Source organism: Marmota monax, unplaced genomic scaffold (genome assembly GCF_021218885.2).
Source record: "Marmota monax isolate L192 unplaced genomic scaffold, Marmota_monax_Labrador192_F-V1.1 WCK01_AAM20220418_F8-fsc00029, whole genome shotgun sequence".
Classification (NCBI taxonomy): domain Eukaryota; kingdom Metazoa; phylum Chordata; class Mammalia; order Rodentia; family Sciuridae; genus Marmota; species Marmota monax.
The window spans coordinates 7,515,767-7,659,945 of NW_026693024.1; the positions used below are offsets into that span (position 1 = coordinate 7,515,767).

Genomic DNA, 144,179 nt, shown 5'->3' on the forward strand with positions numbered 1-144,179 from the left:
TCTCCTCCCCGCCATGAGTGGTTCGCCATGAGAGGTTCACTGGTTACATCAAAACAAATCTTCTGTCCCCAGTGTCTTGCTGACTTCCCTCAACTTCTTCTCTTTCTCTCAATTCCTAAGTCCTGTTTATTTCTAGTGCAGATCACTTAGCTCTTTTATTTCTTATATTCCTGCTAACCCCATGTGATTTGGTATTTAAAAAAAAAAGAAAGAGCCGGTTCCATGTAACAAGAAGGCTGATGTTGCTGTTGGAAAGGCTTGTTTTTCATGTCATTTCCCTTGGAATCATAGAGTTGTGTAAGTCATTTGGTCCAACACCTTTATCTTAATAGGTGAGAAATCTCTAAAGAGAGAAGAGAGGAGGAATGACTTACTACAAGGTTTTACGTGACAGTAGTGTCAGAGCAAGCATGAAATCCTCTTCTACGGACCCAAAGGACTTAAAATTAGCATATACTATAGTGATTACAGCAGCTCAATTCACAGTAGCTAAACTATGGAACCAACCAGATGCCCTCCAACAGAGGAATGGATAAAGAAAATGTGGTATATATACAAAATGGAATATTACTCAGCTTTAAAGAAGAATCGCAGTTAAATGGATGGAGCTGGAGAAGACCATGCTAAGCAAAATAAGCCAAACCCAAAAAAACCAAAGGGCAAATGTTTTCTCTGGTAAGCAGATGCTGATCCATAATGAGAGGGGGTAGGGAAGAATAGAGGAATTTTGGATTAGGCAGAGGGGAGTGGAGGTGAAATGAATGGGGAATGAGATAGACATTATTACCGTATGTACACGTAGGATTACACAATCTGTATGACTCTGCACCATGCACAATCAGAAGAATGAGAAGTTGTACTCCACTTGTGTACAATGTGTCAAAATGCATTCTACTGTCATGTATAACTAATTAGAACAAATTTTTAAAATAACACAGCTATTGAACAAAAAACTACTCCCAGGAACTTTGAATCATCAGATATTTTTGAGCACCAAAATGTTCTAGGTTGAGTAAATGCTTTGTTTGATACATAGATCCTTTATCCATGGCCTTAAACTACCATTTCTAATTTATAAATACTATTTACTGAAAATTCTCCAAATGTTTACATCTCCACTCCTGACCTCGGTTTCATTCTTGTGCACCCAAGGCCTTCTTTACCAAGCCCTCTGGCTGATGAACAGGCAAAAGGGATGTCTTAAATCCTTCTTAGCCCCTTCTTCAATAGTTCCTTCCCCAGATTCCCCAATAGCATTGTGGTTGACCAGTTGCTTGAGCCAAAAATCCTCTGAATCCTCTTGGATTTTTCCCATTCACTTATAACCTACGCCTGCCCTCTTGGTTTCTTTCCAAGATACATTTTGAATCCATGCCCTTCTGTCTCCACCATGCCAGCCTTGTCTTCATGACCTGACAGCAAGATCACTGGAATAATTTCCTTGCAAGAGTTCATCTGCTCTCTTCCTGTTGCATAAAATTTATTATCCACAAAACAACCAAAGTAATTTTTAGCATGTAAATTGCATGAGACTCTCTGACTCCAAACCCTCCGATGTCATTCTGAGGCACTCAGGCATGACCCCCAAGTCACTTGCTTAGGCCTGTGGGGGGCTCTGAGTGGCCTGGCCCTATTTCTCTATGATTAAATATATCATTCTCTTGCTTTACGGTTTTCATTTTGAGACTTAAGAAATCCTTCCTATCGCACAAGATCATTGGGATATCCCCCTAATTTTTTTTCTCTAACTGCCTGTAATCTATCTAAAATTGATCTGAGTGTGCAAAAGTGTGATCAAGGAATCCAGTTGAATTTTTTTTTTCCAACATAAATATCCAATTACCTTCTCACCATTAGTCAAGTAGTCCATTCTTTTACCCCTGGGAAAATTGTATTTCCTCCAGTGGGGTCTATTTCAGGCTTGCAATTCTATTTCATTGTTCTGTTTATTTTTTTTTTCCGTAGATGTGATCCAATGCTGCATTAGAATACTTTATATACTATAGCTTTATACTAAACCTCCATATCTGATAAACTAGGTTCTTACTCCCTCTTACTTTCTGTAGGAAAGTCTTCATTATTATTGGATCTTTGTTCTTTTATAATTTTCCTAATAATTCCCCTTGATTTATTACTGGCTGGCTTGTGTTTTATTGCTGTTGCAAAGAGCATCATTTTAGCATATTTTTGAAATGTCTGTGGGTTGATTTTTAATATTGATCCTGTATCTACTTACTATGCTAAATATTTGCGAATCTCTTATAATCAGCCCACGGTTTCATTTGGGTTTTTCTTTGCAGAAAAGTATAATATCTGCAAATAAGGATAGTTTTATTTCCTCCTTTTCGATGCTCACCATTTTTCATTCATTCATGTTTTCTTTGTTCTAGTCTCTCTCTCCTTCCCCTTCCTTCCTTCACTCCTCCTTACCTCCCGTCCCCCCCCATCTTTCCTTCCTCTCTCTCTCTCCTTCCCTCTCTCTTTTTCCTGAGCCAGTTATGAAATGTTAAATGTCCAGAACAACATTAACAGTAATTTTCTTGAATATGATTTTAAATCGGATGCTTCTAATGTTTCACCACTACATGTAATATTTGCTGAAGGTTTTGGGTACGTTTATTTTGTCAGACTAATGATTTCTAGTACCTGTTCGTGTAAACTACAAATAGAGATTGAACATTATCAAATGTTTTGTCTGCATCTGTTGAAATAATCTTAATGCTTTTCTTTTCTAATCTAGTGAATAACAAATTGCAAACATCCCAGGATAACCCCACGTGGCCCCAGTTTTCACACACTGTCGGATTTAGTCTACCAAAGTTGGGTTTAAGATATCTTACCAGTGTTCATGGTGAGCTCCTACTATCTTTGCCCAGTTTAGGAAACAAGAGTGTATTGACCTCATGTCATAAGTTCCCTCTTTTTTATAATTTTAGGAAGAATTTCTGTAATATATTCTCTCTTCCTTGAAACATCAATACAGCCAACTACAAAATTATCCAAGCCTGCTTTTCTTCTTTCTGGGAAGATTTTAAGCTACTAATTTTCCTTTTTGATAAATGTTATATGGTTGTTTGTCCTATTTTTACCTTGATCTAGAATTATTATATTTTCCTAGAAATTGTCTTTTTATGTAAAGTTGCTAGCTACTCTATATAATTTTTCATAGACTGTTCTTCAATTATGTGTTCTGTATCTGTGATCATATTCTTTTGATTTATTCCTAATTATTTAGTTGTGCTCTCATTTTAATAGAATAAGTTCTCTAGGGATTTGTCTGTATTCCTAATGTTTTTCAAAGAACCAACTTTTGACATTGCAGGTTCTCTCTGGTGCATTCACTATTTTATTCATTTTCCCTCTTTGTATTTATTTATTATTTCTGCTCCTTCCTTGGACTTCCTCTCTAATTGCTGTTTTTTTTTACCAAACTTAGTTTGCCTCTTCCATTCACTAATTCTACACCTTTCTTCTTTTCCCATAGAGTCTCTTAGACTTTCCTTGAATTTACTTCTTTAGCATCACACTTAGATTTTTGGCATTTAGTACATTTATCATTCTGTTGTATCTCTCCAATAGTAATTCTTGGAAGTTTTTCTAGACTTGTTTTAAGGACTATTGCATGTACGGCAAAAAGCTACATGTAGTCTTGAAAAGATGTGTTCTCCAGTTATTAAAGATTTTAGGTGCAGGGCTCAATATATACCCACCAACTCCAATTGTTAGCTATGTTTCAAATCTTCTCTACACTTGCTTATGTCCTCTTAATCAATCTCATACTAGAGACAGAGCTTAGTAGAGGATTTACCTATTTCTCCTTGACATTTTGTGGATGTTTGCTTTCTATATTTTGTATCCATCTTATTAGTTGCATATGTATTTAAAATTGATATGCACTCCTGGTGAATTAAGTCTTTCAACATGTCGTAGTTACCCACTGTATCTAAAAATTTGCCTCACCTTTTGTTTGATATAGATACAGGTACCCTAGGTTGGTTTGGGGTTGAATGGTTGTTTTCTTTGTTTGTTTGGTTTACCTTTTTACTTTTAGCCTTTCTATGTCCTTCATTTGTTTTTTGTTGTTTCTAAAAAGCAAATAGCTAGACTTTGCTTTTTATCTGGTCTGACTAAGCTCTGCCTTTTGATTGACAAGCTTTGTCCTTGTATATTCACTATGACTACTAAGGAATTGAATTTATTCCCACTGTTTCAACTATGTCAACCTCATCCTTTCCAGTCACTGTATATTTTTCATGCTTTTCCCCCTCTGTTCATGGAACTCTGTGTTGTTGTTGTTGTTGTTGTTGTTTCTTTCAGAGATCATTCTTGAAATTTTACCATGCAGATTTAATGTCAAACATTAATCCAGTCTCCAGGCCCCTCCTGAGAAACACAACACTTTAACTTCAATCACTTTCTTTTCAACTTGCATATTATTGATATCTGCTACCAGGTTAAATCTATTTTTTATCCCATCAATATGACATTATTAACATTACTGATTTAGACAGCTATTGGCATTATTCTGGAATCATTGTCTTTTTTTCTACAGTGGATCTTTTGGAATTCCATTTAGCTCACATCTGTTACAGATAAACTCTCTCTGTGCTTGTCTGAAAAATGGCATTATTTTGCCTGTTTTCAGTTACAGTTTTATTGTATATATCCAGTCCCTGACAATAGTCAGAGCTTTTTGATTTAATAAATGACTATTTATTCTCGCCATGTTTAAGGTACTTGTTTTATGTTTTTCTGTCTCCTGCTTCCATTGTTGCTGGTGAGAATTCTAACATTAGTCATATATTTCTTCTTTTTTAGATGACCTAGACTTTCTTTTTGAATTATTTTAAGACTGTCTTTTATACTACAATGACCAATGAAATACTACAATGGAATGTATTTTACTCACCCTGTTTATTTTTCTTTTATCCATGAAAGACCAACTTTTATCCTTCTGGAAATATTTTAGACAGTGTCTCTTCAAATATCCCCTCCCCACACCATCATCTTTATTGTCTCATTTAAATTCTGATTAGACATACGTTAGACCTTTTCATTTTATCCTCTATGACTACATAGCTCTCTTCTATGTGTTTCTCTCTTTGCTGTATGTGGGTAATACCCTCAGATAGTCCCCTCTAGGTCTGAACTCTCTTTAAACTACATGTAATGTGTTGTTAAAAACATTCATGGAGCTTTCATTTCAACTGATGCATAGACGTACCCATTCTATTTCTAGAAGTTCTATTCGCCAGTTTTCAAATCCCTCTGGTCATCGCTGATGGTCTCTGATTTTTTTCCTCATTTTGTGATTGCATTTATCTCTCTATAAATTTCATATTTTATATTCCATATCTAAGAAATCTAGTATCTAGAGTCATCGATGGTCTAAATGCATTTATTTCTGCTGACTCTCACTACCTACGGCTTGTTTTTATTTTGTTTTTTTTGTTTTTTTTTTTTTGAGTGCTTATAATTTTTATTTGGAATTTATATGCAGTTGAATTGAAGCCCTGGGAATTCAGTGGTGTTTACAGAGCAGTGCTCTCCTCGAGGGGTGATTTATGTTTGTTTCTGCAAGGTGCCTGGAGGCCCTGAGACAAACACTTGTCATGACATTTCAGCTCACTCGCAAGTCCCACTGTCACTTTAAGTTGCAAGCACAATCACAGTCCAGAAACTAATATAGCCAGTCCCTGACAATAGTCAGAGCTTTTCGACTTAATATCAAACCTCCTCTCCTCTGGGCACCTGCAGAGGACAATCTGAGTATGGCTCCTCCTTTTTTCCCTCTTTCTCTCAGCATTTCCTTCCCAGAACAGCTTGCCAACTGCTGTCTCTGACCCTTCCAAGATCCAGGAAGGGCCAGAGGAGATTAAGAAGAAGAGGCCAGAAGTATGGTTGGTTGGTTTTACCTCTTAGGGACAATTTCATGGGTACTTCAACAGAGATGCTCCTTGTAGACTTTTCCAACTGTGACTATGAGACTTGAGTGATGTCTTTTTTTTTTTAAACATAAAGACTTTTTTCACACAGTAGTGTTGGGTTGACAGCAAAATTGAAAGGAAGGTAGAAAGAGTTGAGGGAGCCAAAGAGGTGGCCTCCGGATGCACAGTCCAGCCCACCATGTCCACATCCCCACCAGAGTGGTTACAGTTGTCCCAGTCAATGAACCGAAATTGGCACCTGCTGTCACCCAGTTTATGTGAGCCTTCGCTCTTGGTATCATACATTCTGTGGATGTTGACAAATGTATATGGACAGGAACCCACCGCTGTGGCATCACATAGGATAATTTCACACCCCAAAAATTAGCTATGCGTTGCCAGTTCATCCCTCACTCTCCTCCAACCCTGGCATCCTCTGACCTTTTTTACCATCCCAGAGTTTTGTCTTTTCCAGAGTGACATCTAGTTGCAATCAGGCCGTCCATCCAAAGATGGCTTTTCAGAGTGTCTCCCATCATTCAACAACATGCATTTGAGTTTCCTCCTTGTCTCCTTTTATTTCCCCTGAGCACTCCACCATGTCCCCTTGTCTACATGGACTATAGCTTATTTACTCCTTCACCTCCTAAAGACATCTTAGTTGCTCCCAAGTTGAACAAGCTTCCCGCCCTCGGCGTCTGACCCACAAGGAGGCCCTCTTGCAGCTTCTCAAAGTCGGCATCCATTATCCCCTCCAATCTGTCCTTGGGAGCAGAGTCTTCAAATAGCTCAGGTCAGCTCTGTGGCTCACGGAGACCAACCCCTTTAAGATTACCTGATGGTAACAGAAGCTCAAATACAAAAGCTCTAGTGGCCCTAGAACATTAGCTTCCTCCAGAAAGGCTGTGTTTGCGTCTATTTTCTGGAGGGCAGTCCCTGTGCATCCCAATGAGACTTGAGGCCCCTGGACGCTGTGCTGCACCTTGTACCAGGGCTGCTCTCCTGATTTTTGCTCTTATTCTGGTGGCTTGATCTTCAAGGTCTCAACTGACAAGGTCTCACTCCTCCTCCTTGGCAACCTGAAGTGCAAGTCATGTCTACCCAGAGACGGGAGCGTGCCAGCGTCTTGGCTTAGCTTTTAAGCCTCTTAGCAGCTGCTTTTGTTTGATTTCTTGGCATCTCACTTCACATGCACAGCTTAGAGATCAAGAAATGGTTTGCAGAGAAATTGCACGGAGACTCTCAATTTTCTTGGATTCCTTTTCCTCTCTGTTCATGGTCCATCAAGTCTCAGCAATCTTGTATCCTGAACTCCAATTTTTTTGACGGTGGCAAGCAATGAGCTGTCACTTTCTGTTTGGCTTCCACACCCCATGACACTACATGAGTCAGCAAATGGTCCCAGGAGACAAGAAGAGCTGTAAAGGCCTCACTTCAATGCGCCCTTCTCCTTCCTGACATCTTGGCCCTTCGGATCCAGCAGACTTGATTGCTCTTTGATGCTTCCAGGCCACTATTTTCTATTCCATTTTATTCAGTTTTCACAGTTCTTCAGTGCAAGGGTGATTCTGATACAAAGTCCTCCTGTACAGCCAGAAATGGAAACCTTCCCCCTGAGTTTTTTTCTCCCAAGAAATATACCAGGTGACATATTTTCTCATTTAAGGAAAATGTCCCCCCTGTTGATTTTAAACGTGGAAGATAATAGGACATAGGGCATAGGACAGAAATTCTTCATTCGCAAATGCCTTTTCTTTAAAACTCTGTAAATGTTGTTCCATATTCTTTCCACATTTAATGTTTCAGAGGAAAACTTTCGAGTGGGCCTGATTTTTTTTTTTACGCTTTGTAAAAGGTGCTAAAATTAACTTCAATTAATGTTCCCAGCAAGACACAAAAACGGATAAGATCAGCCCCCAACCAATGCCTGCACAGGTTTTTTTGAGAAGGGATTTCATAGACCTTGAATCCTGGCTACAACCAGGGATGGGGCATGATGGGAAGTTGGGAACAGGAACTTTGTTGGACTATTTAGTCCCCACCCCGCCCGGTTTTTTCACCTCAAGTGTGTGTGTGTGTGGGGGGGGGGGGACCACTCGGAATCCCTGAGATGTTTTCTACCATGAGATTAAAAAAACTTTCTTGCATAGTCTTCTATCCATGTTTCTTTGAAACTATATTTTAAAAAAAAAAGAATACATAGTGTAAGGTCTCAATGAAATTAAACGTGCACAGGAAAAAAATATTATTTAAGGAAACACCAAAGCATTATAATGTGTTTGTAATCTGGTAGGTATTTTCTTCTTCTTCACAGATTCACTTATTTTTTTTTTATAAACTGACAAAGATATGTACTACCTTTTATAAGGAAAAAATAATAATACTTTAAAATGCCTCAATATACAATGTTTAACACTGTCATGTTATAACTGTAATGTCCATATGTATTTTTAACATGCCACATATTTTAAAAATCCATATAGCAAAAGACCTGGATAGTACATACACCCCTTCCGGACCCCAGCACCCCCCCAAAAAAGAACCCTGGTGTTTTTCTGTGGATGGTGATTTCCCCGCATATCTGTGTTTGCACGTTTTTATAAAAGGAGGTGGTTTAAGAAACCTCCACTTTCAGATGCATGGTGGGCCTCCCTGTGCGCTGCGTGATCGAAGCCACGCCTTCAAGATGCCAGTGTTCTCCCTGCCCCAGCTCAAGGTTACCCTGTCCCCCTCCGGCCTCTTCAGGTGGCCACTGCATGGCTTCTTCTCAGTACTGTCTCCATCACCTTCTCTATCACTCAACCTTCCCGCCCTGAGCCCCTAAGCCACTCCCAGCCGGTTCTCCATCCCTGGAGCCTGGCCACATTCAACTCTTCTCACCCTCAATATGGAAGTCTCATCTCCCTGGACGCTCCTGAGCTCCTGGGAGGAGGAGGGACAGGGATGGGAGTGTCCCCACACTCCCCTAGGATGAGCTCAAGACAGGCTGCCTGCAAAGGCTACTAAACTGGACACGTGTCTTTCCTCACTCGGCCCTTCTCCTGCCTGGAAATTAAACCAGGCCCAAAGGGACCAAGAAGCGCCTGGAGGAGAGAAACCCGTTTCCCTCCCAAGTCCGTCATTAGTGCGGTCCGGGAGGGGCTGCCCCTAGCTCAGTCGGGTCCTTAATGGCTCCTGCCCCAGAAACTGCCTTCAGATCGACAGCTCAGGGAATCGCGATGAAAAATTCATCAGCCTCTTCCAGTCCGCGGCCCAGCTGCGCGCGGAGCAGATGACCTGGGCAGGAGAAGTCCCGCAGTCCTGCACCGCCCCCGCTACCGCAGAGGGAGGCCTAGCGTCGCGCCTGCGGGGACCGCTGCGCCACCGAGCTGGGCGCACGAGAGGGAGGCCCCCGAGCCCGCGGCAGTGGGCTCAGGCATTACTGTGCACTTTAGTGGAAGCCAGTGGGTCACTCTCGGGCCAGCGCCCACGGACCCAGGAGCGCACGCACCGCCCTAGATGTGCTAGAGGTTGTCCCTGATGCTACACCTAGTATTCTGGAAAATACCAGTGGTACACACACCCTGGAGCCCCAGGGACCTTCAAGTTTGTAAATAGGGCGGCCCTAATGACTGGAACTCCTAAATAGGACCTCATTCCTACCCACTACCAGCTGCGGCCACCATGGAGCGCGCGCCGCCCCTGGAGCTGCGGAGGTGGTCAGATCCAGCAGGTGCCGCAGGCCGGGAGCAGGGGTGGCGAGGGAGGATAACAGGGCCAGAGCGGGGGGAAATGCAACCGAGTCGCAGGTTTCTGGGGGCCTCTCCAGCCCTTGCCATCTGGGCACTGCGCAGACAGACGCTGCGTAGGCTCCCGGAGCTCGCCACCTCCGCGCCGCTCTGCCAGCCACGCCGCTGCGGCTGCAGGGACGCTCCACGTCGGGGACTGCGGAAAGGAACGCTGGCCCGCGGTGCGCTCACTCCCCAATTCTCAATATTTTTTGAAGTCTTTTTCTTGAAATCAAACTTTAAATAACCACCGATGACTTGCCTACGGGCCACGCAAGTACGGCCAGATGCTATTCCCTGGCTTCTTTGGGATGCGCAGCGTTTTTCTGCTGTTTTGCTTTGGAATTAAATGTGGTGATTAGGGAAGTTTTCTATTCAGGTCAGGCTTTTCCAGGACCTCCAGGCTGGGCAGTGGGCTAGATCTTAGGCCAACAGCGCCATCTGGTGGTTCCGATCCACATGAGCGCGCCAGTGCGGAGAGACTGGGAGGAATGATGTAATGGTTTCACATTGGCTCCTGGAGAGGGTTCTGCTGCAGGCCCCGTGTTACCGGGTGTTTTTGACTCTTATTTTTTAAATTTTTTATTTATTTATATTTTTTGGTAGGTGGGCATTGTGCAAGGAGTTTATTTACAAGACCAGTGCTTTAGGTTGTAACAGAAATTTTCCTTTTTGCAATCTATCCTTAAATTACTGACTTTGAAACGTAGGGGTCAATGGACCTCAAAATCCAAAGACTTTCACTCGCAGCCATAAAGCAGGCTACTTAACCTGACTTTCCCTAGGTCCTTCCACACCAGGACTTGAACCCATGCTGGAATCTAGAGAGATTCCTGCTGGGGAATTGTCTTTTTATTCCTGTGCCCTCTTGCATTCCTGTGACCTCTTCTGTTTTCTCAAGACTGAGGAACAGATTCCATACTGTCTGATAAACTTTAGGGACACTGATTCTCACGAGGGTCTATCTCGCTTCCTTCTGTTCCATTTCTGTCCAAGCTGGGTCATCTCACCAGGCTCTCCTGAACCTCCTGACACCTCCATTGTCTCTCTGCCTCTGGCCACCATTCTGCAGCAAGCCTCGTTTTAGTCTTGTCCCCCTATCTCTCCAAGACTGTTTAGAGATGGTCATCAAAACTGATTGGGTCAGCTGTGCATCTAGGCTATTCCGGAGTCTTCAGTCAACTCTGTGTTTTCAGCATTTGAATCCTGCATTGCAGGGCTCTGTACGCTTCCTTCTAATCTTTAGCTCTTGCCCTTGCAACACCTCACAATTCCAAAAACAAAATCTCCTACTTTTCAGAGACGCAGTTCCCTTCACACAAGTTTCCTTGGTTTGCTCCTTAAAACATAGGTTCATCTCCTGTCTTCCCCCCCTCCCCTCTCTTATTTCAAGGGGAAAAGCATCCTTTGTCTTTTCCAAGCCAGATTCATTTGATTTTGCCTTTAACATAAAATTCACCTGCTTTGAGCTATAACATTTAAAAAAAGGAAAAGAGAAAATGCAAAAAGCAAAAATATACTTCAAGAAATTACTATGGAGGGGAGGAAAAGGGGATACCCTTGGAAACAATGTTGGCTGAATTCTATTATTATGTGTATGCATGCACCTGTGTCAACAAATACCCACCACTGTGTATATATATCAGTAAAAAGTATGGAAAAATAAAATCTTAGACATTAAAGAAGAAACTATCATCAACAATCTCAGAAGAATATATTCCACAAGAAAAGAAATATTCAGCTGGGTGCAGTGGCACACACCTGTAATCCCAGCAGCTTGGGAGGCAGAGGCAAGAGTATCATGAGTTCAAAGCCAGCCTCAGCAATGCAGTGAGACCCCCAGTAACTTAGTGAGACCCTGTCTCAAAATACAAAAGAAAAAGGTCTGGGGAGGTAGCTCAGTGGTAAAACACCCCTAGGTTCAATTGCTGGTACCAGAAAAAAAGAAACTCATGCCAGGAGGAATCCTCCTCATGAGAGATTGGTATCACAGGGCCACTACCATGTAGACCACGGTAGGATCTGTGGAGGGCAAGGTGCTAGCTCAGCCCTAAGGGTTTAAGGTCATGCTGTCCAATACAGAACTCTTAAACACACTTAGTGATTGAGGCTCAGATGTGGCTGGTTTGATGGAAATATGCTGTAATAGTAAGACACACATCAGATTTCATATAATACGAACAGAGAATATTAAGTAAGTCATTAATCACAGTGTTATATTGATTATATGTGGAAGTAGAAATATTTTGACTCTATTAGATTAGATGAAATTATACTGAATTTAATTTTACCTGTTTTGTTTGACTCTCTTTAAAATGTGGTGACCAGAAAAAAAAAATTTCAAACGTAGCTTATGTTCCGGCTTTATTGGACCACGTCGGTCTACAGAGACGTATTACTGAGCTGGCACTAACCTTGCTCCTTCTGCGTTTGATTTCTTGCTCTCTGATTACAAGCTTCCAGAGCAGCAGGCCTGGCCCTGGCTCCATCCATCAGTTTTCAACCAAGGGCGGGGGGGGGGGGAATTCCAGCTATTTAAAAGTCAAGGAGATTCAATATGGGTTTGCCAAATTGTTCTAAAGACTGGAAGTTCGAAAAGTAGAAGGGGTTGTTTCCAGAACTCCTTATGTGCCAGAAGCCACTACCACCCACTGCAGGAGCCAGTGCTGGTGGGAATCCATGCCACCCTGGCTCTGCCTTGCTGTTCAGCTGCTCCAAGTGTCTATCTTCATGCTCTGGATATCCTAGGCAGGAGTCCACAGCTGCTGTTGTCAGAGTAGGCACTGCTGGCACTGTTGCAGGAGTTGCCGGTCACCCTGTTCCGCACTGACACTTGCTGAGTAAGGCCTTGCCAGAAACATAATAGCTTCTATCTCTTCACACTTTCCAATTCCGTGAATGCCTCCAACTGGCAGACAGAAGCCGAACTCGGCTGGGAAAGGCAACGGCAGGATGCGGTTTGTGGGCTTTCAGCCCTCGTGGTGAAAAGTAGAGCTTGATAAGATGAAGCATGGAGACCTGCTAAAGAATCTCTCCTAGAAGAAAATGGAAGCAAATAAATAAAATTGAATATACTGAAAGGCAAACCTCTGGTAGAACAGGAATGAATTATTAATAATAACAGAAAAGTAGAAGAGCAATCAAAATTTAAAACTAAGTTAATTATAAACTCCAGGAAAAACAAAAAGTTGCACAATAAAGGAGATAGAGTCATGACGCAATACTTGGTTCAGCTATGTCCAGTGCTTCTGTGGTTATAATAACATAAATTATGAATATTAACTTACCAAAAATTACATATAATTTTGTTGAGTTGATGCAGCAAATAGGAGAGTGCATGTAATAGACGTTAGTGAATTTGCAATCTAACTCTTCATCTCTCACGGTAAGAATTTAATACCTAAATTCAAATTTGAGTGATGTGTGTGTGTGTGTGGTGTAATAGACTTTAATGAATTTCAGAGGTTATTTAGATGCTTGTAAGGATATCCTCAAATAAAAGTTGAACAGGGAAAACAGGAACAAAATCTGGAAGGAGACAGGGGACAGGAAACTACATTTTGAGATCATAAACCCTAGGAAATTATATAATTTCCTTTAATGATATATGCATTCTTGTACATTGTCTTACATATGAAATGCAATATATATTTACAATAAAATTTTATATACAAATTCTTGTATATGAAGTACAAAAAGTTTTGACTTCATCATAAATAAGGAAACCCCTGCCCCACAAAACCCTCTATTTCTCATAGAATATTCATTATGTATACAAATTTATGGTAATGATGAAAAGCAAATGTCATCACGGTCATAGTAAAACAATGCTCAGCAGCACTGAGTAGCATGATTTATATATGGAAGGAGAAGTTGACTGAGTAAGAAGTCACTGTGATTCTCTTTAGCCAGTATTCTTTACCGCAGATTCATATAAGTGCATTTGTTCTTCAGATGAGTAATTGTGGGTACAAACAGAAGGATATGGAACACTCGTTTCAGACCTTCAGCCATGCTAAGGTGGTTAGGTAACTATGTTAGTCTACGTTGACTCTTTGAAGCAAAATTGTATTTGGACAGAGACAGTTACAGCCTCGTGGTAATGTTAAACAGATCACGTGATTTATCCTCATCAACAGACTATGAGTGCAAATGATTTGGGTCTCTTCTGAGCAACAGCATTTAAGAGCCAGCCCCCAACTTAACAGCCCTCTCCCTCAGTCGCGTTGACTGCTGAGAGTCACAAGATGGCGGCTCTATCTCCAGGTACTGTCAGCACCTGGAGGTGTCACCTGGGTCACCCATCATTCAGTGCAGTTTGGTTAAGAAATCATCTTTCATTGGTTTCAAACCTTGTGACACTGGTATGTGTGTGCTGTTGAGTCTATCCTGATACAACATTCTTTTTTTTTATTCATGTAATTTTAGTATGTGCTATTTGTGGAAATCATTTTACTAATCCACCACCATAAATTCATAACCACATGTATTTAAGCCTTGGTCCTATGAAGAGCAACGGGCTTGAGCTGAATTGCACATACTATCTAGCAGCTGAGATGATTTACTTTATTGTTAAAAGAGTGTCTCAGTTTGCGCTACTGTGACAAAGTCCCACAGACGGGATGACTTACATAACAAATTTATTCTTCATAGTTCTGGACTCTAGGAGGCCGAGATCGGGGTGCCAGTATGGCTGATTTCTAGTGAGAACCCCTCCTCTGGGTTGTAGATGGCTGACTTTATATCCTCATCGGACAGGAAGAGGGTGAGAGAGCTCTATGGGGTCTCTCGTAAGGACAGTAATACCACTCAGGAGGGCTCCCTTTCATAACCTTTTCCCTTCCTAAAGGCACCCCTCCTCCTACTGCCATCAGCTTGGGGGTGAAGATTTCAGCATATGAATCTGGGGAGGAGGATACAGAGCCTTCTCTGTGTGAGATTAACCCACCTTTGAGGGAACTGAATCCACAACCCCACAGCCATCCTGTTCTAGCTGAGATAATCACAAAGGTCACAGGCTGAGAGCAGTGAGTCTGTTTAGCCTGAGTCACACATTTCAATCATCAATCGATAACATGAATTGGAGGCCTGCTGAGTTCCGTGTATTGAGCCAAGCACCCCATGAAGCTGAAGATGAAGGGGAGAGACACTCGACCCCCCGACACGTGGGGAAGCCACGTTAAACACGCGATGAGAACCACAGCCCAACCCATGCCCAATAGTAGCCTTCAAATCCCAGGCCTGTGCGGAGGCCAAGGGGTAGAGAAAACTGGAGAAGTCGCTAAGTCGGAGGGTTCCCAGGGATGAGTGTCAAGATGGCTCAGGTGGAGCCAAAGCACAAGTAGTAGGAGAAAGGTGTGGGCTACCAAGTACCTGCACGTAGGAAAGTGAAGGAAAGAGCAAGTCACACACAGATAGGGATGTGTGGCTGAGAGCTTCTAAAGGGGGTATAAAAATGATCTTGGGATGGAGTGGAGCTCAGTGTTGGTGCACATGCTCAGCACGCGGGAGGCTCCGGGTTTGATCCCCAACTCAAAAAAAAGAAAAGATACAGGGGTGGGGAGAAATTAGCAAGGGACTTGAAGACCAGCGCTGAACACCATTTAAAGAAAAATTGAATTGTTTCAGGAGTTTTACAGAAAATAAATCTGAAAGAAAAAAGAGTAAAGAGGTAAAGAAGACCCACAAGGATTCAATGCAATAATTAACCTATAAATATATAAATTGGGATAATGGTTTGGGATTTGGAAGGGAAGGAGAAAATCCAGAAGAAAACTCAAAAAGGCTTGAAGATGGATTAGATGTCAGGGTGGAAGAAAAGAGAGCAGAAGTGAGTGGCCCCGAGGTTCCAAGGTTGGGCAAACCAGAGGGTGTGTGCTGTGGGGCAAATGAGAATCTTCCAGAGCCAACAGTAGCCGGTCTCTAGAATCTCAGGGGGACCACAAGTTGGAGGCAAGGGAGAGGTAGAGAAGATCAGGGGGAGAGGACAATGACCCTCCTCTGCTGGCTTTTCGAAGCTGTTGATCATGTGCTTGATCATCCAGATTGTTTTCACGCTCCTAATACAAGAACTAGCACCATGTACCCATCAATGAACAGTTACTGAGTGAGAGAATATGTTCTGTACCATTAAAAAAATTGCCATTTAAAAAATCTAAAACTAAATAAATAAATAAATAAATGTATAACTATCCATGCAGAAACCATTGCACGGACTTCTTTCCCACTCCAAGTTTAGCCTCCCTACCTGTCTTTCATGCTCGTACCTGCCCCGCCTACCATGGGATCTCTGCATTCTCTTTGCCAATAGAACCCCTATTTTGTTCTGAGTGGCAAGGTGCACAGAAACTTCTAGCTAATGTTCGTGGAGACAGTCACGTGACACATTCCTGGGAGGATGCAGAAATCCTTGGGTGATGCTTCCGTGGAGGCTTGCTATAGGGGGCATCCTCCACGGGTACATACCTCTGTCCTTGGTCCTCCCACCCCCAAGCTAAGTTTCAGTAACTGGCCATCTTGTGAACACAAAGCTAAAATCCTTTAGAACCAAAGCTATGCACCCCAAATGGATGAGCAGAAGGACAGGAGGAGATGGGGGTTCCAACGGCACCATAGAGAAACTGTCCTCCATGCTGGTGTGCCTCCATCGAGACGCTAGGGTTTAAGAGAAAAATTATACTCCCGCCAACACCCTGGGTTTTTGTCACTTGCAGCCAGTGCAGTTCCCAACTGGACTACTGCCTTTGCATGTTTTTTTAAGCAATTGCCCACCTGAACATCTCCGTTACCTCTTCTCAGCCATCCTTTCTATTCTGCTGGAGACCACACCTCCCTGGCTGACCATTCCGTGTGTGATCCCTCATCCAGCTCCACAGTACCCACAGGCTCCCGCCAACCCTCAGCCTTTCTATCTCCCTGTTTCTCTAGTTATTTTTTCTTTTGTGCATCTTCTCAACTACGACGTTGTAAGATTCTGGTGGCAGAGACCATGGCTGACACATTTTTATTTAGCTTTCCTCAGAATCCTTGCACTCGGTACACGGTTCCCACTGAGTTGCTTCCCTTTAAAAATGTAACTCCATGACATTTTTTGCAATTAAGTTCGTGAACTCTTTGGTCTCAGCTTCCAACATACAGTACACTAATTATGATTTACTCAGCACAATAAAACCAAACTCGAGCCCACACACGCAGCACCAGACCCAGTCAGCTATTCCCAAAGCTGTGAGAAAACACCCGGTCTGGGAGCTTCCTTTAGTGAGGATTCCTGACTCTTCCTGAGGAGACTTTGAGTGACTCAGAGGCTCCCTTCTAACACTGCCACCTCTCTGTCCTTTACCAGGCCCATCTGGCTTCCTAGGGCCAAAATAGCATTTGGGATGACTGTCCCCAAATGTACCAAAATAGATAGACTGAGAACCGCAAATCCTCTTCAGAGGCTCTGGGGTGTTTTTCTGGAATAGAAAATAATAGCCGTTCGCTTCTGGATAAGAATCCTTTATTGGCCCTTTAGACTAAAGCAGGTTCTGGTATTCCACTCCATCTGTCCCTTTCCATGGACTTTCCAGCACATTATCCCCAATAACAGTCAACTCTGCCCTATGTCCAGTGAATACCTTGCTCAAGAATTTCCATTTGTTTCGTCAATGAGCCTGTCCAAAGTCAGATGAATCTCCTCATGCAGCTTGGTGAATGGACACCTCCATTCTCTATGGAGCAGCACAGTTGGTTCTGTTGCCTCACTGCACAAAAAAAAAAAAAAATTATTTTGGAATCCTAGGGGCTGTGTGTGCTACGTCAGCCAATTGTTGCAGCAGCTCACACAAAAGCCAGATGCTATGGAAAAACTCAGTTTGATTAACCCCAGTTGTGTCTCCCTATTATATCTAAATTCAGACTCAAGCAGGACCTGCATTGAAAAGGTCTCTAAATTATTCCTGAACTTGACTCTCCAACAGGTTGCTCCAGTTCTGGTAACCTTGTGGGAAACCGCGGACCTGCCAGATGGCCACTAGGGGGCTCCCTACTAACATGCCAGGGCCAGAGGGCTCAGTCCCTGAAGCTTTGTGGTATGTTGCACACAACTCACCAACTTGATTGTTTTCTCCTTCCCCCGAGATTTAGAAAACAATAATAATGTAGCAGGGGCTTTGAAAAGAAGGGGCTTTGAAAGAAACTGTTTTTCTTGCATTTGCTTTTTGTTGTTGTTTTTTGTTTGTTTGTTTGTTTGGTACCGTGGATTGAACTCAGGGGCCACAGTGACCTCGGAGCCACATCCTATTGAGAGACAGGGTCTCACTGAGTTGTTTAGCACCTCACTGTTTGCTGAGGCTGGCTTTGAACTCGTGATCCTCCTTCCTCAGCCTCCCGAGCCGCTGGGATTACAGGCTGAACTACCGTACCCAGCTTTTATTTACTTTTTGGAAAGAAATACAATTAAGTGTTGGCCAGCAGCATCCAACCTGACTGGGACTGGGCCACAGAAAGCCCTCCCCACTAACTTTCCCCAGAAAGCCACCATAATGTTCCTCCAACCTGATAAATGCAGGGTGCAGGGCGTGCTGTCCTTGAAGAACAAGGAGTCTTGTTAGACCTAACCTCAATATTTCAGTAAGCTAGGTGCTTTTATAAAATTAAAATTTTTAGAGATATTATTGCAGGTTCATGTGCAGTATTCAATAGAGATTATTAGTATTAATTAAAATGCCTTATTGATTTTTTAAATCAATAACCAAACAATTGTAGGTATACTTTACCTATTTCCCCCATGTAACATTTTTCAGAATTATAATTTGTGATAACTGGTATGTTATCTTTTGATCTTATTTATACTTCTCCAGTTTTATTTGTACTCCTTTGTGTGTGTATGTGTGTGTTTACTTTGGTAGAGTCTTATTACCTGTAAATTGTGCATCCACCACAATCAAGAGATTAGACATTCCCAATGCCACAGAGATCCCTCCTGTGGTCCTGTGTAACCACACCCACCTCCCTTCACATCCCCATCCCTAGACAAGTGTCTGGCAATCTCCCTTCCACCTTCCCTTTTAAAATTTCGTCATTTAAATAAAATATTCTGTAAATGGTTAGGGTTAGGGTTAGGGTCAGGATTAGGTTTTTTACTTGACACAGTTCGTTGGACCGTCCCTTAAGGCTGCGAACTTGTCCCCAGTTGTCTCCTTTGGGCTGCCAGGTCTGTTCCACAGTTTGTACACACTCCCGTGTGTCTGACCTGTTGAAGTCCAAGGGAACTGACTAAAGGTTGACCATTAAAACTGATGTGAGATTTCTTGGAAAATTGGGAACAGAACCACCATTAGACCCAGCTATTCCTCTCCTCGGTCTAAACCCAAAGGACTTAAAAACAGCATACTACAGGGACACAGCCACATCAATGTTTATAGCAGCACAATTCACAATAGCTAAACTGTGGAGCCAACCTAGATGCCCTTCAGTAGATGAATGGATGAAAACTTGTGGCATATATACACAATGGAATATTACTCAGCAATAAAAGAGAATAAAATCATGGCATTTGCAGGTAAATGGATGGAGTTAGAGAAGATAATGATAAGTGAAGTCAGCCAATCCCAAAAAACAAATGCTGAGTGTTTTCTTTGATATAAGGAGGCTGATTCATAGTAGGGTAGGGAGGGGGAGCAGGGGAGGAATAGACGAACTCTAGATAGGGCAGAGGGGTTGGAGGAGAAGGGAGGGGGCATGGGGTTATTAATGATGGTGGAATGTGATGGTCATTATTATCCAAAGTACATGTATGAAGACACAAATTGGTGTGAATATATTTTGTATACAACCAGAGAAATGAATATTTTTGCCTTATATATGTAATAAGAATTGTAATGCATTCCACTGTTGTATATAAATAAAAAAAGAAACTTATAATACTATGCAAATAAAACAATTCTTTTATGAATAACACAGTAAATGGTTTCTCTATACCACTGTAATTTAGCATGACTAGAGAATAAATACCTAACTTGGAGAAAGAAAAAAAAAAAACTGATGTGAATGTTGGTGCAATGTTTGGCACCAATGGCTAATGGTATGGAGCATGACCATGTGCCTGATTTCCAACCATAGATTCCCCTCGGTAGAACATCTCTTCATATCTTGTACCCAATTTCTAATTGGATTGATTTTTGACTATGTATTGGGATTTTTTTTAAAAGAGTTCTTTAGGGCTGGGGATGTGGCTCAAGTGGTAGCGCGCTCGCCTGGCATGCGTGCAGCCCGGGTTCGATCCTCAGCACCACATACAAACAAAGATGTTGTGCCCGCCGATAACTAAAAAATAAATATTAAAATTCTCTCTCTCTCTCTACCTCTCTCTCTAAAAAAAATTTAAAAAAAGAGTTCTTTATATATATAGTTTGGAAACTAATCCTTCACATATGTGGTTTGCAAATATTTTCTCCAAGACTACAGCTTGTCTTTTCATCTTTACATGGACTTTCACAGAGCAAAAATTCTAATTCTGATGAAATCCAAAGTATCAATTTTTCCTTTTATGGATTGTGCTGGTTGGTAACAAGTTTCATGATTCCTTGCCTTTCCCTAAGTCCCCAAAATTTTATTTATTTTTTTCTAATAGGCTTTGAGTTTTATCTTTGCCTTTAAGCCCATAATCCATTTTGAGTTAATTCTTATGTAAGGCATGAGATTTAGGTCAAAATTTATTATTTTGTCCTATTGAGGACCAATTACTCCCACACCACTGGAAAGTGACCCTTCCTTCATGAAATGTTTTGTGCTTTTGTCAAAAGACACCTGAGCAGATTTCTGTGGATCTATTCCCAGATCCTTTGTCCTGTTCCATTAATCTATATGTCTTTATTGAATTACCATAATGTCCCCCATAAAGATGTACAGATAGCTTGTCTCAATAAAAAAGCCATCTATACGCCTGTCCTCCTCCCAATGGCTAGTCTTGGCCACCATTGCTGTATAGTAAAACTGACTGATATTCCCCTCGTATTCTTCCTTCTCAAGATTGACTTATTCTATGGCCTGCATTTTTCCATATACATTCTAGAATAAGCCTGTTGATTTCTGTAAGAAGAAGTCACCTGGCTGATTTTGATAAGGATACTGTTAGAATGATAGATCCATTTGGGTAAAACTAGCATCTCTGGTTCCTGTCAAGATTTTTTCTTTATCTCTTGGGTTTTTTTCCAAAATATAAAAATGTGTCTTGGCATAGAGTTCTCTTAGTTTATCCCACTTGGGTTTTCTCGTCTTCTTGGATCTGTTATTTTATGTCTGTTGCCAAACTCGGGAGCTTTCAGCCACTCTCTTTGCAAACCCCCTTACGGCCGCACTCTCTTACTTGGGCTCCGTGACAGCCATGCTGAATCTCGTCTCCTTGGCCCGTAGAGCCCAGAGGTTTGGCTCATTTTTTCCCTTCTAGTTTTCTCTCTGTTGTTCATATTGGGTGAATTCTTCCATTCTGTCTTCAGGGTCACGAGTCCCCCCTCTGCTGGGAAAGAGAGCTTCCTCTGGCTCCTTATTGTTGATGGGACACCTTGCTGCCGGTGGGCACACCTGATAGAGTCTGGGAAATTCCTGGATGGGGATCCCACCAGTTCTGAACACCTTCCCCAGAAGCCTCACAGGGCTGTGTGGGGGCGAGGGGGTCCAGAGACCATACTGAGGGCCCATGGAGCTAGAGAGTCACTGTCCTTGTGCCGTGGGGTGGTGCGCCCACACTTGGAAGGATGAAGCAGAGATTGGAATGAGAAGTGACCCAGTGACCAAAAAGTTCCGTGTGACCTATGGGTTACCAGAATAGATTTGGGGAGCCATAGTAGGAGTAAACCTTAACTCCATGGGAGGCGAAGGGCATCACACTTATAGACTTATAAACTTTAGTAACTATCTTGCACTACTTCACCATTCACAACCAGGGAAACTGAGGCTCGGGGAGACCAGTTACAGCTTCTAAGAGGCGAAGCTGGGCTCAGAAGCCAGATCTTCACCTCCCTGGAAACCCATGCTTCTTTAGCTGCATCTCCTCACCATCTCTGAAAGGGTCCGGTCTCTGTCTCTGAGGTCCACCGTGGGTACAATTTTTGTAAATGGAGCAGAATTGAACTTGCTTCTCACATTCAGGTTCACCACCTTATTCATATTTGGGAAACAGCAAAGCATTTGGGTTAAAACCAGGAAAGGCGTTGACTAAGGACTGAAGTGTAAGAAAACCCCAACCCCTCCTGAAAGGAGCAGGAGTGGGGTACTCACCTGAGCAGCCTTGACCAGGAGACCCACCCCCACAACCTGACCATCCAGCTTCATCTCTTTGGAGTCACATACTGGAAGCATGAGATTCTCTGTCCCCTATCCAACCTTCCCCACCCTTTATGAGGATTCCCCCCACTTTGGGTGCAAGCAAATACAGGTTCATAAATGTGATTAGAATTGGAAGAAAGCCGGAAAGGGTGGGGGGGCAGGAAAGTGGCTAGCTTGGTGTGCATAGGACTTGGTGGGAGGGCACCAAGGGGAACCTGCTCCTGTTTCTTGTCATTCCACAGAGACAAAGGCTGGAATGCACAGAGACAAATTCCCCTCCTCTCTCATCTCCACTAAGCCCAAGCTGAGACATTTATTAAAACTGAATTTAATTTTTTTTAAATCTCTTTCATCCTAGAGGGAAAAAAAAAATCATGCATAGCTGGTGCACCCTATAATAATGGATGTAATTAATATGTGAAGGTCTTTGCCATTTGAAATGCAATCGGCTGGAGATAGAGCTGTTCCTTGGTTTTGCAGCCTTTGGCTTCAGAACAAACTCTGCAGGTCTGAGAGGTGATGATGATACAGCATAAAACCCAAGGCCACCTTCTGTCAGCTCCTCTGTTATGTCTTTGGCTATGATGGCCTGTGGGTGTCAACTTTGGGGGGAAATGTTATGTTTTAAACATCAACTCTCCTGAGTTTGGCTATAAATCTTTCATGGAAATTAAAGATAAAAAATACATTTCTTTTTCATTGGTCTCATTTGTCTAATAAATGCCTTAGGGACTCACAGCTCAATCAATGCTTCCAATCTCCTGAAATTAAATTATCCTCCTTTCATGAGCTACATAAAAATGATTTAAGTAGGAGGAATAATTTGGCTCTTATCTTAGTATTATTGAGCGAATAGCATTATCATCAATGTTTTTCCTCGCCTGTATTATTTATTTCAAAAACAACGGAGGATTTCTACAGAGAGAAAGAGAGAAAAAGAGACTATTTCACTAAGAAGTTTTTCAAAAATAGTTGTTGTCATTAAATAGAAGGTCTCCTATTTACCCTTTGGAATAAAAGTATAAATTTTGGGCCAGTGGCCTTCATCAATTGAACATAGATTTAGTGTCCCCCAATCACAGCATTCATAATAAATTTATAACTTTCTTATATGAGACAAGATAAGCATACAAATTAGAATCACAGAAGAAACTTAGCAAAACTTCTTTATGCTTTGATAAAAATAGTTTATCTTGGCATATTTCATCTCTGTGTTGATTGTACACATATTCACTTAACAACCAATATGGACCAGACCCATGGCCAGGATTGTGGCTACAGAGATAAATAATATAGAAGCCTGAAACTCACACCATTTATAGATGGAGAGGTACACATGGAAATAAATAATATGGATACTGTTTGACAAGTGCTATCATAGAAATATATAACTGGGCCCTAATGGGAAGGTATTCTAGATGGGGTCAATCTGGATGACATAAGATCCTAGATGACCCATCCAATAGAAATTTCTGAGCTGATGGATGGTCAGTATCCTCATTATCCAATCTGACATCCACTAGCTGCATGTGGCAGCTGAGCACTAGAAATTTCCCTTTCTATTTCCTTTTAATTTTAACAGTGGTTACTGGCTACCATACTGGTCTGCATCGGAACCACCTACAGATCTTCTCAGTTCTGATTCAGTAGGTCTGGGATGGGTCATTGTGAACTCCAGGTGACTGATGATGTCATTCCACAGAACTCACTCTGAGAAGCACTGGGCTGAAGCACTCTGATCTTCAGTGGTCAGCATAAGATGAATACATACAATTGGCCACAAGTAGATGTGCTAGACAGCTTTCTGTGACTGTGACAAAATACCTGAGAAAACTACTTACAAGGAGGAAAGGCTTATTTTAGTCTATGATTCCAGAGGTTTCAATATATGGTTGGCCCAGGGTTGTTTTGTTTTTTGTTTTTTGTTGTTTTTTTTTTTTTTGGAGGGGGGCACTTACGGTGAGTCATAAGAGTTTACTCACTTCACAGCAGTTATGAAGCAGAAGAGAGAGATCAAGAAAAAAAGGTCCAGGGACACAGCAACTCCTTTAAGGGCATGCCCCAATGACCTGCTTCCTCCAACTGAGTCCTCTTTACTAAGTTCCCACCGCCTTCCAGCAGCCCATGGCTATGAATGTAGAATGGAAAGCTGATTAACACAGCAAGTATAAATCAACTACCTCTTTTTCTTTTTACTCTTTGTGAAGAGAATGTAGTTTTTTGGAAAAGCTCAAAGTATTATTTTACCTTCAATTTGGAAGATGTTTTGGAATGTATCAATAAAACAAGTGGAAAAAAAAATGACGGATCCCAACTTAGATATAGAAAAGAAATTTCTATTGTGGCCATCAATAGGTTTATTTCTTAGAAAGTGGAGAGAAAAAATAAGCTGAAAATTAGTGGAATGTAGAACAGAAACTATAAAAATGAGCTCTTCACCAAGCAGGTATCATTTGATCACTCTTCTTTTTTCTTCTCCTTCTTCTTCTCCGTACTGGGGATTGAACAGAGGGGCACTTTAATATTGAGCTACATCTCAGGTCTATTTTTTTTAATTTGGAGACAGAGTCTCACTAAGTTTTTGAGGTTCTCACTAATTAGCTGAGGCTGGTCTCAAACTTGTGATTCTCCTACCTCAGCCTCTGGAGTCCCTGGGATTACAGGCCTGTACCACTGCCTCTGTCTAAGTAGAAATCATTCTAATAGTGGAAAGCACATTGTACTTTAAATATATATATATATATATTTTTAAAACTTTATATTATACCCAAAGTAGTACCTCATTAAGAGGAAGGGATACATGTGGAGTGGAAGGAAAGAAGAGGCTCTTTAGGGTGTTTGATATTCTAATTAATGAAGAGTGAGTCATATAAGCAAAATGGGAAAATAGTGAATGCTCATGGAATTGGCACCAAGGCACTCACAGCAACAGCGATAACCTCAAACTCATAAGAAACTACTTAATGAGGATCTTGGTGACGCCGTGGTTTACTGGTGTTACCAACTCAATGGATCTTTTAGAGATTAATCAGCATATTTAACACATTAAAAAGTCCCTACAGTTTTTGTATGAAAGAAATTCAATACTGGGAGGATAAGGCAGATGGATTGACCTCAGCAACTTAGTGAAACCCTGTCTCAGCATTAAAAATAAAAAGGCTTGGAAATGTAGCACCATGGTAAAGAGCCCCTGGGTTCAATCCCCAGTACCAAAGGGGATTGAGAAAAAAAAGAAAAAAATTCAATAGATGTTTGTTTAAGTTTGATAAGAATACCAAATGGTTTCCAATAACTAAATGGAAAATGAAAAAAATCATTTTTGCAACTACTACTACTACTAATAATAATAATAATAACAACAACAAATTCAGTCAATAAAGCTAGACTGGATTCAACCTTCCTCATCTCTATGTAGGAAAATACCACAAAACTGCCATCTTAAGAGAGAGAAGCCTAACACACAAAAATCTAGAGAAACAAGTCCTTATAAAGGAAAACCAGACAGCTAGCTCTTTAAAATATCATTTTTTTTCTGTATTTTGTAATGTTAGTGTTATTTGTTAGTGCTTTGAATACAATGATTTTAAAGTTAATGAAATAGTCTCATCATTTTATATATTAGATTTGAACATTCATTGTATTTTTTTAAAAGGCTCTATAAATTGTAAATATTCTAACCTCCACAAATCTGGCTTCACTTCTGTCCTGCTCCAAGTAATTGTGGCCACATAAGCAAAATAATCTCAGGAAATGATTTCTTCACTGTTGTACCCCTGTGGCTATCACGGTGCCTAATGCATAGAAGGTGCTCAATAAAAATCTACTACAGAATAAATGAACGGTAAGGCCCACTAGTTGACTTAGTTTCGAACCACCCCGAGAAAACAGAGGTCACCTTCTTCAGGACCCTATAGGGACAAGGGGACTTGGTGCAGGGAAGACGCTCACCTCCAGGCATCAGGATTCAAGCCAGGTCTCTCCATGGGGCATATTCTTTTCCATCTCATGCCGCTCTGTCCCTATGAGCAAAGGGAGAGTAGAGTTAAGAACCGTTCCTAACTTTGTAGCCCAGAAGCCAAGGTTGAGTGGAAATAGAAAGAGAGCCACCAGAGAGCTGGTTGGGGGTGTCAGAGGAGAAAACCCAAACTCTTTTTCTCTTCCATGTTCTCACAATACTCAGCCACTTGGTACAACATTTCTGCCACGGGGCGGTTTCCCACACACACCCGTGCAGCAGTTCTTCAGTGGACACCATCTGTGTGTCCTCTGACTCAACTTAATCGGGCACTGCTGACCTGAAGATAGCCTCAGATTCCACAGGTTGAGGGCTCACTCCCCAAGATTCTCTCCCACTTCAAATGCCAGTTGCACTCTCCAGACTGTGGCCTGTGATCTGGGCTCCCATCACCACCTCCCTGAGTTCCATTAATCTGCTGGAGCAGCTTGTGGAACCCGGGGAAACACGTTGACCCATTGTCATGAAGGATACTGGGAAGTGTGACAGTGACGGGCAGACCGAGGGCGAGATATGGGAGAAAGGCCACGAGACCTCCACGCCTCCCCCTGAAGGCCAGCCTCCAGGAACTGCCAAGGTTCAGCTCTCCAGAATCCCGCCCCCCTCCAATCCTTGGGGTTCTTGGGGAAGCTTTATTATTTGCATGGTTGATAATTCTTGTCATTGGTGATCAACTCCACCTTCGGCTTCTCTTCCTCTCCTAGAGGTCAGGGGGTAGGGACGAGAGAGTCAGTTCTCCAGGTACACTCGCCCACTGCTGGTGGGACTACAAATTGGTGCGACCACCATGGAAAGCAGTATGGGATTCCTTAGAAAACTTGGAATGGAACCACCATTTGACCCATTTATCCCACTCCTTGCTATATACCCAAAGGACTTAAAGTCAACATACTACAGTGACGCAGCCACATCAGTGATTATAGCAGCTCAATTCACAATTAGCCAAGCTATGTATCCAACCTAGGTGTCCTTCAACAAATGAATAGATAAAGAAAATATGGCATATATACACAATGGAATATTACTCAGTCATAAAAAGAAAGGAATTATGACATTTGCCAATAAATGGATGAACTGGAGTCTATCGTGTTAAGCAAAATAAGCCAATACCCCCAAAACAAAGGCTGAATGTTCTCTCTGATATGCAGATGCTAAGGAGAGTGGAGAGAAGAAGAATGGAAGTCCATTGGATTAGACAAAGGGGAATGAAGGGAAGGGAGTAGAATTAATCAGACATAACTTTTCTATCCTTGTATTTGAATACACTACCAGGATAACTCTGCATCATGTGCAACCATCATAGGATCTTAACTAGAATAACTTATACTCCATGTATGTATAATAATACATTCTACTGTCATGTATGTCTAAAAAAGAGCAAATAAAATAAAATTTCTAAAAAGAGTCAATTCTCTAATCCTGCCTTGGTCTTTCCAGTGAAATTATCTTCAATCATCCTGAAGCTACACAGGGCTTGCCAGCCTTCAGTTAACACACAAAAGACACTCATCACTCTGGAGATTCCCAGGGTTCTAGGAGCTGTGTGTACAGAAACAGAGACAAAGACCAAATATATATATTTCACCACATCCCAGGGGGAGAGAAGAGAAAGAGCCTGTTTCAAAAGGAAATCTTGCAGAGGCCACAATTTCTATTTGAACAGCTGGAGTACAGCTTCTTTCTCCTTGTTCTCCCAAGCTGACAAGTATTTTGAGCCCTGGGACTTTGAAAGAATCACTCCCCAGCTGTCCCTGACATTTTAAAATCTGTTCCCAGTTTGAATTAAGTGGAGTCTTCAGTTCTTGCATACGAAGGCTCTTGCAAAAACGTTTGTAGAAAGCAATTTGTTTCAGCTTTTATATCTTGTCGCAACTGACTTTCTAGACAAAAAAAAAAAAAATACACAATACAAACAGGTTTCCCCTGTCTCTGGTGAGGGCAGATCCAGGAGACACAATTCAGAGCCATCAAAAACGTGATGGACTCATCACTGAACTGGCACAGAGGATTGCACTCGGCCATTCTCCCCAAGGACTAAGCCATCGTTCCATCTGATGTTAACCTCATAAAGTGCAAGTAATCCCTCCGTGTGTCTCCAACTGTCTAGAACTCTGTCCTGGGAGAAAATTCAAACACTGAGGTCCGCTCGGGGGAGGAGGGTCCTTTTATTCCATCAAGGAGGAAATATTCATGAATTTCCACACTTTACATTTTAACAAAGACATGCTGACTTGTTGCAGAACTTCCTGACAGATCTGTGTTAGCATCTTAGCATCTGACAAAGATAACCCACCATGGCTGAAAACAGTCAAATCAAAACAAAAACTGATCACTTCACATTCTCCTCTTTTCTCTTAGAAAGAGTGAAAATTAAACAAAATAAAAAAAAATAGGGTGACACTGCCACAAGAAGCTGACTTTGAAGATCCCGGGGAGTTTCTTTAAGGTTTGAGGAAATGACATTTAAAAATGAAAGTGACAGCCTCTACTCCACACCCACAAATTGAGCTCTCTTTTTGAATTTTCGAGTTGCACAAATGCTATCTGGTCATTGTGAAAGACGCCAATGTTATAGGAGAGTGTTTCTAGAATACTCCTTTCTTCCCTGAAAATTTCATCACAGAATATCAGATTATTGTGAAAAATGACATCTAAATTTTTCAGCATAAAATAACGAGCATATATTCCAGGGATAATGTAAAGAAGTTAGACCACACTGCCTGTTGGGCATTGTTCCTGGCTCTGTCACCAGAAAATGACCTTGATGTCATCAACCCTCAAAATACCTTGTAGAGGTGAACAGCCGTTCCAAAATGTCTGCCCACAGACGTGAAGAGGCACAGAAAACATTCTTTATCAGGCCCAAGGAAAATGTCAATGTCTAAGCAAGGTCACCAATTGTCTGGATTGTGAAGAAGCCATCTTTAGCCATCTTTAGATGCTGAGAATACATCTTTCCTCCTTTTGGGGTCACTTCAACTATTCTTTCTTTAATTATGACAATAATGGTAGACGGTAGTTTGGAAATTCTTTTCCAATGTCATTTCTTGCAAAGTAAAAGTTAGCAATCCCAGTTCAGCTTTGAGAAAAAAAAATTCTAACCATCTTGAAGTGTACAATTAATTCAGTGGCATTAAAAATGTCCACAACATGGACAATAATCATTACCTGTTCCAGAATTTTTTTTCCTTATTCAAACAGAAACTGTAATTGCTAAACAATAATTCCACATTCCCCTCCCTCAAACCCTGGGGCCTCTACTTACTTTGAATCTCTGTCAAACTGCTTATTCCAGGTGATTGTCAAGTGGAATCACATGACACTTGTTCTTTGCTGTCTGGTTCATTTCACTTAGGATGTTTTTTAGCTCCAGACTTGCCATGGTGTATCATAGTTTCATTTTTTAGAGAGTCTGAAGAGCACTGCATTGTGTGGATACCCAACATTTTGCCTCTCTGTTCTTCATTTGGACTGTTTACATCTTTTGACTCTTGTCAAGAATGCTATGAACATTGGTGCACAAATATCTGAGGCCTGCTTCTTGGGAATACATCTATGAGTGGAATTTCTGAATTGTATGGTGAGTCTGTGTCTAACTTTTTTTTTTTTTTTTCTGTCCAGGGGATTGAACTCAAGCGTGCTCAACCATTGAGCCACATCCCCAACCCTTTTTATTTTTTATTTTAAGACAGGGTTTCAAAATAAAAAAGTTGCCCAGGGCTTTGCTAAGTTGCTGAGGCTGGCCTTGAACTTGTGATTCTCCTGCCTCAGCCTCCTGAGCTGCTGGGATTTACAGGTGTGGGCCTACCACACCTGGCTGTGTTTTTGAGGAACTGTCAAGTGGTACGTGATAGCTGCACCATTTTACATTTCCTCAGCATGTGTCAAACCTCAGGTTTCAACTCATCCTTACCAACACATTATTTTCTGTTTTTGTTGTCTTCGTTCTGCATGTTTGTGAGTGTGTAATGGTATTTCATTCTGATTTTGATTTATATTTCCCTAATAACTCATGATGTTGATCTTTCCATGTGTTATAGATTTTCTTGGAGAAATGCTTATTCAGGCCTTTTGCTCATTTTTGAGCTGAATTGTTGTTGAGTGGTAGAAGCTCTTTATATATTCTGAATATTAATCCCTTTTCAGAAGTGTGATTTGCAAATATTTTCTCCCATTTTGTGAGTTGTCATTTCACTCTGTTGGTAAGGTCCTTTAATAAATAAATGTTTTAGATTTTTATGAAGTCAAATGTTTCCACTGCTGTAGCATGGATGTGGTTTGGGTGTTATCCAAGAACCAATGTGTTGAAGCATGGATTAGGGTTACAATGTTGGGAGATGGTAGAAACCTAAGATGTAGAGCCCAGGAAGAAAAGATGACCTTGTATCATTGGGAGTGTGCTGTCAGAAGATTAAAGTAGTTTTGTGTAACCCTTGCATAGTTCTCATGAGATGATTGTTAAAAAAGGAGTAACCCTGGTGTGCATGTGTGTGTGTGTGTGTGTGTGTGTCTCCTTCCTGCTTGGATATGTGATGTGCTCCTCCTCTGTGACCCTTGTAATTGTGACCCTCACACAGCTTGCACTATGCTGTTTGGACTCTCAGCCTCCAAAACCATGACTCAAATAAACTACTGCACTTTATAAAGTTAACCCACATCAGATACTTTGTCATAATGTCAAAAATGACTATTATCTGTGCATTTTACATCATATCCATGAAATCATTGCCAAATGCATTGATGTGAAAATTCCCTAACATTTTATTCCAAGAGTTTTTATAGTTTCGGCTCTTAAATTTGAGTCTTTGGTCATTTTGAGGTTTTTTTTTTTTGTTTTTTTTTTTAATATATGGCGTAAGCTAATCATACAACTTCAAACTTTTGTATGTGGATATTTGCTTTTCCAGCACCATTTGCTGAAAAATACTATCCTTTCCTATTGAATGAACTTGATTTCCCTATTAAAATAATTATATATCTGAGGGTTTACTTCTGGTCTCTCTATTAAGTCCCACTGGTCTATATGTCTATCTTTATTCCATTGTCATGCTGTTTTGATTACTATAGCTTTGCATAGGTTTCGAAATCAGAAGGTTTGAGTCCTTCAACTTTGTGATTTTTTTTTTGTATTTATTTTTATGTGGTGCTGAGGATTGAGCCCAGTGCCTCACATGGGTGAGATAAGTGCTCTACCACTGAGCTACAGTTCCAGCCCAAACTTTGTTATTTTTTTTCAACATTTTTTTTTTTTGGTTCTTCAGGATCTAAGATTTCACATGACTTTTGGGATGGCTTTTCTATTTCTACACAACATGCTATTGAGATTCTCCTAGAGACTGCATTAAATCTGTAGATCCCTTCAAGTAGTAGCCACATTTTAACATTTAACCATATTAGGGCTTCTAATCCAAGAACTCCAATCTCTTTCTATTTATTTAGGTTTACCTTAATTTCTTTCAAAAATGTTGTTTTTTGAGTCTAAGACTTTTATCTCCTTGGTTAAAATTATTCCCAAGAATTTTATTCTTTTTGATGTTGCTGTAAATAAAATTAATTTATTAATTTCCTTTTCAGATGGTTCAGTATTAGTGAACAGAAATACAATAGATTTCTGCATTTATTTATATCCTGAAATTTTGTTGAATTAATGTGTTTTATTACTTATTAATTAATAGTTTATTAATTTATTAATTTTATAAGTTTGTGTAATGTTTAGTTTTCCACATGGAACAATGTCATCTTTAGCCACACATAATTTTAATCACTCATTTCTGGTTTGTTGGTTGTTCTCACTGTTGTTTGTTTTTCTGAGGCTGGAGATTGGACCGGGCCTCAGGCATGCTGAATAAGTGATATCTACCACTGAGCCACAGTCTTGAGCCCTTTCCAATCTGAATGCCTTCTATTATTTTTATTACCTAATTAGTCTAACTAGAACTTCAGTACTAAGTGGAATAGAATAGGAAAAGCAGGAATTTGAACCTTGCTTCTGATCCTAGGGTGCTTTATCAACTTTTTTGCTGTTGACTAAAAGACCTGACAAGAACAAATGTAGAGGATGAAACATTTATTTCAGAAGTTTCAGTCCATGGACATCCAGCTCCATCCCATGGGGCTCGAGGTGAGGTAGAACATCCTGGTGGAAGAGTGTGGCCGAGGGAAGCGGCTCACAAGATGATCAGGAGGCAGACAGAGAGGTCTCCACTCGCCAGACAGAAAATACATACCCCAAAGCCACGCCCCCAAAACCACCTCCTCTGGCCATGCCCCCACCTGCCTTCAATTACCACTCAATTAATCCCATGAGGTGATTAATCCACTGATTGGGTTAAGGCTGTCACAACCCAATCATTTGTCCTCTAATCCTTCTTGCATTGTCTCCATATGAAGCTTTTGGGAGACACCTCACATCCAAATCATAATATAGGGACAAACTGCATTTTATTTAAAATTAAAAATGTCACGTTTGTAATTTCAAATATAAACCTCCCAAACTGAAACACACAGATAAAAAAGATGGAAAAGATGAACAGATTTTCAATGATCTGTGTGATAATATCAGTCTGACATACAAGTAGCCCAAAAGAAGATAAATAATGGTATAGAAAAAAAATATTTGAAGAAACAATAGCCCCCAAATTTCCAGAGATCTAACATGCCCAAAGGACTCCAGTCAGGATGAACACAAATAAAACCATATCAAGACACATCACAGTCAAATTTCCAAACACCAAAGATAGTAAAAGCTGTGAAGGAAAAAAGAAATGTTATCTATAGAGTAATTATAATAAAATGATCTCTATCTGCTCATCAGTTCAATGTTGTTAATAAGAAAATAATGAAACAACATCTATGAAGTGCTGGGTGAATAATTGCTACCTAGAATTTTATATAAAATTAAAGCACATTTCAAAAATGAAAGTGAAATAAAGACAGTTTCAATACACAAAAAAACTGTCATAAGCAGATTTGCATTTCAGCAAATATTAAGGGAAGTCCTTCAGTTTAAGTAATAGTAGATACAACTAGATCTCTCACAAAAGAAGAGAAGCAGAAAAAAATGGTAAATATGTAGATAAATATGAACGATCATTTCTCCTTTATTTCAAAGAAACTGACTTTAGTTAGAAGAAGCAGTCCACTGTGGGTCATGCATCTGTGCAAGTTCTTGTAGCATGTGCCAGATTACAAGTCTTATCTGTCTTCTGATCAGGAGCAGCTTATTGTAGCTGGTCACAAGGTGACTAAGTAGCAAGGCAGGTATGATGACAGGAGAACTTCTCACCATGGTAGAAAGACTCAGTTGTTTGCCCCTTTCTACAGTGGTTACTCTCGGCTCCAAAAAGTTCTATGCTCCCAACTCTGGCTTCCTTAGCTGTATCGCAATCCTTCTGCATGTACAGCATCCACCTGGGCCCATCACATTGCCCAGGCAGGACTTGGAGGCAAGAGGAATCAATGTCAAGGTGCTGATGCTCAAGCTACAGATGACATGAGCAGTGAGTAACAAAGTCTCTGACCAGGGAGACCCATGTCTTCTGCCAGCACCTGTGAAACAATCAACTTGTTAGTGGGATGCAGTCTCCAAATCTTCATGGTTTTTAACTGGTAAAGCAAATGGGAGGGAGGGAGGGAGGGAGGAAGGAAGGAAGGAAGGAAGGAAGGAAGGAAGGAAGGAAGGAAGGAAGGAAGGAAGGAAGGAAGGAAGGAAAAGGGACTGCAGTTGTGGCTCAGTGGTAGAGCACTTGCCTCACTTGCATGAGGCACTGGGATGCATCCTCAGCACCACATAAAAATAAATAAATACAATAAAGATATTGTGTCCATCTATAATTTAAAAAACATTTAAAGAAAAGAAAGAAAGAAAGGTAATATATTGTTGATTTTTTTATAACTTGTAGAAGTGCTATATATATGTGCAATAGAATGAAGAATAAAAGCAGTTAAATGTATCGTTTGAAGTTTCTTGCAGATCCTTAACTCAAGAAATATAATATGGATCACAAATGAAAGTCACATAGGTGATTTCAAATTTTCTAGCAGACATATTAAAAGCATAAGAGATAGAAGGCACTAATTTTTAGTATTCTATTTTATTTAACCCAGTATTTTCAAAATATTATCATTTCAACACATAACGGACATAAACATCCTCAGTGAGCTGTGTTACATTCTTCTTACACTAATTCTTAAACAGAGAGTGAGTATTTTAAACCATCAGCACCTCTCAATTTCTTTTGGCCGTATTTCAAGTGCCAACGCCCCTTACAGCTATACCAATGGCAGCACAGCCCTAAGTCAACAACTAGCAACAGGAAACAGGAGGCATTACAAAAACGTCAATAGAGCAGAAGACATGCAATACAGAGAAACTCTACCTACTGTATTATTAATCCTGAAGAAGGCAGGAAACTAAAATGACAAAGGATAGATAGGAGAACTCGAGTTTCCAGGTAAGATCAAGTAATCTTTCACCACTTCCAGCCGGGACAGGGCATGAGAACCGTGGGCAAGAGGTGGGAGTGATAGAAAGAGTTTGGGTCCCAAACCCACCAGTCACACGCTTTGTGAGCTTGGACAAGAAACCATCTTCTTCCTCCTGTGTGTACCCTTTGATCCTGTAGCTCATTTATTCTTCTATTTGTTTACTTGGAGCAATATTTTGCTGTGGTGAAGGAAAGGGATTTGGATATTGCTCTTGCACTTGAGTCATGGCTCTGCCATTATAAGACCTTGGACAAATGACTTAATTCTCTAAACTTCCGTTTCCTCGTCTAAATGACAAGTATTACACCATACCTATCTCAAGGCCATGTAAAAATATATTGATTTTTTAATTATCATTGTTGTTCAGTTCTCTAACTGTAAAGACCAGATGCCATTCAGGACAGTAAGAATTCAAGAGCTAATGACAAGTTTTTTCCCTCGGTAGGGAAGGCAGACGTATAACATCTGACGGATACCTAAGTGGCTACCATGAAAGGGAAGCTAAGAAACAGCAAAACACAAGGGTAAAAATATAAATGCCTCTATGCAGATGTTCATATTATACTTCATAATCTTTTTTCCTTGAGAAAACACCACAACCAAGCAGCCTGAAAAAAAGTGGATATTTTTCTGACCCAGCTATTCTAATAATCAGTACCAATGAATGAGTAGTCAATTATTCTTATTTAACTTAAAAGAACAGTTATCTACCTGATTACCAAGAAGCTCAAATCTTCTGAAACTTGTTTGATATGGTTAGAGTGCTTTTGATATATTTTTTTTTCCATTGGCATTCTTTTTCAAAAGAACTGTTTGTCTCCTAATGAGGGCTACCAGGATGTTAGTGTCAGATCCACAGAAAGCACTTTCCATCTGTGCTCCATCGGATCTTGTTTTCAAACCTGAAACTTGTCAAATGAAGCTTCACTTTTCACACAAGAGTCTGGCTTGCCAAGGTCATGCAGCCATCAGTGGTGGGACCAGAACACAGACACGGATTGCTGGTCTCCACGACCTTTGGCAGTCTTTCCCTTCCCAATGTCCCTTCTCTGGTGGAGACTTGGAAGAAAGCATTTGGGAATATCAGCATTGCCTGTTTGCTCAAAGGTTAAGAAACTGGCCCTACATCTCCAATTGCTCTTAACGCACACCCAGAGCCTCCCAAAGGGACCAAGCCCTCTGAGTTGCAGTTATAACAATAGCAGCTGTCCAGAATGTGTTCACGGACAAGGGACACAGCTGAAGAAATACGCCCACAACTTCTCAGCTAATCCTGTGCAAATACAGGGAAATGACCGGGACAAATACAATATCTTATGTCAAGTATTATTTTTGTTTTTAATGGATATATTATGCACACTGTGTTTTACTGATAGTCTGATGATTCAGAGAGTAAACTTTAGTCTCAAAAAAAAAATCTCACAGCGGGATTTTATTTATCTGCACCAGATTGTAACAGTTTAGTCAGGAATAAAGAGCACCAGGAAAAGTGAAGCAACAATAATGTTTGTGGAAAGGAATTTTCATGAAGGTCTTAATCCATCTTAACTAGTCTCTTAATTTCCATTTCTTTCATTCAAATTTGGTATCATAATAGAAAATGAGGTATTACCATGTGCAAGAATGAACAAAGGAAAAACTACAAATAAACAGAAATAATAATGCAAAAAAATCCTATTATTGCTAAAAGAAATTTCAAAAACCTTTTAAATAATAATGCCTAACTGCTGATAACATTGTGAAATTGCTCAATATAATTGAAAAAATATAATTGCATGTATCAAAAGCCTGAAAAATTTGGTAATTCTTTTTACCAAGCATTTTGCTTTTAGGATTTACCCTAAGGAAATAATCATGGCCAAACCAAAATGTAACGATCAGAAAATTCACTCTACAATTATCTTCTATTAGTTTGCTATTAACAACTGTCTACAAGGTCTAAAGTAAAAACTGATTAAATAGATCATGGTCCATCCTTAGAGTAGTATATTACAGCATCAGTCATTAAAAGTTATAGAATCAAAAAATTCTAAAGGACCAATGTGAGCAATGTCAAATGTTAGTGTGCAGTTCATGCGATGTGTGTGTATGTGTGTGTGTTGAAAGGACATTTCACAAAGTGACAACAGTAGTGACCTCCAGGTACCGAGATTACTGGTGATGATTTTTTCCCCTTTCTTCCAACTTCCCAGTCCCACAGGGGAGAGTTGGCCTGCATGTCCCAATGGTTCTTCACTTAAAATATATTACTTTAACAATGAGAAACAAAAAGAAAAATGAGAAACTGGGCTTTGCTTGTGAAAAAGATGACAACACACTTTGTTAATTTCTTGAGAAAGTTGAGAGAAAGCCCTTGCTTTACCTTACTTGTGATAGTCCCTGAGTCTAGGAGTCCCGCAGCCCAGGATGAGCTTGTTGGGACCCACTATCCTCTGGATTTCATCCATTCAATCTAAAATATCTTACTGAGCCTTAGCATGTGCTAGGCACTGGGCATAGAAGAAAAAGCAGAAAAGAAAAACAAGGAAGAGAAAGACTCCCTGCTATACTATGGAAAAGTCTGACTTAGTTTGTTGTTGTTGCTGCTGCTGCAATAAAGCATGAGACTGGGCAATTTGTTAAAAAAAAAAGGTGGTTTATTTCTTACAGTTCTGGAAGCTAGGAAGGCTAAGAACATGGTGTCATTTGGGGGGGAAGGGCCTTCTTCTTAGCATGGCACAGCATAACGTGGCAAAGAGCATCACATAGTGACACAGTGCAAGGCTGCTTTATAACAAAGCCACCACCTTATATTATATGAATCCATAAATGGACCATTTGATTCATGAGAGGCTCCAGGACCCAATCACCTTCCAGTGGTCCCCACTCCAAATACCATTATCCTATTTCTTTGGGGGTTAAGTTTCTAATACATGAATCCTTAGGGACAAACATTCAAAACATAGCAGGGACCCCAACTGAATGATGGATCAGGAGCAATGCTGTGAGGAGGTAGGGTCCCAAGCTGAATTTAGAGGGGTTTCCCAGACACAGCGGAGCAGCTGTCTCCGGGAAGCAAGAATGAAACCTGGCTCTAGTGGAAGTGTCAGCATTATGACCCAGGAGCGGCTCTGAGCATCCCCGGGCACAAGACAAAATGATGCCATCAGGAGACATGTTGAGATGCGTGAGGCTGTGGTTCTGGGACAGGAGAAAACAGGCCGGCAAGACTGGAGTGCTGGGTCAAGAAGCTGGAGGGGGAGGGTCAGATCTGCAAGGGCCTGACAGGCACAGTCAGGGGATCCCACTGATGGGCATTGGTAGGACATCCCTCAGCAGATTCACAGTCCAACAAGATAACGCTGAGTGTGGGCTGGAGAATGGAATTCAGAGGGGACATATTGGAGGCCAGGAGATCATGAGGACCCCTGTTTGGGGAGCCGGCAGCGGGCTACACACTCATAGGTGGAAAGAGAGATCCTCACTCAATCAACTTCCCTTTCATTGTAATTTGTGAGAACCAAATTATTTTCAGTGACTTCATCTTTGACTCCCTAATGAGAAGTGTCCAATGTTGCACTTGAACTGCTATAAAAGGGGCAAGAAGTAACAACTTAGAGCTGGGGACTTTAAAAAAAAAAAAAACAATGAAGTTCCAGGCGAGTGTAGAGGTCACAGCCATGGAAAGCACCAAGTGTTTTGTCCTCATTATTTTCTGATAACCTCACAGTTGGAACTGACATATTCATGATGCAAAGGAAGAGCTCAATATCTAAATATTAAGCAGTTTACCATGAACTATCTGACCCCCTGCTTCACCAGTGCCCAGTGGAGATTGGAAAAAGGTGCCGTTCATTGGCTTCTTCATGGGCTGGTCTTGTCGTCCCACCTTCCAAGGATTCTCTCTTCTCTTTCAGAGCCCAGTTTTCCATTGCCATTTTGCAATGTTCATGAGAAGATACTTAGGCATCGCCTAGAGGCCCATTCACTTAGTCACAGTGTCCACAACCCAGCATTAGCTGATGACCAGAGTCTGCAAACTAGAGGACTGAGACGCTTCCGGCCTCAAGGCAGCTACCACCATCTGGTTTCCATCTAAAAATAAAAATATTAATACAGTTACCATTTATTGATGACTATGGACCTTTCCATAGATAAGTAAATTTATATTCATGGAGATCATGAGACCGGCCAAGATTTAGCCCAGACCTATCTGACCACCAAGCCCATTTCCTAAGCAACACTACAATTTGTCCACTCCATATGATGGACTGAAGCCTAGGTCAAGCCTGCTCCTTGCAGCTACATGGGCCAAGTCCCAATAGTGTCCAAGAAGGGGCATAATTTGCTTTGATATCACCAGGGGGGAAGATAAGCAAGCCACAATAAACAAGTTGTAAAGAGGACACTTCTCCGAGTTCAAGAACTTGGGCTCTGGAATCTATATGTCCAACCAATGACCCCACCACATGTAGGATCTTGGATAATTCACTAGCTACCTCAGTTTCCTCAACCAGAGAATGAGGATCACCACACAAAAGGTCCAGAACCCCTAAAATGTTATCTTTGGGTTTCAGAAATTAGGATTTCTAAATTTCTTGGTTTTAGAGAGGTGATAGAGTCTGCATTTCATCTCACCACCATCGTGTCTGGTACAGGCCCCAATACATACTAATCAACCCAGTGAATATTTTTGCAGTGAAACAAATTAAGGTTCACCTAGGTGGGCTATATTAAAACTAGAAAAATTATCATCAGTCTAGATGGCATTTTTTCATCAAAAGAATGAACTTAAAAGAAAACCTTTTCTCTTTCAGGGTTTTGGGGTTTCAGAGTTGCAGAAAAAGTAGTGTGGGAGGAGTGATTTATGGAGCTGTATCCACCTTATGAGGTTGTTGTTGTGGGGATTAATTGTGTAAGGGAGTGTGTGTGTGTGTGTGTGTGTGTGTGTGTACACATTTAAAGAATGGCTGGCACATAACTGGGCTTGGTACATTTTGGCTATTCTTATACATGACCAAAGAGAAAAAAAACACAGGCTACTTTGAAGATTATTATTTATGTGTCAAAATTACTGTGGGTTAGGTTTCTACTCCAGGGACTAGAAAGCTCTCCACGAGACCTTTTCAGAAGAATTCTAGGTGGATTCAGCAGCCACCAACACAAAAGGTCAAGAAAATCCGCAGAGGTTATGGGGTGTAGCCCACTGGCAGAGCACCTGCTTACCACGTTCAAACTCCTGGCTACCATCTACAGCTCAAAGAGAGGGGCAGGGAGAGGGAGGAAGGAGGGAAGGAGGCAGAAAGAAAAGAAGGAAGGACAGAATCCCAAGCATCTGATCCAAAGAATAAGTTCTTTGATTCCAACCTTCCAACCTGTCTGTCCAGCAGAACATGCTCTCCAATAATTTGGCTCAAATGTGACTAGTGCTGACTTCGCAGTGACAACTGGAAATTCCGGAGCACCTGGAGTTGGAGGTGCACACCAAAGACAGAGCCTGGGGTCTAGCTCCGAGGATCGAGCCCCTTCTGCACACTACATGAAAAATGAAATGATTCTTCCCACTCGGGGCTACATGTCTGTTTCACCCCTGATGCTTTCCTTTAGTGTACTGAAGTCACTTCCATTTCATCCAAACGGAATCTTGAACACCATCTCAATTGGAGCCGCAGGATTTTCGCTGTAAGTAGTCAATGTGTCCCATGCTGTAGAGAATTTTCATACAGTGAGCATCAGCCCTTTCAGATTATACCTCAGTCATGGTTTAGATACGCGGTGTCACCCCAAAACTCATGTATTAAACAATGAAAGAATGTTCAAAGGCGAAATGATTGAGTGACGAGAGCCTTGATCTAATCAGTGGATGAATCCACTGATGTGGATTAACTGTAGACAAGTAGGGTGTCCTGGAAGAGATCATGTCACTAGGGATGTGATTTTGGGGTTCATATTTTGCCTCTGGGGCAAAGCGCTCTCTCTCTCTCTCTCTCTCTCTCTCTCTCTCTCTCTCTCTCTCCTTGCTTCCTTATTGCCGTGTCCTGAGCTGTTTTCCTCCACGATGCCCTACCACCTCAGGCCCAGAGCGATAAACTTGGCCGTCTATGGACTGCGACCTCTAAACCATGAGCCCCAGATAAACCTCTTCTCCTCAATATTGTTCTTGTCATTTCTTTTGGTCCCGGCGAGGAAAGAGCTGACCTAAACAACCTCTCTTCCCTGAACTCAGAGCAATTTCTTCTACTTTGATCAGCTATTGCAATTTTTTTGCCCTTTAAGTCACTGGAAAATTGATCAGACTGATCTATAGTGGGCCCACCTCTTCCTGGCCTGGCAAACGTGCTCCTCGAACAGAAATCATTTCTGTTTGTTGTTTATCATAGAATTTATAGACCCACTGAGAAGCCAAATGCTCTGTATATTATGTCCTTGAAATAATTAAACATTAATAATGATAACAAATGGACTGACAACAAGAAAACGGGAAGAGAGTAGCGTATCAGATAAGCCTGCCACAGTTTGATCATGGCAGAAAACAATGTTGGAAAATCCTGATGAGCTACTGGTCTGGGGTTAAAAAAAAAAATTAAGTTTATTGCCTGTAAGCCAGAGTCTGTTGAAAATATTTCAGTAAACTCAGTCCAATTTTCTGTGTGGAATACAAACAATTTTTCAACAAGCAAAGTCTCTTTTCTTTTATTAAACAATTGTGCTAAACAAATTTGTTTATTGATGTTGCTGCCCATAGAAGGAAAGCTCTGTAAAAATGAGGACTTGGTTTTGGTGAGTTCCTGGGGCTTGGGATTGTAGCTGCTTAATATTTGTCGAATAAATAATTGAATGGATCTGAGGCAAGTCAACAAACAGATGACTTTTTTTCCCCCACTTGTAGAGAAAGCAGGTGGCTGTTTTCTGCACATTTCTCAGATACATACATGGGATGGGTGATGTCAATTGCCCAGGGAACTTTGCGGGCATCTTGCACTTTCCATGGGTGAATCCCCAGGAGTCTGAGAGGCTGTGGGAGAGACTCTTGCCTACCACAGAGTCCCCTACGATGGGGACATGATCTGAGAAACTTGTCGTGAGTGATTTAGTCGTGGTGTGAATATCGCAGAGCGCACTTACACAGACCTAGACGGCATTGAAGGTTTGCTCTGGCAAGTAAATCTCTTCCGTCCTCGGCTTACCTGGAATTCTTAGTCCAAAATTCTTCAGCAGCCTCCACATGAGCACTCCCAGATCCACAGCTCCTCCAGTGAGGATCCCTGAGTCATTGAAACCAGCAGTAGATTCAAAACTCATCCCTGAGTTCAGCCTTCTATTTAGACATTGAAAACAACCTTTTGGCTTTGGCCATGATTGGCGCGGTGCCAAGAGGAATGAGCTCCTGTGTCTGGTCTTCAATCCGTGGTGGTGCTAGAAGTTTCTCCGCCTCTGGTACAGGGCCCTCTTGCAGTTTTGTTAGCCGACGGCCTGCAGGGAAGCACAACCTTCCACAGTTCCTGACACTTTGTTCTAGTTTTTCAAGATCTTAGCTGTGTTGGAATAAGGTGCCCCTGACTGGTGAGCAAGAACGTGACATCCGTGACCTTCCCCCTCAGGGTCCTTACCAGTTTTAATTTCATTTCCAGGTCAGTCGCTCAAGATGGCCTCTTACTGGTGCATTAGCTACGGATTTCGTCTGCTTAGGGGCCATGATGAACAGAAGGGCCTGGGGAGAAACCAAGCACAAGACAAAATGATGCCATCAGGAGACATGTTGAGATGCGTGAGGCTGCTGCTGCCCACCATCCCATGAGCAGTGTGTGTGGACGGAAACACTATTGTGCAGCGCCCGACAGCTTACACACCCGAGGGGCATGAGCAGAGGACGGCCACAGCTGAACACAGATAACGGTGAAGGCACAACTGCCCGTGGAGGCAAAGAGCTCTATCGTCAATGCTTGGTGTTAAAGAGCAGCAGGCTACCTGCCCTCTGCTGTCCTGAACCTCCTCCCACGTCCTGGGGAAGTCTGACACCCTCTGAAGTTGAATCACTTTCCCAAGGGGCCTGTATTTCCAGAACCCTGTGTCGCACATCCCACCAATGCAAACATGAACATCTGCCCTTTACACACACATGCACACGCACACACAGAATCCCTAGGGGCGTAATTCTCAGACAGCTGTCACGCTGCGTATTACACAGCAAACAATTTAGAATCTGTTCTTCAAACACCTTCGCTTCATCCTACCTACAGACAGGGGCTTCCCCCCACTCTGCAGCAACCTTTGACAACTCCCTTCCCCCTTCTTCCCTCCACTCCTTACTTTTCTCTCTCTCTCCCTCTGTAACACTCTACTTTTTCATGTGGAGAAGGCTCATCCTTAGGCACCTTCATGGTGGGACTCCTGCTCTGAGTCACACCTTTCACCCTCCAATTCTCTTCAACACAAGAGTCCCTTCTGAAGGACACTTTCAGCAACAGGCCTTTCTTTCTGTTAACGTTCCTACTCTGCAAGAAAAGAAAGACCATCATCAACCTGACTTCTGTGGAAAAAGCCCAGCCTGAGATGCAGGAAGGGGATGGTCCACGTAGAAGATGGATCTGGGTGAGACCAGGGACACAGCTTCTTTAGCCACAACTTGCTAAGGCATCAGAAGTCGACGTCAGAGCCTGACGATATATTTGGTTTCCATTTACATAGACATGACCATATTTTACATAACTATCATAAATGGATTCTAATTTTATTCATAGTTAGGGAACAAGACATTCTCAAAAAATTTTTTGTTGTGTTTGTAAAGCTTCTGGTTGAAGAACTCGAGATATCATTAGGAATTAGATATCATTAGGAAGATGGGCCATACCTAGGGATTTCAGTCAAACCCTGGTTCTCAGGAAGCAGAACAAATAAGTCGAATTCCTTAGAAAAAAAAAAATGGCTTACTCTTTTTTTCCCTGTAAATGTGCTACATGCTATCTAAACTTACAGCTATAATATAACAAAATAATCTTTTATTAAGAAGATTTTTAAAAATTATACATTTTCAATGGAATCTTACTCAGCCATAAAAAAGAATGGGATTCCACCATTTGCAGCAGCCTGGATGGACCTGGAGGACATTGTGTTAAGTGAAATAAGCCAGGCACAGAATAATAAATACCACATGTTCTAACTCACATGCATGTTGAGGGCCACAGCGGAGTCGGGATGACGCATGGCACTTTTGCCAGAAGTAGTGGTTGAGAGGTGACGCCAGCGAGTTCTCACGGAGTTCCCCGATGAGTTCCAGTTGAGCTCTCGCGGGGATTCCTGAAGAGTTCTCATTGGTTGGGGAAGTGCAGGAGGAGGGATTTCCCGTTGGTTGTTCCTGGACCAGCCGCGTGGCGTTCGGGAGAGTTCCCGGGGAGCGTGTGTGGAGTGTGCTGGTGGAGTTCAGAAATAAAGTTTGTTCCTGCTTGAGTGGCTTGTGATTTGTGCCCAGCCAGACTGCAGCATATGCAAAAGCTAAAAAGCTGATCTTACAGAAATAGAGAGTAGATAAATAGTTACCAGAACATGGGAGGGGTTGTGGGACAGAGAGAGGATGGCTCACATGTCCATGGCACGGTGGATAGGAGGAACAACTCCCATGCTCTCCCATGTAACGGATAGTTGACATCAATTAGTTGTATTTTTCTGTAAAATAGCTAGTAGGGAGGATTCTGAACATTCCCAGCAAAAGTGATAAATATCAGAGGTGATGGACGTGCAAATTACCCTGATCTCATCATTACACAGTGTATACATGTACTGACATGGCACACAGTACCCCCAAGCTATATGTAATTATCACATCAATTAAAAATAACATATTTAAAAATAAAATAAAGTGTATATATATATATATATATATATATATACATACATACACATGGATAGATAGATAGTACATTCTATAACAGATAAGTCCTATAACCCAAAGCAAAGTGTTCTCCAGGTGCAGCCCCAGACCAGCAACACCAGATCAGCACCAGGGAACATTTTTAGGAACACATGTGCTTAGGCCCTTCCTCATACCTGCTGAATCAGAAGCTCTGGAGCAGGGAAAGCAGTTGGTATGTTAATAGGCCCTGCGGCTGACACTGATGCTTGTTTATGTCTGAGAACACTGTTCCACTGGGTCTCTGAATGGCCATATTGAATATTTCTGAATTCCAGTCCCTTGGATTAGATTCATTTCAGTGTGGAGTCTGCTGGTTAATAAAAATCTATGGCCCTGTCCTCAGATTACATGCTTTCTACAGTGTTTGCTAGAATTCTACCCCCAAGGTGATGGGATTGTGTTAGGAGATGGGCCTTTGGGGAGGTGATTAGGTCCTGAGGATAGAAACCTCATAATGGGATTAATACCATTATAAAAGAGACCCTAGAGACATCCCTGACTGCTCTACCCTGAGAGGAGAAGGTGCTATCTGAACTAGGAACCACCGGCTGGTGCCTCCAGAACTGTGAGAAGTGAATGTTCTTGTTTAAGCCATCTAGTCTATGGTACTTTTATTGTGGTAGTCAGAATATACTAAGGCAGTATCCCTGCCCCTGCTGCCCACAGCTTTCAATCAGGATGTTACTCCGTACCCTACACTCCAGGGTCCTTCCACTGGGATTGGCCATAATCTACATGCCATAATCTACAAGAAAGGAAGATCTTATTCTTAATTGCTCTCCTAATTCACATGCTCAGAGCTAACTCAACAATTCCTAGAATATTCAGTTATCCCAAGGGAAAGCTTATTTGTTCCTATTCTGGATCAACTGTGGATACAACACTTCCACAAAGGCCCATGGCTAAATGCTCACTTCCTGAGATATTGCTCAGAGCACTGCTGACCTCCCCTTACTGGGACTATGTGGAGTGTATTAGTCCATTTTCCATAACTGTAACAAAATAACTGAGGCTTGGTAAGTTATAAGTAAAAAGGTTTATTTAACTTTTAGTTTTGGAGGCCACAAATCCAAAAAGCACAGTACTGGCTCTGGTAAGGGCCCCCTAGGCTACATAATAGCATGGTGAGTGGCATCATGGCGGAAGCATATGCAAGAGGGAGCAAATCAAACGGTGACATAAAAGCTAGAGGGAAAGACCAGGGAAGGGTCTGCTTCTTCATGAGAACCCTCTCTGGAGAGTGAACCAGGGTCCCATGAAAACTAATTAATTCCTTTGGAGGGCAGTGACCTCCTTGACCTAATTGCTTTCCATTAAGCCACATCTCTTAATGGTCCCACACCACCTCCCAACATCACCACACTGAAGACCAAGCTTCCAAGGGTTAATCATGAAGATTTGGGGGAAACACTAAATCACAGCATGGGGCTAGCTTGTTTCCTTCTAGAACAACTGACCCACCTCTCCTTGGGACTCAGCTTTCTCCTTGGGTTCTGTCAAAGCCAGTTTTTACTTAAACTTGAACCTGCATCAGACCTTCCTAGAGCACTAGGCCCTCCCAGAATGCTGGGCCCAGCCCACAGTTTCCCACTCAGTGTGTCTTACGTGGAGTCCAGAAGGTGCTCTTCTAACAAGCTCCCAAGGAAGCCAATGCTGTTGTCTCCCCAGACCACTTTGAGGACCACTGTTGAAGACCACCATCACTGAACTTATTTGCACACAGGTACCTTTAAAATATCAGTCCAGGCTTATCCCTTCCCCAAATAACTACTCTTTAATATCTCCCTAAAAATCCAACTACTCACCAATAAATTCAATATGTTTGTTTTCCTTTATTGGTCATTAAATCTCCACATACTACCAAAAGCAGTTGTTTTGGGAGGATTTTGTTGTTGTTGTTGTTGTTGTTGTTTGTTTTGTTTTGGTACCGGTGACTGAACTCAGGGGCACTCAACCCCTGAGCCACATCTCCAGCCCTTATTTATTTAGAGGGTCTTTACTGAGTTGCTAAATGTCTCCTTTTTGCTGAGGCTGGCTTTGAAATCACGATCCTCCTGCCTCAGCCTCCCAAGCCACTGGTATTACAGGTGTGTGCCACCGGGCCTGGCCAAAAGCAGTTTTAAGGTGACTTTAGTTCTTATTTCGCCACTGAAAGAAATAGTCGACTTTCCTAGCGCACTAGAAGAAATGCCTGCCCTCCCTGGGGAAAGAGTGTCCTCTGTTGCTCCTGACTTCTGCGGGCCTTGCCCGTGTCTCAGATTCTCTTGGGTGCGGTGGCGTCAAGGTTGAAGAACGGCAGGGTAACAGAGGTATATGGAGGAAGGATAAGATGATCTTGGGTTTGAAAGAGAGCAGGATGTGTATCACATCAATGATCCCAACAAGGACCAGCCAATTAAGCCAGACTTAGAAGGAACACCCGGCATCCCCACCCTGCAGGTTCCCCCCACCAGGCCAAACCCGTAAACAGCACAGCACTGACTTTCCCCCCAACACCCCCGGAGCCCACGTCTGCTGCTCCCAAAGCCAGGTCCTATTTTCTTCAACTGGACAATGGAGTGCTGAGATCCTAACCCCCAACAATGGAGCCAAAACCAGAGAGAGCAAAATGCCAGTTAGGCAAAGCCTCATTCCAAATTCCAAATATCAGTCTGCAGCCCTCAACATGCCAAATGCTCCCTGCTGGTCCCAGCCAGATCCCGGGCCCTCTAGAGGCTGGGAGCTCCTGATGGAAAACACGTGGAGGCCTGTGGTTTATCTTTCCTGGGTTTACAACTCCACCTGGGGCTGGGAACGCTAAGGAGGGCTGTTTTGAAGGACCCCAGGCACCATGTCATGCGTCCCTTGCTGGTCTGCTCCCTGAGAAAGCATAAAGTCAACATCCACTGGATGCCAGACCCAGACCAGCCTCATCCTGACCACCCAAGTGCCAGTGGCCCCCGGGGAACGGATCTCACCTTCTGCTCTCACAGTGCGGTCTCAGGAGCCTGAGATTTGAGAAGTGAAACCCAACAGGCCTCTCCCTTCGTCAGAGGAGAGGAAGCGCCTCTGGGGCCCTTTTATGGGGCCTGTTGGTTTTCTGTTGGTCACACACAGGCCCTCGCCATGAACGGTCTCACGGCTGCCCTCCTGGTCTGGACTCTGATTTCTCCCAGCGGCGGAGGCCACGGGGGCAGAGGGGAAATTTGGCCCACACACGTGGCCTGCAGGAACGAGGGCTTGGAAGTGTTCTACCAGAGCTGCGGTAAGTTCTTTCAGATGTCCACCTGTGTTTACGGGGAGATCAAGCCTCCAGCTGTGGGCTGTTTAAGGGCTCAGTGGGTGTGGGGTGAAGGGAGAGGGGACCAGCCACTTTCTCCAGCTGCAGTGAGTCTGCAGGGGCAATTGGCAGCCCATGGGAGAAGGAGGGATGGAGGGAAGACAGCCCGGTGAGAGTAACCCAGAGCGAGAAGGAGAAATCAAGCATCGAGATGCAGCAGTTCACTAGCAAAACCCAGGAGCCCCCAAAGAACAAAATGACCAATGGGTCTTCCAAATCATGGAACCTCACCCACTGAAAATTAGGAAAAGATGCCTCCGAGAGGCTTTCCCCGCCCCCCAGGTTGTGCATGGGCTCACCTTCCAGTATGTTTAGTTTGCAAGTTACCCCAAGATCCCCACCCTCCTTCCAGAATTTCCAGCGCTGCCCCCGGGGCGGCACCATCGATCATCAATCTTAATCAGCAAGCCCTGTGAGAGGAGCTGTGGGTGCAGGGTTTTCTCTAGTGCTAAGGATCACGAAAGGGAGCGCCATGGTTTGAAGGGGCCTTGCAGACGTCATGTGTTGGAAACTTCTTCCCCGGGGCGGCTGTGTTGGGAGACAGGACAAAATGAGAGATGACGCTATCAGGTTCTGACCCACAGAAGTAGATCGGCATCATTATCCAGGAATCCAGGAGTAGGGGAGTGACAGAAGAATAGATCTGGTCTGCCCCACCCCTTTGTCCCTCTGCTCCACACAGCAAGAAGCCCCCTGGACCCTGGACCTTGGGCTTCCCAGACTCCAGAACAATAAGCCAAGAATCTCTGTCTTACAAATGGCCCAGTGTGTGCTGTTCTGTTACGGCAGCACAGACAGGAGAGGGAGACTGGGCGTTACCCCAAAGGCCAAACCAGCCCGCCCGCGGGAAGGTCACGGTCCAATGAGTAAAATGTCTGAACCAACCCACTGGGGTGTGTCTCGGTCCCCAACGCTGCAAAGTATCACCCACGTAGTGACTTTAACATCAGGACATCATTGCCTCAGAGTTCTGGGGGCTGCAGGTGTGAGGTCAAGGTGTGGGCAGGGCTGGTTTCTCCTGAGGCCTCTCCCCTGCCTTGCAGACAGCTGTCCACTCCCTGTGTCTACATGTGGGCTTCCCTCCATGTGTAGCTGTGTCCTGATCTCCTCCTCTTATAGGGACACCAGTCAGATTGGATTAGGCTTTATTTAAACTTAACCACCTCTTTAAAGACCCCCCATTCACATTCTGAGGACGGGGAGTTAGGACCCCAGCACATGAGTCAGAGCAGACACAATTCATGGTGCAGGTCACTCTTGCTTTACAATGTCGATGGGACCCTGGGTCGTTGGTATCCTGTCCGTGTAAGATGTAGAATAATAGCAAGACTGGAGATGCCCGGAGCCCTCAGAATTTGTCTTCTGATTTCATCATCATATAAAAAGTTGCCGGGGCTGGTCTGTCTCCATACTTACCTTTCAGACTATAGCCACTACTGCCAAATCACTGTCACCAGAGGCATGAGGACTGGGAACATCAGGGAAAGAACCAGGACCTATAGTCTGAAGATCTGGGGTGTGATTCCCCCTGGGGAGGGGGGACCTACTCCACAGAGCCATTAAACCTCAGGTACAAGCCCAGCTCTCGGCTCTGGGAATAAAGGAATGGAGGTGTCAGGAGTGTGCTGTGTCATTAACATAGATGAAACACCTTGTGTCTCTCCACAATGTCAGAATCTATTGAATAATAAATTCACAGGCTACACCACTTTCATCTCTGACAGACGAATACTTGTGGGTCACCTGGTTGTCACAAGCCAGGCAATCACAAGGTTTTTTTTTATTCCCATCTTGATTTCTAATATCTAAACACTCAAGTCACATACACTTTACACGATGATATATAGATAGGTCACAGAAAGACTAAGAAAGGGTTAAAGTGGCCGCTGGCTTACAGGATGCGATGGAGCCAAAAGCCCACTGTAGGTGGTCAGATAAGGATTTTAACCAATTCCTCAGAATTGTCCAAGCAGAGGGTCCAGATGGACGGCAGTTTCAGTCGAGTGTCGAGTGTTGCTTGAGGTGTCAGCTTGGAGCCGGCTCTGCGTGGTCTTTGCAAGCAGGAGAAACCACACTTAGCTGAAGCCCAGTAGGGACAGGAAATTGTAGGTCCCTCATGGTAGCAATCTTTCTGGACAAGGCTTATGATGAGTAACCAGGTGACAGGGTCAAGGAGCTACCATGCTCAGTTTCGGGGTGGAGGACTCCTCCTTTTATGTCTTGAGTGAAGGGTTCTCATCTGGTGGGGTTGATAATTTCCCATGTCTGATGTGACTGCTGTGATTTGGGATGCCCACATGTCTGGGTACGCCTGGGTTTAGTGTGGTCAGTTGGCATGTATACATCATCTATCAATCTGTGCCTTATGGTGCTACAGGGCAGGTGGTGGTTGTTGACTTGCACAAACAAGGTGTGGAATCATTCGACCTTGGCACTTGTACTCCAAATGGAGTAGCTCCTGGCAAATTACTGCTTTAGAAAATGAGGTCACTCAGGCTTAGGCACAGCCTGAAAACAGATGTTCTATGCGTCAAAGAGTCATTCGGAGCAGGACACAACCTGATCTCCACAGGGGGACATGCAGTCCTCATGCAGGAGCCATGGGAGGATCAGACAATGAATCCTTTGTATGAAGGGCTGCCACAGAGGCAGGCATGGTACCAGGGGACAGGGTGTTCAGAAGAGTGTAAGGTTGGTGCTGTCCAGGAAGAAATCATTAAACTTAAGTTGAAATTTAGCAAATGAAAAATGTAACAGTGGCAACACCTCCTCTTCATTGGAGGTTTGCTTATATGCATCAGGGACCCTGCTAAGTGCTTTGTAGGCATCCTTCTCATAGACACGGAAACTGAGGTTCAGAGATGTCAGCTAACTTTTCTGAGGCCACACAGCTAAGAGTGGTGGAATCACACCCCTAGGGGAACAGAGAAGACAAGAAACTGAACAAATATTTGTGGAATTAAAACAAATGCAATCCCAGCCTGTCTGACTCCAGAGCCTGTTCTCTGAATGCCCCTGCTGGCTAGAGCTTGTCTAGTAGGCAAGACGGAACAGAGAGGGGACAGGGGAGGAGAACTTGGTCTCATGGAACAGCACGTAGGAAGGCAGGGAGACAACGACTTGAACTGGTTTAGCATTCAGAACGCTGAGGAGGGGCTGTAGGCACCAGGCAGGGGTGAGAAATGAGGCAGGAAATGTGGGCAGAGCCCCAGACCAGGGTGGGTGTGGGTTCCCTCCCGTTGGCGATGAGGAGGTTGAATTTTGGAAAGATCCTTTGGGGACTGAATAGGAGCATCGATATTGAAACAGAAGCTATTTGTGGCTAGAAATAGGGTGTGTAGCCAGGAAGAATGATAATTCTGGAAAGACACCATGAGAGTGTGAGTTAACATCATTTCCACAGCCTGAATATCAGGGGAGCTCTTTGGTACACTTTTGGGTCAGTCGAAGGGCAAGCTATATTCTGGAACCTTCTGCCGGGTTGGGTATACCTGACAGCCATTTTGGTTCAGGCCTGAGTGGTTACATCTCCCTGCCCAGAAGGAGATGGTCTGTCGCTCTGTTGCTGTCCTCAAGGAGGCAGCACCCGGAGCCCTGTGCGTGGATGTCACAGGGCAAAGGCCACACTTCTGTGAAGTCCAGACCTCCTGAGTGCTCACTGGAGACTTCTAGATCTCACGGTGCGCCCAGAAGTGGGAGGGCTGTCTGACAAAACAAAGGAGCCATTGTTTCCTAGGATTCGGGCTTCTCTTTTCATCCTTTAACTTCCGTGTGTCAGGAGCATGGAGGAGACCTTAGGACAGAGGCTGTCCTGAATACTACAAAAATCCTTGAGGAAGAAGGAGCCGTGTGCAGTTTCCGGGCTCTCCATACCAATCAGGAAGTGAGCAAAATTTTTCTGAAAAAGCAGAAGGAAGTCAAAAAGTCACTGTCTCCATCAGAAACAGAAGCATGTTCTTTGTTTAATTGTCAAATAATACAACAAGCCCAGGGACAAATGCCCACCAGTATATCTACTTCTCCATGGCCTCTGGGCCACCAAGATGTGAATTACTGAAATACATATGATTAGAAGAGGAAATTGGCAGCCGTGGGAGACACAGGGTGTGGGGAAGAGTAAGGGAAGGTGCTAGGGACTGAATGCTTGTGTCTCCCCACAATTCGTGTTAAATCCTAACCCCCAAAGTGATGGCTTTAGGAGTCAAGATCTGGGGGGGGATGATTAGGTCACAAGGGTGGAGCTGCAGGTATGGGATTAGTGCCCTTATAATAGGCACCATAAGTACAAGAAAATTGTAGAATTCCTTTCAGAGAATCATTGCCATAATAATCTCTCTCTTCTAAACGTCAGTTTAAAATTTAACAAACTCCCTCCCTTTGTAAAGCCCTCGTTTAATCCTTATGAGCAGCCCTTTGAGGTAAGCAGGATGTTTATCTCCATGTTCTGGATGTAGAAACTGAGGCATATGCCTAGTGAGTATGGAAATAAAGTAGCCGAACCGAGCCATGACATTAAACCTGACTCCATGCCCAGCGATTCAGGGCTGGGCGGGTTGGGCTCCTCCTTCTCCAGCATCCCCTGGGAGCCTGCAGCAGCGGCAGGGCGGGACCTCCCCCTCTGCTCTTTTCAGCCACATGGACCAAGTTCTCTTCTGTTGTCAGGTGGTATCTGGAAATGCCATCTCCCAATTCAAAGAGTCAAATGAAGGGCCATTCTCTAATTATTAAAAACAGTGTTTACTGCAGTCAGAGCGCTCTGTGCAGTTGGCGTGTTTATTTCGTATGGAAGCCCATTTCCCACAACCGACAATGGCTTCCTCTGTGCAGTAGTTGGTGAGTGGGGAGCAGAGGGGAAACTGTTGTGGGTGAACCCTATGGGACCTGACCAGCCCCTGGGAGTTTCCAGAGTCAGGTTACCATGGCTTCTGGCGGTCATCATGCTTCAAATAGCCATTGACACCTGTTCTCCTGTCCTTGAAAGCAATCAACTTTGTCCACACTGCCTGCCTAGGCTTCCTGTGTCGCTGAAGGTTGCTACGGGGTCTACCTGACCTTCAAAAAGTCTCTTAATTACAAAGTCACTTGGACCTGAATAATCGATCCATCCAGGTTGTCAAACAGGACAACTGATCAGACTTGAAGAATGCAAAACAATGCTGGCAACATTTCCTCCAAAATAGAGAGTGAACTGCGAAGGACCTGACCACAAAAAACAATGAACAAGGCATATTGATAAAATGCTCATAGAAAAAAAAATCTTAAACCATTTTTCCTAAGAACCTAATAATTCTAAAGTAAATGGAGCAAAGAAACAACATTTAAAAAAATCACAGGCTATGTAGTCATGCCTTCAAATACTGCATGCAGGAAGCAATTTCTCTCTTATTTTCCCAGATTAATGGGGCTATAAAACTGTACAATTAAGGAAAAACAGACACATAGCCACAGAGACAGAGATGCAGTTCCAAAGTGATAGCTTTGGGTAGACAGGACTGAACGGTAGACTGCTTCAAGCAGGACAAGATTTTGGGTTCAAATTTAAAGAAGGGAAGTTGATAAAGAAACACAAGAGTGTCAACATCGATATCCAGATATTTTAAATGCTAGTTGAAAGTGAATTGCTGTAGGTGTGTGTTGGTGGGGCCCAGTCACCTGGATGGATACTCCTGGTTTCCATTTGGTGGTGACCATTTTGCATCCAAACCACCAAAGCAGTGTTAATTCTCCTAAGCACTTTTTAAAGGAGAGGCTGAGTAATCTGGAGAATAGAGACCTAAAGAGAGGAAAAAGGCCAAAAGTCGGTGGTTCTAGAGAGACCTCTTGGGCAGGCAGGAACTATCTACTGAAATGCTGTTCTTTCCAATCTCCAGCCGAGACCCCTGTGGGCAGCTAGCTCTGTTCATCGGTTAGGAGGAGACTCTTTGGAGAGGGAAGGAAGAGGGAGGGCTGTCCTCCAGACCTGCAGCTCTTTTTGTAAAAGCTGCAAGACAGACAGCACAATCCCAAGCAGCAGCCCGTGTTGGTAATCCTGGGCACTGCTCAGACCCAAGCCTGCAGGAGGAGGATGCCAGAGGACCATCGAGGACCAGGTGAGCAAAGGTGAACGAGCCCACACTGTCCAGATGGGGCTTGTGCAGCTTGAGCACCTGGCTGAGTCCAGCAGGCACTGGGAGCCCAGTGACCAAGGAGCAGGCAGTTGGCAGAGGTCATCTGTACTGTAGACAACAGCGGGAAGACACAGCGCAGGGGCCGTGCCCTGCTCCTTCCAACACCAAGCAACAGGAGGGAGTTTACATTGAAAGTAAAGGGAGACGGGCTCAGAAACAACACGCCATGTAGGCTTCCTGGGACACCCTGTGAGCGACTATTCCAGGTCCCTGACCAGTAGCTTTATTCTGGGGTGCTGGGGAAACCAAGTGGGCAGCGGAAGAAGAACACTGGGGTCCACCAGGAAGCATTAGCCCGTGTGAGGCTAAAGGGTGATTTATGGGCAGCAGGCAGCATGCATGTCAGCCCTTGGCAGCGCCTGTGTGGTATCCAGGAAAGCGTCATTGTGTGGCCCTTCTTGAAATTCCTAGCCAGTGAGCCCTCCAGGGCCTCTCCGCCTTTAGAACAGAGGTGAGTGGTAACCAACCCAACTGCTAGGAGGGCCAAGGGAAGGATTGCCAGCCCAGAAACCCCTGGTCTTCTTTCCAAGCACAATTCGTAGTTCTAAGATTCACACTGGCTGCCTGGTCACCCAGGGAGCTATCAAAGGGTTCCCTTATTTGAAACCTGACATCTATCTCCCTTCTCACGGGGAGCTCCAAACAGCCCAAGCCTCAGTAAGAAATCCCAGATCAAGCCAACAGGATTCCCTTTGCCTCTTAACCATTAGAATCCTTTCCCACGGCGGGGCTCTTTCTTATTCAAAGGGTTTCTCTCTGTTTCAGTACTCAATTTATTCTTCTTATACTGTATTTTCAATTTATCCCTTTAAACAATTAAATGCCACCTACTACAACCAAATTTTTTTTAATTCAACAGATTATGTACTTTTTACAGATGGGTAACTTGACCACAGATTCAGTAATTGAATTATCTTAAGCATTAATCTAATGCAGCATATTTTTCTTAAATGCTTTCAAATCTTCAATAGTAAAGTACACACATGCTATCACACAGTCATTCCACTTATATTTTTCTCAACTTTGCTTCAAAAAATATTGATTCCATTCATTCACATTAATTTTCTTGGCATATTTATGTTGATATTTATACTTACCTATAACTTTTATACCTTCTTAAAGATGTGGTAACATTTATTTCAGCATTTTACTGAATGGCTAAAGATAAAGATTAGTCGCCTCAGATCAAGCTAGGATGAGGGTTTTGAGTGACCCTCAGTTAATTCTTGATTTGGTGATCAGTCAGCAAATTGAGATTTCTTTCCTTAAATGCTGCCTACTGTATCCTTAAGACCATTCGTGCCCTGTCCTTCTACAAAGCTCCCCCACTGCGGTGCTTTTCCCTCAAATGATGTGCTCTCTCTGTTGTGCTGGGTCATTGTCTTGTAACTCATTGCCCCCCTGTTATTTCTCCTTGGTCTGCAAACATCCTTGGATTTATGCCTGTCATGATCCCCATCAACATATAATCAGAAGCATCACTTAGAGGAGAGGATGGATTTCATCTGCATGATCAAGGCTCATCTTTACAATTTTTCACTAACTCCATCTTAGGACGCAGTACTGACCTATCTTTCCACTTGGACATTCTATGTGATTTCTGGTCTGGATCTGACTGTGGTCCGGCATTCTACTGAGGTTTTTCTGTGGGACCACCTGTGCTGATGGGTCCTTCGGTTCTGTTCTTCCCAAGACTGTTGGGTTCCTTCACAACTCTTTGTCCTTACTCCTACTTACTGACAAAGAGAAAAACCACATAGTTCTCTCTGGTCTATCCACATGGATGAAAACATCCTGAATGTCCAAGTAGCTAAGAAAGAGGCTTCATTCTAAGGATCTTGTACTTAAGACTTGACCCAGTTCCCTTCCGTCAGCACCTGGACACACCTGCTAAGTAATTCTTAGAGACAGAGTCACAGGAGATGAGGTCTTCGAGAACTCAGAAAATCAGACACTGTCTTTCTTCCCATTCCCAGCAACTGTCTTGTATGGCTAGTGCCGTCACCCCATCAGCAGAGGATGGGGTGATAGAGTGCATCCTACCAGTCCACCCTCCTGTAACAGATGAAGGGTACAGGTCACACAGGACTGCCTGTTGGCCACACCATGGCCACTGTAGACAATGGAGGGCTGTGGTTGGTCCTGTTACAGTTCTCCGTGGCTCTGGAGGAGAAGGAAGCCTGCCCCTGCATGGGGTGAGGGGCCCAGGGGAGCTGCTGGGTATTGGCTTGATGTCTCATGAGACAGACTGAGTGTGTCTGTGGCCTCTGATGAAACACTCAGGTATGAGGAGAAGCTGCTGTCTGGTGACTCATCTCCCCACAAGCCTGGTGGGTCAGCATTCCGCCAGGCCCGTCCCTCAGACAGGCTAGGGGCTCTCTTAGAGAACTGAAGAATGTTCAGGCCAGAAGGAGCCTCAGGGCTTCAACCCAAGTGCCCCCCTTGTTCAGAAGAGAAAACTCTGAGCTAAAGAGGCTGTGTGTCCTAACCGTGGTTGCAAGGCCAGCCAATGGCAGGGCCCCAGAGGACCCTCCCAGGCAAGCTCTGCTTCCTCTTCAAGCATAAAAACCACCGTGAGAACTCATCCAGTTTTAGGTCAAGGGTACCACTTAAACTAAAACCAGGCCTCCTTCTTTATACCCACATCTCCAACGTGCAAAGGATCTTTTTAGGCAGTCCTTCTTTTGAGGTGTTTTACTCATATCCCCCTCTTTCCCAGGACCCTGTAAGATTTTTTTTTTGTATACAAAAGATCCATGGGGCTCAGTTATAATTTTGAGGTCCAACAATTCCATAAAATTGCTATTAATACAGATTTCATGTGGAATTGGCATATAGCAGGACTCTCAGGGGATGCCTAAAATGGTAGGTTGTATCAAAACCTATTTATTCTATGTTTTTCCAATATATTCATACCTAAGATAAAGTTTAATTTATAAATCAGGCACAGTAAGAGATTAGCAACAATACTATAACAATACTAATAAGGTAGAATAAAAAAATCTGCTGGCACATAAAATTACCAGCATTGCTACTTTTGTGGTTTGGACCCTTTAATAAGTCAAATAAGAGTAATTTGAACAAAAGCACTAGAGTACTGCCACAGTTGATCTGATAACTAAGACAGCTCCTAAGTGACTAACAGGTGGGTAGTATATACAGCATGGATACTCTGGACAAACTGATGATTCGTGTCTCAGGTGGGATAGAGGAGGATGGCATGAGATTTGCTCACGCTACTCAGAATGGCTGAAAATGTAGAAATTACAAATTGTTTATTTCTGAAATTTTTCATTTAATAATTTTGGACTGTGGTGGTAACTAAAACTGTAGAAAGTGAAACCACAGATAAAGACTACTGCATTTTTATGAAGCATTGAAAGTTCAAACACTTGTTTAGAGTAAAGGCTGCTGCATTCTGTGATATGAGCTTCATTAAGGATGCTAACAGCCTTTAGTAATCAGAAGAACATGGCAGGGGACAGTTGATGAAAGTATCACAGGTGACCTGGGACCCTAAAGCTTGAAAGCTTGATGCCAGACCTGATTCTTCTGGTCTTTTCTGCATATGTGAAAGAGCTTGCTACCACCAACTTCCACCATCAGAGAAATGTCAAAATCCTCCCTCCCTCTCCACGAGGATCATCTGCCTCAGGTCTGCATCACTGGATGGAAGGGATTCCCAAGGGGAAGTACTGGGAGCTTCAAGGCTTCAGAGACTAACTTCTAGCCTTGACCTCCACTGAACTGCTTGGAGCCCAAATAGATTGCAGAGTGGACAGAAAGGTCATTTTTCTAGAGTTTTTCCCACCTCACACTTGGCTTCAGTTTAGACTAAGTTAAAAGACAACTTGTATGTAAATGAGTGTTCAGATTTTCAAAATACACCCAAGGAGAAAACGGCCAGTCACTCTTGGCTTGCTCGAACCAGTGCTTAAACCAAGCACGGACTTGCATCCACTGTCCCAACAAAAACCCATCTGAGGCTTTAGAGTCAGTCACCACGTGATGAACAGGAGGTGCTTGTGCATGCTACCTGATCTCAGCCTCCTGGGAATTCGACCTTCAGAATTCTAGAAAACAACAACAGCAGAAGAATGAGCAAGAGAGAGAAGTCACAGATACTTTTCTGCAAAACAACATCCCCCACATTTCAAAGGCACAAATGCCATTTATAACCGTGCAAAATAAATGCACATTCAATAAATACTGCACTTTGAATTTTGAGTCTGGATCTTTTCTCAGGCTGGCAATCTGAGATGTATAACTCCCTCGTGAGGCTGGTGGTGGCAGTGAGCCACGGCTCCTGTCAGATGCCCTGCTGTGTTGCTAAGCTGTGACTTCAGTAGGTGAGGGACATTATATAGATTTTCAACTTACGATACTTTCAACTTACAATGGGTTTATTGGGACCTAGCCTCATCACGCATCAAGGAGCATTTGTAACGAATGAAGAGGATCAGTTTCAACTTAACAAAATAAAGTGTCGGGGACAACGACATTCACCTCCTCTTTAGAGGAAGTCTGTTGTTTAGCTCCATGGAATTTCCATGTGTGATATTGGGATAGCGATGCCCCATGTCCTAATTATTTAAAAGAAGCCTAGAGTTCCTAATCTACAAGTGCAACTTCCCAATTTACATGTGTGGCATCTAGTCTGTGTTTTTAAACATTGTTCAGACCAACAAAGTAGATCTGAAAGCCAGGCTCAACACTCGGGCCACCAACTGGCAGTCTGTCCTACAGAGGAGGGGGCAGTGCCATTGGTTAACACTTTTCTATGCTATCCCCACTCTACCCCTTCTCACCTTGATACAAATCTCCAAGAAACATCTCACTGTCAGTTTTACCATCAACATCCTTAGTATCAAAGTGGCTTCATCACAAGAATCTCCAAGAGTGCTAAATACCTAAGCTATGTATCCACTTGTTCTATTTATGAATACTATATAGTATACTATATACTATTTGGAATGTTCTCACCAAATCCAAAGTCAGGTACTCAGGTATGCCTAGTTCATGCCAACCTCAAGACCACCTGGATGCCTGGATCTTCTGCCCGGAAGTTGCGTCAGTTCTGACCCAAATCTGTTCAAATGGTTCTTGATACCACAAAAGCAAAAAAACTTTGTCTATATTACTGTGGAGGCGAAGCCATAGCTGCATACTGTGCTAACAGTACGCAGAATTCATATTCCGTATAAATTAGAGGAACTGATTTAAATATTAAGTTCAAGGTTTCCTTAGAAAGGAGAGTGAAGAAGAGACACGAGGAAGAAAAGGGAGCGAATCCAGGTAATCACCCAGGGAACCAAGGCTCAGTCCTTCTGGGACCTTGGCTAACCACTGTGGAATAGGCCTCAAAGACGTCCCACTGGAAGGAGAGAGAAACCAGAGTATTATTTGGTGAGAGCTGTTCTTAGAAGGCCCTGACTCAGCAACTCTGGTTCAACTGCATTAATGGGGCAAACTGACTCCTACGTCCGGAGGAAGCCCTCAAGCAGAAATTCATAGTATTCCCCGGAGAAACCAATAAAAAAAAATAAAAAATAAAAAATCTCTAGTGAGAATAAATGCCATGTGCCTCAGTCCATTCAGGCTACAAAAGACCTTAGATCAGGAAATTTATAAACAACAGAAGGTTGCTGCTCACAGTTCTAGAAGATGGGAAGTTCAAGATCAAGGCACCAGAGGATTCCTCATCCTGATGAAGGCTCACTCTCTGCTTCCTAGATGGTACCTTCTAGATGTGTCCTTACATGGTGGAAAGGACAGAAAAGCTCCCTCAGACTATTATAAAGTCACTAATACCATTTATAAGGGTGTCACCTTTGTGGTCTAATCACCTCCTCAAGTCCTCACCTTTCTTTTCTTGTTGTTGTTGTTGGTTGTTATGGTTACCAGGGATTGACCCCAGGAACACTTAACCACTGAGCCACATCCCCAGCCCTTTTTATTTATTTATCTATTTTTATTTTGAGACGGTCTCGCTAAGTTACTCAGGGCCTTGCTAAATTGCTGAGGTTGACTTTGAACTTGCAATCCTCCTGCCTCAGCCTCTCCAGCCTCTGGGATTATAGGGCAGTGCCACAGAGCCTGGTTCAAGCCATGACCTTCTAAGAGTTATAGCCGTGCAGTTTCTTTTTAATCTCCAGATAGATAAGAAAAAAATACACTATTAGGCAAAACAGAAGATGAGTTATCTAACTCTGCCTGGTCTCTAGGGAAAATAAATGTTTTTTTAAGAATTAGTCTCCAGATATGATTCCATATAAGTTTGGTATAATATATAGTATGTGTAAATGTGCAAATACTATCTTCATGATTTAAGAAATACAAAGCCTACCAATTAAAGTGTTTTTTTAATTAGAACATCTGGGGCATATTTGCAGAAAGAAATGTGCATCTCCTCTGGAGGAACACACACCTTTAATTCATATTTCACAGGATTTCTAAAGATTCAACCATGAACTCACAATCCAAAATTTAAAACCATGCAATGAGGGAGAATTAGCAGAAAATCCAAAGCCAGCCTCAGCAATGGTGAGGCACTAAACAACTCACTGAGACCCTGTCTTTCAATATAATACAAAATAGGGCTGGGAATGTGGCTCAGTAGTCGAGTGCCCCTGAGTTCAATCCCTGGTACCAAAAAAAAAAAAAAAAAAGTGGAAATTCAAAACATGAGAGAAGAAAAATATAATATAAAAAATCAGGAATAAAATAAAACCTCTTAAAATAAAATGTTTCATTGTTGAAATAAAAAAAAATAATAGCTAAAACCCAGATTTCAAAATAACTGAAGAGAGTGAACTGGGTGAACAGTCTGGGCCTATTATTCAAACTGTATCACAGAGAAATGATGCAATGGAAAATTTTAGCTACAACTACAGGAGAAAACTAGATAGGAGCAATTTCTGAAGAAAAATGTTGGAAATTTTCCAAAACTGTGTAAGATATGAATCTTCAGGTTCAGTAAACAGAGCAACTCCCATGCAGATTTATAAAAGGAATTCTATACCAGATCAATCAAAATAATACCACAAATCACCAGGGCGGGGGGAACAGTTTAGGAGCAAGAGAAATTATATAACAAAAATTTTGTTTAGACTGAGAGTGGATTTATAGAGAGCAAGAACAATATCCTCAGAGAAAAATAACAATCAACCTAGAATTGTATATACGGCTAAATGTCATCCAATAACGAGAGTGAATTAAAGACCTTGGCCAAACAAAATATATAGAGTGTTTACCACCAAAAGACACTCACTAAAGGAACTTTAAGGATATTTCAGAAAGAAATGAAATGATCCCAGAGGTGGGTTCTGAGATCCAAGCCAGAATAGCAAGCAAGAATTGGCAAATCGAACAAGAATGAACACAAAGAGTGTAATATCTAGTTTGGAATGGGAACGTATCCGTTTTCTATTGCTGCATAACAAATCACCCTTAATACAGGAGCTTAAAACAACAAATATTATCATCTCAGTTTTTTAACGGGGGGGGGGGCAGGCAGGAATGTGGGCATGGTCTAGTTGGATATCTCTGACACCTGGTGACCCAGGTGGGCAACCATCATCTGCAAGCTTGACTGATGGGCAGGGAGGGATGCTTCAGAACTCATGTGAGTGCACGGCCCCAGGCAGGCCTCAGAAGATCCCCTCCCAAGCTCACTGATGAGGCTGTCAGCCAGGTTCTGGTTTTCTGCAGCTGATGGCCAGAAATATCAGCCCTGACCATGTGAACCTGTCCACCCGGCTACTCACATGGCAGCGTGCTTCCTGAGAGAGGGTAGGAGAGGGAAAGAAAGACAGATGTCACTGTGTTTTTGTAGCCTAATCTCATAAGCATCTTCTCAATACTTTTGTCATGCTCTACCACTTAGAAGTCACTGAGCCACTTGAGAGAAAGAGACTGCAAGGGTGCAAAGACCCAGAGCAGGGATCAGAGGGGGACCTTATCCAAGGCTGCCCAACACAAGGGACTAATGCAGTACAAAACCGAAGGATAACAATGGCACATGGAACCGGTGATTGAACATGAAGCCTTGAACGTAACTGTCCTGTCCTTGTCCTTACATCTTTCAGGGAAGAGAGTAAAGATAAATGTGCCGTTATGCAGGATGAAAAAGTTCTAGGGATCTTTTGCACAACAATGTGAACAGACTTATCTCTAAAGCACTGAAAATAGGTATGATGGTCAATTTAAGGCCATGTGCTTTTACTGCACTATAAATAAAGCAATCTATATATATATACATACCCAGGGAAACTGGTTTAAGATAAATATGAGCTTTAAGCTTCATTATATAAAACATTCATGCTAAAATTAGAAGGGAAACTACTATAAGACTAGAAATTTATAACTTCCAAACTAGTTAAAAAAATTTTTAAATACAAAAGCATGTTGAAAAGGAGCATAGAAAGATCATGAAAGAAAACCCAAACTAAGCCAGGTGCGGTGGTACAAGCCTATAATCCCAGCTCCCAGCATCTTGGGAGGCTGAGGCAAGAGGATCACGAATTCAAAGGCAGCCTCAGCAAAAGCAAGGCGCTAAGCAACTCAATGATACTCTGTCTCTCAATAAAATACAAAATAGGGCTGGGGATGCAGCTCAGTGGTTGAGTGCTTCTGAGTTCAATCCTGGTACCCTCCCGAAAAAGAAAACCCAAACTAAGATGAGCAATAGTTATAAAGATATTAGAAATCCTATTTAATTAAAAAATGAGTGAATTAACCTGATTTTAAAACAAAATTAGAAATGCCAGATCAACAGTCAGCTATCTGCTCTCTAAGGAAATGCACCTATGATCAGAGCTACGGTGAACATTATATTTAGTGGGGAAACATTGGACTCATTTTAAAGTCTAGAATGAGGCAGGAAAGCCCACCATGACTTCTATTCAATATTGCACTGAAGGCTCAGATGAAGAAAAAAGTCTGAGAATTTGAAAGTAGGAAACAAAAACATTTTTATGTGATTTCAGTGTGACTGCCTACACAGAAATACGTAACCCACAATATACTGAAATTAATTGCACTAACAACTTATTTGGGTACTGATTTATTACATTATTCCAGGAGGTAGCTAGCATGCACTGCCTTAGTTTGTTCATTTTTGTGGCCTGAAAATACGACATCATAGGACTAGACTCCATCATATGACTAGGCTACAATTGAATCCCTCCTTCTCTGGATGAATATTCAGGTTCCTTCCAATTCTTTGTCCTTACCAACTACTGTGAACATCTGTTATTTATGCCTCCTGTGTCAGAAATGTTTCCCAGTTCAGGACTTTGCTTTCTCCATCCTTGAAGTTCAAGCCCAGGCAAAGGTGTTTGGAATAATTGCTGTAGCATCCTCGGATCTGTCTGGTAATGTTTCCACACACACGAGCAGTTTTTAAATGTTATGTTCTGAAAACACACGAACAGATGGCAAGGAAAGGCTGAACAATATCCAAACAGTTACAGAGGTGGTGTTAGGAGAAGGGGGTAGTGTTGAGTCAGGCTTCTTGCAATTTTCTGTGCAGCAGATGATGATGAACTCTGGCTTTGTGATGAACGTGGGGTTGGGGCGGCGGGGAGCAGGAGGCGGTGGGGATTCAGCAGGTGCACTGATCTCATTTATTCATCTGAAGGTCACTTTCCCATCTTGGTGTTTTCGTGGCTTCTTTCTATCTCTCAAAACAATTCTCTTTATATATTTAGCAAAACCATTTTTAATCCTCTAACGAAGAGGGGAATAATAAATACTAGGGAGGGTTGATTTAGGAGACAGAGAAATGAGTACTTTCCTTGATTAGGAATTTATTTTGCTGGCAATGGAGCCAAGCCAAGAACAGTTGCTTCCTTTCTCTTCCAGTGTTGAGTTGCAAAGACTTATAATCCCATGTTATTCATGCCCAAGAGATCCTACTCCCAAATATTCTGGGTTACAACATCTCTCTTTCCTGGAAAGGAGAGCTCTCTTGCTGAGCTGGGACATCCAGCAGACTCATCAATGAGATGTTAAGAGATGCAAGAAGTAATGGTGAAGTGGCTTTGGGAATGAGGAGTTTGATTTCCCAGGTTTGGGTCCAAAACATCCTGGAACCCATTCCCATTGGGCATCCACGTTGCCTTCTCTGGAAAGCTTTGGGGAGCCTGGGATTTTGTGCTCAGGAGATATTGGGCCTCTGGTTCTCTGCAGAAGACCCAGTCTGTGACCTCTTGCTAGAGGCACTCCTCTGCTCTTAAACCAGAGAAGGCCACATTGGGAAGCAAAGTCGTCCTGGGCCCCCTGAGGCACGCTAACATGGGAAAGAAGGCCCTTCGTGAGTCATCTCTGTCAGCAGGATTGCTTCCCAGGAAAAGTGGACATTGATTTTTTTTTTTTTTTTCCCTCCTGGGGGTTGGCTGGGGCATGGAGGCAGTGGTGGACAGCTCATTCTGTGTAAGGAAGTGGAGGAGGAAAAATAATAAATTAAATTGGTCTCCTTCAAGAAAGCCTTGTGGAGCGCTGGGGGTGGGGGGCAGAATCTCAAGAACTAGCCATTGTTCCTTAGGCCTCTGAGTGTGGCAAGAATCACCTCGGAGGCCCTGAATGCAGCCTTGGGAAGGAAGGGAGGGACGTGGCTAATTAAAGACACCACTGTCCCAGGCATCCAAGCTGTCTCCTCCCCTGCACAGCAGTAACAATTAGCCAAGGCTGCTTTGCTCCGGGTGGTACTGATTAGTTTACAGAGCGAGTCTTGCCAGAGCCCAGAGGGCTGAGAAGGTACAGCAGTTGCAGACCACCCACTGGACAAGGTCCCTCTGACTTCTCCCTGGGGAACTGCCTGCCAGATTCCCCTCACATCTCACAGTCCCTGTGGGAAACAGTCAGGCAGTTTCTTATAAAATTAAATATACACTTACCACGTGCCCCAGAAATCCCACATTCACGCATTTATCCCAGAAGAACGAAAACTGGGTCCGTACAAAATCCTACCCATGGAGAGTCATGACAACTTTATTGGTTTTAGCCAAAAACATGGTCAAATGTCCTGGCCTCGGCAGGATCTTTCTGAAGGGAACTCTGGGAACTTAAGATCTGTGCAGACCCAAGCAAACACCACCCTTAAACTATAGCTCAGTACCAGGCACAGAGCTCCTCCCAAGCCCTGCAAGTAGCACGGGCCTCCTGAGTGTGCCCCTGGCCTCTCTGGTCCTGGCTCTCTCAGGCTCACCCCTCACTCAGATCTGCCAAAATTTTGCTGTTCTTTCATGTTCTTCTCCAAATTAGGATTTTTTTTTTTTTAGATAGATGTGCCCTATATTTTACCCTCTGCCAGTCTCCACTAACCTTTGTTGCCGTCCTTTTAGCTCTATCTTCTTGGTCCCTGGACACCCATCTCGAATTTTTCCAGGACTAGGATCATGTGCTCAAAAAGTGAACTAGAAAAAGGAAAAAGAAAAAAAAAATCTGTTAGGGACTGTTGCAAGACCTGCAGCTAAGGAGAGCCCTGCCTTTCTAGAAAGAACCTGAGGAGCCACTAGGGGAGCTGCTGAGGCCCTGGGGTAACTGGGTGTGGTTCTAACTCCCCAGCACTGAAACAAGGAAAAGCATATTGCTTCTGTAGAGACAAAAGGGAGAGGAGAGGCAGTGAGGGACCCCGAAACAGATATAAGTAATTGGCTGGGGGAGTGGAGGGGGGATGTAGCCCTGAAATTCCCTAAATCATCATAAACTCTATAACACTTGTGGACTGCTTTGTAAAGACATTTATTAGGAAATCTATTAAAGGGTTACAATTTGAGCTTGAAGTGATGCATGGTAGATCCAGGAGCCCACCTATAAGATAGTATACCCAGGGAATTAGCAAAACACCTGTATGGATTATTGCAATGGTTTTCAAATGAGGTGAGGCAATAAAACCACCCAGGGAGGGGTTAAAAAATCTCAATTCTGAGGAAGCCTTACATTGGAACAGCTGGAGGAAGACTCAGGCATTGGTATTTTACACTGCTCCTCAAGTGATTCCGTCCTGCAGCTGTGTTTGAGAACTGGTAGCAAAGATCATCCCTAACCACAGAAGCATGTCCAGGGCAACCCTATTTACAGTAGTCTCCTTTATCCCCAGGAATATGTTTCAAGCCCCACAGTGGATGTCTGAAACCACAGTGCTAAACCTCAGAGACATGATAGTTCATTCTTACTATAGATCTTAACAACCTCAGCATATGATTTGTTGTTTTTTTTTTTTTTCATTTAGTCAAAAAACTTTCATCCTTTCACTTAGTGGAAGTACATCACAGCTTCTCTTTGGTGTATCCAAATTGGTAGCATGATTAATCTTGTGCTCTGGGGCCATTATTAAGTCAAATCAGTGTTACTTGAACATAAGCACTGCAAAAACTACCATAGTTGATCTGATAACCAAGAAAATTACTAAGTCACTGTTGGGTGGGTAGTGTATACAGTGTGGATACACTAGACCAAAATGTGATTCACCTCCCAAGCAGGATGGCTCAAGATTTCATCACAGTACTCAGGATGTCACACAATTTGAAATTTGTAGATTGTTTATTTGGGGGAAATTTCTACTCAATATCTTTGAGCTGACCACAAATAACCACAGCAAGCAAAATATGCAGTTAAGAGGGGACTATTGTATTATGACACAAAAACTACTTCCCATGCTGATGGAGGCCAAACAGGTTATTTGGTGGGGGGCGGGGGGTGGTATTCAGAGTCCAAAGGGACAGTGTGTGTTTCTGCCCTCTTCTGTCAATAAAAAGGCTATTACTAATGAATTTCATTTCTTTTGTAGTTGGAAGCAGACAAATGAGGGATCCCAAATTTCAGTTCAGCAACTCAAATATACCTTCACACTAAAAAATTAATTCATCACAGTTACCAGGCAGCCTGCAGGGCTCTGGGGTTCCTAATCTCTCATTTTATAAACAGTAGATATTCCATGGTGATGGTGTTAATTCCATTTTTATTACATTTGCTATCAAGAACCATGTTTAGGCATCTACATATCTCAGATGAAAAGATACCATCTCATATATACAACTTTGAATGTGCAAGGCAAGTCCCAGTGAAATCCTGGCAGAGCAGACTTGAATGGGAATTGAACTACTATTATTTGAAATAATGACCCATCAGGGCCATGCTGCTGCCGTTCTATAAGTAATAAGATTTGACAAGTGGGGAAAAAAAGATGAGGAAATAATAGAAAAACATGGCTAGAATACTTTCACCATATTGTAAGTTATTTCCTTTTGGCACAGAGAGGGAAGGGGACAGGAGAAGCGTAGTGCAGTCAAAAAATGGAAGACCTGAAGGTTAGTTTTGTGACATGCTGGTAATGGATAGTCAGCCATGGAATTTCAAAAAGCATCGTCCTCTTTTAGAGACCCACAATGACCCCTGAATGTTATCCTATGCACTCATACAAGAAAATTAAAATACCCCGATCAAAACACAGCTGCCCGAGACACAAACTTTCAGATCAATGCACAGCTAGATGGGACTCATAAGTTGAAGAGCAGCTTGCAGAATTGGTCATCAGCCAGCCTGATCCCTCTGAGCCCAGCTGGCTCCTCCAACCCTGGAGACATCGATGTTGACAGAACAGACAGAAAGCGGGTCTAACAGTGAGGTCAAGGAAAAATACTCAGAAAGAACAGCGCTTCCATATCCCTAGGAAGTCTGACTTCCTTCCTCAGCTCATATGCTGCTCTACAATGAAGTGTCCGTAAGAGGCGTTTGTTCCTGCTCTCGAAGCCCAGGAACCCTGACTCTCATTAAGCTTTCAATTTTATTGTTTTAGAAAATCCAAAATCAGTTGATCAGATTTATATATATTAAAAGTCACTCGAGGCAAAGTCTCTCATGCCCAACCACTACCCATCCTGTATGAGAACTATTTACAAATTATAACCTACTATGTCTTATTTTGGTAGGTGGTCCTGAAGCAATTTGAGCGAGGGGAGTTGCTGATATCTAGTGAGTAGAAAGCAAGGATGCCGCTGAATATCCTATGATGCAGAACAGCCCCACGATAAAAGATTATCTAATACAAAAAAATCAATAGTGGTGGGGTTGAGAAACCCTGCTTTAGGGTTCTCAGTGAATTGAGAATAACCTTTTATTATTCATTGAGCAAATAATGACTTGGGGCTTAGTGCCCTTAGGACACGATGCCCCTAGTGCTGGGGAGTCTGATTAGAGAGATGAGGGAGGTATTCAAACAAACGTAACATGGAGCTTGCTAAGTGCCTAAATGGAAATATAAATAAATATCGGAAAGGACAGAGATTTAAGAGGGTGGGATTGGGGGATGGGAGGAACCGAGGTCACTTTTCCAAAGCAGTCTGCAAACTGCATGCTTATACTAAAAAGAAAAATCACTCATATATCAATTTGAAATAACTAGTAGGAAAGTTTACCAAATCCCCAAGTACTTTTTAAGCAATCCATCTTTGGGCTTCTATATGCATTTCCTCGGTGAAAAGCAACCTAATGTTTTCTTTGTGGTTTTGTTCCCTGTTAAGATTGTTTTTCTAACAGTGTTTTTCTAATGCCATGGAAAAGCTTCATTTCCTTCTCCTGGCCTTAGTTTATTCTATCTATACTTTTAAAATATTGATAAACATACAGTGGAATTCTGTAACTGCTAATTAACCAAACGATGCATACTCAGCCTCTTCTATTTTGCCTCAGATGGCAACTTAAATTAATCAACAACCCTGAAGACGGACCTTCCTGAACATCTGTTAGCTGGCCTCCTTGTCTTTCAATATTGAGTGCCAAGTCTGTAGTAGAACATTGTCTCCATCCCCCTAGTTCTCTTTTCTGAGTTGAAAGAAGCCCTGAGACAGCATGAAGATGCTTAGGAAGGAATCTAATTTGTGCCTAAGGAGGAAAAAAAAGATGTTTTCCCCCAAGAAAAGTAGTGACCAGTCCAAAGGGGTTTTGATTGAAGGTGCAGCTGTGTTAAATTTGCAAGACTGAAATTGCCTACTGATCATTTCCAGGGCAGACACCATAGACACCGATGTGCCTTCCAGCTCACCAATGCAGATGCTCAAACTGTCTGGAACACTATCGTTGGCAAATGAGAGCTCATAACTAAGCTGAAAGAGAAATCAGTTATAAACAAGAACTACCCGGTGCCATACGCCTCCACAGAAAATATTCTGGGAAATCTTACAGATCCAATAGTTGACATACAGAGTGGAGGCTCTGCTTTTTGAGTATCACTGCACAATCCTAGACATCAAATTGCTTCCTTGCTTGTTTTTAAGTCTGGGTTTGGATCTTGACACTTTCTAGTGCTGGGATGTGAGAAATTTAACACAACCTCTCTGAGTCTGTATTTCCCCACCAGAGAAATTAAGAAAATCAGACCCCCCCCCACCCCTCCCTCCTGCCCACTTCTCTCTCAATTACTCTATTCTACCAATTTGGATCCTACTGGGAAAATGGAGACCATATCAGTTATTTTAACAAAAGGAATTTAATATGGGGAATTGATTAATCAGTTGTCAGAAAATAAAAAGAGTAAAATAAGGACACTGGAGGAATAGCACCGCCCCCAGGGGCTAGGAGAGCTAAGAGCAGATGTTGGGGTTATTGGAACCTGCATGCTTGAAAGGACCTGTGGGGCTGAGTCCGACTGCAGAGGAAGGGGCAGCCACTCTGAGGAAGAGTTATGGCAGAGGGTTGGGGACCCACAGAGATGATCCCCACTGATTCTGGAAAGTACAAAGGAGAGCTGGACACTGGAACCAGTGGGTTCCTGTGGAGATGGGCCATTGCTGCTGATGCTTTCAACAAGTGCACCAGAAGCAAGTCCCCTGTCTGGCTCCAAGGTCCATCTCTCTCTGACACCTCAACCTGCAGATGACAAAGGAGTAACAGGGTTGCAGAGGGGCCAGTTTCACAAAGCAAGTGCAGAAGAGTGGATTTGGAGCTGATACACAGATAGGTTAATAGATGCCATCCGTCCAATTATTATGCATATTAGTGGAGTGATTACTGTGTGTAGACTGTGCCAGGTGCTGGGCGGTCTGGAGAATGAAGTGGAAACTCTTACAAAGTACACAGCTCAGTGCTTAGTAGAGGGAGGCCTTGACTAAAATTTACTCTCTTTAAAGGAGAACTCTTAGATACTGTTGGTGGGAATGAAATTAGTGTAACCATTATCAATAATGGTGCAGAGATTCCTCAATAAACTAAAAAAATCAATCCGCTGTATGACCCAGCCATCCCACTATTGGGTCTATACAAAGGAAATTAAACCAGTATGTGCAGAGATATTTGTACTTCCGTGTTTTCTGCAGTGCTAGGCACAACAGCTACAATATAAAAACCACCTAGGGGTCCATCCATGGATGAATGGGTAAAGAAAAATGTGTGATAGCACCACAGAATATGATTCAGCCATAAAAATAATGAAATTCTGTTATTTGCATCAAAGTGGATAAGCCTGGAGAAGATTATGTAAGTGAAATAAATCAGGAACAAAAAGACAGATACCACATACTCACTCATATGTAGAAGCTAAGAAAGTTGGTCTCCTAGAAGAGGTGGGAAGGGGAGAGGGAAGATAGAAAAGTGTTAGATAAGAAGATGGAATACGGTGTTCTATAGCCCAGTGGGGTGACTACTGTTAACAATGATTTATTATATATTTCAAAATATCTAAAAGAAAGGACTTTGGATATTTCCAGTAAAAGAAATGATAAATGTTTGAGGTGATGGATTTGCCAGTTACCAACATTTGATCCCATTGCTCATTGTATACACATTCCAGAATATCATATACCCCTGTAAATATGTGCAATTATGTGTCAATTTAAAAAATGGGAAAATAAATTAGCTCTCCTCTATTAGATTAAAAAACAAAATAGAACAAACCAACAAACCCAAACACTGGCCCCTCTTTTTAAGGATTCTCACGTGCAGATGAAGTGTTCTAGGGATCTGGCACGCAGCAAGGCACAAAGTCATAGATATGCAAGCACTTTAAAAAGTATTTCAGACCTGTTTTAAAAATTCGAAGAAACGAAAGGCTGTTTTCAGGATTATCAGGGAAGCCTTCACAAAAGCTAGGAATGAACCAGAACTGAGTGTTTAGACAATGAGCAAAAAGACTAAGATCATCTGAGATGGGAGAGTTCACAAGCGAGTCAGGTGTGCTGGGCATTGGTTGAGTGTTTTTGTGGCCACCCCAGGCTCCAGGGATGCATGAGACTGAGTCCCAAGGAATGGATTTGTGACGTGCAGTTTGGAAGCTGGAGCCAGTAGAACATTTGTGCACTTACTCTAAGACGTAGATGAGCCATCGGAGCCTTTTGAATGAGCATCAGTTATGTTTAAATTACATTATCATCATAGACTCTGTCATATCTAACACAGTACCCTTCACAGTGAAATATTTGGGGGGGGGGGTATTATTATAGTAGATGGGAGTGGGTAGGATGGGGTGGGATAAAATGAAATCACAACAGCAGCTCTTAACTTTGATAATCTGCACATTTTTCTCTCTGTTTCATTATAATCATCAATATTTTATGAAATGTTCTCTGCAATTAATGAACAATTTTAAAGCCAAAAGTTCAGGAGGCAAAAGAATTCAAGCAAGCTTTTTTTCCCCTATTTCTTAAAGAAGAAGAAGAATTCAAGCGGAGATAAAAATTCAGATGATAAAGTTTGAATGACAAAATCATTCACCAGGCAAAGATGTAACCCAATGATCAAGATGCTGTCCCAATTCTGTGGCTCAGGACCCTGTTGTCTATGTAAACAGAGCCTTGACCAGCTGAGGTAGATCAGCTCTAAGAGTGGATCCAACACTGACTTTGGAGAGACCAGGAGTTGATGGTGAAAATTTCATGGATTTTTTTTTCTTAAAGTATTTTTGTAATATGCTTTTGAATAAATTTTAGTGAACTTGGGTTTGTTAACACAATATACACATGAATATTCTATTTTTTTTTCTTTTTTCCTCTTGGCAGATCCTTTGCAGGATTTTGGCTTTTCTGTTGACCAGTGTTCCAAAAAATTACAACCGCATCTCAGCATTAGATTTGGCATCATTCTGAGTAAGTAGAAATTATGACCACAAAATAAAGCATGGCACAACATCCTGCCCCACACACCAACTGACTCATATGAACAATAATGGCTGGCTAGCCCAGTAGTCCCCCACCATTCTCTGGAATTAACTCTGTTTCCACCTTAAATCCTCTTTCTGGGTAATATCCAAGTAAAGTATAACTCTCATTTAATGTTCCACTTTTCTACTAAGAAGACTCTATACCCTCTCTGGATGGGATAAGCACCTGAAATCAGTATACCTAGCGAGAAAAAAAAAAAAGAAAATATTTTTAAAATATATTTTTCAGTTTTATGTGAGCACAATATCTTTATTTTATTTTATTGTGGTGCTGAGGATCGAACCCAGTGTCTCATGCATGCTAGGTGAGCACTCTACCACTTGAGCCGCATCCCAAGCCCCAAGAAAATATTTTGAGACTAAGTATTGCTGTCTCTCTAGGAGAGATCCTTTGCTTATGTGTCTCAGCCACAGACAAATCTATTCCCTACCACAAGCAGCATGGTTTGTCATTCACCTTATTTTGTGTCTTGAGCAGCTAATACAAGTTCTTAGACCTTGACCCAGGCAAAGAGGAGATGTGCAGTCTTTCTTCACAACCCAATCAATGAGCCACAGCAATTTCTGTTGTTGTTTTTTTTTTTAATTCGATCATGCCATTATAATCGGCTCATATGTTTGCTCTAGTTACTAAATTATCTCCTTTCCTAAAACAGTTTTATCAAAACCAGAGCAGAAGGATCCATCAACCTAGTGTGTGGGACCATCCAGAGAAACAGAGGGGACGTTCCCAGAAACCAAGAACCCACCCAATTTGTGTGTTTCTAGAACTTTGCACAATGTCAGGACTCCAGCAGCATCTCAAGAAATATTTTGTGGAGAGTAAGAAAGAGAGAAAAGAGGAATAGGAGTAGGTAGAACATAAAAAGGAAGAGAGAGGAAAAGGCAGAGAGCATGGGAAACCAGACCACAGAGGTGCCTGCTCCTGCCTAGCAACATCAGGGGGGTGTGTGGGCTGACCACACCCCACCATGGCCACTAGGGATAAAGAGCACCATGGAGCTGAGAAGTTCTGGAAGCCCCCTGCAGACACCTCGTTAAGGGGCCAGGGCATTGAATCTGGGCCGCACAGCAGAGGAGCCACCTTGCCCCAAAGAGGTGGCGTTTGAGAATGGGCCAATTTTCATACCCAGGGTCGTCACAGTCCCCTCAGTATGGTTTCAATGTTGTTTTACTAGGGGGGGGGGGGGAAAGTTTTCCGTGCAAAGCAGTCAAAGGGAAATAAAGGGTCCTTGTCTCCTGCTGTGGAGTCCTGGTGATGGCGCGCCTCCTCTTCTTTAGGGGAAGATATCCGGGAGCTGTTCCTGGATGTGCTCCTCCTCACAAAAGGCGCGTCTGTTCTGAATTTCTCCTATCCTATCTGCGAGGACGATCTACCCAAGTTTTCTTTCTGTGGAAGAAGGAAAGGAGGTAAGTCATTGCCCGACCCAAGGCTTACATCCGAGGTCAGAACCCCAGGACAGAGCCCACTGTCCACCCCCCTCCCCCATCCTGGAACAAGTTGAGCCTCACTCATCAGCACCTTTTAGAAACAAATCACAAGAAACGCCTCCCCACAGGGCTGTCATGAGCCTCAAAAATGAGACGTTGTACAGAAGATGGTCTCCAAACGGGATTGTTCCTGTGAATAGTGGCACCTTAATAAAAAGGCTAGAAGAAGAAGGGCCCAATAGCTTCCCCAAAATCCATGAAAATTCAATGCTGTTCCGAGGTTCGATGATTGGTGCAGTCTTGTTGATAGAGCAACGGACTTTGAAAGAGGAAAGACAGTGAAACTTACCACATCTCACTGCTTTCCCCTGTGGGCGGTTGATTGACAGGGCCTTCAGGTAGCTAGACTGGAAGCAGAGAAGCCGAAGCCTTATTACATTAGCTCCTTTCCTTCAGTTCACTAATCTGCTACCCTTCCTCCATACACAGCCAACAGCAAGCCTGTCCCCACCCCTCCTGTCCTTGTCCTCACCTGCCAGTCAAACCAAGCTTCCTTGTTTGTTGGGACTAGTGCATTCATGGTGTCTGAGTGGCAGGCCACTCCCCTCGTGCTAGGTGCATGAGCAGCAAACCGCTTACCCTGTAGGCACAGCCCTGGGCGCGAGGCTGCATGTTCCAATCCCTGTGCTTGCTCCATGGCCCACTCCTCAATGGGTCACTGCAAGGACAGTTGGCAAGAAATTGCACTGGTGGCTGCCTGTCATCTGCTTAGCTACTGCCTGTATATATACATGGTAACTGCGCAATGAAAGCAGACCTGCTTCCTGCTTGGTCTCCGGAGGTCTTGAGTAGTGACCCCACAGCCACACTCTCCTCTACCCTGTTCCGTGGACCTCCTCGCTGGACGAGAGAGAGCCCACGCACTTGTTTAATTAAAATGTGGGTCAGCTCTATGGCTGACCTTCTCTAGGAGTTGATCTCCACTGGCTTGTCCCCCTCCCAGGGACTCCTTCCTATTCTCATTGGACAACAGGGAGCATGACCCAAACCCACACTCCAGAGTCATCCTCCCGTCGATTTCCCCTCAAGGCAGCCAGGGTTGTAAAACAGCAAGAATCCTTGCAAAATGCCCAATTTTCTTTTTTGAAGGGGTACCAGGGATTGAACTCAGGAGCACTCAGCCACTGAGCCACATCCCCAGCCCTTTTTTTAATTCTAGTTAGAGACAGGGTCTCACTGAGTTGCTTAGCACCTTGCTTTCACTGAGGCTGGCTTTGAACTCGCGATCCTCCTGCCTCAGCCTTCCGAGCCGCTGGGATTACAGGCGTGCGTCTCCACGCCCGGCCCCAATTTTCCTTTCTAAGTAAAAGATCTAGAAGCAATTGGAGTCCCCTTCCTAGACCCAGGGATACAGATAAAAGATGTTTGTGCAAGAAAAGAAATCAGGGAATTTAGGGGAGGGTTGACCAGATGGACGTCTGCAGAACTTCACTGGGATTTGCAAATGACAGTTCCCATAGCTCTGTTCCTCAGCCTCCTTTCTCCTGTGACTGTGTGGCAGACAACTCACTTGCAGCACTCGCCACATGGTATTGTACCCGTTTACCCCCGTCTGTCATCCCCAGCCGACTATGGACTTCCCAAGTGTGAGCAGTATTGCCTTGGTCACCCACTACAGTGGTCCGTAGGTACCAGTGGAGGACTGGCTCCAGGACACCTGGTAATTACCAAAGTCTGTGGATGCTCCAGTCCCTTAGACAAATGGGGTGGTGTTTGCACATAACCTATGCACATCCTCCCATATGTTTTAAATAATCTCTGGATCACTTGTAATACCTAATACAATGTAGATGCGATGTAAACTGTTGTCATACCGTATCGTTTAGGGAATAATGACCGAAAATTTTGTGCATGCTCAATACAGATGCATTTTCTTCCAATTTTTTTTCCATCTGTGGTCAGTTGAATGTAGAGATGCAAAATCCAGAGATACAGAACTCACAGACACAGAGGGTGGACTGTATCTCAAATGTGCCTGAAATGTGGGGAGCATTAACTACAAATATGTGTATGTGTACATGTGTGTGCACATGCACAAATACACACACACACACACACACACACACACTGAGGTGTCAGCATGCCAGTTATGCTGATCTGATCATTATGCATTACATGCACATCTGGAATGCCACACTATGCCCCATAAATATATATATATATATATATATATATATATATATATATATATATATACACATACATATATATATATTTAACACACATATCTTAAAAATAACTATAAAAGAGAACATAGACCTGATTGTGTAAAATGTTCTGGAGGAACTCAAATCATATTGAGCTAATGATTAAATAATTCCCACCCAGGAAAGGCTAACCACTTCATAGGCTATCACCTACAGCCAGCATCCATTGTCCTATCTCAAGCCTTTTGATTATATTTCCAACTTTTTATCCCAAATAAGGATCTTGAACCCAAATGTGGGGATTGGTCACCTGGAGATTGGTCACCTGGAAGTCCTACCAACTTAGCAAGAAAGGACAGACACTAGCTGTCTTTCCAGTCCCTAGATCAAGTCTCTCTCCACCCCTGACACAGATGCCAGCTAGCTCTTCTAGACAAAGCTCTAGAAATGTCACCTCCTGCCCAAAGGACTTCAAGAGTTCCTTTTCCTGTAGAATGAAGTCTATCATTTTTATCAATATTTTTAAAATACATTTTTTCATTGACACATGGTGATCCTACATATTTATGGGGTACACAGGGGCATTTCAATACATGTACTCAGTGTCTCATGATCAGGTCTGGGTAACTGACAGATTTATCACCCTCAGGTACACATCATTACTTTGTGCTAGAAACTTTCAAAATCCTCTCCACAAGCTATTTTGAAATAATCAATTAATTGTCAATCATAGTTCTCCAACTGTGCTGTATAGCTTTAGGACTCATTCTCCTATCCAGCAGTACTATGAGCCCACTAACCCTCCTCTCTTCTTTCCTCACCCCACATTCTTTTCTGGCTCTAATAACTATTACTCTATTCTCTACATCTCTGAGATCAACATTTTAGCTTCCATTCATAAATGAGAATAGTAACTGTATTTCTGTGCATTATCTCTCTTTACATAGTGTCTTCCACTTTTACCTATATTGCTGAAAATGGTAGAATTTTGTGCCTTTTCATGGCTGAGTAATATTCCAATGTGTGATTATGTGTGTGTGTGTGTGTATGTGTGTGTGTATCACATTTTCTTTATCCATTCATCTGTTGATGGCCACCTAGGTTTATTCCAAAGCCTGAGTTATTTTGATGACAAAAGTACATCATAAATTTGACTATCCCTCCTCTCTAGCTACATTTCCCTCCATTCCCCATATGCACCATTAACAACCACCTCAACAAAATATCACCATTTTCTGACCAAGGCCTGCACATTAACACATGCCACATTGTTTAGGTGGTTCCCTTAGCCTGTAAAGCCTGCTTCCCACTTTTCTTCTTTTGTCCAGATCTAACCCAAGAAGCCTCCTTCAAACCCAGCCAAATGAATTGCTCCCTCCGACTTCTCCCAGAGCATCATGTTCTATTTCTGCCACAGACCTTATCTCAGCTGGAAGTGTATTTGTGAGTGTGTCCCCCATTAACCTTTCTGCAGACGGGGCATAGAGGGCTGACAGAAAAGATCTAATAAACACATGGATCGTGTTTGCATAGGGACACACGACTGCTCTGAACACAGACTAGCCACCCACCGCAAAATGACCATCCATGATGCGAATGCACAGCACGAAGACACAGAGCAAACAGTAAATTCACTGGGCCCCTCAAGCTTAAGAAAACCTCTTTTATTCCTTATGAATATGCCCTTAATAGAATTAATAAAACAGGAGAAACGCTGCTCCCTCAAATGATTTGGGGGTGTCTGATTTGGTGTACCAGCTCAGAAGCTGGTGTTTACCTCATTTGGATGCTGGGTAGCTCCGCAGCCATTCATTTGCTTTATTGCTATGGGGATGACACTGCATAGGCAGCTGAGGAGCTGGCACTTGGGGACTTGCCAGGAAATTTCAGATAGTGCAAAACAATCAGAAGAGCAATATACAAATGTTGCATGCACAAATAGTTATGTAAATTACATAAGCCAGAGAAGCTAACATTTTAAATTCAGAGGCTTCTTGAGTTACTGAATTGTTTTAACCCACCCACAAATCCACCACAGGAATGATTCTGTCCCAGAGAAGTGACTGACACTAAGACGTGAAGGGGAAATGACACCAGAGACACAGGGAGAACTGAAGCCAGTCCAAACCCAAGCACAGGCTGCTGTGACAGATCATGTATGAAATGGTCCCAGGGACCTGCAGGTTCTTCCTAGCAGAATGGTGAGAAAACTCAGTGTCCACTGTGGGCGGCACACTCTGGCGTCCACTGCGGTTGAGTGATTGGTATCATTGCCACCACATTTCTATGCCTTCCTCTGCAAACTGCATCCCACTGGCTGTCCTCCAAGGCAGATGAAATCTACAAAATTGGTCAGGCTTAGTGAGACCGCAAGTGTAAAATAATGTCTCCTTTTCCTCTGGGCTTCCCTTTGCTAGCTCTAAAGCAGGAAGTGTATTGGATCCAAAGACCAAATGATGCTCTTCTGGCAGCATTACTAATGGGGTGATTGACAAATGGGGAAAAACAACCTATATGTCCAATAATAGGGGATTCATTAAGTAGGTCATTGTTTAGCCCACAATATGCTGTGATTTTAAATGCTATCATAGGGATTATTGAATAACATGAAAACATAAGAATATTATTAAGTAACAAAGAAGCATACTATAACAGAATATCTCGTTGGATCCTGTTTTTATTTAAATGTGTGAAATTATAATCATCAAAAGAACTCCGGATGTTTACATTTAGGAGAGAAGAGTAGTTCTTTCTAAATAGTAGAACTGAAGGCCTGTATTTTTACCTATTTTAGAAATCTTTGCTTTTATGATGAATTTGCAAGGTTGTGCTTTCAAATGTTAGTTTATCATTACAGAAAAGAATAGAAACAAATTCTCTTTCCTCCACAAGGTAAATCTAAGAGTTTTTAAAAGGGAATCATAACCTATTTTATATTCAATGATATTTGCAGTTGAATGCACATACCTCATTTTATTGCACTTCACAGATACTGCATTTTTTACAAATTGGTGGATTCTGGCAACCTTGCATGGAGCAGGTCTATAGACACAGATGTGCCCACTCTGTATCTGTGTCTCACACTTTTTTGGCACAAAGGTTTTTTGTTTGTTTGTTTGTTTGGGGTTGTTTTTTGTTTGTTTGTTTGTTTTTTGGTGGTGCTGGGGATTGAACTCAGGGCCTTGTGCATGCAAAGTAAGTACTCCACCATCTGAGCTATATCCCCAGCCCCACAAAATACTTTTTAATTAAGGTATTCACATTGTGTTTTTAGACATAACATTCTTGCACACTTGATAGACTACAGTACAACATAAACATAACTTTGATATGCACCCACCAGGAAGCCCAAAATGTCATGAGTCACTTTACTGTGATATTTGCTTTATTGCTGTGGTCTGGAAGCAAGCCCATCATGCAGAAGGTAAATGCATAGTAAGTTCTGCATCAAAGACTAGAATAGAATGTCAGGGCAATCATGAAGTATCCACTCTGTACTCTTTCCCTAGAATCCCCTTATCCAGGCACTGGGCTCATTGAGAAGGTGACAGAACAGGCAACCTTATATCTTCTACTATGTGAACACTTCCTGAGACCCTCTTTCCTTTTATAGCATTGAATCATATAGATCTGTTCCACTTCACCTCCGTGTTGTACAACTAAATCCATAAGCTTGGCCTCAATTTTAAGGCTAAAGTGAGATTAATTGAAAGTTTTTAATGACCACACCAAAATAGTAAACCTAAGGAAGGAAGCTATAGTAAATTCTCCTGATACTCAAGAACAGTCTAGCTGTAACTAGCTTAGGTCTGGTCCATAGCCACCAACTAATTGTAGGGAATTTATTAAATAGGTCATTGTTTAGCTAAACCAAGGGGGACACAATAAGCTGTGATTTTAAATGATATCATAGGAGATTATTGAATTACATGAAAATATAAGAATATTATTAAGTGACAAACAAGCATGTTCTAACAAACAGGATACCCCAGGGCCCTCACTGCACTGGATCTCAATTGCATATTAGTTAGACCCATGCTATTGTCTGCAGGGACCACAAGGTATATGTGGCTCCTGACCCTCTGAAACATAACCACTCTGAATTGAAACATATCATCAGTGTAACTACAACTCGGTTTTAAAGATGTAACATGAAAAGAAAAATGTAAAATGTCTTGATCGTTGTTACATTGGTTATACATCTGCATCCATCCATTTTCTGTTGCTATAACAAAATACCTGATATTCGGAAATATTTTAAGAATAGGAGCTTATTTGACTTGTGGTTCTGAAGGTTGGGAAATCTAGGAGGTTGGCACGAGCATCCGCTCAGCAACTGGGGAGGGCCTTATAACATGGCACAGGGCGTCCCATGACAGAGCGTGAGTGCTAGCTCAAGTCTCTCTTTTATTATAAAGGTACAAATTTCATCACTAGAGCCACATCTCTGTGATCTCATCTAATCCTAATTATTTCCCAAAAGACTCACTTCCAAATACCATTAAGAGATGACTTTGCAGTTTCAATAAATACTTGAAACATGGTAGACACATTCAAAACAGCTATGTTGAAATAAAATTCTGGATATATTGAGTGTGTTAGATTTTTGTCACTGTGCCAAAATGCCTGAGAAAATCAACTTATAATAAGGAAGGTTAGTTTGGGCTCACAGTCTCAGAGGTTGATGTCCATGGTCTCTTGGCTCCATTGTTTGGGGGACCTGTGGGAGGCCCATCATGGTGGGAACATATGGGGAAACAAGGCTGTGCTCCCCATGGTAGCCAGGAAGTAAAAAGAAAGAAGACGAGGCCAGAGTCCCAATGTCTCTTCCAAGGGCACACCCCCAATGACCTAACTTCCTCCCTCAAGGCCCCACCCCCAAGGTTCCACCATCTCCCCACAGGGCCATCAGCTGGGAATCACGCCTTTAATATACAGGCCTTTGGGAGACGATGAATATTCAAACCATGAAATTGAGTGAAATAAAATATATCAACCTACTATTTATCAATAATAAAACACATTATTAACATATTATTAAAATTGCTTTCAGCTTTTAAAATGTGGTTACTAAAATATCAAATTATATATGTGACTTACTGTATTTCTATTGGACAGTGTTTGCACTGTAAACTCCCTCTAAAATTTCAAAGATCCCAACACCCAGACCAATTACACCCAAATCTCCAGGGTCGGATCCAAGCTAGTTAGGTCCAGTGTGTCCAGGCAAGGTTGAAGAGCAATATTAGCCTTATCTAAGAAATGATCATAAAAATAAAATGTTGGTCCCCACCCAGACTTACTGAACGAGTCACTCTGAGACCGGGGATTAGCCATCTGTCTTTTACAAACCCTTCAGTCCTCAGCTCAGCAAACTTGTTATTGGACAGAGAAAGTCAGTCAGATTTCCATCACGGTGACAAAAACACCTGACCAGAACAACATAAAGGAGGAAAAAAATGTATTTTGAGGTCATAGTTCCAGAGGTTCAGTTGATGGTTGGACATTCCACCATCCTGGGTCCAAGGTGAGGCAGAACATCATGGTGGACGGGCATGGCAGAGGAAAGCCAGTCACCTCCTGGCAGTTGGGAAGCACAGAGAGATGGGATAAAGCCAGGGAGACAAGATGTAACCTCCACGGGCACAGTCCCAGGGACCCACCTCCTCGAGCCATGCTCCGTCTGCCTATAATGACCACCCAGCACGGTGGTCCTTTCAAGTTATTAATCCATCAAATGGATTAATCCACTGATGAGTTTCAGGTCTGATAGTCTTATCATTTCCCCTCTGAAGCAGTCCTGCATTAACACAGGAGCTTTTGGGGGACACCTCTTATCCAAACCATAACAAGATGATAGTAAATATTTCAAGCTTTGCAGATCATATGGTCTCTGTGGCAGCTGCTCGACTCTGTCCCTGCAGGTTGAAAGTCACCACAGACAAGATGAAAATGGATGGGCACAACTATCCAAAAAGACTAAGACTGTGGCGCTGCAATTGAAATATCAGGTGTTTCTCATACAGTGAAATACTAGTTTTCTTTTGATTTTTTATTAACCATTTCAAAGTGCAAAATAAAAATCATTCTCAGCGTATGGCTACTCACAAACAGGTATGGGACAGGGTCTGGCCTACAGTCTGGAGCTTGCCAATCCCTGTTAAACTCTGAGAACCACTACCATAAGGTAGGTCAGAGTTCCAGACTTACCGTCAAAATCACTGGCCCTCTGGTGCTTATGACGGTAAATATTTGACCCAAAGTTCAACATAAATTGAAATCCAAGTTGCTTAGAAGATGTAACACCTTAGTTTTTCATTCTTGATCAGTGCCCACAAATTAGATTTGATGCAAAGGAGACCTAACAGGAAGATAGTGAGAATGGTGGTTAGCAAGGAGACGGAGCAGGCAGAGTGAGGGTGTCCTTTCCGCCCACAGCTGCCATTGACAGGCTGGGAACAGAAGCCCTTCTTTCTGGAAGGGCGTTTAATTTCAGGAACCTCAGCTCTTCAATGGGAGTAAACATCATTCTTTCTTGAGCAAATGAAAACTAAATAAGAGAAGGTATGCGTGTGCCTGGTCCATTGGAAGTCATGGCAACCAGTCTCTCTGGGCTTCCTCCCCTATCTCAAGGACCTTCAGGTAGGGGATCAAATCATTTGAGGGACTCACAAGGCTGCTCAGAGTGGTTCTCCCACAGGAACAAGCTGGCTGTAGGAATTCTGGCTCGTGGAGACGCCAGGGAGGCAGACAGCTTATCGCCTCTCACTCCGGTCAGCATCCCAAGATTGCTTGGCAGTGACTGTTCCTGCTGTGTTCCTTGCCTCGGGCTAAGGTCAGCCTCTGAAGTTCTCGTTTTCTGCTGGGGACTTGACTTCCTCCCAGAATAAACGCCCATGAGAACGTTTGCTCCCTTTCAAGGCAGTGTGACACCATCCACAGAGGTCTCAACCACAACCCCACAAGACTCCCCCACAACTGTCTCTCCAAGGGAATTCCCCCAAAGTCTAGGTCCGCCATAACTACCCCACACCACAAGAGACCCCCACAGCCCTGTCTAGCTTGAAACTGAGTCACGTTCACTTCAGCCTCTTTCAGTGTTTGATTTATTAAGATTTAAACCCACCTTGATGTCTATTCTCAGTGGAGCTCCTTCTGTTCAACAAGTCTCTCAGAATATCCCACCTCAGGAAGATGAAAGTGAAGCAAGAAGTTAAGCAGAGCAAAAAAAAAAAAAAAATTAAGTGTGCGATTCATTGTTGACCCTGAAACTAAAATGTCCACCTGTGAAGCAGGAACAATCCCCTCTATGACATGCTCCACCTAAATTCTAAAAAAATGGCAAGAAATTATTCAAAATAAGTTGGTGGCTTGTGTTTTAGTTGTCTAAAATATATTACGTAAGGCCAGAAACAAGATTCTCAGCTGGAAATGAGCCTTCAGGTCTAAATGAAGGGCCAGATTAAGGCCATAAAGTAAACAGAATGAACATGTGATTCTCAGACTTGCTGATGAGACACGTCTACTGTTAAACCTGGTTCTGGCCAAACCTCTATGGATTCTGGCCAGGGCAGGTCAACTTGGGTGAGGTGGTGTTGGTTTCACAGCACCATGTAAGTAATCAACTTCCAAAAATAATTCACGTATCATTTTATGGCTGGACTTGTGGATATCAATTGTATCCAACTGCAATAGTTTGGATGTTGACTGTCCCCCAAAGCCACATGTATTACAGGCTTAGTCTTCAGGTTGATGCCATTGAACTTTTAGAAAGTAGGGTCATATAGGAGGTCCTTAGATCATTGAAATTTGACCTTAAGGGAGACTATGGGACCTTAGTCCCTTCCTCTCTCTCTCTTTCTCTTTTGCTGTGTGGTCAGGAGGTGAAATGGTTTTCTCTACCATAGGCTTCTGCTATTATGTGTTACCAAAACAATGAGTCAATGGATCGTGAACTGGATCCTCCAAAACTATCAGCCAAAATAAACCTTTTCTCTTTATAAGTTGATTATCTCGGTTATTTGTTATAGTGATGTAAAACTGACTAACCCACCAACCTATTGCCAAAAGCAACTGAAAATAGAAGTCTTGGCAGAGCAAAATAAATAAATCCTGTGTGCGTGCATGTGTGTATACACTGAGCACAGGTGATCATAAACTAGGGATCTGTAGTTCAAGGATTCTTTTTTTGGAAATGTTAACACCTATAATTGGCATGGTGCAGTACAGTGAAATGCAGACACAACTTAATGATGTCAGAATTCAGAGAGAGGCAGAAGTCAGTGATGCCCAGAGGAACTGCTGTCTCATGGTGCCCCCATCCCTGTGCAGAAACAAATTGTATGAGCCAAATCTATTACAAAAATATACACAACAAATATAGGCATTCCTCACCTTATATACTATGTAAGCAACAGGGGGAAATTGGGTTTGGACTTGATTTTAAATGCATTAATTTTAAAAGCTTGTAACTTAAAAAAAAATACTACAGTGACACCTCTTGCAAATGGAAGAATTCTTCAGTCAAGGAATTAATTGCTCCCTGGTTTATCTTCTGTGTAAATCTGAACTTTCCCACTTTAAGTGTTTTTCCAAAAGTGGAGAATACGTCATAATTAAATAAATTTCAATATACAGCAGAGGAGATCCCCTGGGAGCTATCTTTAAATTCTGGCATGATATTGCCCATAAGGCAAATATTATCCCCTGACAGCCACTAAGGGATTTGACTCTAATAGGAACTGATTTTACGTATACAAACTAGTGACAGTTGTAACTACAGGGGCCACTCGTGTTGGCTCCCTGTCCTCCCTTTCTGTTAGCCAGGGTCTCTCCTTCTGGTCCAGATTTTTACTGCATCCTTGTACCTGATGATCCCCTGAGGGTCACTAACTGCAGAGCCTTCTCCATCTCATTGTCTGTAACTATTCAAAACTCAGTCTTGACAGTTCTTTTCTATCTAGATGACAACTCAGATTTCAACAGCTGGATTTCTGGACTCTCTCTATTTCTGTGTCAATGGGTTTCTTTCCACTGGTCTATGAAGTGATGGAAATGCAATCTGTTGGTTTCCTTGATTTGGAAAATTCCCCATAAATACTTTCTGCAAAATGCCTTATATCCTGCACTACTATCGTAGAGGACAGGGTACAGCAACCTTCCAGGCAGGTGCTACCTTGAAAAGCACTGATTTATGCTGATGTCCTGACAACCCCCTTAAGGCATGCCCAGAGATGTGGCACCACTACCCTACTTTGGGCCTCATTATTCAGTTGTTTAATGCTCACTACACACACATTTAGCAAATGCAAGCCCTGGAAATTAAGCTATTGATTTCTGCCATACCAGAAGGGGATTAAGCGGCTTTATCTGAATCCTCAATTTTAAATACATCACCTCTTTCTACCTATTTGCTCATCTGTGATGTCTGGGCCATATTTTGGACCACCTGCTTCTGCAAACTCCTTTGCCACCTGCCTCTACCTTGGTGGTCCCTTTCCTTTACTCTTGGTTTCTCCCAATCCCACCTCTGGGTCCTGTCATTCAGCAGCAACTGCACATAACCCAAATGACAAGGTATCTTGGTTCCTCCTCCCTTGAATGAACCTATGGCTCCACAGAAAGAGTGGAGGTTCTCTGACATGTGGGACATCATTCCTTCTCTCCTGCCATCATCATCCACACTCTCATTTTACGGTTGCAAGGGGAATGTCACCAAAACCAATAGAATGGAAGGAATTTCTGTCCCCTGCCTCATCACACTTCAGTGTTGTCATTCGGTGGTAGGATCCTTAGTCCAACCCCCGTGACTCTCAAAACTGAGCACACGTCAGTGTCACTGGGAAGATGTGCTCCACCGCACATTACTGGACCATGCCCAGAGTTTACAACTCGGTACATCTAGACAGAAGCTGGAGAATCTGCATGTCTTCCAAGCCTCCAGGTGAAGTTGATGATGCAGGTCCAGGACGGAACTTTGAGAAACACCAGCCTAGTGGATAACACAAGTTTTGAAGACAGAAGAAAGCTGGACCCAAACTGATACTTAGCCACTTATGTGACTTCAGGCAAAGTACTTAACGTCTGTGAGCCTCAGTGTCCTTGTTGAACAAAAATGAAAATATCTGCGACCTCATGGGAAAATAACGAGGATAAAATTGGATAATGTACTTAAGCCCTCTGAACCGTGTTTGGCAGAATAAGCATTCCATAAGCGATCGATGGTCGCTACTTTGTGCAGCTAATGACAGATTTCTCCAGCGAAGACTTTGAGCCCCTCAAGTCGTCATCAATCTCAGAGTGGAAGTGTGCATTTTAACGAGGCACCTGGAGAGGCAGTGGAGACTTTGAGGCTTAGACATTGAAGAACTTTATCCTGGAGAGTACCAAAAAGAGGACTTTGGTCCAATCCTGCATATTCCCCTGTGGTCCACAATGTGAAGTCTTCCTGGCTTTCTTGCACCTCTGGGGAGACAGTCCCTTTTGCATTCCTCCTGGAATTGCAAATGTGAAGCAGCATCTCCTCCCCTTCAGCCCTTTCTTGTCTTCATGTTTTATTCCTTTTCTGCAGACATCAAGCGGCTGCACATTTCCTGCTTCTGATTACCAGGCAAAACCACTGCTGTTGCAAATTCATGGAGAATCAACAAAAACAATGATTTGCTTATTGAATCAGCAGAAAACTCCAACTCTTGAACAGCAAAAGCCAGACCCAGACATAATGACCACCCTAGAGAGGACACCAGCAATGACCAAGTAAAAGAAGACTCTTTCTCAGAGCTAAACAGAATGAAAGGAAATATAGGGGCACTTAAGGAATCCAACAGTTCTGGCTGCTTTTCCTCCATTCTCAGTCAAGTGCATTTATAAATGAGCCAATAGCGTTGAAATTGTCCTTTGTTGTTCTGTTGTTGAGTCTAGCTTATTAAGAGTAATGTTGACCTCAGCCCAGAAGCAATTTTAATTTTCTAATTCCAGCTTCTTTACAAGTTTTTAGCTTGTTATGAAATTCCAGAAATCAAACCCAGGGACTCATATGCTTTCATGCAATCATCATTTAGGAAGCTAATTAAGAGAGACAACTCATAGCTCCCACATACAAGGTCCCACAATCTGACCTTGCAGTTCCTGGTATTTGCATCTTAACAAACTAAACATCCCAAGAGCTCTGGTATGCATGGACCTTCAAAGCCCCCCTGTCTGAGAAATGTGGTCCTCTGCCAAGCTTATTTAGCGAGCCCAATCATGTTACTCTTTCCTTAGGCTCACCGCTGGTTTCTGCAGATCAAGTCAAATCCTCCTCTTCTCTTTCCTCCTATCACCATCTTCTTCATCTCCATGACTGAGAGTCCAATCAGCCCACCAATTTACAAATTGTATTTTGAATGTCATTTAAAGTGTTTGTTGGCAGAAATAGGTTGGTAGGAGGAAAGAACAACAACCTTGAATTTTCACTTACTGCCTGAAGTTATGTATCTCAGAGGAAACGCAGGCAACAAAAATAAACAGGTCTTGCAGGAAGAAGGAAATTGAAAACAAGTCATTTCACCTTCTCTCCCTCCAAAGCCCCTCATCTGTGACTTAATGATTGGCAGTGTCCAGTGCAGTAGGGGCTGGCCACTTGCGGGGGTTAAGCACTTGGGGCACATGATCCAAAGTGAACTGTGCTCTACGTGTAGAACAAACACTAGATTTTGAAGACTTGTATCAAAAAGGAAAGTATGAAAAAACATAAATATCTCATTAATCCTTATATTAGTTCCATGCTGAAATGGTAGCTACTTAGTAATTCAATTAAACAAAATGCATCATCAAATTAATATTACTAGTCTTCTTTGCCTTTTTAAATATAACTATATATATAGAAACTATACATATAGAAAATTTTAAAATTATATCTGTGGCTCACATTGTATCTGTTAGTGTTGACCCAGGATGCTTCATTCAGGATGATAGCCACAAGTCACAGGTGGCTGTTTAAATAATGTATATTTAAGTTAAATTTAAAATTAGCTCATCTATCACACTATCTGTATTTCAAGCTCTTACTAGCCACACGTGGCTAGTGGCTTCCATAACTGATGAGGCGGACACAGAACATTTCCATCCTTGTGGAATGTTCTATTGGATAGATCTGACGTAATAGTTTCATACTGTTCTAAATTACTTTTAACAGTCTACCCTGAACTCATTAATTGGAGTCTATATTGGAAATTTTACTCCCTGGCCCAACCCAAACCCCAATACTTTCTTTTCTGCTCAATTCCTAGATTATGTTTGTGTTGTGATTCTGAAGGGCCCTCTGTAGGTAACCCTGGATAATCTCTCGCTCTCATAATCCTTAATTTAATTATATCTACAAAGTCCCTGCTGCCATGTAAGTTGACACAGTCACAGCTTCTGGGGATAAGGATGTGGACTTCTTTGGGGGACCATTTAATAGTGTGCATAACTCCCACCAGAAAACCAGCACCTCTTATCTGACTTCTGCATGCCATGTGAAGAGGCCAAATAACTGTACATAACCCAAGGAAACCACAAACTCTGCATGTTTTCCACTAAAATGCCCTCACAGAAGTCAAACAACTCTGAGAACTTTGGAGATAATGCACTTGCTCATGTGCCTGAGGCAAGATATGAGCTTTTAGGATAGGAGATCGTACCACTGATTCACATCAGAGTTGAATCAAAGACTTACCTTGCTGGGTCATTATTGTCACTTTTTCCCAGATTCCGGAAAGCTTCCACCTGCTGTGTCCCTCACCCAGAGGAGAAAGTATTTGGCTAGAAGTCAATGACATGACCCATGTGTTAGAACCATTCCTGGTGGAAAACCAGCTTATTAATAGGGGGAGAAACAAGCACAGGCAATGAACACATCTCTGAATCACTGGAGAGGGAAAAGTGGAGAAGCATAAATGAACCAACTCTGGGAAGATTCTCACTTGATAATTTTATAGAAAATCCATTACAAGTTTGCAGTGCATGTTTTCAAGTTGTCAATACCATTAAATGTCTCTAGGTAGTGAAATGCCATCAAGAAGATCTCACAAGCCCTGCCGAATGCACAGAGAAAGATATCAAAGTAGCATTGGCTCAGGCCGAGCTACCATAATTCATGTAGAGGAAAGGTAACCCAAACTCTCATTATAGTTTTGTGCCTTAAAGTGTATTTGGAATCCCAAAAAGGATCCCAGCAAGTATACCCAAAACACAATGACCCTACACCCAGCCAAAGGAGCCAAACAAAATGCTGAATACAAGAAATATTTGAGTGTAAAATTGAACACTTTCTTATTACTGAGCTCCCAGTAGCAACAGGAATTAACTTCCCAATACGCATGCCAAGGAATCGAAAAGTTTTCAAATCCAGTTTGTTGGAGTTCAGTTTATCCATTGTAAGTTATATCACAATGGGCCACTACTTAATGACAGTAAAATTCCGTCTAAAAGAATGAAAAACTGGACTCATTCCAATTACAAGGGAAAAATAAGAGACCCAGAATAACTAAAGCAATCCTTAGCAAGAAGAGTGAAGCAGGTGGCATCACTATACCAGACTTTAAACTGTACTACAGAGCAATAGTAATGAAAATAGAATGGTATTGCCACCAAAATTGACTTGTAGACCAATGGTACAAAATAGAGGACACAGAGACTAACCCACATACAGTTATCTTATATTTGAAAAAGGCACCCAAAACATACATTGGATAAAAGATAGCCTCTTCAACAGATGGTGCTGGGAAAATTGGAAATCCATATGCAACAAAATGAAATTAAACTCCTGTTTCTCACCATGTAGATCAAGGACCTTGGAATTAAACCAGAGACACTGTGTCTATTAGAAGAAAAAGTAGGTCCAAATCTCCATCATGTTGGATTAGGCCCCAACTTCCTTAATAAGACTCCGATAGCACAAGAATTAATATCAAGAATCAATAAATGGGATGGATTCAAACCTAAAAGCTTCTGCTCAGCAAAAGGAACAATCAGTGAGGTGAATAGAGAGCCTACAAATTGGGAACAAATTCTTACCACACACACGTCAGATAGAGCACTAATCTCTAGAATTTATAAAGAACTCAAAAATCTTAACACCAAAAAAATAAATAACCCAATCAATAAATGGGCCAAGGAACTGAATGTACACTTCTCAGAAGATAAACAATCAATCAACAAATATATGAAAAAAAAATGTTCATCATCTCTAGCAATTAGAGAAATGCAAATCAAAACTACTCTGATATCATCTCAGTCCAGTCAGAATGGCAGCTATTATGAAGACAAACAACAATAAGTGTTGGCGAGGATGTGGGGGAAGAGGCACACTCATACACTGCTGGTGGGACTGCAGATTGGTGCAGCCAATCTGGAAAGCAGTATGGAGAATCCTTGGAAAACTGGGAATGGAACCACCATTTGACCCAGCTATCCCACTCCTTGGTCTATACCCAAAGGACTTAAATACAGCACACTACAGGGACACAGCCACATCAATAATTATAGCAGCACAATTCACAATAGCTAAACTGTGGAACAAACCTAGATGCCCTTCAGTAGATGAATGGATAAAGAAAATGTGGTATATATATACAATGGTATATTATTCAGCATTTAAAGATTATATATAATCATGGCATTTACAGGTAAATGGATGGAGCTGGAGAATATAATGCTAAGTGAAATTAGCCAATCCCCAAAAAACCAAACTCCAAATGATTTCTCTGATTTAAGGATGCTGAGGGGGAGCTGTGGGGGTTAAATGAACTCTAGATAGGGCAAAGAGGAAAAGGGGAGGGAGGGAAAGGGAGGGGGAATAGGGGTAGGAAAGATGGTAGAATGTGATGGTCATCATTACCCTAAGTACATGTATGAAGACATGAATGGTGTGACTCTACTTTGTGTACAACCAGAGACATGAAAAATTGTACTCTATATGTATAACATGAATTGTTATGCATTCTGTTGTCATATATAACAAATTAAAATTAAAAACTAAAAGATGGCATGAAATTCTCTAGAAACGCATTTCTAAGAATCTTAAAATTATGTTCACTCTATTCTGTACCCAAAACTATAGTTCCTATACACATACATTTTGCTAAAAATTGTTGAGTTTTACATTGTAAGATTTTATACGTATTTGCATAATTTGATGTTTTGTTTATTTGTTCAAGTCACTAGCAGGTTCACTTTACACAAATACTACTATCATCTTTTGAAATGGTAAATGTAATTATATTTTTAAATTATTTCTATTGAGACATAATATTTGTTCATCTTTTTGGGTTACACTGTGGTAATGCAATACATGCATACAATGTGTAATAATCAAATCATCCTAATAAATATTTTCATCTCTTCAAAAAAAAAAAAGAATGAAAAAGACACTCAGAGAGACTGACTTGCCTCTCCCCCGTCCTCTAATTCCTCTTTTCTTAAACTTTCTGGCCTCCTCTTCTGCCCCTATTCCTGTTCTTCTGTGCACAACTTCACATCTTTACCATCGCCCCCTCCCCCATTCAACCTCAGTATTTCCCCATAGTGTGAGTTTCACATAACTCACAGGGACAATACAGGGCATGAAAACTTCCTTCCTGAATTTCAGCACAAACGTCAGGGAAGGAACAGATTCCGTGTAGTTTCTAGACTAGGTAGCGCAATTATCCAGAAAAAGTCCAAATGTTTTAGCAGCTAAGTTTCTTGGGCCACCATTAGCTCATACATAGCCTTGGTATACATTAGGAAAAGAGGTACTATCTTAGTTGGTTTTCTATTATTATAAGTGAATACCTGACAGTAGATAATTTATGAAAAAGAAACAGTTTATTTTAGCTAACAGTTCTGGATGCTGGGAAATCCAGGGCTGGGTGGTTCATCTGGTGAGGGCTTCATGCTGCTTTATAACCTGGCAGAAAGGGGAAATGAAAGGGCAAGAAGGTGCATACAGAGACAGGAGACAAAAGGCAAAAGCCACTTTCATGATAACTAATCAAGTTCCTAGAGAGCAAGGACTCACTCCCATGAGATGGCACTAATTTCTTCATGAGGACGGATGCTTCAGGATCCAATACCTCTTAAAAGTCCCACTAACTCTTAAACCATGATACTGGTGACCAGGCCCCAACATGAGTTTTGGTGAAGACAGACATTCCATATTCTAACCGTAACAGGCAGCTTCCTCCAGAAAGTGTTCTTCATTTGGGTTCTGCCACAGTCTGGCTGGGCACACAATAACCGGGAGGTCACGAGCCACTTGTAGGTTCAAAACGGGAACTACTTTATTGCCAGAACCCCACGGGAACTCTCCAGAACTCCACGGAAACTCCGCAAGAACCAACGGGAACTCCGTGAGAACTCAAAAGTAGAGGGCACCCGAGGTAGCAGGAGCCGCCTTATTGCTGGACAGCAGAGGTTTACATACACAACTGAGTACACAGCTTGCCTCAATTCAGCATCATCCGGTTACAGCAATCAGTCATTATCTTAATAATTATACACAACCCAACTCAATTATCATCATCTTAATGGCTCGCTGGCGTTACTTCTCAACCACTCCTTCTGGCAAAATGCCAGGCGCCATCCTGACCTGGCTGTGGCTCTCAACATCGTTCCTCACCAAGCAAAGATAGAAACAAGGCCTTGGAGATGGGCCATGTCTTGGGACATGATGCCAGGAAGCAGGAATGAGGGGGAGCAGGAGGGAAAGCCAGGAGGGCTGCACCAATGTGGGGAGCTCAGGCTCCATACCACTGGGACCCTTGGGGCATTGCAGTGGGAACCTCAGAATTGTCCTTCTCAGGGTCAGAAGGCACCTACGTCAAGAACTTCCTGCAGGAGTTAATCTCCCTACACTTCCAGCTTGCTCTCCACGGCAGTTCTGAACAGAGGTAGATGCAGAGATAAACAGGCCTTTGACCTGAAGTAACATCAGAGGATACCCCCTGCCTCCCACCAAGCCACAGATATATACTGAAGGGATTTTCCCTGAGGATCTGTGGCCCAGGACACCAAAACCACCTGCCTGTGGGACCCAGCCCAGTCCTGGGTTGCAAAGAGGACCTGGCTTGGATTTCTGCTCTCCCCTCACGAGGCACTCTCTGTGAAACCATATAGGGAGGGTCTGCAGGATCTCTGCTGAGAAAAGGCATAACTGCATCCAGTTATGCCCCAGTGAGACTTGGGGATGGGGGGACTTTTCCAGGTGGGACAAAATGGTCCAGAATTGCATGAGACCCAAATCAAAACCAAAAAGAAAAGAAAAGAAAGAAAGAGGCCTGAAAGCTCACAAAGCTGCCAAATCAAGACACTAAAAAAAAAAGAAAAGAAAAGAAAAGAAAAATTACGAGTGAACTTGAGTTAAGCCTGGAGCTACCTGCCCACATGGCCCAGAATCCACTGAATCCCTGAGGAAGCCTCCAGTCTTTGGGACCTGCTTGACCTATTGACAGCCTCATCCACAGAAGGCACTCTTGTAAGCCAGCCCCAGGCAAGTTCATCATTTTCTTAAATAGGTACCTGAACCAACAAGCTCTGTATCATCAGGAGACAGGAAACACCAGGCCCTGGAATGTCCAAGACTCAGGGAACAGAGTGCAGCTCAGGGAGGAGCAGGATAACTATGCTGGGCCTGTGCCATCGCTCAGATTTCAGACTCAGGAAACACCCAGAGGCAGGGAGAGGAAAAGGATGATATTTAGAGCTCATTAAAATGAAGCAATACATTCCCTCCCTCCCACTCCAAAGATGATGCACTTGGCCAGCCTGGAACATTCTCCTACTTTCCTCTTCATCCCATCACCACCCTGTGGCCAGAGCTCGCTCCCACTGTGCTCCTGCAGGACATGGCTGTGTCCTCCCAGCTCAACAGAACTCCCCAGTGCAGGCATCTCTTCCAGATGGGATTTCTTGTCCTTTGACAAATAGACCCGGAAGTGGGATGGCTGGATTACTTTTTGAGGCACATGGATTCTGTCCTCCATGACAGTTGTACTAATTTACATCCCCACCAACAGTGTGCGACAGTTCCTTTTCCTCCAAAAATTATCACTACACTCACGATGTGGGAGCCTCAACAGATGAATGGATAAAGACGATACAGGCTGTATACTCAGTGGAATACTACCACCCATGTCGCTGCAACAACTTGAATGAACATGGAGGACAGAATGCTAAGTGACGTGACTCAGACATGGAAAGAAAAATACTGCAGGAATTCACTCACATGTGGAATCTTAAAAAAAAAAAAATCCCCAAATTTGTCAACTCAAGGTAGAAGGCTTTTCTAGGAATGAAGGAGTAAAGGAAAAGGGGAAGATGTTTGTTTTCCACTATAAGATCAGTTTGGGGGTCTAATGTACAGCATAGTAACTATAGTTAATGATATTGCATTGTTTGCTTGAAATTAGTTGACAGAGTAGATCACAAATGTTTTCTCTCTCTCTCTCTCTCTCTCTCTCTCTCTCTCTCTCTCTCTCTCTCACACACACACACACACACACACACACACACATTTTTAAATGTATAGTAAATGAGGGAATGAATGTGTTTGTTAGCCCTGCTGTGTGCCTCAAGTACATCCATCACTCAATTTAGCAAGTGGCTGGTAGAGATGGCCTCCCTGTCCATCACCCTTACTCTACTGGGTGGTAGGGAAAAAGTCCAAAATGCTGAGTAAATAAATAAATGAGAGTTTGGGGGTCAAAGGTCAGTGGTAGAGCATGTGCTTAGCAATGCGCAAGGCCCTGGGTTCCATATATATATATATATATATTTGTTCTGGATAGACTAAATGACAGGGCATCATACATTGTTACTCTATGGATTTTTACATTGTTAATCTCCTAATAATGTTTGCATACTGGTGGCATCTTTATAATAAATGTGCAAGACTGGAGGACATTCCAGTAAGGTCCTAGGAAGAGCTAGGAGTGGGGAGAAGGCTGCCTGCAGAGCTGATGCACTCAGCAATCCCTTCCACACCAGCCTCTGCACTGGGGCCTTTTATTTCCAAAATTTAAAAATTAATGTTCAAGGCTGGGGATGCAGTTCAGTGGTAGAGAATACGTCCAGCATGTGCAAGGGCAGATTCTGTGCACACACACACACATACATACACACACACACACACACATACACACAAATGATGAACACAATAATAATGAAAGGAAATGAAAGAAAATAAAATATACAAATCAACTTCCTATTTCCAAAAGAAAAAAAAAGCTGATTTTTCAGAAGTGCTTCCATGTGTTCAAAACCAGGGGGTTGAATTTCTTGCACATTAAAAACTGATAAGAGATTTCAAATGAAGGAAAGGAAGAAATGGGTGCAAATACACTGGGGACCTTTTTATAGTACTGGAGTGTGAGAATGTTAATTAAAGGAATCTCAGAATCGGAGAGGATCTGAGAAAGGAAGGAGTGAAGACTTAATTTTAGGTATTGTTTCATCAGGTTTAAGAAAAAAAAAAAAAAAGCAGTTCATGAGCTACTTGCAACTCTTCTCAGGAACGTCATGGGTCTCCAAAAAGCTCCAGTGGAGACCAGTTTAATAAAAATCTCTCACCCCAGTGAAGGACCTGTTAATAGTGAAGAGCACAAATTAGCAAATCCTAGGGCATTAAATGAGCAGTGCCCAACCTGAGATACCATTCAAATGGTGTTCTTCAAAGAGCCCTACTCAAACAGTTTTCAAAACAGATGATAAGAACTTAACTGTTGTGCATGCTGGTTGGACCAGGAAATTCCAAAACCTGGCCTCCCTGTGTGTTTCAGCACCCACCAAGTGAATTAATAATAATTCAACTAATAACTGAGGTAGGGTGTTCCTACCCTCAGGGGGGCATTCTGCTCAGAGGTTACATACCTGGTCTCCAGAGGTCTTCATGCCCTCCAGGGAGTCATTCCTATTTGTATTTTGCAAATGCAGAAGCTGAGTACAGATGATTCAGCAAATTACCCACCTTACTTGGCTACTGAGTAGGAGAGCTGGATCTTGAACCTTCTGTCTGCTACCCTAGGTCAAGTTGCTTGCACTGTGTCACCAAAGAGCAGACAAAAGAGCAGAAGGTGAGCATAAAAGGAGCCCAAGGGAATCCAGCCAGACCAGTCCAGGACTAGCACACCCCATCCTCATTCTGGACTCTGCTCTGGAGCCACCCTGTGTCCCCAGCCCTGATGACCAGCAGGAGTGATTTCGAATGGCTCATGACCATAGAAGTCATACCCTCAGATTGAGGACCACAGAGGCCCATTCAACTAAAACACAGGAGAAATTCTTGCAAGTATACCTAGGAGTCACAGTATCTGTAAGTAAGCAGGAAGCCAACCAGACAGGAGCAGCTCTGGTGAGTGGTGAGTGGAAATAAAATGATCTCTCACCAGAGCAGATTGGGCAGGGGTCTCTTTGTCCCTCAGCTCTGATGGTCCTGGCAGGGACCACCATGTCCATTAGGAAGAAGATAATTTCTTAAAAGAATTAATGTGCTGCTAGCTGAACTGGGCCACTATATTGCCCACCAGCTAGGGGCACTTGTGTGTGCACTCAGGTTATGCAAAGCACCAACATTACAAATGGATCCTAATAGGCAGCCCCTCCAGACCTTGTGCACATAGGTACAATGCCCTTATATCTGGATGACTCTTCATACAATTAACTTTTTGTGTAACATGTTACTTCATCTTCCCCAATTACACTGGAAGGTCCTTACGGATAGGATCTGGAACTTTGACAGCAGTTTCCAAGAAAAGTCTTGCTTATATCCAGAACCAAATACAGCCGTGTGTCACATAATGACATTTCAGTCATTGATGGACTGCACCTACAACCGTGATCTACAAGATGATGTGACCTAGTGGTGTCATGGATGTCTTGTTTGTGTAGTACACTGTGATATTCATCCACCAATGAAATCAGCAAACTATATGCTTCTCAGAATGTTCCTCCATTATTTAGCAACACATAACTGTAGAAGTTCTTTTAAAAATGACTAGATCTGGACACGTGGAGCAGTGAAATAGGACTGTCTGACACCCACCACGCATGCTGTATGCTATACTTGCAAGGTACCAGGAATTGGCCAAGGGGAGGAAGGTATGTTGAGGACATGGGCATTTAACAGAAGCCAAAATCCATTCTAGGGAACAGGTTTGTTAGAAGTTGAGGTCTCAGGTTGCCCTTCAGAGGCATTTTTAAGGGGGTACTTGCCCTCATGTCCCCAATACCATTCAATTTATGTCATGATGTACCAGCCATGATGCCCCTGGTCCAAAGGCCTTTGGAACAGGGACAGTTTGATCTGTTTCCAAGTATTTACTAAGCAGCTGTGAAAGCCAGGGTGACAGGCAGGAAGTCACTCTGTCATGAAAAGAGTTTAGATCCTAACATCATTAATAACTCAATAAGTGCTTATTTACGCCCTCACCTGTCCCCCACTATCATCACCAGACTTGGGTGCCCTGAATGACTCATTCCTGAGTCTATCCCTCATGTGCCAGCCCCTCTCAGGCCCTGATTCTTCCAACAGATAGGGAGTCACAGCAGAGGGAGCGAGAAGGAAGTCGAGTGTCAGACCCATGTCCCAATTCTGGCTCTACTCATCAATAGCCTCATTTGATGACCATACACTACACCTGCTGAGTGTCAGACACTGCAGAGCAGCAGGCCAGAATCCTACTCTGACAGAGGGAAAAGCCCTGGGAACAATCCTGGTGGCCAGTGGTTTAAACGGCTCCCATCCTGTTCTTGTCTACTGTTCTCCTAGCACCCTGCACAGTCCCGACCTGTGTTGGATGGATGTTCAGTGGTGTCCACGAATAAGCAAACATGTTCATAGCAAGCGTTTCCTGAGGGCTCACTGTGCCAGGTGCTGTTATGAAAGTCACATGCATTAACTCATGTGATGCTCACAAGCACCCTTGGAGGGGACGTTGTGATAACCTACCTGCCCAACTTGTAGTATGAACCCAGAGTCTGTGCAATGAGCCATTATAATATGCTAAGTTCATACAGCCGGCAAATCACAGAGGAGGCAGTAATCCTTTGAGGACATGGGCAAGGTCTTGTCCTTCCTGCTGATTTCAATATTGCCATGGATGTGACCACCCAGCACTGTGATGTTGCCATTTCTTCACCTCCTTACCTCCAATAACCATTTCCAACTTCTGTCTCAACCATCATCTCTCATGCCAACCCTGGGTGTTGTCATAGTCTGCAAAAATGTTCCACTTCCAAACTCTCAGTGCAGGACTCTGCCTCCTAATTTCATTGTACCCTTCCAGCTCGCCAGTCCTGGGACCTTATTGCAATAATGGAGGTGCCATCCAACCACTCTGTTTTTACTATTAAGTGCCTCCTCCTGTCTTCATTACCTTTCCTACTCTCCTGAGATTCCGTGGTCTATTATTTTAATCTTTCCTTTGCATCTGTCCCCAATAGACTTGACTCTCTCTATCACTGTCATCAAGCCAAACTACAACATTTTTTAATTTTTCTTTTTTTTGGTACACAAATGGAGCACGACTTTTCATTTCTCTGGTTATATACGATACAGTCACACCATTCATGCATTAATAATACATGTACATAGAGTAATAATGTCTGTCTCATTACTCCATCTTTCTCATCCCTATGGCCTACTCCTCTCTGCCTAATCCAAAGTTTCTCCATTCTTCCCTTGTCACCCACCCATTATGGATCAGCATCCACATATCAGAGAAAACATTTGGCCTTTGTTTTTTGGGGATTTGCTTATTTCACTTAGCATGATATTCTCCAACTCCATCCATTTACCTGAAAATGCCACAATTTCATTCTTCTTTAGGGTTGAATAATATTCTATTGTGTATATATACTATTTATCTATTTATCTATTGAAGGGCATCTAGGTCGGTTCCACAGTTTAGCTGTCGTGAATTGAGCTCCTATAGACATTGACGTGGTTTCATCATTATAGTGTGCTGATTTCTAAGTCCTTTGGGTATAGACCAAGGAGTGGGATAGTTGGGTCAAATGGTGGTTCCATTCCAAGTTTTCTGAGGTATCTCCATACTGCTTTCCAGAGTGGTTGCACCAATTTGTGGTCCCACCAGCAATGTATGAGTGTACCTTTTTCCCCACATTCTCGCCAGCACTTATTGTTGTTTGTACTCTTAATAGCTGCCATTCTGACTGGAGTGAGATGAAATCTTAGTTTTGATTTGCATTTCTTTAATTGCTAGAGATGATGAACATTTTGTCATATATTAGTTGGTCTATTATATATCTTCTTCTGTGAAGTGTCTGCCCAGTTCCTTAGCCCATTGATTGACTGGATTGTGTGTGTGTGTGGTGTGTGTGTGTGTGTGTGTGTGTGTGAAGTTTTGGGGGTTCTTTATACATCCTGGAGATTAGTGCTCTATCTGATGTGCATGTGGTAAAGATTGTTTCCCATTCTATAGGCTGTCTCTTCACGCTATTGATTGGTCAAACTACAATACAACCATCAACTACAGCAGAGTTGTTGATTGTTTCTGAGAAAAATATACATCTGGGATGACAGGGGTATCTGAATTCATGGCCACAGACTTCAGAAAAAAAGGCACTCAACAACACTGACACTGCCTCAAGCCATTTTCTTCCCCACTGTCCATAATGAATAGTATAAACCCCCTCTTTTGCTCCTCAACACACCACAGACCCCACCCTCCACTTTCCCCTATCTGTCTGCACATGACCTTCATAGGGAATGAAAGGAATCAGACAGGAGCCCCGCCTGCCCGTGGTCTAGTGGCTAACCCATAAATCTACCTACGCCCGACCCCATTCTGCTCCCTTTTCCCTCTCACACTATGGGAGTACTTTTGTGCTTCTCTCAAAAGCAAATCCTTCCTTTTCCGCCTTCTTAAACCCTCACTCCTCCATTCATTCCCTCTCTTCTGTGTGTTCAGTCTTCTTCTTTTGACACAATTCTTCCCTTCACAAGAGGAGTGTGGTGCCGCCGCTGCACACGTCATGAATAAGGAAGCAGGCACCCCACCACACATCCTCCCTGAGAGCACTCATTTCCCCCTGCTTTCCTGCACTGCAAAACTCCAACTCCCTCACCGCCATCCCTCTCTAAACCCACCCCACCTGGGCATTCCATCTCCCCCTCTTCAGTGCTTTTGCCAATGTCACCAAATGATGTCCAGGTTGCCAAAGTCAGTGCACAATTCTGTCCTCACTTCACTCAAACTCTGAGCGGTGGCATCCAACACAGTTGGTCTCACCTCCTGTTTGAAAAACACTCACCTTCTGGCTTCTTTGATGACCTTCCCTTCCATCGCGGGTCCCTTGGTCTCTTTGATCAACTTCTACACTCAACCTCTGAGAGTCGAAGGGCTTCTGGAGTGCTTCTAGCCTCTCCCCTTCTCTGCCTGTTGATCTTGTCCCCTGGAGCTAGGGTCTTATCCCGTCCCATGGCTTTATCCCCCCTACACGTAAATGACTCCAGGATCCGTAGTTCCATTCCTACCACTTGCCCAGACTCCTGATACATACATCCAACTGCTTTCAAGGACCCTTTATTGACCATTACACACACGCGTACACACGTACACACACACACATGGCTTTTCCTCCCCAGGCTCCCCCATATCGATAAATGGCACCCCCACCAGCCCCAAGTCCCCCCGACCCTCACCCTCCCTGTCCACTCATCAGTGACTCCTGTCTCCGAGTGTGGCCACGATTCTCTAGTGTTTCCTGGCCTCCACCACCTGCACCTCCACCCTTCGCAACCTTTCCCTCCTCTTGGCCACGGAGGGGCCTGCCCTTTCTGCCTCTCCCCTCCGTTCTCCATACAGCAAAACACAAAGAGAGTGTTTTCATTTGACTTTTTAATACCTTTCCCACTGCCTCTGGAGTGAAATCCAAACTTCCTTCTGCATCCTCAACAGGCTGAAATATCTGTCTCCCTCTGGTTTTCCAGGGTCTTTTCAACATGGTCCCTCTTGCTCACTGTGCTCCAGCAAATCTGTCTCCCAATTTCCCACATCAGGACCTTTATCCTTATTCTATTGCCCTAAAATTCTCTTCTCCCAGCTCTGTAAGTTGGTTATTAGCCTCCTCTTGGTTTCTTTTGTTTGTTGTCTTGCTTTTTGGTGCTGGGGATCAAACGTAGGGCCTCACATACGCTAGGCAAGGGCTCTGACACTGAGCTGGAGGCCCAAGTGGGAAGGCCCATAGCTCAAGTGTCACCTCCCTAGAGATGGCTTCCTTGACCAGTCATAGCCTATCAAACACAGAATCTCCCGGTTCCTAGTTCTTGCAAATATGTACCAAGGATTTTAATTCCTTCTAACCCGATGAAGTGGTCCCTTTTATTCACATTATCAGTCCAGTCTTAAAACAAGAAAACTGAGTCTTCCCAGTGTGGTGGCACAAACCTTGAATCCCAAAGACTCCAGAGGCAGGAGGATCGCAAGTTCAAAGTCAGGCTCAGCAACTTAGCAAGGCCCTAAGCAACTTAGTGAGAACCTGTCTCTAAATAAAATATAAAAACAGGCTGCGGTGGTGGCTCCGTGGTTAAGCACCCTTGGATTCAATCCTCAGTTCAAAAACAACAAAACAAAATCTGAGTCCAAAGAAAAAAATGACTATCACAGGCCAAACAGAAAGACAGGAGATGGTCTCAGTCTGGAACCCCTCACAGCCCACTCCAGGGGCCTCTTCACCCCGCCTTTCACATCACCTGCATGTTGCTTTTCAACACTTTTAATAGTATGGATATCATCTTGTTCAGTTATTTCTGCAATGTCAGCCTCCTCATTAGAATGTAAGCAACGTTGAGGTCAGAGACCATCACTGGATCCCCAGGGTCTCCCACATGGTAGGCACTTGACAAATAGTTGGTGCCTAAATGAATAACTAAATCAAGAGCAGGGTTTGGATCAGAAACTTAAAATGCTTACGTCGATGGCTGCCCTGATTGTCGCACCTACCACGGTCCACATCTGTGTGACCACTAACGATGGAGCAGATCATTCTCGTGTCGAGGGGTTGAATAATGTTACCTGTGCTGTGTCTATTTTTCAGAGCAAGTTTACTATGCGGGTCCTGTTGATAATTCTAGTTTTGATGTTCCTGAGGTAAGTCTGAGTTTTCTGTCTTACGTTGTTACTTGATTATTGTATTGAACATTTCGTGAAGATGGAGACAGAAGTAGAAGAAGAGGGGGGAGAAAGGAGGAGGAGGAGGAGGAAAAGCAAGGAATTAAACAGTTTGAGACTTTTCCATAGGCCATCACTAAGAAAACCCTTTCTCAATAAAGCTGTTACTCTATAGTGGACACTTAGAAGTGTTCAATGCATGGCTTTGCCCTTTTGGATGTTCATTTGATGTGTCATTGAAACTTTAGGGATTTTCCAGGCACAAACCCCACTGAGAAGGATGCTGGAGTCTTGTGCACAGGATTGCCAAGGTCTATGGGGCTCCATATGGCTACACTGATTGGGGTGTGGGGGAGGCACCATGCACAGGCTGGCAGTTCAGAGAAAGGAAGATGCATAAAACCACAAAGGCTTAAATGTCCCCCTTATAACTATTATCCATGGGCTGTGTCTTAGTTCATTTTCTGTTGCTATAACTGAATGCCACAGACTGGGTAATTCATAAAGACTAAAGGTTTATTCCGACCATGGAGACTGAGAGGTCTCTAAGAAGAGGCTGCATCTGGTAAGGTCCTTCTTGCTGGTGGGGACTCTCTGCAGGGTCCCAGCGTAGCCCAGAGCATCACATACTACACAGAAAAGACAGAGATAAACTGCTTTTTATAACAGACCCACTCTACAGACTACCCATCCATCCATTAAGAATGGATTAATCCATTTATGAGGGTATACCCCTCACAAGCTAATCATGTCTTGGTCCCACCTGATCTCACCTGTTTACTGGGGATTAAATTCAACCCAGGTTTCGGTGGGAACATTCGAACCATACATAGCAGGCTAACTAAATAAAGTGCTCATGTCCTGGACCTTCAGTGGCAAGACTCACAACTAACACTAGAATTTTATATTTATTCCATAAAAGTTAAAACTCTGAATAAAATGATTTATGAAATGTCTGAATTCGAGCCGCTCTGGCATAAGCAATATATTTTCAATATGCTACTCCTTCAAGAATCTTATGGAAGAGCACAAAAACAATTGTGGAAATGTAATCATTTAATTTCTTTGTTTTGTTTTGAACTTCATTTTACCAGCCATCCCAAACCTGAAAGAGCCACAAGAGACGAGACTCATCCATAAGGAATCTCCTCCACTTAGCTTCATTTCTGGGTTTGCTTCCTTTCTGCCCAGCCTCTGGGTTTCTGTCCCACAGCAGCATCTGGAGAGGCCATCTTGGGTTCCTACTGCTCTTGTTCTCACAGCTGGGGTGGAAACCCCAGCTTTCTCTCCTGGAATCTGCAGAGTTTCCTCCTCAGGTCTTTCAGTATAATTTAGAAATTTTTCAAGAAAGGAAAACTCACCCTCTCTTCACTTCTAGGATCCAGGGCCCAAAATCTTCCAGATAGCTTTTTTTTTCTCTCCTTAAATCTTTGCTATTTGAATTTTTTTGGTCTCATTTTCCTTCTGATACCCCACAGGAAACCGGCATAAAAGTTGCTAACCATTGATTTTCATTTTGCATAATTGGCTTTTTCTTTAACTAGCTGCCCTTAGCAATCGCTGTGAAATAGAAAAGGACTTTTTAAAGTCATAGAACCCTTCTGAAAGAAAACTCACCAGAGATGTAAAAAGCTTTTCAGGTGTTCCTTGATTTACAAGGGGGCTATATCCTGGTAAACCTACTGTAAGTTGAAAATAACATTAAATCAAAAATGCAAGTAATGCACCTAACCTACCAAGCATCCTAGCTTAGCCACAAGTACATTGTAGACTGTTGGTTGCTATCGCTTGGGATTGTGTGGCTAATGGGAAGAAGCCTCAGTTCTCTTTTGGTGCCCAGGATCAAGAGAGGATCATACTGCATATCACTATCTTGAGAAAAGATCTAAATTCAAAATTCAAAGTATCTTTTCTACTGGATGCATATCACTCTCAAGTCATCCTAAGTCGAACCACTGTGACTCAGGGACCAAACCTATTGCAGTCATTTGCTATGCTTAGAAGAAAAGCAGTACCTTCCTTCCTTAACCCAGAGCAGTGCTAAAGGAGGCATGGCCTGATGTGAGGCCAAAGCCACGGTCAGGTCTCCTGGGCCTGGGCCTGGGCCCCCTCCCCTTCTGAGGCTCATGCCTGGGACAATGGCAGTCCCTGCTTGGTCAAAAATGCGGCTCAATATTAAGTGCCTTGGTATTACTTTTCATTTATTTTTTAGGTAGAGAAATAGACAAATACTATTTTTAGTTGACATGTAATAATTATACATATTTATAACATATACTGTGATATTTCAATGTTTGTATACAAGGTACAGTCATAAAATTGGCATGTCTATCACCTCAACATTTATCCTGTGTTGGAAACATTCCAGACCATCCCAAATAGCTTATTTTCCATCTAGCACACCCAATTATTTAGCCTAAATTGAAGTCTTGCATGCAATATTATATCTGTTTATGCCTTCTGTCTTCTTAATTAGAATTTAGAGATCCTTTGGCTTCCCAAAGCATATGGACAACAAAGTATAGGTACAGTCTGAACCATGTATTACCAAGGAAGCAAATACACATTCCTAACTCACAAATCCAGTGTCCTCCTCAAGAGCACAAAGACTGCAGCCATCTGTCCACCTGTCCCCAGATTGTCACAGTTGCCTAAAGACTATTACCAGACTATGTGTGTCTTGTAATGCATCATCTAGAGCACCTTCCTCCAAATACTCCATTTTCTTTTCGACTCATAAAGCAATAATGAAAAACTCATTTGGTTTTCAACAATTTTATAGATTGTGGGCTTACCTGCACTTGGAGAGTTAAAAAAGAAGTAGAGAATAACAATGATGATGATTATGGTGATAATGGTGGTGATGGTGGTGGTGGTGGTGGTGGTGGTGATGAAGAAACACCATCAGATAAATTTCAACTGGCCTTTACTCATAATTCATTCTCCAACTTTTACACTGCTTTGGTGAAATTCCTAACACTGCTTCTAATATCAGAGTTGCTTGACATTTGACCTGAAGAATCACAGAATCCTCAAGATGAATCACCTAATCAGTCCTCGCATCCAAAGAACCACCCAGAGCATAGCCTGCTTCTCTCAAATGCAATTTCCACCTGAGCCTTTGCTAATTGCTAGAAAGTTGCCCTCTGCTACCGAAAGCTGCCGATCTTGCAACTTCTATCCAATGGTCTGATTTATTCCTTCCCTCTGGCTTGATACAGATTAAACTCCTTCCCTCCTTTGGGTGACAGGCAGTTCAAAGATGTGCCAGGCATTTCTTACGCATCCTTCTCTCTTGACTTTTCTGTTCTGCTTGCCATTACCTCTCACCACTCTGAGTTTTCTTCTCCAGACTGGTGAGTCTACAGACATGCTACCACAGTGTGCAGAGAACAAGACAGAAGCATGTCAACCCCTGGGATATTCCCACAATTCCTCATATAGCATGGCTCTCATGGCCTCTTCTAAGTGGTGATATGCCACCTGCAAATGAAGGAAGCCCTCTCTGGAGTACTGTTGCTAGAAAGGAATCCTGAAAGATGGCACCCTTCTTCATGATGGAGCATTTTAGTTCTATGCTGTGCCCCCACAGGGATTTCCTCCATTTCAAAAATGATACTTTATCCTCCCAATTGCCCAGGCCAGAAGGCTTTAATCCATCTCTTGCCTCTCGCTCACTTGGGTTTCCTCAGCAATCACATTGGCTCTTCTTTCCAAATCTATCCCAACCCCAGCCCCTTCTCCCTATCCACCAAGTCATGCTCACCTCTCACCTGGATGACTGCAGTCTTCTCCTACCTCATCACGAGGCTTCACCCTTTCCCACTACAGCCTCTTTTCAACATGGCAGCCAGAGAAATTCTATTCACACATAAATCAAATGCAATCCCTCTTCTGGGGAAAACAGTCATAACTTGAGTCCCTTTTAGACTGGAGGCCAACATCCCCACCCTGACCTGTGAGGTCCTGAGGTTCTGGATTCCTGTGGGCTTCCACTCTCCCCTCCTCTCCTTTCTCTCCTGGCAGCCCCACTGGCTTCCTCAAACACTGAGCCATCAGCCCCAGAGCAGCATGGCGCCCCCCTGCACCTTCTTCAGGTCTTTGCCTAAAGGTCCTTCTCTTGACCACTGTCCTCAAAATTGCAAACCAGTTGAGGATACAGGGGTAAAGGTGCATTCATACTTTGTTGGTGGGACTGCATACTAGAACAACCACTTTGGAAAGCAGCATGGAGATTTCTCAAAAGAGGAGAAATGGAACTACCATATGACCCAGATATCCCACTCCTTGATATTTATCCAAAAGAACTAAAATCAGCATACTATAAGGATGCTGGCACTTCAATATTTATAGCAGCTCAATTCACAATAGCCAAGTTATGGAACCAACCTAGGTGTCCTTCAACAGATGAATGGATAAAGAAAATTTTGTATAGACACACAATAGAGTTTTACTCAGCCATAAAGAATTAAATTATAGCATTTTCTCATAAGTGGGTGGAACTGGAAGACATCATGCTAAATGAAATAAGGCAGACTCAGAAAGTCAAGGGGCAAGTGCTTTCTCTCATGTGCAGAAGCTAGAACAAAATAAAGGGGGAAAGGCAGGTTGAAAATAGAAGGGAAATCAGTGGAGTAGAGGAAGGGGACAGAGGTGGAAGGAAGTGGGATGGGATGGAATGTGGAGTGAAATTTACCAAATTCTGCTGTGTATGTATATGAATATTCCACAGTGAATTTTTAAAATTCAAAAAACAATAAATAAATACAAGGAAGACCAGTAGAGTATAGAAAGGGAAACGGGGAGGAAGGAGGGGAGAGAAACAGAAAGGACTGGGGACTGACATAGAGCAAATTATATCCATGCATGTATGATTATGTCAAAATGAAGCCTGCTATTTTGCATAATGATGATGCACTCATAAAAACATTTTGAAAACTGCAAACTAACATTATTCCCACCCTCCCCAGCTCTCCCACCCACTCCTTCCTGCCCTGTTCTCCTTAGCATCAGTATTTAGCAAGCTCTCCATGGTCCCTCATGTGTGGATCGTTCATCTCTCCCAGAAAGACAGAGCCCCACAGGGCAAGGAGTTGGTTTGTCTTCTTCTACTTCATCCCCAGTGTCTGGAACCAGGCCTTATACATAAGAGATGCTCAATAAATACAGTCCATCTGGGGGGTTTGTTCCAGGATCCCCTCAAATGCCCAAATCCACAGATGCTCAAGTCCCTTAGATAAAATGGTGTAGGATTTGCATACGACCTATGCACATCATCTGCATATTTTAAATCATCTCTAGATTACTTAGAATACCTAATACAATATTTAATATAATATAAATGTTGTATAAATAGGCAGGATGTGGTGATGCATGTCTATAAACCCAGCAATTTAGGAGGTTGAGGCAGGAGGATGCAACTTCAAACCCAGACTGAGCAACTTAAGGCCCAAGTTACTTAGTGAGATCCTGTCTCTACATAAAATATAAAAAAAAGGGCTGGGGATGTGGCTCAGTGGTAAAGTGCCCCTAGATTCAATCCCTGGTACCAATATATACATTTTTTTACATAAATAGTTTTTATACTGTATTGTTTAGGGAATAATGACCATGATAAAAGTCTGTAGCTGTTCAGTACAGATGCAACCTTTTTCAAACATTTTCAGTCTGCAGTTGGTTGAAGCTGTGGATGTTGAAACCTCAGATCAAGAAGGCTGGCTGCTGAATGATTGACTATAGTGTGTGTGCCTAATAATTCTCCCTGTATCTCTTGCAGGGAGAATACCAGGTTTTGCTGAAACTATATAATGAAAACCACTCCACAGTGGCTTGTGCCAATGTCACTGTCATTGCCTCCTGACTGTGGCCTGCAGGCAAAAGCACAGTAAGCTCATTCTCATGGGGACTCCAAGGTCCCCAGACTCAACCTGCTTTGTAAGAAGAACCAGTTGATAACAGAGAGACTCTGAAGAACTTCCTGAGCAGTGCAGCGGCTAAGTTGAGCCCCGGGATCAGATGTCCCCACACTGCACAGATGGAATGAAGCCCTGGAAATTATGTGCTTCCGGGGAGCCTCTCAGTAGTCACTAGGCAGTCTTTAGGGTCATTTCTTCCCTAATTAGTAACTCAGACTCACCTTCTTTTGAATTCCTTAAGAGCTTTTCCTCACCGTTACCCAGAATAAAGAAAACTAGCTCACAAGTCTTCAGCATGAATTTTTCAAAACATTGTAGAACAATACTGTCATTAAAAAGTCATTTTCTCCAGATACAGTCAGGTGTCACCTGCTGGCACAGCATAAGTCCCTCTAAGAAATTCAGAAGCATGATGCTCCATCTACAACTAGAGAACCTCACAAAACGCTCGTTTCCCCTTCATCCTCTGTGTCAGCCAGCTTTCCGTCACCATAATAAATACCAGGGAAAATTGACCTATGAAGAGAAAAGGGTTACTTTGGCTCACAGTTTTGAAAGTTCTGTCCACAGTCATTTGGCCCCTGCTGCTTTAACCTGTGGCCGGCCAGCACATCATGGTGGGAGCATGCGGTAGAGCAAATCCACTCACCATATAAGCCAGGGAGCAAAGAGGAAGAAGAGGGATCAGGGTCCCACAGTCCTCTTTAAGGACACACCCCAAATTTCCTAAAGACCTTCCACTAGACCCCACCTGCTAACGGCTCTCCCACTTGACAGTAGTGCCACCCCAGGGAGTCAAGCCTTCAACACAGGCCTCTCAGGACATTCGAGATCCAAACTAGAGCATCCCCCAGAGCATGATTATACCTGATCTCAGCACATGATGTCACTCATTCCTACATTCATTCATTTATTTAAGGAAACAGGGCTCAACACCTAGCATATAAGGCACTGTGCTCCTAGAGCACACTGAGAACAAAAACAGGTACTGCCCTTGTCTCCAAGAGGCAGTTCCTGAAATATTAAGAAGCCACATGACCAGCAGTGAACAAATTCATCTGCATCTTCAACTCCTCAATAAATGAGCAAGTTGCCCATCTTATTTCCAGAGCCAGCTCCGAAGCCCAACTTCTCATCTCCTGGAGTACAGATGGCATGGTAGGCTCTGCAGTCCCTTCAACAGTCCCTCCTCCCCGCTCCTCTCCTTCCATTGTCCCTGGGTCCAGTGTCTGGCCCTCTTGCTCCTGCCACTGGTCTTCAGTAGGATGGGTGGGCTGACTTTGTCATCTAATCATCTTTTTTTTTTGAGAGAGAGAGAGAGAGAGAAAGAGAGAATTTTTTAATATTTATTTTTCAGTTTTTGATGGACACAAAATCTTTATTTTATTTTTATGTGGTGCTGAGGATCGAACCCAGCGCCCCGCGCGTGCCAGGTGAGCGTGTTACCGCTTGAGCCACATCCCCAGCCCATCTAATCATCTTTTATATCACAAAAGTGCCACTATGTTAGAGATTAAAAGAGGAAAAATCCCATAGTTCAAAAAAGGCTTATTGTTATTAATTCCTACATGGAAATAATTAAACCACCTGGAATGGCCAGCCATAAGCTCCTGGTTGCCAAACCAGCATCTGAGCTTTTCTGGGTAATTGAGAGAGAAAATGATAGCAGCTTCCCCATCTGGTCTGTAATCCTTCAGATAAGACATTTATGACTGCACCAGGCTCAGGAGCAAACCTCTGGACACAAACCCAGGGAATGGTGCTGTCATACACAAGAAAAGCAAACAATTTCTGACCCTTCACCATTCCCTTCAGCTGGAGATATTTGCCCTGCTCTCTTCTCAGTAAGCAGTCCTACAACTAGCAAAGGGCCCGAGGAGATTCTGTGTACTCACATATCCCAACAACACAGGACAGCTGTTACAAGATTCCAAAGGCACACGCAGAACTCAGCTGCTCCCTGTCCTTTGCACTTCTCCTTTAATTTGACATTGGGGATGGGGGAGATTCAGATACTGTTGGTTGGGATTAAATAGTGATTTCCATACATGGAGCTGACCCTTGGCATGGCTGAGTGACTGCACCAGCAGTTTTACTAAGGATGTGACTTGAGAGAAAAAGAAAATGTTTCTCTATCCCCAAATATGCTTTTTCTTAATGTCCTGTCATGGGCCTTGGAATAGGCACCCCAGGATTCAGGAGGAGTGAGTACCACAAGCCAAGCTCAAGCCAGACCTCTGGGTGGTGGTCCAGGGGGTGGTAAAATGGTCCAATCTATCCAATACCCTAAATTTACTTCTCTTCTCACAGAGTTTGCTGCTGTTTCAAAAATCACCATCAAAACCTACAAAGATTTGTTCACAATAGACTTGTGAAAGGGGAGTAGAGTTTGGTCCAGAATTAATTGATGTCCCCAGAACCTAAGAACTCTTGTGGAAATCAACCAGCTCCAGTCACTCCGACACCTACCAGCCCTGCTTTATATTTTGAGGGAAATTTCAATCCCTGTCTATAAAGCATTTTTAAAATATTTTTGAAGGAAACTTCAGAACTCAACCTGGGTCAAAAGTACTGAGACTTGGTTTGCTCCTGTGACCCCTGAGCCCTGAGGAGACCCAGGTAGCTGCCAGGGTTTGCTGTGGAGGTTCACACTATCGCTAGCCTTTCCCCTCCATTTCTCTGCCCATCTTCCTTCTGCCTCTGGCCTCCCGGAATACTGGCTTCACACCATCAGGCAGTCTTTCCTGGAACCACGCCACCTCAGCACTTGCCAACCTCACACCCACTCTGTCCTCAAGGCTGAAGATGAGAGCCCTGCTTTCTCCTGAAGCCCCGCCTTTCATTTCTGATTGGACTAGCTTGGGTCACATGACCACTCCTAACCAATCACTTTGGCCCTTCCCTGATTGGCTTGGCCTAAGTCACAGGCTCCACCCTTGCAGATGAATCAGTGTCAGTGCTTAGAGGTGCCACGCATTTCCTCAGTGGATGTGCAGCGGGGAGTCCAAAGAAGGTGAAGGGAAAAGATGCTAGAAATTGAGAACAAATGTAGAATCAGGCCAGTTTTTGAGTTATGATCCTTCCCCAGCTGCTCACTGAGCAAGTAACATGTTTTCTAAGCCTCCATTTCCTCATCTCTGAGTTCCAACTGTAATAACCTTATAGAGAAACTCTGAGAATTAAATGCGAGAATGCATATAGAGCACTTAGTACAGTGCTGGGCATCTTATTCAATAAAAGTGAGTTATTAGTGCATTAGGGTGGATGCTCACCTGTGCAGATAGAGCACTGGGTTGCCTAGTTTCCTTCTCCTGCCCTCTTACATCAGGGGCAAATAATCATAGAAGCCCAGCCCTCTCTCATAAACCCACATTCCTTCCTAGGTCCTGAAACGGTTCCTAAGGGTAGCTAGCTTTCTCAGACCTGGGAGGGGGCATGTTCCCTGAGCTGTCTGCATGGACCATAACTCTGCAAAATATGTAATAGTAACATTTTATCCCAAAACAGAAAGACAAGTTTCCCCCAAAACAGAAACACTACAACCAGGCCAAAAAAGGGCCTTTGAAATGTGTGTGTCTTTTAATTAAACTTGTTTCCTGCAAATAAAGACACACAGCCAAGATGTGAAGAACTAAATGTAACATCTGCAAATTTAACAATTACGCCTGCCTTCAGAAAAAAAGAACAAAACCCCAAAATAGCTAGTGAGAGAATGGAAAGGGCCGCATCCTGATTATAATCTGGACTTGTTAGAGGGGAGACAGCTTACCATCTCAGCAGTTTCATTTCAGATTTGAATTGGCTGGATTCTTCTCAGTTGCCAAAAACAGTGCCCCTGTCTAATTTCCCAGTCGCTTATCAGGCAAGTAGGGGTCCTGTAGGAGTCAAGAATGAGTTATTTTATCTCTAGTATCATATATCTTCAGTTTTTCAATTTGGAACTGAAACCTTCAGCTGTATTCAAATGTAACAGCCTGATTTTTTTTTTCTGTAACACAGCTTTCCTTTAACATGTGCTGTGGTTTGGAATAGTGTCACCCAAAAGCCCATATGTCAAAGTCTTGGCCCCCAGACTGTGTTGCTTCCTAGAATGATGGTGGAGCCTTTAAGAGGTGGGGCTTAGTGAGAGGTCCTTAGATCATTGTGAATGTGAGACCCCAGCTAGTTCTCTTTCCCTCTGCTCCCTGGCTGATGGGTGAGTCATTTTGCTCTCCTACATGCCCCACTCCATTTGTGCTGTCCCACCACAGATCCAAATTGATCATGGAATAAAATCTCTAAAGCTATGAGCCAAAATAAACCTTTTGTCTTTATAACATGATTATCACAGTGTATCACAGTGACAGAAAGCTGACTCATACAGTATCTTGGTCTCTTCATTCCTTAGGAAAATAGTTTATACATCAACTCCTTTGGCCAAAAATGATGACTCCTTCCTCTAGGTGATTTTTTTTTTCCTGAAATCCAAACAAGAATAGAAAGAGAAAATATCCAGGCCTTTATCATTTTATTGTGAATTTTCTCCTTTTCTCTCTTGCCTAGAAGAGGTAGAGGAGGGGCCACAGAATATTATAAAAATAATGAGAATAGATGCCACCAAGTTTCCACATAAAGATGGACCCGAGTGATTTTAAAAATGTGAGCGCGCAGAAAGACAACATCTGAGCAGACAGAACAGAAATAATAGAAATAAAGCATTTAAACATTTTTTTCCTTTCTTTTCTTTTTGTTGGTGGGGTAAGCAGGGATTGAACCCAGGGACACTTAACCACTGAGCCACATCCCCAGCATTTTTTTGTTGTTGTTGAGACAGGTTTTCACTAAGTTGCTTAGGACCCCGTTAAGTTGCCGAGGCTGACTTCGAACTTGCAATCCTCCCGCCTCAGCCTCCCGAGTCGCTGGGATTACAGGTGTGTGCCACCCCTCCCTGCTAAAACACATTTTTAAAGGCTAACAATAACTCAGGTGTTTTCTCTATGTCTGGCATTGTGCTAGGTATTTCACCTGCATCTTAATGCTTAATCTCAATACTTAACAGCCTATGGGTGGCTAATACAAAGATACACATTACAGAAGACGAAGCTGGCACTTCGAGAAGTTGAGTAACTGTCCCAATGTACCCAATGACTGAATCCACACTCTTTCTACTTGTTATTGTCTTGGTTGTTTGGTTAAAAGCACCCTATGGTTTTAGTTGTGGGCTTGCAGAATTTGCTGACCCAAGCAGAAAACAAGCTACCAACACGAGTAGACAAACAGTGAGACTAATCCATGGGCAAGGTACAGAAGGAAAAAAGACCATCATGATGTTGAATTTCTGAGTTCTGTGTCTTGCAGGAACTCCCCTGTGCTCGTCAACAAAAACCTAAGGTCACTCACTGCCAGACCCACCTGGATGAACCAACCAGAAAGTTCTGGCTCCTTCACTTTCTCCTCCCTCCCCTACTTCCCTCCATAAATATATATTCAGCACCTCCGACCCATTGAGTGCTGTATTAAGCACAATACATAGAATCTGAAAACAAATAATATATAATCCCTGGTCAAAGCCGGCTTATATTTAGGAAAAGAGAAGAAGGAAAGAAAGAAAAATCACTTATGATGGAGACACCATGTCAATGGAGCACTTTGACTGCAGGTGGAGAAGGACAGTGCTCTGATCATTGCCGGGAGCCTAGGAGCTGGATCTTGAAGTGTGAATGGGATGTCAGAGGTGCCCGCAACAGGAAGCAGTCCCAGCTGTGCTGCCCTGGCCTGCCATCCTGGTGTCTCAATTTGAAGTTCTGGGACACACTGTGTTTCTGCTACCATGAGGCAATGAACATAATTTAGACGAAAGTATATAATAGAGCTTTCCTCTTAATTCTTAGCTGCGATTCTTAATACTTGATGAATTGGCAAATATGTATTAAAGTCTACAGAGGACCCAGAGCTCCCAAACCCACTCTAAGCCTGTCCCCCGGCAATAAGCCCCTGTCATCCTCCTGAACAACTGTTATTCTCACGATCTCCTGTGTCCTCCTTTCTTTTCAAGTTTGACTCATGCTCTGAATCCACGGGACAGTGCAGAGGATGTGGGGTCGATCCAGTGAGCAGGAGCTCTGTGGAGGGTCCCCTGAGGACAGGGTCAGTTAGGCTGAGAAGGTTGTCAGAGCCCAAGCAGCCTCAGAACTCAGAACAGAAGCTGCACGGAGGGAGCAAAGGTTGGAGAGACAGAGAAGCAGGGGCCAGAATCAGCCCTGTAAGGGGTGGTCTGCAGAGAGGAGGATCCAGGACATGGGCCTGATGCAGGAGGACAGGCCAGGGCCAGGTCGTGGCCATCTGGGACTCTGTTCTTCTGCTTTGGTCATGCGTTCACTTTTCAGAATGTGCTGCGTTGCCCGTAAAAGATAAAACTCATGACCCACAACGTCACAGGAACCAGGGTAGTGGTCGTTAGTACTTCTCTTCTTCTCTTCTTTTCTCCTTTTATTTTTGCCTTTTCCCACTTCATTTTGGGGCACAAAATGAAAGGAATTGAGAGACAGGCTAACTCCAAAACTCCCCTGCGTGGACATCGGGGTAAAGCTCAACCTGGCCTGCTTCTCTGTAGCTCTGAAAAAGGACTCTTTCTCCAGCCTGGAGGCAAATATCATGACATTTAGAAGAGTCATTTAGCAAAGTTATTTGGAGGGGAAACATACCTGTCACCCCTGCCTTTGTCCCAAGTCACAGTTTTTTATTACCATATATTGGATTTGCCCAGCTGCCTCTCAAGAGAGCAAACTCCTTGCCTATGTCCGTGTCCCCACCCCACAGCAGTCACACCCTGAAGGCTGTCGGTCTGAAGTTGCTCCTTGTTTTGTTTATTTTTGTAACTGGATTTCATTGGTAGATGTTGTGTGGCTTAGACATCAGTAGTCTACTGTCATGTTCTGATTTCCAGAATCTTGGAGTCTGAAAGAAGTCACCAATACGGAGCTTAGTTGAACCTGTTCTTGGTCTTAGAAAGTTCAGAAGGGTACCTAGATAAGAGTTCTCAAAAGTAAATTATTAGGGGCTGGGGTTGTGGCTCAGCAGTAGAGCCCTCGCTTAGCACGTACGGGGCCCTGGGTTCAATCCTCAGCACCATGAAAAATAAATAAATAAAACAAAGGTATTGTGTCCAACTGCAACTAAAAAAAGAATAATAAATATAAAAAATAAATTATTAAAAATAAGCACAACTTTTGAAGGAAACTGAGTCTCAGCAAAAGACACGGTGCCATTTCGTCTGGGTGGAAGGTGGAAGTGATGATGTCAGCATCCTGCGGTGGGCGGACTCCTGGGGTCAGAGGAAGAATGGGAAGCACACGCTGGGGTCCCAGTGCCCAGCCCCCCAGATTTGCAATACAGCCATGAGGAGAGAGAAGCTGCACCTGGCTTCACAGGGGATTTGGAGAGCTGCCAGGGCAGCTGCAGCATCGCATGACAACCTGGTGACAAGATGGCACAAGGGCCAGAGGACATAGCAAGCTGAAGAGCCCTGGCACAAAGGGGAGGGAGGGCAAGCCAGACCTGGGCCTTGGCGCCACGCTGCCCCTGGTACTCCCAGCAGCAGTGAGGACCTGCCTGCAAGGGACTTCATGATCCTGGACAAGAGGTTGGGGGGAGGGGAGAGGCTGCAACAGGAAAGGAGGGCTCTTCAGCTGCCATGAGGCTCCCAGTAAGGACCAGGGTCGGACATGAGAAAAGCCTGAAGCGATTCTGTCACACGCCAGTGAGATTACAAGTCAGTGACATTTAATTAAGTTGTTATTGTGCAAGTGTCTTCATAGGACAGACAATTGGCACTCCAGCGATCCCAGTGAGCTGGTGAACAGGATCTCCCTCCCCCAGAGCCACACCAGACCGGGGATCCCATCTCCTTCCCAAGCACTCCACCCCAGCTCCTTCTGTCCCCTCCTCCACGGCCATCTGGACGTCCACTTGGGTCTCCTCGTAACGCAGGCACTGTCCCCCACAGCATCGTTTCCCTCTGCTCTTAGAAAGACAGGGTGCAGCGCCCTGGTACAAACAGGGTCCCCCCTTCTCCCTCCCCCGATGATGAGCACTAGACCCTACCACCCGTGCACCTTCTGGGCTGAGCACACCCACACCGGCCCCATAGCTTATCCACTTACTCCCAAAGTGAAATCTAGGGAAGAAGACACTCCAAACTCAGGGTGATTGACGAAGTATTAGACGTTTAATCACATGATAGGAAGGAAATTTGTAAAGAACATTGTCCTAGAGATATAGGTATATTCATAACTAAAATTTTTTAGTCAATTACTCAGTTTTGTTTATTACTCAAGACCCCATGACTCTCTAGACTCCACAAAAACCCAGATATGATTTTGATTTTGGGTGCATGAGCCAAAGCTATATAAAAGTTCCAGCCAGCAAGTTGACAGGGAGATAGCAACTTGCTAATGAGATGGGACTATGATGAGCATCGCCACGCAGCCAGGAGCTAATTGTGCAACCAGGTCTCTTGGGCAGCCTTCCAACATGTAGCTGGCCTTTGTTCCGATGAGACAATGCTTGGTCATGAAGCCAGACCCTAAGTCCCACCAGCATAGATGGCACCTTTGTATATTCGAAAATGGTGGCCTTTGGGGGCAGAATAGGCGTTGGTGACATACAACTAGGAAAGCAGATGGTCCTTTTGGACAAAGAAAAGAGGTACGTGGCCTGGGCATGTGGGTACATACTGGATTTCAGTCCTCACTCTCCCCTAGACTAGGGGTCTTTCTGCAGTCCACAACCTAGACAACTTAACCTGGAAGTCCAGGTCAAGCTTTGGAATCTTCTTCTGCCTCTTGTCAAATATTAAAGAAAAGAGCTAAATAAAGGGTATATTCTTGCTCTAGAAGACTTCAGTCTCTGCTTTTTGATTGAGACTCCCTGGTCTCATCATTATGCTCTCCTGCCCCAGGTCTCAGTCACCACCAATCGTCACCCCCCAAACTCAAAAGGAAGCATCCCAGCTAAAAGTTATTCCGGAGGCAAAACCATTGAATGGAGCCAACATGTGGCTTCCCCTCTAACTTTGTATGTTCCCCATTGGCTTTCGTATTTACTGGAACAGGACAAAAAGTCATTAGCTTGATGAGGAATGAAGGGAAGTGAGGGGGGATGGGAATAGGAAAGACAGTGGAACGAATCAGACAGAACTTTCCTATGTTCATGTGTCAATCTACAACCAGGGAAACCACAAGAATGGGAAGTTATACTCCATGCATGTATGATATGTCAAAATACATCCTACTGTCATGTATAACTAAAGAGAACAAGTTTTTTTAAAAAGTCATTAGCTTCTGTATTCCCCCATGGTCCTTCTGTTCCCCCATAAGTTTGGAAATGTCACTTCTTCTAAGAAACTGCCCTCCTCTGATGTCCAGACTGGGTTCAAGAGCCCTCCTTGAGGCAGTGAAGTTAGCCATTTCCAAAAAAACAAGTGCAGAATGTTTTCTTTGATATAAGGAGGCTGATTCACAGTGGGGTAGGGAGGGGGAGCATGGGAGGAATGGACGAACTCTAGACAGGGCAGAGGAGTGGAAGGAGAAGGGAGGGGGCAGGGGGTTAGCCATGATGGTGCAAAGTGATGGACATCATTATCCAAAGTACACGTATGAAGACACGAATTGGTGTGACATATTTGTATACAACCAGAGATATGAAAAATCGTGCTCTATATGTGTAGTAAGGATTGTAATGCATTCCACTGTCATTCATATATATATATATATATAACATATATATATCATATATATATGAGCCCTCCTTGGCTCCTGGAGCACCCTCACCTGGCCTTGACCATGGCACGACACTAGCCATATCCCACTGTTCTTGCTTGTCTATTTATTTGTCTCCTCTGCTGGGACAAAAGCAACCTGAGAAGTCAACCCAGAACAAGTGCCCACCATAGGGCCAACACCTTCAGGTGGGTATTTTTATTTAAGCTTCATAGTAATCCATGGAACAAATAATTTACCTTCAATTTTTTTTTCTTTTTGGTATTTGGGGTTGAACCCAGGGGTGCTCAAGCACTAAGCCATATCCCCAGCCCTTTATATATATATATATATATATATATATATATATATTTTAATTTAAAAACAGCGTTTTGGTAAGTTGCTTAGGGCCTAACAAGGTAGCTGATGCTGGCTTTGAACTCACGATCCTCCTGCCTCAAGCCTCCTGAGCCGCTGAAATTACAGGTGTGTGCCACTGCGCTGGGCTTTTTCAATTTTTCAAAGTCTTAGGAAACTGAGACTCAGGGATCACAGAATAGTAACTTGTGGAACAGATACAATGCCCAGGCACATGACTCCAGCACTGGATAGCTGGCACAGCATGGTGGAGACCAGCATGGACTTAGGGTTCAGACGGACCTCAAGGAAATCCCACCTTGCCACCTACGAGACATAAGTCCTCTGTCCCTCATCTGCTAAGTAGGCACAATGACAGAGTTTTCATGTCCTTTGAGATGCAGTGCAAGTAATTACCACACAAGGAGTCACACACAGGGTGACAAAGACTAGCTGATATCACACCTCCGTATCACTCTACCTAGGGCCTCTGGGGTTGCACCAGAATGCAGCAAACCCAAGGCCTGAGTCTCCTCTCTGTCTCTGAGGAGGGTGACAAAGCACAGCCATCCTCCATGTCTGGAAGAGCCATCTGTGTCCTCCTCAGCCTCCCGCCCCCAGTCACTCTGCTCTGAAAACATTCAGAGCAAAACAGGAGTGTCCAGGAGCAGCTGCCCAGCCCAGACACCTCCCGGCTGCAGCACTCTGTTGACACCAGCTCTTGGTACCCCGTCCCTCCTCGTCTGTGTCTCTACTGCCACTATGTCACCAAGACCAGGGAAAATAGGCTGCTTTAACGTGACCGCAAATCACAGAAATGCCTTAGTCAGAAGTCCTTTCAGGCAAAGAATGTCCTGCGCAGGAGAATAGCAACAGAGTCCTTGAGAATCCCTAAGAAAGTGAAATCCATACTCTTTTTGGAAATGTATTTTCAGCAAGTAGCAAAACTGCAGTTTTCAAGTCCAGATGGAACACAAGCCCTCCCTCTGACCTCCCTCCCGTCCTACCGTCCTGCTCTGCCTCCCTCCCTTCACCCTTCCCTCCTTCCTTGTGCTAATGGTGATCAAAACTTGAGGGCGTGACGTCACTGAGGGCAGGCTGTCTCAGCTCTGCCACTTCCTGGCTGCAGGACCTTTGCAGAGCGTCTTGATTTTTCTGTGTCTCATCTGTAGCACAGGCTGACCACCCCTGCCTCACAGATTGTATGTGAAATAGGTGACACACTGGGCCTTGGGAAGCACTCCATAAATATTATATCCCTCTTCCTTTGTTTCTAAACAGATGCATTAAAACAAGCATGTGCTATTTATACAGAACATGATGACGTTTTTTAACATAGTCAAGAAGAAAATATGGGTTCTACGTTCACTGATGCAACTTGTATCTTGAAAACTAGAAAGTTATTAAGTCTGGGAAGATGAGAAAGTTCTGGAAACGGATCACGGTGATGGTTACACAACACTGTGGGGGTCTTAATGCCAGAGGAAAAGAGATTGAAAGGTAAATTTTATGCTCTAATTATTTTATCAACATGTAAAATAGTTAAAATATTTACATTAGAATGGTTTTAATTGGAAAAATAGAGAGCATTTTATTCTGAGTTTATTTTCTGTGGTGGGCAAGGAAAAGAAAACGGATCCCTGACTATTCCCCAACTGGCATGCCTTTCCCCATCACTCAACGTTTTTTTTACAACGCCTTTACCATCGGGTAAGTCTATTCAAATTTCTTTTATCCAGAAATGCTGGAAGACATTGACACTATAATAAAAACTCATTCAAAGGCATTCTTTAAATTTTTCAAAAATGCTTTGTTCTGTGTAAGGGTAACAGCCCTTTCAACGGAGGCCGGGAACAGTCTCGAACCTCTGAAACAGGAAAGTATCTCTTATCAAAGAAACGCAGAATCAAGGTCTTGTCTTGGGGGGCCTCATAATACTGAGTAAGTTCTCTCTCTGCTGACCCCCTCTCTCTCTTTGTCTCTGTCTCCCCACAACTCCCACAAAGGAAGGAAGCAGAGAGCCCTAATGCACAGCAAGTACAAATATTGGCTCAAATAAATATTCTAGGAAGAGTAAAAATGGGAGAAAATAACACCTGAGCGAATTCTTGACCCTGAATTTACCATAAGTGGTTTATTCCATTTACTCCGTCCTCAAATGATTTATCACAGGCTTGTGATTAAGGGCCTTGTGCTAGGTACTTTCTCATAAATTAGTTGACTTAAGTCATCACTACCCTGTAAAGAAATATTATCCCCATTTATAAAATTTTTTTTTCAAAGAAATGAGGTTGAAAGACGTTAAACAACTTGCCCACTTATCATGACCGAAATCAGTAACTGGTCAGTCATTGAAGGAGGTGTGTTCCTAACATGTTTTTGAGAATTATGGCGACCAGATGTGTGTTTCCAGGGAGGGGCCAGCCTCCCCCACACCACACACCCAGAGCTGCTGTCCCCAATCTGAAAGTAGAGCCTCACTCATTACCTGTGGATATTTAGGGGGCAGCATGGTGCCCATGCTCAAGCTGACTCACCTCTTGTCCCTTCTGTGCTGACACACAGAATAACCCAGACATTTGGAATTCCTCAGCAAGTATCCATTAAGCTTCTCCCAGAAAGCCCTTGACAGAGGCTGAGGGTGAGGCATGAACAAGGCTAAGGATATAATGTGAGCAGTGTCTGATCTCAGTGCCTTTTCAGACTGATGGGAAATAATGAGTGCAAGTTATGAACCCAGGACACTACATGTCTTAGTCTGTTTTCTGTCACTATCACAGAATACCTGAGACCTGATGATTTATTTAAAAAAAAAAAAGTTTGTTTAGCTCATGGTTCTGAAAGTTCAAAAACATGGGGCATCCTCTGTTTGACTTCTTGTGAGTGCTTCATGGTGAAAGGGCAGTGTGCACCTGCAGGAGAGGGAAAGGCAGGGAGCAAAATCCCACAAAAGCTAACCCATTCCAACAAGGAAAACGTTTCTCATGACTTCGAATTTCTCTTAAAGGATCCACCTGCCCTTCCTTGACACAATTATATCAGGAACCAAGCATCAGTATGAGTTTTCATGGGAACAAATCCTATTTAAACCATATCACTATGGTACCCAATTGTATCAGCTACTCATCGCTGCTGTAACAAGTACCACAAATATAATGGCTTACACAACACACATTCATCATATTCAGTTCTGGAGGTCAGAAGGCTGAAATGGGTCTTGCTGAGTGAAAATCAGGGCATAAGCAGGATCACATTTCTTATGGAGACTCTGGGGAGAATCCATTCCCTCTCCCTTTCCATGAGTCCCTTGGCTCATGGTCCCCTCTTCAACATGTTCCATCTCTCTGTGCCTTTCTCCATAATCATACTTTCCTCTGAATGTCCCCTCCTTCTCTTGTCCACCTCTAAACTCTTGTGATGACATTGGTCCCAGTAGAAAATCCAGGATCCTCTTCACATTTGCTTGATCACACCTGCAAACTCTCTTTGCTAGGTAAGGTAATAGGTTTCAGGATAGGGATGTGGACTTTAGGCTGGGGGTCATTATTCCAACTTTCTCACCAATCCAGACTGGTGGACACAAGCCAGAGAAAGGGATAAACCCAGATGAGACCCAGTCTAGCTCTTTAGAACAGTAAATGACTCCCTCATTAAATTAAAATATTCAAACTCAGTTCTGTCGAGGAACAACAAATCCTAGATGATCTTGACTTGTGCCTAATCAGTTCTGGAAAGGTAATGGGTTTGTCTTAACTCTGTGCATGGTGTGGTGGTTCCTCAAAAAATTAAACAAAGAATTACCATAGGATCCAGCAATTTCACTTCTAGATATAACCCCCCCCCCCCAAAAAAAAAAAGTGAAATCAGAGACAAGAACAGATATCTGTGCACCCACATGCATAGCAGCATTATTCACAATAACCAAAAGGTGGAAACTGCCCAAGTACTCATCAGTGATGAATAAATACATAAAGTATGGTCTGTCTACAAAATGGAATATTATCCAGCTCTAAAAGGGAGGGAGATTCTGACTCAGTCAGGAATATGAATGAATCTTGGAAACACTGTGCTCAGTGAAATAAACCAGTCCACAAAAGGGTGTGCTATATGAATCTTCTTATGTTGGATATGAGGTGTCACCTAAAAGCTCCCAGGTTGGTGCAGGAACATGCAGGAATGTTCTAATCTAAATGATTAGGTTACAAAACGTGACCTAATCTGTGGATTAATCCATTTGATGGATTAATAATTTGAATGGAGTGTGCGGTAACTGTAGGCAGTCAGGCTGTGACCGGAGGAAGTACTTCACTGTGGGTGAGCCTTTGGGTTTATATTTCTTGTTTGTTTGTTTGGGAGGCAGGGTACTGAGATTGAACTCAGGGGCACTCGACCACTGAGGCACACCCCCCAGCCCTATTTTGTATTTTATTTAGAGACAGAGTCTCAAGGAATTGCTGAGTGCCTTGCTTTTGCTGAGGCTGGCTTTGAACTCATGATCCTCCTGCCTCAGCCTCCCAGGCTGCTGAGATTACAAGCATGTGCCACCGCACCCGATGGGGTTTATGTTTCATCCGTGATGCTTTCCTCTCTTCTTCCTCTGCCTTTTGGCTGTCATGAACTGACAACTTCCCTCCACCACCACCTTCCACCATGATGTTCTGCTTTACCTGAGGCCCAGAGCAGCGGAGTCAGCCAACCATGGGCCGAACCTCTAAAACCCTGAGCCAAAATAAACTTTTCCTCCTCTAAGTTGTTCTTGTGGGGTGTTTTGTTCCCAGCAATGAAAAGCTGACTAACACAGGTACCAAGAATAGTCAAATTCATAGAATCAAGTAGAATGATGGTTACCAGGAACTGGGGAGGCGGGACTGAGGGGGTGTCTAATGGACAGAGTTTCGGATTAGCAGGACGGAGGAGTTATGGAGATGAATGGTCACACTGTGACCGTACTTCATACCACCAACACATACCTGGTCAGAATGGTAGCTTTATATCATGCATTTTACCACAATCAAAAGGGCCTTTGTGGATTTTCTTTTCCTCGTGTCAACCTTTGACATAGAAATCCTGAAGTCATTTCTTGGATGAGGTGTTTGCTCTTTTAATCAGTTCCTGGTTTGTTTTTGATCCGTTCTTCTATTTCTCAAGTCTACGGTGGTCCAAATGGTCAGAGCTCACAGGCAGAGGGGACAAAGAGGCCAGCCTGTCCTCAATGCAGAATCCAAGCCAGGATTTCTGTTCCTTTTCTCCTTCCTCCTGCGTCTCCCTGTAGCCCCAGGACAGCTCAGGGGCTCCCCCAGGTCTCTTGCTGTACTTTTCCACTCTCTCTGTCCACCCCCCCCCCCTCACTAGGTGTTTTGCCTGTCATTTATTCTCATGAAGGGACCCACAGAGCCCCAGATCTCAAGGTTGAGGCCCTAAATCCTGAGCAGGCAGCTGCAGTTCTCTGGAGGATGTGTGTAGCCCCTGGAAGAGTAAATTTCCCATAATCCCTTTCGATTTCTATTCCATGCCTCCATTCTGCCCTTGCTCTTTCTAGAAAGCAAGCATGAAGTCTCTCCAAAGTCACTCGCCGGGCTGGCTCACAAGCCAACAAGGACATGAGTCCCTGGGAGGGCAAGCCCAGCTTGACAGAGCAGGGTGCTCTCCCAAGGGCCCCCAGGGTCCTCAGAGCCCTCCAAAGGCCCAGGGGTGTGGGGTCCCGGGTGGCAGCCAGACAGCTCCACACAGATACATAGAGGGCCACAGATAAGAGGAAACGACCACATTCTGAGATGGAAACTAGTATATACCCTAAGAGCCAATTTGTGAGTCCATGTGGAGAAAGTGGCAGAGCCTATGATGTGCTCAACACAACCCTTGACCAAGCCAAAGCTCAACAACAGAAGCAATCATAATGATCTGCATTAGTGTGACTAAGCAACAGAAGACAAACTCAAATCCAGTCAAGGGTGTGTGTCGGTGTCTTAGTTTTCTGTTGCTATAACAAAATACCTGAGACTGAATACTTACAAAGAAAAGTTGTTTATTTAACTCGCGATTTTGAAGGCCCAAGAGTATTGCATCAGCCTTTGCCTGGCCTTAGTGAGTGTGGAAGAGGGCCTCGTGGTGACAGAAGGGAAGTGATCACATAGTAAGATACGAAGGCAGAGAATGAGAAGCAAGTATGTCTCCTTTCTAACAACCTTCTCTGGAGAACTAACCAGGATACTTCCAAAAGCCTGTGCCTGATGACCCAATGACCTCCCATTAGGTTCTTGAAGGTTCCACCACCTCCCAACACCAGCACATTAAGGACCAAGCTTCCAAACCATGAGTGACTGAGGGATACACTCAAGCCAGATCCCTACCACGGCAATTAGGCTTAGCACGTACCTCAAAACCAACATGGCTTCAGTGAGCATATATATTCTGACCCAAGTGCAAACCCAGTAATATTTTTTCATGGAGCTCAGACAAAGAGGAGTCAAAATTTGTGTCTCTGAAAAATGAGTCCCTGGAGAATTCCTTGCTTGGCAAGCAGAATTAAATTCTCATTCTAATTCCGTGTTCTGGAAGCAGCCTTCCAGCAGTGGCTTGGCTTCTCTTGTGTGAGAAAAGGAGAAGGAATGAGATTGAGTCCTCGATTCCAGAGTCTTTGAACAAAATGGCAGCGGGTGAGGATCAATGTTTGAGTTCCAACCCTGCGATGGACAAGGTACCTAAATTTGAGAGTATTTTCATTTCTCTGGTCCCAGGTTCTTGGGCTAAAGTAGATCTAATTTCTCTTTGTGCATCTCTTACATACCTGGGAACACTCCAGTCCACCAGCCGTCACTTGTCTCACAACAACTAAAGGAACTCAGCATTCTTTTTTGTTTTATCAACCGGCTCCTCCTAAGGTTGATTCTGATTATTCAGGTTGGGCTCCGTGGGGCGCAATCGTAATCCCAGCTAGTTGGGAAGCTGAAGCAGAGAGATCCTGAGTTTGAGGTCAGCCCGGGCAACTTAGTGAGACCCTGTCTCAAAATAAAATAGAAAGAGTTAGGGATATAGCTCAGAGGTAGGGTGCTGGCCTAGCATGTGCAGTGCCCTGGATTAAATCCCCAATAACGCCCCCTAAAAATTGTTTTTAATTTCTGTATTTATTAGCTTGAGAACAAAGTCCCACTTCATAGAGAGGCACACAAGGGTTAGTCCTCATGTGCACAAGCTACAGTCTCTTTTGAATCTGCAAAATAAAATTGAGGTCAAACTTCAGTTTATAAAAAAAAAAAAGTGATCAACTGTTAAGAAAAAGAAAAAAAAACTTCATGAATTATACATTTGAGTCAAAGCAAATGCACTTGTTTATTTTATAGTCAACTCTCCTGTCTCTTTCTCTCTAATTTGTCACTGATTATCTCTCAAGATGAAAAGGGAAGAATTCTCCCTCTTTCTTCTACCCAGCACAGCAAGCTGCGTTACCAAGACAGGTATCTTCTTTACACTAAGGTATGAGTTCTAAGATCTAAGACTCCCGGGCATCATTCTTGAGATACCAAATAGAAGCTGAAAATAGGAGAATATGTTTTCTTTTCCCACATTCTATTGTCAGGCTGTACAACCAATTTTGAATGTCAAAAATTCTCTATTATTCAGATTAGATCACTTCTATTCATCTACCTTCAAGTTCACTTATTCTTCCTCTGTCATTTTCCAATGAACCCATCTAGTTGGTTTTTAAATTTTTGATGACTGTATTTTTCACTTCTAAAATTTCAATATTTTTTTCCATTAAATATCTTTCATTTGTTCACTGAGACTTTCTAACGTTCTATTCATTTCAACAGGATTTGCCCTTACTGCTTGGAGCATTTTTGTAAAACCACCTTAAAATATTTGTCAAACAATTTCAACACCTGTGACATTCTTACTTTAGCATTTTGGGTTTTTCCCCACTAGGAAATTTGAAATGTTCCTTTTTTATTATTATTATTGCTAATTTTAGATGGTTTCCTGAGTGTTCTGGATATTGTGTCTTAAGGCTCTGGGTCTTATTTAAACTCTATGGAAAAATGTTGATGTTTTCATTTAGGCAGGCAAACTGGTTTGTTCAGCTGACTTTGTTGGTTATAGGCTGCAAGTTCTGGCTTGAACTTGTCGATGTGATTCCGATATCAGTTCTATATCCCAAAGTATTTCGGTGCTACTTAGAAGTGACCCACATGGGTCACCAGTGGTAAGTCTGTACCTGGGGCTGTTGTCTATCCCATAGTTCAAATCTCCACGTCTATAATACTATGCTTAAGGTCCTCTCCATGCATTAGCAGCTCAGGGATGAATCCATAAGTTCATAAACAGTTTTATCAGGTAGTTTTCCTGAGCTTCTCCTCTCCTCTCTTCCCTAACCCTTTCTGGGTCCCTGATATTTCCCTTTTCCGTCTCCACCAGAAATTTGGGGGTTGCTTTATCTCATTTTGCCACACATTTGCTGCATCTGAGCCCACATCTGGTACCAGGTTCTTGGGCCAAGCAATGGAAGAAAAATGTTTTAAAGTAACAAGGATTCAGTCCCCCAGTTGAATAAGTCTCCTCTCCTTCCGGCCCTGAGGCTTTTAGTTAAGTGCCCTTGTTGCCACTGTCCCTGATGCTGTCTCAGGATTCCTTGGGGACTGGATGCAAGAGAATGGAGCCTCTCCTGGATCTTTCTCTGTGTGGAGAAACCCTTCCAGGTTTCTGGCTGTGTCGAGTCCAGGAAATACTGGAGGAAAAAAAAAAGAATGCAGACACCATACTGGTTCAGCCATACCGCAAATTCTAGTCTTCCTTCTCAATCCACCTGCGACTTACTTCTCGGGGTCCTCAAATAGCTGCTGCATGCGTTCTGTCCAGGTTTTACAGCTGATTTGAGGAGCAGATACAGGGTGGTGTGTATTTCATCACCTTACCTGGAACCAGAGCCCCACGATGTAATCAGTGAGGTCTTCTAAAACACAAGCTAGGCATGTCTCCTGATTAAAGTCTGCACAGCCCCTCCTGCCCCTGCCCTTACGCCCCCACATGTGATGCCATCCCTCATGTCACCTGGCCTCACCTCCTCTCTCCAGGCCCCAGCCATCCCACCTCACAGTGTCCTAGCAACAGCACCAAGCCACGTGTAGCTCCTGCACACACAGCGCCCTCCCGACCTCCCAGCCCTTCCATCTAGGATGTACGGCTCCTTCTTTCCTGGGCTCCTTTCCCACGGGTCTTAGTAGAGGCATTGCTTTCTGCAGGAAAAGTTGATGTCCCCCCATGATACTGGGGATTGACGGCAGGGCCCTGGCATGGCTCAGCAAGCACGCTGCACTGAGCTGCACCCCCAGTCCACCCAACAGTCCTGATGGGTAAATGCATGTTTTGAAAGTCATCAGAGAAGATAACTTCACCCTTCCAGAAAATACAACCCCCCCTCCCCGTGCCACAACCAAAGAACTAGACTGGGTTGAATGAATGACAAGCCCGACAAAAGTAATATTTATTATGTTCTCAAGCTTGGAAAGCTTCAAAACAGATGAGCTTAGAGAAAGTGTTTTCAACAGATTTGGTGGACAATCAAAACCCAGCTGGTTTCTCCTTGGTCTTTCATTCAACAAACTTTCTTAGCCTGGGGGAGCCAATGTTCTGAGCCTGGCACCCAGTGAGGGGACTTCACTTGCTTTCTCAGGGGTTGCTTTCAAAGACCTCGCCATGATGACAATCAGTGGCTTCCTCCTCTCTGTCCTTGCTGAGGAAGAGGGAAGGGACACCTCCCAGCAGTAGGGAGGGGAGACCAGCGGCCACCTCCACCACAGGGAGCCGGGTATCATCTTCCAGTCACAGTTCTGAGCAATTTTACTTTTCTTTTTACCATGATTTAGCAAATGAGAAACATTTGTTCCTTTAACCTTCAGACTTTCCTAATAAAATGTTGATTTTTTTTTCAGTTCAGAGTAACTTCTGATACGACAAAAAAAAAAAAATTAAAATGAAATCAAGCACTGGTTTATGCAAGTTAGACATTTATTTCTCTCTCCCGTGAACCTAGACAGTCTGTGGGGGGCCCCATGATCACTTTGAGGGATTGGATTTCTTTTATTTTCTGGCTTCATCATTCTCCACACACAGCTTCTACTTCCTGATCCAAAATGGCAGCTCCAGATCCAGTGATCTCATCACATTCCAGCCAGCAAGAGGGGAAAAAGGACAAGGGAGTGATAAATCTCTTTAGGAACTCTTTCTAGAAGTCAAATATATAACTTACCCATATAAGAGAAGGCCATCTTAGATAACTAAGGTCTTTCCTGGCTTCCCTTGTTACATGGGACTTTCCAACATGGCAGCCAGCTTTATGGAAACAGAATTCAGCAAGTAAGAGAGCCACCCAAGCCTCAAGGGAGAATGAGAATTGTAACCTCTGCTCTGAGTGTCTGTGGTGACCATGAGATTATGCCTTTCAGATACCTGATGGTAGAGAACGTAATGATCTGAAGGCCCCAGCGGCTTCTCTGAAATCCCTCACCACAACAGGGCAGGGGGCACACACCAGTTGTCCCAGCTGCTAGGGAGGCTAAGGCAGGATGACTCTTGAGCCCAGAAGTTCTGGGCTACAGTGCTTTATGCTGATAGGTGACAACAAAGTTTGCCATCAATAGCATGACCTCCTAAGGGACAGGGGAGCAGGAGGTTGTATGTGCTGATCAGTAGTGGGATCGCACCTGGTGGAGGTGGACACTGGTCTCCCCTCCCTACTGCTAGGGCACTCCAGCTTGGGCAAGAAAGCAAAACTCCATTGAGAGAGAGAGAGAGAGAAGAAGAAGAAGGAGGAGGAGGAGGAGGAGGAGGAGGAAGAGGAGGAGGAGGGGAAAAGAAGAAAGAGAAAGGGGAGGGAAGGAAAGGAAGGAGAAAGGGAGGAGAGACAGACAAAGAAGAAAGGAAGAGAGAGTGGAGTGGGGAGGGAGGATATCCACCACCGCATCTGCACTGAGCTCACACTTGGGCTGCTCCCAGCAGACTGAGCCCATCAGGAATACTAGGTCAGCATGTCACTGGGAGTCCTAAATCTTCCCCTGTGGGCAATACGGCAAGAAAGTCCGGCTAGGTGACAGCGTGGGAGTGACATGCCGTCACTTTTGCCACTAGAAGCCAGCCACTCAAAGGGAACGCATGACACCAGGCACAGGCTATCAGGAGGCAGGGATCATCAGGGGTCACCTTGGAAATTGGCCTTTCACAAGGATGCTCCACGGTTCTGCCTAACTTCCCGGAACCCCTCTGTAGTCTGGGATGCTCCTGCCCATCCAGCCTGCCTCTTCCTCCTTCCCTCCGTCTCTCCTGCCTTGGGGTCTGGGGCCTTTCTTGCCTTCCTCTAGACCCTCCCCCTCTCCTCTAACAGATGACCCCCCCTAATGAATTCCTTACGTGTTTAATCCCTTGGGAGCATCTGCTTCTCAAAGGACTCAGACTAACAGGGGGGAACCCTAGAATCAGGGTCTTGGCAAGAGAAAGAAGAAGAGAAAAGGGTTCTGGGGCGTCTATATCCGTATCCCTAATGTGGTTCTGAAGTCATTCTCATATGGACCTCCACTCTCTCGAGATTAAAGATAAAACGCAAATTTTCCCAGAATAAATTTAAAATAGTGGGGGAAAAAAAACCTGTTTTTTTAAGTCTGTCTGTGCAAGTGTGTCATATGTATGCTACAATAATCCCTTACCTGGTATAGAACTTAAATTTTTAGAGGTTAAGGCCCTGTATTTAAAACTAACATGAAATTTTGGAAACAAAAGATCCCACATCTTTTATCTGTTCCATTATCCAAATTAAAGTGTGCCTAAGATTCTACAATTAAACATGGCAATTCTCACTTTTTAATCAATTAATTTGACACTGGTTATTTAAAAAATAATTCTTATATTTCCCTGAATTTGCTAATGAGGTGGTCTCAAAAATTCAGAATGGGCTCAATCAGAAGGTCTAATCAATCATGCTGAGGAATTCTTCCACCCTCTAGCCTCAGATGAGCAAAGTTTGCTGTAGCTTTATTCTTCCACCTTGTGTCTGCTTTATCACCACGGGAACTAAGAAATATTCTAATAATTGCTATTTAAAAACAAATAAACAACAACAACCAAAAAAAAAAAAAAAAAAAAAAACCTCTTGCCATTTCCCTTTTGCACCATGGAGAGAATTTGTATTCAAGAGCCAGGGAGGAAGAAAACGTTCCCGTGCCGTGTAGTTCACAAGTTTGGCCAGCAGATGGCGGTACAAACCAACGACAAAAGTCCGGACTCGCTGCGGGAGTCCACTTCTCATTGTCCGGAGGACACTTCCTGGACCTAATCGGATGCTTATGAAAATGATTTCCTTCTTTCAAAAACATCGGGTCCAAACAGAAACTAACCTCATCCGGCAGATAAAGAATGTTTGTGGCCTTTCGAGTTGTCAAACTCCCCCCCAGCTATCGCCAGACCTTTGATAAATATTTTCCCAGCAGCAAAACACTGTTTTGTATTCAAGGAAGCCCCGGGAGAAGCTCCGGCGCCCAGGCCCGCACACCATCCGACCTCCCCCGCGGCTGGTGGGAAGGGAGGAGCCAGGGGGAGACCGGTCCCAGCTCTGAGAAGTCTAAGCTGGGAGCCTCCTGCATCCCTAGGAGAAGAGGTGACAGTCACTCAACCCAGATGCTTTCCCAGCTGCAGCCAACTGTCTTTCTCATGCAAACGCAGGTCCTTCCAGAGAGACTTTGGTTAAAATGGAAATACTGCTGACTTTGAAACTGCATCACAAGGGAAGTCACAATGAGGTCTGCAGACCTAACCCTAAGAGGAACCAGAAAGGTCTTAAGCAGGGGAGTAACTGTCTAAGTGACTTAGAAGTGACCGTGAAAAGAAGACTGTTGGAAGGTCTCCAGTTGCATGTTTTCCGTCTTTGAACCTCAGCCTCAAGCCACATTTCCTGAATTTCTGAGAGTACTCCTTGAAGAATGTTACAGAAAAGTCTAGAATGTGCCCCTAGTCTCCTTTCTCTTCTGCAGGCGGGAAGCCCCCTCCGTGTCCCTGTGAACCCCAGGGAGATGCATGGTGGCAGAACAGCTCAGGTGCCCTAGCGTCAGAGGAACCCAGCTTCCGGATGTGGGTGAGCAGGGAAAAACCCTGGAGCCTCCACCTCCTTATGGGAAAGAGAGACAATAGGCCTCACCTGGGAAGAGTTGTGACAATTAAGTGAGATCGTATGCATGTGTCGGTGCCCAATAAGCAGTAGGGATCGCAGGCAGAGACTTGCTGGGAAATGGTCAGAGGGCAGAGGAAACGCCCAGAAGATGCCAAGTGAGACGGAGGCTCATCATACCCAGCAGCCTACGAACCCCCCAACACACACGTACACACACACACACACACACACACACACACACAGGGAAGATGTCCTGAAGCTATTTTTTCATCTGCTTGAAAACATTTCACAAGGCCCCTTGAGAATCATCCACCTCCTACTCTGCACCCCTGACTCTGGCCCCCATGCCCGGCTCCCCTGAGCAGGCCTGTGCTTTCGTTGTGGTCAGAGAAAAACACCTGCTGATTTCAATAAGCGCAACTGGGAGTCCTTGGCTTCTGTGGCACCATACACCACGATGAGAGGCAGAGGCCGGAGCTCCTGTTTAACTCCAGGGAAGGGAAGATACCCTGCCAAGGGCAGGAACAAGGTGGGAACTCATGAAAAGCCGCGACTAATAATACCCATTCCACACCTGTTAATCACTAAGAAGGAGCTCGCCCCAGCCCCGGGTGTCTTGCCAGGGAGTGTGAGTGCCATGTGCCTGTTGTTAGGGGCTCCGGGTGTAATGGCCTTGTCCCTGCCTGCAGTCTCATGGGAACTTGTGCTCTTTTCTAGGACTGAGGTGGAGCTCATCACTGTCCACCCAGACCGATTCTAAATGACTACCCGGGTCCCACCAGGCAGGAAGAGAACGGCGGAGCTACCTGTGTGGAAATTTCCAAAGCTCTAAACAGGTCCGTGGATCATGAAGGAGTCAGCTGCAAGGCCTGGGCTGGATTCTCTTCACAAAGCCTGTGCAGGCCCTGCCCTCCAGGCTCTGACATGGCTCTGGGAGGTGTTTTGCCATGAAAATCATGAGGCTTATGGGGGTCGCATTTCCAGGACCACCTCAAAAGCCAGTGGACCCCACACTAGTCCTTGGGCAGAGATGGCAAAGCCTGGTACGTTTAAGGGAAGCGAGCTACATTCAAGTAGCTAGAGAATCTACAAGGAGAACCCGGGAGAGAAAGAGGAGAGGCAGAAACCCAATCAGATGGTGAAGGAGGAGTCAGGGAACTAGTTTAGGAGTTCACACCTCGCTATGAGGACAGTAGGGTTAGGGTGAGGGTGAGGGGTTTTTGGTTCAAGAGGCCAACGGGGCTCTGAATCCCCAGTCAGGGAGCTCTCTTTTAGGTGCGGACTTTATTGAATGCAAATGTTTATAAACTTGGAGATCTCTGCATTCTGCTTTCTTGGAAATGCAATTTCCTCCAAGCCTAGAAACTGCTATCAGCCCGGATAGGTCTGTGGTCCACATGGCAGTGGCCGTACTGAGGGAATGGCACAGAATGAAAAGAACGACTCTCTTTTACGTGGGGCATTTGTTATCTGAAAAAGTGTGGCAGAATCCAAAGTCCACTGCCCTTCAGACGATATCGATTTCTCTTTATGCCCAGATAGGAGCCGCAGGAGACTTGACTCTTGTGGGAAGAAATTCAAGGTTGAAATATTTTTATGATATTATAGTGCTTTTCTAAAAGCAAAGATAGTATAAATAAATACACCTGCTGCACCAATGATAAAGTGAAAAACGTACTGTATATTTCAATATTTTCATTATTACAGCCATTGGACAAACTAGCAGAACTAAAAGGAGCAAAGGTGTCTAATCAAAAGTCAGTCAACATGGGAGCAAATAGACAAGACTTTTAATCTAAAATGTTTTCACAAAAGCCTTACCAATTTGGCACCATTAACTTTTTGTTCCTTGGATTGCATTTTTTTGTGGGGGACAGGGATTAATTGAACTCAGGGGCACTAGACCACTGAGCCACATCCCCAGCCCTATCTTGTATTTTATTTAGAGACAGGGTCTCACTGAGTTGCCTAGCACCTTGATTATTGCTGAGACTGTCTTTCAACTGGAGATCCTCCTGCCTCAGCCTCCAGAGCTACTGGGATTACAGGCATGTGCCACCCACCGCAGGGGGCTAGATTGCTATTTTATCATGCAAACATTTGTAATGCACTTACCTTTCATTTATTTATTTATTTATTTTGCTCTAGACAATGGCAGAATCAACAAAAACCTTCCCATCCAAAATAAATTGAGAAATACAGCCTTACCCTACTGGAATGTCCCCCCTCACATCCTCACATGCAAGTGAGTTTCTTAGCTAACGGAGAGAAACATTGGCAGGCTTCCACCAGATTTCAGAAATTGTTTAGTGGCAAGATGGCTCACATGTTTTGCCACGAATGTATTAGAAACAGATTGACCACCATTGAAACGTAAGGCATAAAAATCACCATTTCGTGCTTTCTGGAACTCCATCTGGGCTGGAGGCAGGATGGAGAAATGAAAGACCGAGAAAGGAGAAGCTCCATCCCCTCCCTGTACGTGTGCCCACGTGTTCTCTCTCTCAGAACTTTTCTTTTGGATCCATGCAAAGAGCTCTTCTGGACCCACTTCTTCTCTTCTAGTCTCTCCTCTGCATGGGCGAAAGGGAAAAGTCGGTAAATCGATGGATTCCGGCCTAGAATGCTTTGGCCTTCAGGATCTGACCCTTGGAGTAGACTCTTTGACTCGGGGTCTTTTGCATCCAAGTCTTCCCTGACACTGCCCTCCGAGCTGTCCAGTGATTTCTCAAGAGTCTGGGGGAGGCCCTCTTGCTTTGGAACTTGCTCCACGATTGTGGCAGGATTCCCTCCAAGCCTCTGATGTCTGCTCTGGGATGTTGTCTTGGTTGCTCCCAGAGACGCACCCAGAGACGCACCGACTAGGTCACAGGGCCGCCCCGCCAAAGCGAGGTGAGTCCTGGAGATGAGAGCCCTCCATGCACTCCCAATAGAATCAATGAAATAAGAGCACTAGGCGTCACCGAGAGCGCCACTGTCGCATGCCTCCGTTCATCCCTTGAAGCCCTCCAACCCGTACATTTACTTATTTTCAACTTTTTTATTATATTTTTCTTTCCGTGTTTTTTATGGGTGCATTATAGTTGCACATAATGGTGGGACCTGAAGCCAATATAACCAAAAAAAAAAAATTGGCCAATATCACTCCCCCGCACTTACCCCTCCTTTCCCCTCCCCCCTGCTGATTTCTTTCCCCTTAGATTTTCCTGAGACCCCCACCCACCCCCACCTTTCTTTTCCTTTTTCCTCTCCAGCATCCACATAGGAGAGAAAACAGATCACCCTTAGCCTTCTGAGTTTGGCTTATTTTGCTTAACATAATGGTCTCTAGTTCCAAGAATTTACCTGCAAAAAAACATCATTTCATTTTTCTTTATGGCTGAATAAAACTCCATGTGTATATATACCTCATTTTTTTTTTTTGGTCCATTCATCCATTAGTGGACACCTTAGTTTGGCTATTTTGAGTTGTGCTACTATAAACAAGCCAATTGTGTGTGTGTGTGTTTGTATGTGTGTGTGTGTGTGTGTGTGTGTGAGAGAGAGAGAGAGAGAGAGAGATTTGTTATAATATATTCATACATGCACACAGTAAAACAGTATAATTTGGTCAATTTCGTTCACTTGTACCTCCTCTTTCCCTCCTCCCTCCCCCTGATCCCCTTCTTCTATTCCACTGGTCTTCCTTCTATTTTTTTTAATTTATTCTTGCTTAGTTATGTATGACAGTAGAAAGCGTTCTGGTGCATTGTCCACCAATGGAGCACAGTTTCTCATTCCCCTGGCTGTACATGGTGCAGACTCACACCAGTAGTGTAAACACACATGTATATAGGGTTGTCTGCCTCATTCTGCCGTCCTTCCCATCCCCCCACACCCCATCCCCACTCCCCTTCACACAATCCATAGTTCCTTCATTCTTCCCTATCCCCTCCCCTGTGGATCAGCATCTGCTTATCAGAGGAAAACATTCAGCTTTTGGTTGGGGGGCATTGGCTTATTTCATTTAGCATAATTTCCTCTAGTTCCATCCATTCGCCTGCAAATGCCATAATTTCATTTTTCTTTAAGGCTGAGTAATATTCCATTGTGGAATGGAATGTGTACCACATTTTCTTTATCCATTCATCTCCAACGAGTATATTTACAGTTATCCAAAGATAACTTTTAGGAAAGGAGAGAAATCTGGCATTCATAATAAAAATTAGGGGAAATAATGCATGAAGCCAAAAAATGAGAAGCCCATGATTTGGGGTTATTGTTGCTGTGGACTCTCCAGAGTACCCCCGGCTAGTGGTCAGGGTGAGTCAGCCATGCTGTAGGGTTAAGAAGCCAGGGAGGCTGGGCCATTATTGAACACCAAGTACATTGTGAGGCCCCCATTATACCGACACTCCCTATGCAGTATGGAAACTCAGCAGACCTTCTTCCGCAAAGAAACCCCCGAAGAAGAAAGACAAAGAAACAACTTTGAGGGGCTGGGGATGTGGCTCAAGCGGTAGCGCGCTCGCCTGGCATGCGTGCGGCCTGGGTTCGATCCTCAGCACCACATACAAACAAAGATGTTGTGTCCGCCGAAAACTAAAAAAAAAATATTAAAATTCTCTCTCTCTCTCCCTCTCTCTCACTCTCTCTTAAAAAAAAAAAAAAGAAACAACTTTGAAACCTGTTCTTGTCTGTATTCCCCTGGGATTCCTAGGTGGGTACCAATTCTCTTGAGGGTTATATTTTTCACCAACACATACAAAACAACAGCTTAACACTGAGGGTGATTTTTATTTTATTTCATCTTTTGTTGTGTTTTGTTTTGCTTTTGCATCCAACCACAAACAGTGTTCTTTTTTAAGAAGAGAACTCGAACATGACTCACATCTGTTGAGATGAGTCCAGTCCTGCCCTACGGTGTGCGTGGATGGAGTCTAAGGCTCTTCCTCCGCAGAGCAAGTACAGTCACGGGAAGACGGGCGATGACGCAGTCCAGCTTGCTCTGAGGCTCCCCGCCCCACCCTGTGCTTTCTTTGAGCATCACGGAGCTGCAACTCTCTCCTGCACCCAGGCAGAATGCCCCCGTGCACAGCATACAGATGCAAACCTCTGCCTTCCAGGAAACCCAGCAGACCTTCTTCCCAAGAGCTGGTTCCAGTAAAAGGTGTGGTCCAACCACACTGGGCAGGAGGCCCAAAGTGTAATCCCCGAATCAGCAAGACTGGCTGTAGGGCTTTACAGGTCGACTAATGATTTCACCTTGGTTTCCCATCTCCATAATGGGAATGATGGGCTACCTCCTCTACAAGTGCGTTATGGGGATCAATAATCTGAGAAGGACCACTGTCCTCTGTGTGCTGATGGCACGTGGAGGGAATATGAAAGATCCCTAGGCCACAACCGTGGGTAAACCTCCAGTCCCATCCACGACCCTAGGAGTCTGGTCTCCACCATTACCTACGTCCTTTAGAAAAATGGTGCATGGTTCATCTCTCCCTCTCCCTCCCTTCCTCCTTCTCTACTATCTCCCCTCCCCCCACTCCCACTTTGGTCCATGCAGGTTTGTCTCCCCTCTGCTGCCACATGATGGACACAGAGCCATGGTCCTGAGAGGCCAGCGTCTTTTTTTTCCCCCTTTTCTCTTGAAAAGTCCCCTTGAGGGGACTCCTCCCAGGATTCAGGACAATTGCAGAAGGAAGCCAGAGGCAGCCCACTTGAGGGGAAAAACTCTCAGCACAAAGTGTGGTGAGGCCAAGGCTAAGATGAGGGTGAATCAGAGAAAGGCAAGACTGGTGCTGCAGTGTGGATCCAGCGTGTTCCCCAAGGCCCAAGTGTTCAAAGCTTGGTCACCGACTGTGGCACTGTTTGGAGATGGTGGAACTGTTCGGAGGTAGAGCCTAGAGGGAGGGAGTCGTGTCCTTGGGGGTGTGCCCTTGAACAGGATGTTGGACCCTGAGCCCCTCTTGGCTCTCTTTTTATTCTTGTTGACCACCATGAGGTGAGCAGCCTCTTCCACTGGGAGCTCCCACCATGATGTTCGGCCTCACCCCAGGCCCAAAAGTAATGAGGCCAAGGGACCACAGTCTGAAACCTCCAAAACTGTGAGCCGAAATGAACCTTTCCGCTTCATAAGTTGTTTATCTCAAGTATTTTGCCACAGTGAAGGAAAGGGGACTAACCACATCAGGTCCCAAAAGCTATCCAATATGCAGTCAATGAATCTCCTTCTTTGCCCCTACTGTTCTAAGACAGAATCTTTCCATGTGATGCCCAAAGAATTTGGACTAATGGAGTGTGGATGTTTCACCCAAGCAGCTCCACACAGTAAGGACACAAAAGGCAGGACCCATGCACACTGGGAGGATTATCTTGGAATTGACAATTAAGAAGGAGCTTTTTTAAAAAACTTGTGTTTATACACCTAGATCATGAGTTTTGACTTATTATGTTCTAACACTGGTAAACATTTAGACACTCAAGACCCCAAGTAAAACCTTACTATAGTAAGTATTTTTATCTCTATTTTACAAAAATGGTGGAGCTCTTTCCTACTCTCTATTTTCCAGCCATTTCAACATTTTGAATTAAGTGTGATCCACAGAATGCCACTTCCACGAGATGACTTGAGAAACGTGTATCATAGGTCAAATGAAGTTGACAAATAGTGTATATTACTGCATCTTCTTGATTCTCTCACTCTCTTTTCCCCCACCTTCAGTGCTTCTGAAATCAGATTCGTCTTAAAATCTGTGTGCCATGTTTCCTCACTGCCTATCACAGAGTGGACTGTGTCCACCCTCGAGATTCATATGTTGGCCTCCTAACTGCCAGGACCTCAGAATGAGCCTAAGATCCCGGGGTCTTTAAAGGTCCTGAGAGTCTTTAAAGAGGTAATTAAGTTAAAACCAGAGTGTGACGGTGGGCCCTAATCCAATCTGACTGGTGTTCTAAGAAGAAGAAATATAGACCAAGAGACACCAGGATGCTTGCACAGAGAGGAAAGGCCATGGGGGACCATAGGAGGTAACTACCTGTAAGCCAAGAGGAGAGGCCTCTGGAGAAATCACCCCTGCGCCATCTTGATCTTGGATTTCCAGCTCCCAGAACCGGGAGGCAGTGAGTGTCTGTGATCTATGACACACGCTGTGCGCTACTCACTATGGAAGCCCTAGCAAGCAAAGGCACCGCGATAGTTTGGATAGGTGACCGCCAAAGGCCCATGTCCTAAAGTTTGGTAGCCATCCTGTGGCATTATTGGGAGGCAGTGGAACCTTAAAGGGTTTGGGTCTAGTGGAAGGATAATAGGTCACTGGGTGGGGATGCCATTGGAGGGGACTTGGGGTACCAACCCCTTTCTCTCTCTTTTTGCTTCCAGGCACCATGAAGTAAGCACCTTCCTTTTCCACTTGCTTCCGTCATGATGTGCTGCCACAGACCCAAAAGCAATGGGCCCAACAGACCATGGACTGAAACCTCCAAAACTGTGAGCCCAAATAAACCTTTTTTTCTTTATAAGTTGATAATCTCTGGGATTTTGTCTTGGTGATGGAAAACCAACACAAACACCTTTTAAATGATAGTAATTCAGAATCTAAGGAACAGGTTAGGTCTCAGAGAAGCTCGAATAGTGTATATTTGAGCTTCAGTGGTCTATTTAAAGGCCCACATCTTCTTTAACTCAAATGCTTGCTCTTCATGCTTACTCACCATGTAAAACCACATTCTGGGTGATGCTTCAGGAAAGTTTTTCTATAGAAAACGCCAGGTAAACAAAATTTTCTCATTCATATCTTTTGAACAAGGGATTCAAGGAAGAGGATTAGGAATGCCATTTCTTGGAGGAATAAAGCTCTTTCACATATGAACAACCTGATACCATCCATAAGAACTATAAATATCAGGTTAAGATTCATGGAAAACCTCAGTGATAATATATGTGACATCTATCAGACACACATCACATATGGAATGCTCAGGCAATGGTACATTTCCCAAATTCATGAATTTCCATGACTTTGTGGTAAATAAAATTAATTAACATTGATCCCCAACCCCAGGGTTCCAATTTCAGTTACCAGGGCACATTCACAGGAAGCAATTGTATAAACACCGCTGCTTGCTCTTCAAACCCAAAATCACTCTGCAAATGACACATGCACATCATGATCAGTGACTAATCTTTAAAATCCATCAGTGAGTGACTGGCCACTGTGCCTGTGTCTTCCGTTCATGCACAGACAGCTAACAGTGTAGTTGTGCTACCTACTCGGCTCCCAGTGATTAAGCCATGTGACAGTTTACAAAAAGAGATAACCAAAAAGAGGGAATTTGCCAACAGAGACACAAAAATGTGGTAATGCATGCTGGAAGTAAAAGTTGAGTCAGGTCTGGGGATATAGCTTGGTTGGTCGAGCGTTTGCTTCGAATGCACAAGGCCCTGGGTTCAATCCTCAGCAACACACACACACACACACACACACACACACACACACACACACACGTTGAATCAGATGGGGATGAACTTAGAGAAGAAATAACCCCTGGGGGATTGTGGATGCTGCTGTCCTTTGAGAGATTCTGGATGTGTAGTCAGATTGACTTAGGATGAAGATGTTGACAAAAACTTCATATTAAGGAACTCTTGGAGATACTTCATGGTATTGAAAGTATGAAGGATAAAATGTTAGAAACTTACCCAAATTTAGAAATAAGTGCTACAGTTTGCCAAGTTTTTATAAAAGACACTCAGTCCTTGGCTGCTGTTTTGTTTTTGACAAGAAGCAGGCAAGCACTGTTCAATTCACTCTTGATAAGTTTTGTGTTTTTTTTTTTTTAACAAAGAAATATAACAGTACTGAAACACAGTTAGACGGAAAGAATAACTTCTGGTGTCCTAGAGCCCAGTGGGATGACCAGAGTTCACAATAACCTATTTTGCAGTCTATGAAGATCCAGAAGAAAGGAACACAAAGGCTTCCAACACAGAGAAGTGACAAAGAGACAGAAATGCTAATTACCCTGCATGCTGTGTGCTTGTGTTGACATTTCACACTGTAACCTATGAATATGTACAACTATTAAATGTCAATCAAAAAGAAAATAGTATTCTTCAAAGGGAATCCCAAGTTTTGTAAATTCTTATCAATAGGGGTTGAGAAGTAACTTACCTGTTGGGAAAATTTAGAAAAAAAATCCTAACGGAATACGGATGGCCCAATTCATTTCTTTCTCTATCATGTACCTGCCTGTTCAGAGAGTAGGATGTATTTCCAGCTCTTATTCCATTTTTGAGGATATGTAGCCAGATTCCAGCTACACATTCTTGATTCAAGATATACATTATACCTGCCAGATTATAAACATACGTTATACATTCCAGATTCTACACAAACGTACTTTTTAGATTCTAGATCTGGAGGCCAGTCCTCTCTGTCTCCCCAATGTGACGAGTATGTTTGCATAAGGCAGCACCTTGGGGAATTGTCTGTGCTGCATTTCCAACCATTCCACCAGGTACACTATCTAAGAGACAGAATTGAAAAGAAATATAAGGGGTCTTGGTTCAATACCATAGCTAGGCTGCATTATCTAATATATTATTCTCAAAAATAAAGCTGACTTTTAACGTTAAAAATAAATAAAGTAAAACTATTCCTCAATATCTCTAATGTTTCAAATGACAACATGCTAAATAAATATTAGTTTTTGAGCTGGGTGCAGTGGTGCACACCTGTCATTCCAGCTACTTGGGAGGCTGAAGCAGGAGGATCTCAAGTTTGATGTCAGCCTGGGCAAGTTAGCAAGCCCCTGTTTTGAAACAACGAAAAGATCATATATGTATAATATGTCAAAATACACTCTACAGTCATGTATCTTTAAAAAACAACAAAATTTTTTTAAAAAATAATAAGAGCTGGGAATGTTGCTCAGTGGTAGAGCACTTGCCTAGCGTGTGTGAGCCTCTGGGTTCAATCCCCAGTGCTGCAAAATTAATAAATAAATAAGTATCAATGTTTCTTTAATTTCCTTATATCAACAGTAAGAAAGGTTTAATGTTTTATCAAAATTTTGAAAATTACCACAATTTTTATTTTTTTCTTCATGAAGTTCATGCATAATTTTCCTCATTGCTTTTTAAAGTTGCTTTATACAGTTTCAATTCCTATAGCCACTGCTACAGTCCCACACTGTAAAGGCAAAAACTAACACTGTGACATCATAAAGTAAACTCTATAATCCTTTGAAATGCTGTAGACCCTTCCATGACAGACTAGTGTAGGGGGTGCAACCCAAGGTTGAAGGAATCTTTTCCTGATGAGGCTTGCCATGGGGAACGAGAGATGGCAACATTATAATGATTAATGCCAGCAGTGACCCATGGCTTATCTATATGCTGGGTACTGTGCTAGCCCCTTTCCAACAATGCCTCGTCTTCCAATAACCTAAGTGCAGGTGGAACATTAGGAAGGGAAGCACCAGCGAGGCCTTTGTAGATCAAGGAGACTGCGCCCTTGGACTCGGTTTCTGCGCATGTGCAGAGCAGGAGCTTGTGCATGGGTTTAGGCGCTGCTCAGCATTCGCAGAACTGGGTCCATCCTTGCTTTCCATAATTACAGGCTCCCAAGGAGGGTTGAATGTGAGGATTAAGATGCACTTTTTAAGCAGCCTGAATAAACTAAGGTACACAATCAAAAAAAAAAAAGATGCACTTTTTATACAGCTGGCCCCAGTCATGAGGGCCTTTTGGGGAGATGGCCACCTCTGCTTTAGCATTGCAAAAGATCCAGACGTCTTGGGGATGCGTCTGGTGTGAATGGTGAGCAGATGTCCTCAATACCTTTTCCCTGCCTAATTTCATAAAAGCACATTCCAAGGGAGTGAGTCCTGCCAAGGACGGGCGTTCAGCTTTGGAAAACCCCCTGAACATGAAAACTATAAATGAATCATCTAAATTACCTTCATATTCCGGAAATCATCACAGCTAATATGATGTCTTTGTTGGGTCACTTGCCTCCAGGCAGTCCCTGGGAGCCCAGATTGCCTAAATACCACCTCCAGAAAGATACCATTAGGCATTGTTTGCTTTGCTATAGGCAAAAATATTAATACATACCCATACATGCATGTATGTATGCACGTGTGGGTACATGTTTATGGATACCTATGTGTATGTATTCAGGTGTAGATATGCATATGGGATTGGTTTTCCAGGGATGCTATCATAAAATAGCACAGCCTCAGTGGCTTAACCAACAGATTTATTTCCTTTCAGTTCTGAAATCTGAGACCAAGTTGTGGGTTTCTCCTGAGGTCTCTCACCTTGGCTTGTACCTGGCCATCTTCTCCCTGGGTCTTCATAGAGTCTTTCTTCTGTGTCTGTCAAAATCTCCTCCTCTTATAAAGGTTACGAGTCAGATTGCATTAGGGACCTCCCTAAAGACCTCATCTCCAAGTATGGTCATATTCTGAAGTACAAGAAAGTTGAGCCCTCAACATATGAATTTGGGGGGAACACGATTCAGCCTGTAAGAGATATACCACGTATGTATGTATGTATTATGTATGTGTGTGTGTGTGTGTATTTATGTGCATACGTAGATACATAACCAATCAATGAACATGTCCTAAATGTTTTATTTACTAGTGATCCCTCAGAAATCTCATCTCCAATTTTCAGTTCCAATTTTCACCTCTGAGAGGAGATGCTCCTAGGCACACCTTCAGCCCAAATCTCGCTACCTACTTGGCTAATGGCTCCCAGCAGCTCCTGAAGGTCATCATGACATTTGCTGTGTCAGACTGGACATTTTCTCCCAGGCATGCCAGGGCACCTTCCGCTCCCCACCTCTGAGACAGAATTTACCCTCATCTGGTGAATGGCTCCTTCCACCTGACCTTCTTGTCTCCCTTTCAGGCCCCACCCCTTTCCAACCCTCACCCTTCTTCCTGGGAGCTGATTCCTTCTTCCCGGACTCCTGATCCCATCAGGAATGAGTCACAGGCCTCTGAAATGTCCTTCCCATCTGTCTGCACATAGCATTCCCCTGTGCCCCTGCAGTTCTACCTGAGGATCCCCAGCAGCTGCCCCCTGTGGTGGCCTGCACCTGGGCTCCCTCCACACTAGTTCAGCCTGCGCCTGGCTTCCCCGTGTGAACATCTACTGCTCTTCATCATCCATCAAATGCAAACCTCTTATCCTGCACTTCTCAGGAACTGGTAACCTATCCTGCCAATTCTGTCCTTCCCAGATCACCCCAACCCAGCCAAAATCCTCATCAGCCTATTCCACCTCGGCACTACCTTAGGAAGCTCTTCCTAGGATACTTTATCCATAAAGCTGGCAGAAATTGCTGGAGCAAATCATCTTGTCATACCGTGTGTGTGTGTGTGTGTGTGTGTGTGTGTGTGTGTATGAAGATGTAACAACAAAGCCCATCATTATGCACAACTATAATGCACCAATATGAAAAATGTGGGAAGAGAGAAAAATAAAAGAAAGGAATTGCTGACCAGTGGGGTGTAAGCAAACTCCTTCTTCCCCTTTCTCTCCCTCCTTCCTTCCTTCCCCTTACTACACACACACACAACAATAACAACAACTACTATTACTACTACCTCTTGAAATACAGAAGGGCCTTTATATAAAATAATTCAAAGAAATCAAGATCATGAAGATATCCTACAAGGAGGAAAGAGAAGCATGAGAAAAATATACAAATCTCAATTTTTAACTGAGTAACTATTCCCTACTGAGGAAGGCATCCGTGATACAAACTGTTCTTCTGAAGGAAGGATCAGGACTAGGAAAAGAGATTTTCCCGAGACAGTCGAAGACAAGCCAGATATTTTTCAAGGTCAACAGGCATTAGACACAGAAGGCGTGTAGGCCCCAAGATTATAGAAATTCCCTTTTCTTGACACTAAAGAGTTAAACAGGGAAATGTGTGTGTGAATAGCAAATTCGGGGGAAGGGGACAGGAAAGAGTAGATAGTCCATTTCCTCCCTTGGTCAAAAGAAAAATATTGAAATAAAACAATAAGATGGTGTTGTTATCAGATTCCGCGTGCTCTTGCGCATGCAGGCCAGCGGGTGAACTATTAATACCACCCTGCACAGCCTGGGGCCTCTCTGACCATGGAAACACTCCCGGGCTCTTTGCAACACCGGTTGTAGGAACCCCACTAAAAACACTGGGGTGCACCTGTGTGTGCACGGGTGTTCATGGAGATTGCA

The 144,179-nt window shown here is 43.3% G+C and overlaps 1 protein-coding gene across 4 annotated transcripts; it reads left to right on the top strand.

The window, feature by feature from the left end:
• The first annotated feature begins 47,429 nt into the window (after positions 1 to 47,429).
• On the top strand, positions 47,430 to 108,002 carry Ly86 (lymphocyte antigen 86). 4 transcript variants are annotated; one of them, XM_046453484.2, is made up of 6 exons: positions 47,430 to 47,635; positions 71,871 to 71,957; positions 73,313 to 73,441; positions 76,998 to 77,112; positions 101,728 to 101,780; positions 107,578 to 108,002. In XM_046453484.2, the coding sequence occupies exons 1-5, from the start codon at positions 47,497 to 47,499 to the stop codon at positions 101,753 to 101,755; spliced, it is 498 nt and encodes a 165-aa protein (XP_046309440.1). In that variant the 5' UTR covers positions 47,430 to 47,496; the 3' UTR covers positions 101,756 to 101,780; positions 107,578 to 108,002. The 4 variants fall into 4 exon arrangements, with proteins under 4 accessions (XP_046309440.1, XP_046309442.1, XP_046309441.1 ...); XM_046453486.2 differs by lacking the exon at positions 76,998 to 77,112; XM_046453485.2 differs by lacking the exons at positions 101,728 to 101,780; positions 107,578 to 108,002 and adding an exon at positions 77,708 to 78,326.
• Positions 108,003 to 144,179: the final 36,177 nt, after the last annotated feature.

What these genes read in the sequence shown, in the direction of transcription:
- Ly86 (XM_046453484.2), top strand. Translation starts at nt 47,497, where the DNA reads ATGAACGGTCTCACGGCTGCCCTCCTGGTCTGGACTCTGATTTCTCCC. An exon ending in TAGATTTGGCATCATTCTGA is followed by an intron (nt 71,958 to 73,312) that starts GTAAGTAGAAAT and finishes CCTCTTCTTTAG; the next exon opens with GGGAAGATATCCGGGAGCTG. An exon ending in CTGTGGAAGAAGGAAAGGAG is followed by an intron (nt 73,442 to 76,997) that starts GTAAGTCATTGC and finishes TCTTTTGTCCAG; the next exon opens with ATCTAACCCAAGAAGCCTCC.